Below are 144179 nucleotides of genomic sequence, written 5' to 3'. Positions count from 1 at the left end.
TGCTGCAAAAAACTGTGAGAGTGGTGGAACCAGAATGCCCCTGAAGAGCTTTTCGTAATGTACAGCAAGGCGGTGTAGATGCTTTCCACGGCGAGACTGCACGATCTCATGACAGGAGAGGCGAAAGCCAAGTCCCCTCCTATTGCGGTATTCCTCCATTTCAATCGGTCGAAGGATTCCCTGTGCACGTGCCCCAAGTCCAGTTCCGGGGACGTAATCGTTCTTCAACAGAACCTTTCCAATCATACGATCGGTTCGTGATGGACCGACTTTTCCGTAGTCTCGGATTACGGAAATCGTGTCGAAAGAGTGAAAGGGGAGATTCTGATCTTCTCCAATGCTGATGTAAGGAATGGCTGTCTCCTTGTAGACTGCGTAATCTTCCTCACCGTTGACAGTGATAAGCTTACCTTCGACGAAGAACTTCAGTTTTTGGTGCAGCGACGAAGGAACAGCGCCGGCGGCGTGAATCCATGGTCTCCCGAGCAAGAGACTGAAAGCATTGGGTATCTCGAGGATCTGAAAGGTGACAGAGAATGAGCAAGGACCCACATCGATCAGGAGATCGATTTCTCCATTCACTTCTCTCCTAGAGCCATCAAAGGCTCGAACAGTGGTCTTGCTTGCACGGATGCGGCTCATGTCCACGTTCATCTGTTTCAGTGTGGAGACGGGGCAAACGTTGAGAGCAGAGCCGTTGTCGATCATGACTCGACCAACAATGTGATTGTTGCACTTACAGACTATGTGCAATGCCCGTAAGTGTTCCTGACCTTCGGATGGAAGCTCATCATCTGCAAAGGATATCTGATTCGAGAAGATTGAACTAACAGTCTGCTCGATATTATCCGGTGCCGTGTCTTTTGGGACTTGTGCCGCGGTGAGGACTTTCAACAAAGCATTCCGATGCGGCTCGGAGCTCAAAAGCAACGCGAGGAGCGAGATATGGGCGGGTGACTTGCCCATTTGCTCCACCACTTTGTACTCACTTGCCTTGATCACTTTCATGAAAGCTTCCGCTTCTTGATCGGTGACCTTCTTTGTAAAGACTGGCACGGCTTCTGGAACGGCTGAGGATGTAATAACAGGGGCTTTCCCTTTGTCTGTAGACTCTGGACCCTGATAAACTCGTCCTGAGCGCGTGATGCCCATCGCACTCATCTCATGCTCCATGTTGGCAACCTCATTCCCATAATCCCAGGGAACTCGACGGTCTTGGTATGGCTCCTTCGCAAGAACCTCGATAACGAATGGGACGTCAGATGTAAATGCATCATTTGTCGGAGCATAATTGACAATAAAGGGAATTGAGGTCTTCTGCGCGTCTTCTTCCTCTTTGATAGAAGCGATGCTGATCATGTTGATAGAAGGTCCTGAACCTGATCCATGATCGGGGAGAGGGTTTGCGCGGACATTCGGTGGCTTCACTTCATTAAAGGAGATTTGCCTTGCGTCGATCAACTCCTGAATTTTATTCCGGAGTGTCCAGCAATTGTCGAGGGTATGACCAGGAGCACCCCGATGGAATTCACAGTGTAAGTTCTGATTCTGCACTGCGGGGTCAAAGTTGGGACCAGGCGCTTCTGTTCTGATCTTGTTGCCTGCAAGAAGCTGCCTGAATATGTGAGAGAGAGGGGCTGGTAAAGTGGTGTACTGCTTGCGTGGACGCGGTTGTGCAACTTTGTCCTGATAAGTTCTGGGGGCTGGAGCACGTTGAACCGACTGAGGAGATCTCGAAGCCGGGGGTCTACCTTGTTGAGCCTGAGCAGGAATATGCTGTTGCGGAAGTTGCGACTGGATAACAGTTGGCGGGGTTGGGAAATAAGCCTGCGATGTTTGGTAGGGCTGCACATAATGCACGGGATGTGCATATGCCTGGGGAGTCTGTAATGCAGGAGTATAGTCCACCGAAATCGGCTGTGAAGCCTGATATCCGGAGTTGACGGCGCCAATAGTCATGTCTTTGCTTCTCCTGGAGGTTCCAGCAGTCTGCTTCTTTGACGTCTCTCCATCCTTCTTCTTTGATGGGCCTTCGATTCTTCCTAACTTAACACCCATGTCAAGCTTCTTTCCTGCCTCGATCAAGTCCGAGAAGGAGGAAGTATGAGCCAGGAGATGTGAGTAATACGCGCCTCTGAGTGTGGAGTGGAACAGCTGAACTTGTTGTCGCTCAGTGATTGGAGGAATGTGCTTTGCTGCTCTTCCTCTCCATTCCGTTGCGTATGCTTCGAAAGCTTGACCCTCCTTCATCTCTGTCATGCTGAGATCGAGAAGGGTAGGAGGTGTTTCCGCACAAAATCGATACTGGTCGAGGAACTTCTGAGAAAGATCTGTCCATGTAGGGACATCGCCGGCTTTCAGGGTCATAAACCAATCTAGCGCCGATCCCATAAGACTATCTTGGAAAGTCTGAATGACGAATTCCTCATAATCCCAGTATGAGAGCATTTTGCTCTGATAATGACGGAGATGATGCCGAGGGTCTCTGGTCCCATCATATCTTTGAACTCTGGAATTTTGATCTTAGGGGGCAGCCGCATGCCTGGAAAGAGATTCCAGTCACTGTCACTGAAATCGAAACGGGGGTTGCCTACTTGGAGGGCTCGAATGGTTTCCTCCATTCTCTTTATTCTCCTCTCCTGTTCATTCTCCGCTTCGAGAGGAACGTTTGTCGGTAGAGCTGGAGGGGCAGCCTGAGTAGGCGTGCCCGGTTCAGTGGGAGGAATGTTTAGGGGCGGTGGAGCAGGGTAAGAAAAGCTTATTTGGGGTTGTGGAGTTTGGAAAGGAAATTGGTCTGCAGTGGAAACAGGAGCCTGTACGATCGTGACCGGAGGAACTGTCGGTGGTGGCACAGTATAGATTGGAGGATGCATTGACACGGTTAGCGGTGGCAGCGCATGCATAGTAGAGTCCGTGGATAAGAAAGCTGCTGGTGGCAACGGAACTGCTGTTGGAGCAGGTGGTGGCGGTAAAGGATCATTGATCGGATGGACTGTTGGTGCAAACGCCATTGCCGAGAAAGATGCGTCTTCAGCCTCCGAAGCAAAGGCTGGAGTGACCATTGGATTTGGATCGACAATTGGTCTATGCTCCAGAGGCGGAGTAAAGCTCGATGAGGCCTGATTCTGATTCCTTTGCATGGCCATGAGCTCAGTCATGTTGGTGGCCATGTTGGCCGCCAAGTGGTTCACCATTCCTTCTAACGCAGTAAAACGTGCGGACTCCACAAGGTTGGACGCCGTCTGTACTGTTGGTGGAGGATGTCCGATAGGGACGCCTGAATGCGCTGTAGATATGTCCGTGAGCATTACAGGTGATGTAACTTGCGTCAGTGGTGTTTGAGAATGTATCAGCGTTGGCGGAGTATCCTGTTCAAGAATGGCGGGTTGTTGGTCTTCTGCCATCCTTACTCGTGCACGAGTCGGATATCGATGGGACGCCAGTTGTTAGTACCTGTATGCGTAAGTGTATGAGTGTACTTATAGTGCTTTGACTATCTTCAAAATATAAATGACAGTATATGAATGCATGAGGTGCATAAGTTTGAAAATACTAATGGCATTACATCAGTTTGATTCATATTCTATAATTTATAAAGACAGTCTGTTTGAAAAGGAAACATAAACATTAAACCGCCAACTATTACAACCCGTAGCTGAGTGAACGCTGCATGGGTTCGGTGCGGGGCAAAAGCGTTAACAAACTAAACCTAAGGATGAAAGACCTTGCGAGCTTTTGCCCGCGCTCGGTCCAGCATAGCGCTCAAACGCGCTATCTCCCTATCTTGGTTCGCTATGCGTGCGCGAATCTGAGCCAACTCGCTCTGAAGCTCTCTGTGATCAGTGAGTTCTGCGCGAATATCCACAAGCTCACAACGGAGTCGATCTCGCTCTTCTCTGATGGACTGCAATTCTGTGCGCATGACTCCTTGGACTGAGCTCTCCGCGTCTGGAATGTCTGCATGCGGTGCGTGAGGAATCCGCGGCAAATGTCGTCGACGAACGGGTGTGAGTCCCTGTGGATGGAATTGCGCCACATATGCTACGGTAGCTGAGAAAACTCGTTCGTCGTCGGTAGGGTGCTCCGGGAAATAGAGCTCTTGAACGGTGCGCGTGTTCCATAAACGTTGAACTTCTCTAATCCGCAGAACCCTATCTGGAAGTAAAGTTATAATATCCATCCACACGAAGCGGTGTGGAGTGCGATCTGCCTCTCTAGGAATATCCTGTAAGCCGCCAAGTTGTCTGATGACTCGGGCTGGGAAAACAAGTGTGCTCCCTAAGTGACTGATCAGAGGAAGTCCTATGACTGAAGGGCATCCAATGGTCATGGGTCCACCGGGATTCCAGCGAGCAACCCACAAAAACTGTGCCGGGGTGAGTCTCTTGAAGAACTGGATCCAATCGGTGTAGTCGCGATCGGAGGGCCGAAACACTTGAAGTAGGCGAGCGATGAGCGAACGCTCGTCAGTGATGTAGGAAAAGGGATGTGATGAGCATAACGGCCTGATGTGTGCGAGGAGCCAAATCTGAAGAAGATGCGGAGCTCCTCTCATTCTACCACGTCGAACCTCTCGTACATAGTCAAGAGACCGAATGGTCTCAGCCAAGACGGCTTCTACATAGCTACGGCCTCCTACCACTTGGAGGATGACTTGGGCAAGTGCCCCGTCTATGAGGTTCGACGAGTGGGGGAATAGGATGGTCCCAAAGATGAGCAAGAGGAACCCGTGACAGGCGTCACGCTGGTACGATTCTCCCCTAGCATTGAGAGAACGAACATGTATGAAGTCTATGAGCCATGCGGTCCTAACGCTATGCTCCCCTCCATGCTGAAGCTCAAGACGAATTTCTTCGTCGCGGAGATCTAAGAGGATGGCGAGTCTACTCTGTATCGTGGCGAACTGGTTGGGCGCCACGATGTCGAGGGTCGGCATGGGTCGCTGAATGAGTGCCGCGTACTCCTCTACTGTGGGAGCTAGCTCTGACCCCTGAAAACTGAATACGGCCCGCTGAGTGTCCCAAAAACTAATAGCAGTTCTGAGTAGGGTCCAGTCAATGGGGGAATCAGCGAGTAATGGCAAGTCTCCTATGATGAGCCGGAGGAATGCACGGTCAACTGGGCGGAATGTATTCCAAAGGCGAGTAATGTCCGCAGATGGCATGATGATGACATCGAGCCTAAGACAGGGATGCGAGCGATCCATCCTTACCTAATGGAGAGATGTTGGTTTAATGTTTATAAACAAACTGATGTAATGTCCTAGGTTGTTTTGAAAACATGCATGCAGTGCAGAAAAGTAAAGTATATCTGTATCTATTACAATGTACAACGCTCATTGTAGAAAAACAACAAAAGGCCCGCCTAAAAGAAAACTAGGGGCCGACTCAAAGACCGGACTTTGGGTCGGTTGACGGCATGAGGTTTGTTTTGGTCCAACATGACGGTCCCTGTTTATGTATGGTTTCAGTGTTCTACTGGGAAAACCACTAACTAGGGATGGGGGCTCCCGATTCAAGGGGATCAATTCCTTGAAATCGAGCGAGGATCTTTGGGGGCCAGTTCGGTGGCGGAGCCAACTCGATCCGTTCCCTTACTCGGAACCTCTGACTAACCTAGCTTCCTAGATTGGTGCCCAAGGGATTTCAGGCATTTGGTACCTAAATCCACTAGAATGATGCAATGCGAGTGCAGAAAAGTAAATGTGCAAGAAAAGTAAATGTACAGAAAGCGATAAATAAACATGCAAGCAAGCAAACGGATCGAGCCTGAATCCACTAAGTATGTCCCCAGCGGAGTCGCCAAGCTGTACGGACCCGAATGTGGACTCTCGTCGGGGCCCGCATTGCGCGCTTTTGGATCGCGCGGCTTGGGAGTGTCCACCTTCCCGTGGGGACGCGTGACGGACACGCGTGAGAGAAGGAGTCGCCACTTATCATTTTACGACCCGTAGGTCGAGGGCGGATAAGTTACCCGAGTCTAGGGGTATGGAACACCTAATTTGTCGTTAAGGCATTGATCTGTGCAGAACCGGAAAATCCGTGTTCGGGGGTTCATGTTACGTGCGAGCCTATATCCCGCATGCCCTTTCGGTACTCTGGTTTGCTAGGCTTGCATTTTTGTTTTATTTACCGCATGAATTAGGCTGCACTCGGCTCACACGTTTTGACACCGTAACTTCGATGAATTAAACGATGTCGGTGGAGAAGCTGAGAGAGAAGTAAACCCGTGTGTCGGGGAATTGGTTCACAATCTTGCGTTACAGTTCATCGAACCATGGAGGTTGAATCCCTGCGTGAACCAGAACCGCGAGTTCTTGGATTTACTTGTATCTGGGCAAGCATTAGACCGATTCGATTAATTCGACTCTCGGACCGTTCGCTCACCGACTGGAATTCTTACACAATAAATGTACAAAATAAAATCCTTACAATGCTCTCGAAAACAATAAATACAAATTACAAATGGCCGAATTCCAGTCGACTCGCGTTCGGTTATTATTCCACTCTAACTCACCGTGAGTTTAGGGAAAAAGACCGAAGAACTGAAATTCAATGGACGCTCTCACTGAATAGGGCGTTGGACCCTGTGAGTGTTGATTAGGGCGTTGAACCCTGTGCTCGATGATTAGGGTGTTGAACCCTAATATTATTCGGCCTAGGGATCAAGCTCGACCCGTATGGCAAACAAGTGCGGAAAGATAACACGCAACATGTTAATAACAGACAAGGTGTTTTGTATTTACCGAATGTACGTGGATTAACAAGTTTATTAATCCAATAGTGTTTTTGCAAGCAAATGCCATATGCTAAGCAATCAAACACGTGCCAATGTTTTAGTATTCTGCTTTTGTTGGAAATTTGGAAAAGAGAATCGAATATCATGTGTGTAGATTGCTTTTATAGTGATTCGGTGTTGTGACACTGAATTACCACTGAATTGATCCAAACTTGTATTTTGACTATAGATTTGGAACCTAGAGTTCCGCCTAACCATTTTCTAGGATTTGGTTAAGTCGAGTGAAATGATTAGTCCGATAACTGTATTTTGATACAGAATACCCAACTGACATCTTAAACTGCGCTAGGATGTCGGCGAATCACGAAATGATGTTCTTGCCCTTGATTTGAAAATTTGTTTTCAGAAAAGGAGAACAACACAATAAGGATTTGAAAGTATGAGGGTTTTGAAAAGGGCATTAACACCGTTTTGTAATTCGTCGACGCGAGTTACAAATTAATGTCCAATTCGTGCAAAGTTATTTAAATGGAATGAATTAACCGTGTGAACGTCCCGATTAACCCGTTCGTGGAATTAATGCTTAAGGTTATTGCTGAATACTTTAATTGTGAAAACGATTCGTGATTCGGCGACCAACACGAATCCGTAAGGATCGAGGATATTTGATCCAATGACCGAAACTACCCTCGTAACCGAATGGACCCGAATGAGTCAACGATACCCGAATCCATGCATGTTTTGTTTTGAAAAGGCATGTAATCGATGTTTTAACATGGGAATCGTGGAAATATCGAAATTACACTTTCGTACAATCCGAGAAATGAATTAAACTCGAAATAAGGAAATCATTCTTGATCCAAAAAGGGCCAAGAAGCCCTCGGCTTCACCTTGTCCGAATACTCTCATGGCTCGATTCAAATCACAAAGAATTTCCTTGTCTTGGTTTAATCATTTTTCGCATGCTCAAACATCAAACATCATGAATATCTTGTATCTGCATCCCACGTCGGTCATTTTGACATAAATTGTCAAATTACGTGGGCCCTTGTCCCTTAAGCCGGTAAATACAAATATGGAGCCGGAGATGTCCTAGGAGGCCGAAACTGGATTTCTCAGATTGCTTTCTGAGTTTCTTGGGCGATCCGGAGATTACTGCGATCTCTGTTTGCTGAGATTGGGCCTCTAAGGATATGAAAAGTGCATCTGAGACCCTTAAAGCACTGCTCGAGGGGTCTAGATGAGTTGTGTGATTCATTCCGACAATTCCACATTGAGCCTTGAGAAGGCTAGCATTGTGTAAGGTAAGCATCCGGCGTCAAGTTTCCCCAAAGAGAACCTCCGGATATGGATTTTCACTGAAAATGGCCTTTTGTGCCCCTCGGAGGTTACTCGGGAAACCGTGAAGGGTTTTGCTGTCTGTTTTGCCCAATTGCGAATGTCCGCTGGAGTTTTCAGGGCAATGTAGTGTGAACTTCGTTTGCCGTAATTCCATCAGACCAGTCTCCGGTTACGCTCTTCCGAAGAAGGGTATGCCCGTTTTGTCATTCGGAAGTCATTCAGAGTGTCTGTATGGCTTCTAAAAGACAATATGAAGCATTGCTCGTGCTCTGTATGATTGAGGGGCATGGCCGCATCTGATATTTGGAATTAACTTTTCTTCGAGAAATCGGCATTTTTGGACTTCCACTGAAAAGTTGTCTGTATACAGAAAGTTGTTCTGTATAGAGCAGATGATTTGCAAAATGCCTTTGGGGACACTTTTCATCTGTTTGGCATTGGAGTGGATTTTTGGGGTCCAATATTGGCTGTCTTCCGATGATCGAGCGAACTATCGGAAAATAGAACTGTCCGTGTGATATACTGAAAATGCCGGTTTTGGATATTGCTGAGCTCTCTAGTCACTCTATTACCCTTTGGTGACCCCTGGAGTCCTTCTGTCATATGCATGTGTCATTTGCCCGATTTTGCCGACTTGAGGATGAATAGTGATTTTCTGCTCTGTTAAGTAGTTTTTCTGTATTCTGCTCAGGTTGTGGCTTGGATCATTGCAGATATCATCGTTTGGAAAGGTGAGCCAAAATGGGGTGCTGACACAGAGGAAGACAAAGAAGCAAGAGTTGAGAAAATCCTCATGCTCAAACACATTCCTAAGGCTGTAAAGGTGATTGAAGAAATTGCAAAGAAGAGGTCGATACCTATTGTGTTGGGAATTGGTGTATGCCCTAGAAGCAATCTGTCATCAATTCTGTAATATGACATATATTTCATTATAATATGAGGCATTTATGTTATTGTGTGGATTGTGCTGAATATTAATTTTACACAATAACGTCCTTGGAATAGTAGGTTCAACAGGCATCAAGTGTGACTTGATTGTGAGATCCGATAATTACTGAACACTATTCCTAAATGTCCCTAATCAAAGTATTATCGTTAATTAGGACAACGATAATGCGGTTAGACTAGTGTGGGTGTAGATTGATGACCAAGTCTCACAGGTCATGGATGTGGAGATATCGAGTCACATCGCAGGTATACATTAGGAGTAATGTGTACTGGATTGACCAGTCATGAGATTGCTACATGGGTTGTTACGTGACTATCATTAGCAAATCTCACAGTGACTACGGTGCAGTGGTCCTTTGACTTGAGGTCACCATGGTTTCCTACATGTAATATCGTATACTTTGATACTATGAAACGCCACTGTAACAGGCTAGTTATAAAGAAAGTTATTGGGAATACCACAGAGCATAGAGAGGAATGTGAGTGACCAAGATATGATTTGTCCCTCCTACGTAACGGGAGTGATATCTCACGGCCACTTGGTAGGCAGAGTCTATAAGTGTATGCATACCCAAATGAGTCGATATAGGGATATCGAGCTCATTTGTTATGATAGACTTACCCGGTAAACCAAGAAAGAGAGATTGAGCGATACAAGGATGACAACGACCATGCCTTGGGCTCAATAGAGATATAGAGGACAAAGGGATTATACTGCACGGTAACATAGGTCACAGGGTTCGTCGAGAAATTGACTTTCCGATTACTTGAGTAGCAGTGATGCATTACTAGATGCCGCTCACTGTTTGTAATATTGAAAGAGAAATTTCGATATTACTGTCAATGTAATCGGGAACCTACAGGGTCACACACTACGACCAAGTTGACGAGATGATTTTGAAACACTAAAACTGTCTAATAGAGATTAGACGAGTTATGGTGTGATTAGTTAATCGGCATTTTAATAAGATTAAATTTATCGATTAATTGGACCCGATTAATTATATCAATTGGACCTAATTTATACACGAAATAAAGACACATGGGGCCCGAAATTAGTGCCACTTCGCCAACCACATGGTGACCATGTGGCCTTCCCATGCATGGCCACCTAAGGCCATTTGATGGCCACATTGCATGCATGAAATTGGCTGAAAATTGACAATTTGGGAAGCTTAATTGAAGTTCCCACACCGACCATTCAATAGGGATAAGGCCCCCCATATGGATATATATATATATATATATATGGGAGCTCAAATGTTAAGTTTTCAATATATATGCATGCATAGATATACATATATGATATGTATATGCGTGTAAGTGTATAAAGAATTGGATTACGAATCCAATTTAGTTTGGTCCATTAGTCTAATATTTTCGAGGGTCGCACCGTGTTTCCTTCGAGCGTTGGCCGCTAGCACCGCCGATCTCGAAGTCCTGTCGAGGAAGTCGGTGTGGATACCGGTAGAGGCGTCACGCGTGGGACGCTCAATCGACGGTTTAAAAGATTCCATGTACACTTTATCTGTTCCCATTCTACTAGTAGGTGTTGGGATCTAGTTTCACGGGTATGAAATTTTGAATTTCTATTCCTTTTACGCTTCTGTAGGCCCCGTGAAACTAGCAATTGATATCAGAGCCTAGCTAGTTAGAATCTGAGTAGATAGAAGCATGAAATAGGATTTTATGCTTGTTACATGTGTGCTTGGTGCTAGCATGACTGTTAGACCTCAACTAGGCTATAGTTGTGTTAGTATAATTGTTGTACTTGCATGACTGTTAGTGGTATAATTGTCATACATAGGAACTATTATGTAATGGTTACATAATAGTAAATGGTGAGATCACATTAAATATTGTTAAAATCCCTTAATAATATTAAGTCCATAGCCTTCCACCGTGTAACGCTCGTCAAGACCAAGATCAATGAGTGTGTAGACCTAACCCTCGCAGGGTGCCCTCATCTATCCTGGTGAGGCGTGGTGTTTACCGATGGGTCGAACTTAACTGAGCAAGCTCAATAGGATTAGGAGTTCAGAGGCAAGGAGTTGGGCATCAATCTACAAGATAGATTGGAATAAGGTGTTATTCACCCAACTAACTAAGAGTTGCATGTGATGCAATTGGGAAAGAGGGTTCCCTACCTAAATAGCCAGTTTTGGGAGTTTCAGCCCTCGCTGACTCAAAACTTAGTGAAATATGGATCTTGGAACGCAATGAGAATGAGATTCTCCAAATCAATGTGAAGGTCATTGATTTGATAAAAATAGTGGGAGCAATATTTAATAAAGTCCTCATTAAATATTGTTATGTCATAATACTTATTCTGTGTATTTATGTGGTAGTTTTCATGGCAGTAAACACACCTAGTGCCTTCTGCTTGCGATCAATCCTTGATAAGGAAAAACTATCCGGGAATAATTTCCTAGATTGGTACCGCAACTTGAGAATCATTCTCACTCAAGAGAAAAAGTTATATGTCTTGGAGCAACCTCTTCCTGCGCCACTGCCTGATAATGCCACCCGAGCTAAGAGAGATGCTTATAGGAAGCATTAAGATGATGCCGTGAGCGTTGGATGTCTCATGCTAACCACCATGGATTCGGAGCTTCAGAAGCAACATGAGCACATGGGGGCGTACGATATGATCGTACATCTCAGACAGCTCTATCAAGTGCAGGCCCGGCATGAGCAGTTCGACGTATTGAAGGCACTTTTTTGGGCAAAGTTGATTGAGGGCAGCCCGGTAGGTCCTCATGTACTCAATATGATTGGGTACGTGGAGGCTCTAGGACAACTAGGATTTCCTCTAGGTCAAGAGTTGGCCACAGATTTAATCCTACAGTCGCTGTCCAGCAGTTATAGTCAGTTCGTCATGAACTACAATATGAATGACTACAACAAACCATTTCCTGAATTGCTTAGCATGTTAAGAACAACTGAGCAGGATATCAGCAAAGGGACACATGTTCTGATGGTCCAAGGGACCAAGAAAAAGGGCAAAGGCAAGAAGGCTAAGGGCGTATCCAGGTGTGACTCGGGTGCATTGAAGCCCAAGGCCAAAGTGGCAAAGGATGATTGCTGCTTCCACTGTGGCAACAGTGGCCATTGGAAGCGGAATTGCAAGGTATACCTGGAGGAGTTGAAGAAGAAAAAGGGAAGTGAGACTTCCACTTCAGGTATCCATATTATAGAGATCAATGTATCTACTGCTTCTATATCTTGGGTATTAGATACCGGGTGTGGTGCTCACATTTGTGGAAATGTGCATGATCTAAGAAATAGTAGATCGTTGGCAAAGGGCAAGGTGGACCTACGAGTTGGAAATGGAGCAAGGGTTGCTGCATTAACTGTAGGAACTTATCATCTGTCTTTGCCTCTTGGGCTTGTACTGGATCTTGACAACTGTTATTATGTGCCTGCTATTAGTAGAAACATAATATATGTTTCTTGTTTGGACAAGAAGGGATTTTGTTTCACTATCAAGAACAAGTGTTGTTCTATGTACATGAATGATGTATTTTATGGCAGTGCGCATTTAAGTAATGGTCTGTATGTTCTTGATCTAGACACGTCCGTTTATAACGTGGAAACCAAACGGCTCAAGTCTAATGATTCGAACCCGACTTACCTTTGGCATTGTCGTTTAGGCCTTATTGGCGAGAATCGCATCTCTAGACTCCATAAGGATGGATTACTAGACTCGTTTGATTTTGAATCAATCGAGACATGCGAACCTTGTTTAATGGGGAAAATGACTACGACCCCCTTTACTGGAAAGGGTGAGCAAGCTAGTGATCTTCTAGCTCTCATACATACCGATGTATGTAGATTAGTGAATAAGCTTGCTAGAGGTGGGTATCTCTACTTCATTACATTTACTGATGATTTCAGTAGATTTGGATATGTGTATTTGATGAAACACAAATCTGAATCCTTTGAAAAGTTCAAGAAATTTAAGAATGAAATGGAGAATCAGTTGGGTAAGAGCATTAAAGTTCATTGATCAGATCGAGGAGGTGAATATTTGAGTTATGAGTTTGCTGACTATCTTAGACATCGTGGGATTCTATCCCAACTGACTCCACCTGGAACACCACAGTGGAATGGTGTAGCTGAGAGGAGGAATCAAACATTATTACACATGGTTCGATCTTTGATGAGTCATGCGGACTTACCAGACTCCTTTTGGGGATATGCTCTACAGACAGTGGCTCTCATATTAAACCATGCTCCGTCAAAATCAGTTGAAAAGACACCATATGAGATGTGGTATGGGAGGCGTCCCAATATGTCTTTTCTAAAAATGGGGTTGCGAAGCTTATGTGAAAAGATTGTCTTCGGATAAGCTTGGCCCAAAATAGGATAAATGTTACTTTGTGGGGGTATCCTAAGGAAACTCGAGGATACTATTTCTATAATCCCACCGAGGGCAAAGTGTTTGTCGCTCGAACTGCAATATTCCTTGAGAAAGAGTTTCTCTTTCAAGGAACAAGTGGGAGGAAATTAGGACTTGGGGAAGTTCTACCACAAAATGATATTAACCAGTCGATGGGTAAGGTTGCAGGACAACCACAAGGTGTTGTGGTACAATCTTCTACACAGGTGACACAGGAGCCTCGTAGGTTTGGTAGGATACGTCATGAGCCCGAGAGATATGGATTTCTCGTGACTCAAGATAATGATGTATTGCTCGTAGATAATGATGAGCCTACAACCTATGCAGAAGCCGTGACAAGCCCAGACTCCGAGAAATGGCTGGAGGCCATGAGATCTGAGATGGAGTTCATGTACGCTAACCAAGTATGGACTTTGGTTGATCCACCTGAAGGGGTAAAGCCCATTGGGTGTAAGTGGGTCTTCAAGAAGAAGACCGACATGGACGGTAATGTGATTACCTTTAAGGGTCGACTAATGGCGAAAGGTTTCAGACAAGTTCATGGTGTTGACTATGACGAAACCTTTTCCCTTGTGGCTATGCTTAAATCTATCAGGATCTTGCTTGCAATTGCAGCTTACTATGATTATGAGATCTGGCAGATGGATGTCAAAATTGCTTTCCTGAATGGAAGGCTCCTTGAGGATGTGTATATGACACAACCTGAGGGTTTTGTCGATCCACAAAGTGCTGGAAAGGTTTGTAAACTGCAACGGTCTATTTATGGACTAAAGCAAGCTTCTAGGAGTTGGAATCTTCGCTTTAATGATGTAGTCAAAGAGTTTGGCTTCATTAAGAATAAAGATGAACCCTGTGTTTACAAGAAAGTTAGTGGGAGCACAGTGATCTTCCTGGTGTTGTATGTAGATGACATACTTCTGATCGGGAATGACATTCCTTCCCTACAGTTTGTGAAGACTTGGTTGGGAATGTGTTTCTCCATAAAGGACTTAGGCGAAGCTATCTATGTGTTAGGTATCAAGATCTATAGATATAGATCCAGGAGACTGCTTGGCTTAAGTCAGAGTGCATATGTAGATAAAGTGCTTCGGCGCTTTAGCATGCATGATTCTAAGAAAGGATCGTTGCCCATGTTACATGGCATAAGCCTTTCGAAGGCTCAGAGTCCTTCTACTTAGGAGGAGATGGATCGCATGAGCAGGATTCCATATGCATCAACTATTGGATCCATCATGTATGCCATGTTATGCACTCGACCTGATGTCTCGTACGCTTTGAGCATGACGAGTCGGTACCAGTCAAATCCAGGTGAGAGACACTGGATCGCAGTAAAGAACATCCTTAAGTACTTGCGAAGGACTAAGGAGATGTTCTTGGTATATGAGGGCGAAGAAGAGCTCGTTGTAAGAGGTTACACCGATGCTAGCTTCCAGTCTGATAAGGACGATAGTAGATCGCAATCAGGGTATGTGTTCTGCTTCAATGGAGGTGTTGTGAGTGGGAAGAGTTCCAAGCATGAGACAGTGGCTGACTCTACCACAGAGGCCAAGCATATCGCTGCCACTAACGCCGTAAAGGGGGCCGTTTGGATCAAGAAGTTTGTAACAGAACTTGCTGTGGTTCCTAGCATCACAGACCTAGTGGAACTCTATTGTGACAACAATAGAGCCATTGCACAGGCTAAGGAACCCAGGTCTCACCAGCGATCCAAACATATACTCAGGCGCTTCCATCTCATTCGCGAGATTGTCGACAGAGGAGATGTGAAGATATGCAGAATACCAACAAATAAGAATCTCGCAGATCCACTTACGAAGCCTCTTGTACAAAGCAAGCACAAGGCTCACACTAGATCCTTAGGCATTAGGGATATGCCAGATTGGCTTTAGTGCAAGTGGGAGATTGTTGGGAATTGGTGTATGCCCTAGAGGCAATCTGTCATCAATTCTGTAATATGACATATATTTCATTATAATACGAGGCATTTCTATTATTGTGTGGATTGCGCTGAATATTAATTTTACACAATAACGTCCTTGGAATAGTAGGTTTAACGGGCATCAAGTGTGACTTGATTGTGAGATCCTATATTGACTGAACACTATTCCTAAATGTCCATAGCCAAAGTATTATCGTTAATTAGGACAACGATAATGTGGTTAGATTGATGACCAAGTCTCACGGGTCATGGATGTGGAGACATCGAGTCACACCGCAGGTATACATTAGGAGTAATGTATACTGGATTGACCCGTCATGAGACTGCTACATGGGTTGTTACGTGACTGTCATGAGCAAATCTCATAGTGACTATGGTGCAGTGGTCCTTTGACTTGAGGTCACCATGGTTTCCTACATGTAATGTCGTATACTTTGATACTGTCAAACGCCACCGTAACAGGCTGGTTATAAAGACAGTTATTGGGTATACCACAGAGTATGGAGAGGAATGTGAGTGACCAATATATGATTTGTCATTCCTACGTAACGAGAGTGATATCTCACGGTCGCTTGGTGGGCAGCGTTTATAAGTGTATGCATACCCAAATGAGCTCGATATAGTCGAGCTCATTTGTTATGATAGACTTACCCGGTAAACCAAGAAAGAGAGATTGAGCGATACAAGGATGACAAGGACCATGCCTTGAGCTCAATAGAGATATAGAGGATAAAGGGATTATACTGTACGGTAACATAGGTCACAAGGTTCGTCGAGAAATTGACTTTCCGATTACTTGAGTAGCAGTGATGCATTGCTAGATGTCGTTCACTGTTTGTAATATTGAAATAGAGATTTCGATATTACTGTCAACGTAATCGGAAACTTACAGGGTCACACTCTACGACCAAGTCGACGGGATGGTTTTGAAACACTAAAACTATCTAATAGAGATTAGACGAGTTATGGTGTGATTAGTTAATCGGCATTTTAATAAGATTAAATTTACCGATTAATTGGACCCGATTAATTTTATTAATTGGACCTAATTTATACACGAAATAAAAACACACAGGGCCCGAAATTGGTGCCACTTCACCAACCACATGGTGACCATGTGGCCTTCCCATGCATGGCCACCTAAGGCCATTTGATGGCCACATTGCATGCATGAAATTGGCTGAAAAATTGACAATTTGGGAAGCTTAATTGAAGTTCCCACACCGGCCATTCAACAGGGATAAGGTCCCCCATATGCATATATATATATATATATATATATATGGGAGCTCAAATGTTAAGTTTTCAATATATATGCATGCATAGATATACATATATGATATGTATATGCATGTAAGTGTATAAAGAATTGGATTACGAATCCAATTTAGTTTGGTCCATTAGTCTAATATTTTCGAGGGTCGCACCGTGTTTCCTTCGAGCGTTGGCCGCTAGCACCGCCGATCTCGAAGTCCTGTCGAGGAAGTCGGTGTGGATACTGGTAGAAGCGTCACGCGTGGGAAGCTTGGTCGACGGTTTAAAAGATTCCAGGTACACTTTATCTATTCCCATTCTACTAGTAGGTCTTGGAATCTAGTTTCACGGGTAGAAAATTTTGAATTTTTATTCCTTTTACGTTTCCGTAGACCCCATGAAACTAGCATATTGACGAAATCTGGGAGTGCTTAGAGCCACCCTAGATGGCATCTAAAACTACTATGTTTAGTACTCGGGTGTCTGGAGTAAGTGTTGGGAATTGGTATATACCCTAGAGGCAATCTGTCATAAACTCTGTGATATGACATGTATTTCATTATAATATGAGCCATTTCTGTTATTGGACAACGATAATGCGGTTAGACTAGTATAGGTGTTCACTAATGACTAAGTCTTATAGGTCATGGATGTAGAGATATCAAGTCACACCGCAGGTATACATTAAGAGTAATGTGTATTGGACTGACCCGCCATGAGATTGCTACATGGATTGTTACGTGACTGTCATTAGCAGATCTCATAGTGACTATAGTGTAGTGGTCCTTTGACTTGAGGTCACCATGGATTCCTACATGTAATGTCGTATACTTTGATACTGTTAAACGCCACCGTAACAGACTGGTTATAAAAATAGTTATTGGGTATGCCACAAAGCATGAAAAGGACTGTGAGTTAGGATTTGTCCCTCTTATATAACGGAAGTGATATCTCACGGCCGCTTGGTGGGTAAAGTCTAAAAGTGTATGCATACCCAAATGAGTTGATATAGGGATATTAAGCTCTTTTGTTCTGATAGACTTACCTGGTAAACCAAGAAAGAGAGATTGAGCCATACAAGGATGACATCGACTATGCCTTGGGCTCAATAGAGATATAGAGGACAAAGAGATTATACTGCCCGGTAACATAGGTCACAAGGTTCGTCGAGAAATTGACTTTCTGATTACTTGAGTAGCAGTGATGCATTGCTAGATGCCATTTACTGTTTGTAATATTGAAATAGGGATTTCAATATTACTGTCACCATAATCAGGAACCTACAGGGTCACACATGACGACTAAATCAAAGAGATATTTTGAAACAATAAAATCATCAAATAGAGATTCGATGATTTAAGGTGCGACCAATTATCGGATATTTAATGAGATTAAATTTGCCGATTAATTATACCCGATTTATTAGATTTAATGGTGTGCTAAGTGGTTATTTTCTATGGAGCCACTTGGAACCAATTTTGTGAACACACATGGGTTAATAGTTTAATGACACTTAGCAATACATATGGCTCATGGAGAGTTTATTTTCCTCAATCCCACATTGGTAGGGACTTTAATTGTTCCCTCCCCTATTGCTTATAAAAAAGGGGCAGAGGGGACACATATATGTGTATGTGTATGATTATATATATGTGTGTGCATATACATATACGCACATATATGTGTACGTGTATGAATGTATATTGTTCAACTTGAATTAATCACACTAGTCTAATATGCACCGGTGTTTCCTTTGAGCATTGGCCGCTAGCACCGCTAATCTCGAAGACCTGTCGAGAAAGTCGGTGTGGATATCAGTAGAGGCATCATGCTTGGGATGTTCGGTCGACGATTTTAAAATTCCAGATATGTTTTATCTACTCCTATTCTTCTAGTAGGTCTTGGGATTAGCTTCATGAGTAGGAAACTTTGAATTTCTATGCATTCTACCTTTTCGTAGGCCTGTGAAACTAGCAGTAAGTACATATGTGTCGATGGAATTCAAAATTCCCGAGTATTATCCATATGCTTTAGATGTGTTAGTTGACACATGGTCAACAATTAGTAGTGCAAGGCTAGATGCACTACTTGATGAATGGTGAGCACCATTGCCCAAGCTGATTGTCATCACAATGGTTAGGGGAGAAACTAATATTGTGACCCATGAGGCAACAGATGTTCCTATTTTTAGTAGCAAAGAAAAATTCGTTATTAAAAAGCTTCTAGCATTCCCTAAATTAGATGCTGATCTAATTCTTGGCAATGCATTTCTCAAAGGACAAAAGGAAAATCTTCCTTTCGAACAAGGTGACACCCATATCAAAATCGCAGGTGCCAGTATATAAACTGGAGAAAACCCCGATTACGACTCAAATTTGGGTTTTTCCCAACAAAGGTTTCTTGGTTTTGTTATAATTCTCCATGTGAATGTGCTTTCAGAGTACAAGCCCAGCATGGTGAAATGTGGGAAGATCACTTATTTGGAGATGAAAATGTGGCTAAAAAATCTCTAAATGATACCTTATGGTATGAAGAGCTAGTCAAGCAACAAGTGATAGAAAGACCTGTTTTTAATCATAAGGAGTATCAATTTTCAAAGAACTAGATGGGATAAGTTTCTTGTGAAACTAATAGATAACTTTAATGAGGATCCATTGAAGTTATGGAGTCTGAACAATCTCAAAACTAGATTTGAGTTGAATGATCCAAGTACCATCATTAGATCAAGAAATATCACCAATACAGAGGAGATGGTGAGGAATTTGAAAAACAAATTTCTGAATTGCTCTAAAAAGGCTTGATTAGGGACAGTTTCAGCACTCACTCCAGTCCAACCTTTATGGTGATAAACCATGCAGAGCAGGTTAAAGGAAAATCTCAAATGGTCATAGACTATCGTCAGCTCAAAAAAGCAACCAAGGACGATGGCTATAAGATTCTTATTGTGGGAGATCTCATTGACAGGATAAGTCTCAAACAACCTTCTATTTTCTCTAAATTTGATTTAAAGAGTAGATATTAGCAATTAAAATGGAAGAAAAGTCTACTCCACTGACAGCGTTTAACGCACCGTAAGGAATATATGAATGAACGGTCATGCCATTCGGATAGAAGAATGCTTTAGGTATTTTCAAACATCTCAAAAAGTTTTGCGCAGTCTACATAGACAATGTGTTAGTCTTTAGTCACAGTGAAGAAAAACACCTGAGTCACTTAGAACAAGTGACTGATGTCTTCAAAAAATGAAGGCAGGATTCTATCTAAAAGAAGATAGAATGGTTTAATGAAAAGGTAAACTTTCGTGGTATGGAAGTAGAGAAAGGAAAAATTTGTCTGCAAAGCTCTATCGTTGAAAGTATTATACATTTTCCTGAAGAACTTCATGATAGGAAGTAAGTTCAGAAATTTTGTGGAACTGCTAACTATGATAGAAAGTTTGTAAAAGGTCTTTCTAAACATACTGTCTAAAAAGACATCGAGCAAGGTGAGCTAGTTTTGGGAAGATGAGGATTCTCAAGCAGTAAAAAAGATAAAAGAAAAGGTAAAAAACTAACCACCTTTAGCCTTACCCTCAGATACTAATGAGTTAGTCTTGGAGGTCGATGCTTCAAATGAGTTTTGGGATGCAGTCTTAAAAACAAAATAAAGAAAAATTGAACCTGTTTGTAATTATTGGTCGGGAGCTTTTGAGGGGTACGAGTTAAACTATCCGATCCATGAAAAGGAAGTGCTTGCTTTGAAAAATCGTATAAAAGCTTTCTTTATCTTCTTGCCCCTTAGAAGTTCAAGGTAAGAATGGACTCGTTGTATGTCAAGAGATTTATGAACCTGAATCTAAAGGAAGCTAGACAAACTAGGTTTTTAAGATTGTAGGGAATGGTTTAGCTATTACAAGTTTGATATTGAATATATTCCTTCTGAGAAAAATGTAATAACTGATTCTCCCTCATGTTAATTATCATGTCTTGCATATGGATCCTAGGACCAACCTGAGAAAATGGGTAACGCTGGGAATGGAAGGAGGTGGGACACTCCCACTGAGAATGTCCTAAGAAGAAGAGAAGAATCGAGGGCTCTAAGAGTCCTGGGCCCCATAATGGGGCGCCCAGAGTAATGTGCTAGAAATGACGCAAGCTAGGACATTATGCAGCATATTGCCCAAGGAGAAAGAACCATGACGGAAGAAAAAAAAGGACCCCAAAACAAGGAAACCAAAATGCCTAGGAAGGTCATAGCTAAGGAAATTACAATTCTTGAACCTTTAAAAGGAGAAAATCCATGGTGTCACTGCAAAGGTGGAGACGAACTAGAGACTCGTGCCGGTGTCATCAAGAACAACAATGACCAGACCACTAGTCATCAGATTAATCCATCTAAAGAGGAGATTAAGGAAGAAATTCCCGAAAAGGAGTTTAATCTCCTCGATGAGCTTATGGCTCATGCTATGATGCCCAAGACTGAGTAAAATTGGGATTTGTTAGGAGAATCGTCCAAAAAATTTGACTACAGTGTCAAATATTTTGCTCCTCCTAGTTTCTACATGAATGAACCCATAATTCCTACAAGTTGGAGATATGAGGGCGAAAGCCATGAGAAACCATAAATGGTTGATGGCTTAGGCCATCAAGAAGATGAAATTCCAAAAGATTATCGAGGATATTATCTTGACTCGGATCTTGACCTCGTGAAATTCATAGTTTCTAAAGATTCAACATCGATGTATTCTTGATAAAAAGGAGGGATAATTAAAAAGGACTTCAAACAAATTGAATATTTTATGAATGAAGCCCTTTGCAGGATTAGACTGCTGGAATGGTGCCTTCATATCTGCGAGGTAGATGAGGAAGTGTTGTTTGAGAAGTACTCTCAGAAGCAATGCATCATGCAAGACGTTAAACATCTTATTCCCCAAAAAATCCAAGGGGCTAATCATGAAAAAGAGGTGGAGCCTGTGGATTTAAAAATTCAAGAAACTCTCCTTCGTGAACCAGCCATTGCTTGGGAAGAGGTAGGGGAATGGCCAAGATTAAGGTTTGGTAACCTCTTGGTGAAACAAGGTCTCTCTTTCATCGAGGAAAGCTTGGCAGACGTAGTACAAATTGATAGATTAGACTACGAGCTGTATAACCAGTCGCCTAGTCCAATCAGGATGCATTGTGTTGCTTGGGGCACTCCTGAAGGTACGTAATGGCTTTGATATGTAGCAACAACAAAGAAGAAGCAGGAGGACAGATCTATTGCTCCTATTAGTGTTGGGATATGAATCTTATACGAGCTATAAGTTTGTTCCTGCGACAACTCCATCGAGACTCAGAAGCATAGAGGAGACTTATTGGAATTTCTACCAAGTCCACAAGCTCAAATAGAAGGCTGTGAGAATAGATTATCTTAAATCTATCATAGAGGATTTGCTCTCCAAAAAATGAGAATATATAGTCTTCTGTGACGAACCGATCATAGCCTCAATTCCCGCCAAATCTTTGGCCTACATGAACTAAGTGTTGGGAATTGGTGTATGCCCTAGAGGCAATCTATAATCAGTTTTGTAATATGATATCTATTTCATTATAAAACGAGGCATATCTGTTATTGTGTAGATTGCGCTAAATATGATTTTACACAATAATGTCCTTGGAATAGTAGGTTCAATAGGCATCAAGTGTGACTTGATTGTGAGATCCTATAATTACTGAACATTATTCCTAAATGTCCATAGTCAAAGTATTATCGTTAATTAGAACAACGGTAATACGGTTAGACTAGTGTGAGTGTTGATTGATGACCAAATCTCATAGGTCATGGATATGGAGATATCAAATCACACCACATGTATACATTAAGAGTAATGTGTATTGGACTGACCCGCCATGAGATTGCTACATGGGTTGTTACGTGACTGTCATTAGCATATCTCAAAGTGACTATAGTGTAATGGTCCTTTGACTTGAGGTCACCATGGATTCCTACGTGTAATGTCGTATATTTTGATACTGTCAAACGCCACCGTAACTGGTTGGTTATAAAGATAGTTATTGGGTATGCCACAAAGCATGGAAAAGAATGTGAGTGACCAAGATAGGATTTGTCCCTCCTACGAAACGGGAGCGATATCTCACGGCCACTTGGTGGTTAAGTCTAAAAGTGTATGCATACCCAAATGAGTCGATATAATGATATCGAGCTCATTTGCTCTGATAGACTTACCCGGTAAATCAAGAAAGAGAGATATTAAGCCATACAAGGATGTCATCGACCATGCCTTGGGCTCAATAGAGATATAGAGGACAATGGATTATATTACACGGTAATATAGGTCACGAGGTTCGTCGAGAAATTGACTTTCCGATTACTTGAGTAACAGTGATGCATTGCTAGATGCCGCTCACTGTTTGTAATATTAAAATAGAGATTTCGATATTACTATCAACGTAATTGGGAACCTACAGGGTCACACACTACGACTAACTTGACGAGATATTTTGAAACAACAAAATTGTCTAATAAAGATTAGATGATTTATGGTGCGACCGATTAATCGGATATTTAATGAGATTAAATTTGCCGATTAATTAGACCCGATTTATTAGATTTAATGGTGTGCTAAGTGGTTATTTTTATGGAACCACTTGGAGCCAATTATAGAAAGAAACATGGGCCAATTGTATGATAACACTTAGCTATACACATGGACTAATTAAATGATGTCACCTAGACTTACACATGTCACTTGGAGCCTTGATTCTCCTTAATCCCACATCGGTGGGGCTTTGAATTTGTCTTCCCCATATTGCTTATAAAAGGGGCAGCATGCATGTTTAGATATAAGAGATATATATACATGTATATGGGTGTACGTGTATAAGTGTAAGGAAATTCAAGTTGAATTGTTCAATTTGAATTAATCCTACTAGTCTAATAAATTTCGGGTGTCGCATCGGGGTGTTTCTTTCGAGTGTTGGTCGCTAGCACCGCCGATCTCGAAAACTCGTCGACAAAGTCGGTGTGGATACCAGTAGAGGCATCACGCGTGGGACGCTCGGTCGACAACTTTAAATATTCCAGGTACGCTTTTATTTACTCTTACTCTTCTAGTAGGTCTTGGAATTAGTTTCACGGGTAAGAAATTTTGAATTTTTGTTCCTTTTTACGCTTCCGTTAGCCCCGTGGAACTAGCAATTGGTATCAAAGCCTAGCTAGTTAGAATCTGAGTAGATAATAGCATAAAATATGATTTTATGCTTGGTACTGGTATGATTATGTTTGATATTTGCGGTGCATGACTGTTAGACATGGACTATGTCCTAGTTGTGTTAGTATAATAGTTATGCGTTTGGACTATTATGTAATTGTTACATAATAGTGTATGGTGAGATCGATTAAATGTTAATCAAATCCCTCAAAATATTAAGTCCATATCCTTCCACCGTGTAACGCTCGTCAAGACCAAGATCGATGAGTGTGTAGACCTTGCCTTCGCAGGATGCCCTTATCTATCCTAGTAAGACGTTGTGTTTACCAGTGGGTCGGACTTAACTGAGCAAGCCTAATAGGATTAGGAGTTCAGAGGCATGTAGTTGGGCATCGATCTATAAGATAGATTTGAATAAGGAATTATTCACTCAACTAATCAAGAATTGCATGTGATGCAATTGGGAAAGTGAGTTCCCTACCTAAATAGCCAGTTCTGGGTGAATCAGCCCTCGCTGACTCAGAGCTTGGTGAGATATGGATCTTGAGCTACTATGAGAATGATATTCTCTGAATCAATGTTGAGGGTCATTGATTTGATATAAATAGTGGGAGCAATATTTATAAAGTCCTCATTAAATATTGATGTGTCATAATACTTATTTTGTATATTTCTATGGTAGTTACCATGGCAGGGAGCACTTCTAGTACTTTCTGTTTGCGATCCGTCCTTGATAAGGACAAACTGTCAGGGAATAATTTCCTTGGTTGGTATCGAAACTTGAGAATTGTTCTCACCCAAGAAAAGAAACTATATGTCTTAGAGCAACCTCTTCTTGCGCCACCACCTGACGATGCCCCCCAAGCTGAGAAAGATGCTTATAGTAAGCATCATGATGATGCCGTAAACGTCGGATGTCTCATGTTAGTCACCATGGACTCGGAGCTTCAGAAGCAACATGAGAACATGAAGGCGTACGATATGATCGTGCATCTCAGGCAGCTCTATCAAGAGCAGGCCCGACATGAGAGATTCGAGATCTCTAAAGCACTTTTTCAGGCAAGGTTGACTGAGGGTAGCCCGGTGGGTCTTCATGTACTCAAGATGATTGGGTACGTCGAGACTCTGGGAAGACTGGGATTTCCTCTGGGTCAAGAGTTGGCCACAGATTTAGTCCTACAGTCGCTGCCCAGCAGTTATAGTCAGTTCATCATGAGCTATAATATGAATGACTACAATAAACCATTGCCTGAACTGCTTAACATGTTGAGAACAGCTGAGCATGATATCAGTAAGGGGACGTCTGTTCTAATGGTCCAGGGGACCAAAAGAAAGGGCAAGGGCAAGAGTAAAGGCCAGAGGGCTAAAGGTGCATCCAAGTATGACTTGGGTGCGTTGAAGCCTAAAGCCAAGGTGGCAAAGAATGATTACTGCTTCCATTGTGGCAACACTGGACATTGGAAGCGGAATTGTAAGGTATACCTAGAGGAGTTGAAGAAGAAGAAGGGAAGTGAGACTTCTACTTCAGGTATCCATGTTATAGAGATCAATGTATCTACTACTTCTACATCTTGGGTATTAGATACCGGGTGTGGTGCTCATATTTGTGGAAATATGCAGGACCTAAAGAACAGTAGATCGTTGGCAAAGGGCGAGGTGGACCTACGAGTTGGAAATGGAGCAAGAGTTGCTACATTAACTGTAGGGACTTATCACTTAGTTTTGCCTACTGGGCTAGTATTAGATCTTAACGACTGTTATTATGTACCTGCTATTAGTAGAAACATAATATCTGTTTCTTGTTTGGACAAGAAGGGATTTTGTTTCACTATCAAGAACAAGTGTTGTTCTATGTACATGAATGATGTATATTATGGCAGTGCACATTTAAGTAATGGTCTGTATGTTCTTGATCTAGATACGCCTATTTATAATGTGGAAACCAAACGGCTCAAATCTAATGATTCGAACCCGACTTACCTCTGGCATTGTCGTTTAGGCCATATTAGCGAGAATCGCATCTCTAGACTCCATAAGGATGAATTACTGGACTCGTTTGATTTAGAATCGATCGAGACATGCGAACCTTGCTTAATGGGGAAAATGACTAAGGCCCCTTTTACCGGAAAAGGTGAGTGAGCTAGTGATCATCTGGCTCTCATACATACTGATGTATGTGGACCAGTGAACAAGCTTGCTAGAGGTGGGTATCTCTACTTCATTACATTTACTGATGATTTCAGTAGATTTGGATATGTGTATTTGATGAAACACAAATCTGAATCCTTTGAAAAGTTCAAAGAATTTAAGAATGAAGTGGAGAATCAGTTGGGTAAGAGCATTAAAGTTCTTCGATCAGATCGAGGAGGTGAATATTTGAGCTATGAGTTTGCTGACTATCTTAAACAGTGTGGGATTTTATCTCAACTGACTCCACCTGGAACACCACAGTGGAATGGTGTAGCTGAGAGGAGGAATCGAACTTTATTAGATATGGTTCGATCTTTGATGAGTCATGCAAACTTACCTGACTCCTTCTGGGGATATGCTCTACAGACAGCTGCTCTCATATTAAACAATGCTCCGTCGAAATCAGTTGAAAGGACACCATATGAGATGTGGTATGGGAAGCGTCCCAAGATGTCTTTTCTAAAAATATGGGGTTGCGAAGCTTATGTGAAGAGATTGTCTTCGGATAAGCTTGGCCCTAAATCGGACAAATGTTACTTTGTGGGGTATCCTAAGGAAACTCGAGGATACTATTTCTATAATCCCATCGAGGGCAAAGTGTTTGTCGCTCGAACTGCGGTATTCCTTGAGAAAGAGTTTCTCTTCAAAGGAACTAGTGGGAGGAAATTAGAACTTGGGGAAGTTCTACCACAAAATGACATTGACCAATCGACGGGCGATGTTGCAGAACAAGTACCACAAGTTGTTGTGGCACAATCTTCTACACAGGTGACACGGGAGCCTCGTTGGTCTAGTAGGATACGTCATGAGCCCGAGAGATATGGATTTCTCGTGACTCAAGACAATGACGTATTGCTCATAGATAATGATGAGCCTACAACCTATGCGGAAGCCGTAATAGGCCCTGACTCTGAGAAATGGCTGGAGGCCATGAGATCTGAGATGGAGTCCATGTACACTAACCAAGTATGGACTTTGGTTGATCCACCTGAATGGGCAAAACCCATTGGGTGTAAGTGGGTCTTCAAGAAGAAGACTGATATGGACGGTAATGTGATTACCTTTAAGGGCCGACTTGTGGCAAAAGGTTTCAAACAAGTTCATGGTGTTAACTATGACGAAACTTTTTCCCCGGTGGCTATGCTTAAATCCATAAGGATCTTGCTTGCAATTGCAGCTTATTATGATTATGAGATCTGGCAAATGGATGTCAAAACTGCTTTCCTGAACGGGAAGCTCCTCGAGGATGTGTATATGACACAACCTGAGGGTTTTGTCGATCCACATAGTGCCGGAAAGGTTTGTAAGCTACAACGGTCTATTTATGGGCTGAAGCAAGCTTCCAGGAGCTGGAATCTTCGTTTTGATGATGCAATCAAAGAGTTTGGTTTCATTAAGAATGAAGATGAACCCTGTGTTTACAAGAAGGTTAGTGGGAGCGTAGTGATCTTCTTGGTGTTGTATGTAGACGACATACTTCTGATCGGAAATGACATTCCTTCCTTACAGTCTGTGAAGACTTGGTTGGGAAGGTGTTTCTCTATGAAGGACTTAGGCGAAGCTACCTATGTGCTAGGTATCAAGATCTATAGAGATAGATCCAGGAGACTGCTTGGCCTAAGTCAGAGTGCATACATAGATAAAGTGCTTCGGCGTTTTAGCATGCATGATTCTAAGAAAGGGTCGCTGCCTATGTTACATGGCATAAGCCTTTCGAAGGCTCAGAGTCCTTCTACTCGAGAGGAGAGGGACCGCATGAATAGGATTCCATATGCGTCAGCTATTGGATCCATCATGTATGCTATGTTATGCACTCGATCAGATGTCTCGTATGCTTTGAGTATGACGAGTCGATACCAATCAGATCCAGGTGAAAGACACTGGATTGCAGTAAAGAACATCCTTAAGTACTTACGAAGGACTAAGGAGATGTTTTTGGTATATGGAGGCGAAGAAGAGCTCGTTGTAAGAGGTTACACCGATACTAGCTTCCAGACCGATAAGGACGACAGTAGATCGCAGTCAGGGTATGTGTTCTGCCTGAATGGAGGTGCTGTGAGTTGGAAGAGTTCCAAACAGGAGACAGTAGCCGATTCTACCACAGAGGCCGAGTATATTGCTGCCTCTAACGCTGCAAAAGAGGCCGTTTGGATCAAGAAGTTCGTGACAGAACTTGTTGTGGTTCCTAGCATCGCAGACCCAGTGGATCTCTATTGTGACAACAATGGAGCCATTGCGCAAGCTAAGGAACCCAGGTCTCACCAGCGATCCAAACATATACTCAGGCGCTTCCATCTCATTCGCGAGATCATCGACAGAGGAGATGTGAAGATATGCAGAATACCAACAGATGAGAATCTCGCAGATCCACTTACGAAGCCTCTTGTGCAGCGCAAGCACGAGGCTCACACTAGATCTATTGGCATAAGACATGTGCCAGATTGGCTCTAGTGCAAGTGGGAGATTGTTGGGAATTGGTGTATGCCCTAGAGGCAATCTATAATCAGTTTTGTAATATGATATCTATTTCATTATAAAACGAGGCATATCTGTTATTGTGTAGATTGCGCTAAATATGATTTTACACAATAATGTCCTTGGAATAGTAGGTTCAATAGGCATCAAGTGTGACTTGATTGTGAGATCCTATAATTACTGAACATTATTCCTAAATGTCCATAGTCAAAGTATTATCGTTAATTAGGACAACGGTAATACGGTTAGACTAGTGTGAGTGTTGATTGATGACCAAATCTCATAGGTCATGGATATGGAGATATCAAATCACACCACATGTATACATTAAGAGTAATGTGTATTGGACTGACCCGCCATGAGATTGCTACATGGGTTGTTACGTGACTGTCATTAGCATATCTCAAAGTGACTATAGTGTAATGGTCCTTTGACTTGAGGTCACCATGGATTCCTACGTGTAATGTCGTATATTTTGATACTGTCAAACGCCACCGTAACTGGTTGGTTATAAAGATAGTTATTGGGTATGCCACAAAGCATGGAAAAGAATGTGAGTGACCAAGATAGGATTTGTCCCTCCTACGAAACGGGAGCGATATCTCACGGCCACTTGGTGGTTAAGTCTAAAAGTGTATGCATACCCAAATGAGTCGATATAATGATATCGAGCTCATTTGCTCTGATAGACTTACCCGGTAAATCAAGAAAGAGAGATATTAAGCCATACAAGGATGTCATCGACCATGCCTTGGGCTCAATAGAGATATAGAGGACAATGGATTATATTACACGGTAATATAGGTCACGAGGTTCGTCGAGAAATTGACTTTCCGATTACTTGAGTAACAGTGATGCATTGCTAGATGCCGCTCACTGTTTGTAATATTAAAATAGAGATTTCGATATTACTATCAACGTAATTGGGAACCTACAGGGTCACACACTACGACTAACTTGACGAGATATTTTGAAACAACAAAATTGTCTAATAAAGATTAGATGATTTATGGTGCGACCGATTAATCGGATATTTAATGAGATTAAATTTGCCGATTAATTAGACCCGATTTATTAGATTTAATGGTGTGCTAAGTGGTTATTTTTATGGAACCACTTGGAGCCAATTATAGAAAGAAACATGGGCCAATTGTATGATAACACTTAGCTATACACATGGACTAATTAAATGATGTCACCTAGACTTACACATGTCACTTGGAGCCTTGATTCTCCTTAATCCCACATCGGTGGGGCTTTGAATTTGTCTTCCCCATATTGCTTATAAAAGGGGCAGCATGCATGTTTAGATATAAGAGATATATATACATGTATATGGGTGTACGTGTATAAGTGTAAGGAAATTCAAGTTGAATTGTTCAATTTGAATTAATCCTACTAGTCTAATAAATTTCGGGTGTCGCATCGGGGTGTTTCTTTCGAGTGTTGGTCGCTAGCACCGCCGATCTCGAAAACTCGTCGACAAAGTCGGTGTGGATACCAGTAGAGGCGTCACGCGTGGGACGCTCGGTCGACAACTTTAAATATTCCAGGTACGCTTTTATTTACTCTTACTCTTCTAGTAGGTCTTGGAATTAGTTTCACGGGTAAGAAATTTTGAATTTCTGTTCCTTTTTACGCTTCCGTTAGCCCCGTGGAACTAGCACTAAGTAGTGGCGAGAACCCGCTAGGATAAGGTAGAAGACCTGCTCCTAAAATTTTGGAATCGAAGTTCGAAATTGAAGATCAGGCTAAAGACTTTCAAGATCTGGAAGCAAATTGTAGAGGTCCAAGACCCAAGGCTTAAGCCTTGATGGCTCAACGAGACATCAGCCAAGAAGTCACAAAAAACGTGCAGCAAAAGGGGGAATATATTCCCTGCTAGTGGAGATAGCAAGAATAAAGCCTTTTTAGGTAATAATGCTAAATGTGTGGCGTGTAGCTAGTAAACGAGCATCACATGCTCTTAGTGCATTCCATTATTGTACCATGTCAATACCCCATTTTGGCTCACCTGTTCATACAATGCACATCAACAGCAATTCACGCCATGACTTGAATATTGATACAGAAGAAGGCTCAACAGAGCAGCAAATTGCTGTTCATTCTCAAGTCAACAGAGACAAGCAGATGATTCAAGCACATGACAGAAGAACATATAGAATCATCCAGCAATATACAGAGCAAAAAGAAAGCCTAAACAGCATCCAAATCGATGTTTTCAAAATACAACGCCGATAGTACTATTTTTTGCTAGTTCGCTCGACCATCAGAAAATATCTAATATTGGACTCTAAAAATCCCTTGCGGTGCCAAATAGATGAAAAGTGTCTTCAAACACATTTCGCAGATCATTTGCTCTATACAGAGCAATTTTCTATATACAAAAAACTTTTCAATGGGATTCCAAAAACATCGGTTCACCAGAGAAAAGTTAATGTTCGATGTCAAATGTAGTCACATCCAACAATTATAAAGAGCATGAACATTGCTTTAGATTGTTCTTCGGAAGTCACGCAGACACCTCGAACGACTCCCGAATGGTAGAACAAGCATACCTTTCAATGGAAAATCATATCCGGAGACTGCTCTGACAGAATATCGGCAATTAGCCATGCATTACCCCAAAAACTACAGCAGACATACGCAATTGGGCAAATCAGACTGCAATATCCCTTTCAGTTTCCCGAATGACCTCCGAATGGTAGAAAAGACCGTTTTTAACGGAAATTCATAACCGGAGGTCCTTTTGGCAGAAAATTAATGTCAGATGGTTGGCTAATATAGTGCTACTCATCCCAAAGCTCAGTGTGAAATACTCTGACAGAATTACACAATTCATCTAGGCCCTCAGAACAATGCTTTTAGGGTCTCAAAGGCACTTTTCCAATCCTTCGAGGTCTATTCTCAACGAACAGAGATCGCAACGATCTCTGGATCATTCAAGCAATTCAGAAAGCATTTTCAGAAATCCGGCTTCGAACTCCTAGGATATTTCCGGCTTCACATTGGCAATACCAGCTTATTTTGTCAAATTTGTTGTCTGATTGACAATGCACATCAAAATGACCAATACGAAATGCAAATACAAGATACGCATTCAGAAACGGCTTACTTTGCTCTGATCGCCTAAAATGAGCAAAACCGGCTTCCGAGCCCGAAAACCACACGAACATTCCTTTGGGCAAAATGAATGATTTGAAGCTCGTTTGAACCGTTTTCGCGCTTACAATGATAATTCGACGTTTGTTTGAACCACGAACCTCGAACACGCGATCAATCGAAACCCGCACTTCGTCTCGAACTTCCCTCAATGGCCGTGGGACCCATGGGTTGCCCTAGGGCAGCCCTAACCTTGCCTAAACCGCCATTCCCTTTTCGCTTCTTCCTCCATGCAACTTGGCTTCTCTTCCATGGAAATATCAAGCCTACAATTTCAAGACAACACTTCATCTTCATCAATGCACCCATCCCTTCTTCATTAATGCATTTTGAAGAAGTCTTCATCCCTATCTGGATTAAAAATTCGAATCCCCCTAATCCTTGCCCTTAATTGCACTTTTTCTCACTTAATTGCACTTAAGCTTTGCTTATATATTGTCCAAATGTCATTACCTTAATCATTCACCTCCTAGCCATCTCTCTCAAGCTTTCTCACTCTTCAAATGCTCTCCAAGACTTGAAGAAACTGTAGCAAGCTTCAGCAAAGCAAAAACCCTCAAGACCTAAGTCGGAATCAGGGTATTCACTATCCCGGCTTAAATCCAAACTTCACCAAACTTCAGATCCCACATGGCTTCGACCCCTCTATCCATTTCCAAGCTTAGATTATAAATTTGAAGCTTCTAAGCCATAGAACTAGCTCAGTACAGAACCGGACAATTTTTGGCCCTTCGCGAGTCAAAAATGTCAACCCGGGTTTCAAGCATTTTCGAACCGGTTTGAATTGTCAAAACCCATCAAACACCTTCCCACACAACCCTAGGGTGTCAAGGAGTCAATAAATTCAAAAAAAAACTCATTGGTTTTAACCCAGCACGAAGAAACAGCCCGACTGCCTAGTCTGGTCGGATTTTCTGTCTCATCTTGCGGTTTTCTTGAAAATCGGGTCGATCCGAGACCATTTCGTCAAACGACCACCACCGTCACCTCCAGAGGTCAATTAGGAGTCAGGAGCCACCGACCTTGCCTCAAAATTCCATCGGGAGCCACCGTGGTGACGTCCGGCCTGAAAACTGCTCAGTCGGGTTTGTTTCCAGGACGTACTCTGTTTTCTAGAATCAAACGATCACCACAGCCACCTCTAGGGGTCTCATAGAAGTCGGAAGCCACCAACCTTGCATCAAAATTCCATCGGGAGCCACCGTGGGGACGTCTGACCCGAAACTTGCCCAGTCGGGTCTGTTCCTGGGCGCGCTTTGTTTTATTTGATCTTTGCAGGACTATACGAGTTGACCCGAGTTTCTTTTTGCCAAACGACCACCACAGCCACCTCCGGGGGTCTCTTAGGAATTAGAAGCCACTGACCTTGCAGCAAAATACCATCGGGAGCCACCGTGGTGTCGTCCGACCCGAAACTTGCTCAGTTGGGTCAGAAATTTCCAGCCAGGTCTGTCTGTGCTATTCGGGTCTGTTCAAGCCAAAACAGCCCAAACCCGACCCACCAACGGTCCAACCTGAGTTTTTACAGTCCCATCCCACATCCCAGGACTAGGTATAGCCATTCCCGACTTAGAGGAGCTAGGACTTTTACATTTTTGTTGTATTTATGGAGTTACAAGTGGTTTTTAAGCATGTTTTACTTCCAAGATTTAAGTTTTATGCAACTTCCATGTTATATCATGCTTGTTTGTCATCGTTGAACATGCTAACATGTCGGGAATATTTAAATCGAAGTCGAGGAAACCATCTCGACCCGAAAAAGCCGAGATATCTCTCGGATTAACCTCTAGAGAGGTAATCGAGGGGTATTCTTGACCTCTTCGAGTCAAGACCGGTTTCTTTGCCCCGATTTGAGTTATTTTCCGAATCGTTATGTTTTCCCGCATCCATGAAGCCGGTATTATTTTATCGATTCCATAAATAATATGTTTGTGCATGTTTGTATGTTTAAATGCGTTTTCCAAATCATGGTGATACTGGCTTTTGTTAAATACGTGTAATTTATCGTGTTTAACATTTGAGCATGCGAGAAATAGTCGACATTGGGCTAAAGAGAACGCTTGAAACCCGAAACAGGTCAAGGAAACCCACAGCTATTCCCAAAAGGAAAGAGCCGAAGGTTCCTCGACCTTATTCGAGTCAAGAATGGTCTCTTTACCTCGAAATACATTTCTCGGATTTTGTGTAAATTGCAATTTTAACATTGTCGCAAATCTCGCATGCTAACAACTTTAAAACATTATTTTTAAAGCAAAAATGCATTGATTCATGTATCAGTAACTCTTTCAGGGCCATTTGGGTTCCGAGGGTATTTTGGTCATTTTGACCAAATTATCCTCGACCTTCCTAGACCCGTCTTGGTCTTCATGCCATGAATTTTTTTCATTAAATTAAGCTTTTCGGGTACTCAAACTTCATTCAGTGGATCAATTCATGATCTATCTGATTGTTTGTAACCCGCACATTTACTGCATTCATCATTTAATTTTAAGCTGTAAATTCACAAATAGGTTAATCCAGACGCTCACATGATTAAACGCACTTGGCAATGATAATTTTGCATGAATTGGTAATTAACTGATAACTCGCGTCGATGAGTTGTCAAATGACGTTAATGCCCTTTTCAAAACTTGCCTATTTCAAAATTCGAAACGCGTAGTCCGATAGAGCACTGAGTCTAGAAAGGACTTGTGTGTCTCAACTTGAGTTTTTACCTGATTTCAGGTAACTCGGGTCAGGATACGAAAGATCTTTCTAGATCACTTCCGATTAGATCGATCGATTTTTTGGCTTTTTCGGGGTTCTTGCATAACCCCGGACGATCCAGGGAATTGGTCGACACCGGCTACAAGCCGAGGTGGCCCGCACTGCAATGTTTTCCCCTTTCTGAAAACGATTTTCAAATAAAGGGCAAAATCATCTTTTGACAATTCAACAACACCCCTAGGTTAGCTTGATAGAAACACTATGGTATTAGGATAAGAATAGGCTGCCTGTTCAGGTGCAGGTTCATCTGCAAAGCCTTTTCTTATCCACTGATGAGTTTTTGTCATCCTATTGTAGACTCGGGTAATTAGAACGGTTATCTCTGTCACAAAATATGCAAAATATTGATTAACATTTCACTCGGCCTAACCAAACACTAGATAATGGTTAGGGGAACTCTAGGTTCCAAATCTAGAGTCAAAACATGAGTTTGGGTAATTCAATGGTAATTCAGTGTCACAATACAAAACAATTTTAAAAGCAATCCACACACAAAGGACTTGACTACAAATACCATATCTATCAAGTCTTTGAAACAAAGCCGAATGCAAAAATATTTTACCCATGTTTGTCTGTTTAACATATTACATTTGCTTGCAAAATACCCCTAGGTTAATAATCTGTTAATCCATGTACGCTCGGTAATAGCAAACACATTGTATGCAATCTGCATGTTGTTTGTTATTTTTCTGCTCTTGTTTGTCCATGCGAGTCGAGCCCGACCCGTAGGACGCATTGCACTTAGGGTCCAACGCCCTAACCATTGATAACAGGGTCCAACACCCTATTCACTGAGAGCACATTCGAATTTTAGTTTTCGATTTTTCCCTAAACTCACGGCGAGTCAGAGCGGAATAATAACTGAACGCGAATTACTAGGATTCAATCATTTGTAATTTGTATTTATTGTTTTTCTGAGAGCATTGTAAGGATTTATTTTGTACATTCATTCTGTAAGAATCCCAGTCGATGAGCGAATGATCCGAGAGTCGAACTAATCGAATTGGTCCAATGTTTGCCTAGACAAGAGTAATCCCGAGATTTCGAGGTTCCGGTTCACGCAGGAATTCAAACATCATAGTTTGATAAACTGTAACGCAAGATTGCAAACTGATTCCCCAACATACAGGCTTACTTCTCTCTCGGCTACTCAACCGACATCGTTTAGTTCACCGAATTTTCGTTGTCAAAACATGTAAACCGAGCACAGCTTAATTCACGCAGTAAATGAAATAAAATTGCAAGCCTAGCAAACCAGAGTACCGAAAGGGCGTGCGGAATATAGGCCCGCACGTAATGTGAACCACCAAACTCGGACTTTCTGGTTCCGCACAGACTAATGCTTTAGCAAAACTAGGTGTTTCATACCCCTAGACCCGGGTAACTTATCGGCCATCGACCTTCAGGTCGTAAAATTGTAATTGACGACTCCTTCTCACGCTTGTCAATCAGGCATCCCCGGGAAGGTAGACACTCCCAAGACGCGTGATCCAAAAGCGTGCATGCGGGCCCCGACGAGAGTCCACATTTGGATCCGTACGTATGCACTATTTACCCGTCCTGTTGTAATCAATAAGCTGTGAAGTGTGTCGTGTTGTGATAATTAGGAATGAGCTGGCTAGCAGTGCAAAGGGCACCAACGGTGTATAAATAGATGTTCGCCCTTCATAGTTCAGGGAGCAAAGCAAGATTACAAGTGTGTTAATATCATCAATGATCTTCTAAAAATTCTCTTGTCTCCTATATACCTTTCTAATCTCAATATGGTTTGATATTGTGAGGAATGCTAGTGGTAAGCCCTCTTGAGTAAGTGAGGCAATTATAGCATAGAAGAACCTCCAAAGCCAGTGACGAGCTTGAGGAGGAAGCGGAAGCTTAGTGGACCCTGAAACTTCAAACCATTGTATATGATATAAACGATTACATATTTTATGTCAGTCAGCCAAAATTGGTTGAAGGGAATTTCTCTTAGAGAAAGCCTAAAAGAAGACCTCTGTTTTCTGCTAGCTCGGAGTGGTCCTGTCTATGTAAATACTCTGAAGTCGAGACCAAGGCACGAGAGTACATAGAAAAGGCGAGGACACAAAGGAGCACTGCTCCTTGGGGAGACTATTGTCTTCAGAGATCCCTTGATTACATCCAATACAAGAAACTCAAAAGAGTTGGTGCTTGGGCAGGACACTTCGAAAATCCCGAAGTAGAAATTCTCACAGATTATGTCAGTATACTGTCTTAATCCTGAGTGTCTACACCTAGACCACGGAGAAGGCAGGGATCCTGTTATAGGATTACTTAATTCTATATCGGATCGATTAATTTCTTTAAGCGTTAAGATAAATAAGCTATCTAAAAAGGTAGATCATCTCCCTTTGAATTTAGAGGAATTGATTCTAAAACAGAGTGAATTTGAGGAATTCTTCCTCAAAGGCAAATAACCTTGAATTTGTGGCCTCATCCTTCTACTCAAACAAATTCGAAAGGGTAAGCAAGGTAAGGCAAGAAAGAAAAGAAAGAACACAATCTCTACGAGATCCTTAGCTCGTTGAATAATTCTTGGGTCTATGAATTCAAGTGTTGAAAAGGTGATAGATTTTTTGAATGAGTTTCATTTTAGCAACTTGAGAACCATGAATTAAAAAACGCAGTCTTGTCAATGAAAAATGACCTTACACTTGAGTTAGAACAGTTTACTCAAGATAACACGCAACTTGAGTTGGAACAGTTTACTCAGTGCCTCATACAAGATTTGGTGGATACATAGGAGTTTGAAAACAAAATACGGTTTTGCAAGTTTTTCTCTGCTATGATCAATACCTTTCTCTATGAGCGGTAGATCCAAGGTTTCAATGTTTCCAAGTCTTTAGAATAGGTATTAGAGCCTGGTAGAGAGTTCTTTGACATAGTCCACAGACAGTCGACTATGGTAACAAGTGCAGTTGGCTGCAGAAAGGAGCAGAAGTTGGAGGGCTTGATTGTGAAATTTGGAAGTTAGGACTCTTGTGAAAATATCAAAATTGCTGGAAGGTCCTGACTGGAAAATCAGTGGGGGTCCTAAGAATCACCGTCTCCATCTATCCTCCATATATATCTCTAGTTTCCTCTCCAGTTCCATGCCATTCCAAGACATAGAGAAACCGTCTCATAAACTAATCCAAATTCGCCTCTCATATATCAGAAACATGGCGGTCCGGTGCACGATGCTGGTGATAGTTTTCGGGCTTTTCTGCTTTTTGGCTGAATCAACTTCCGAAGATGTTGTGAGTTCTATGGGAAAGATAACAAGGATCAATAATGCTGGACCATACTTGGGCATAGTATCGCCCAACGCCTACGAATTGAGCCCTCTTCTTCAATCTTCCAGCTTTTCTAACGATACGACCCTCCCTTACTTGGATATTGCAGGTGAAATCGGCCACCATATGCAGATACAGTTATATAGATCCCTGATTGTCATAATACTCTGAAGTCTCGCACTTTATGCATCTAAACCTCGGGATGTCGATGTACTAATTTGCAACTTATACAACTCGTTGAAGGATGCAGTGAGAGATTTTCGCCTTTTTGGCTGATGAGATTGTCTCGCTTGCAAAATCTAATCTCTGCATCCATTCTATGATTTACTGCAGGAAGAAGATTTCGATTTGGGAAAGTGCATAATGAAAAAGTTATAATCGTTATGACAGGGCTGAGCATGGTAAGTATATTCAATTTCTTTTTCTCTTTCTTTTCCAATTTATGTGCGTGTTGACCATTTGGATTGTTTCTTTGTGGATATTCCGATACAAAGCATTTCTAGATCTATTTCTGGTCTTCTTTCATCATTTTGTCCAAGAGAAATAGTTCTTTCGTTCTATGAATTTTTCTAGAATAATCTTTTCTGAAATATCAGACGTCAAAAGAGATTCAATTGTCTAGTATTTTACCAATTATAGTAACCCAAGATTATATCTTTAATAAATAAATTATAATAATGTCTTCATATGTATATAGGGCTAACTTTTTTTTTTTTGGGTTTGAATGTTTGAATATGTATAATTAGCTTAATGCAGGAATAGCCACGCAGCTGTTGGTAACTCTATTTAAGGTCAAGGGGGTTTTGCATTATGGAATTGCTGGAAATGCCAATTCTCAGCTCGAGATTGGAGATGTGGCCATCCCCAAATCCTGGGCCCACACCGGCCTTTGGAATTGGCAGGTACAGAAGCTACGAAAATCATTTGCTCATTGTTTTCTAAGATGGCACGAATGCTAAAACTTTGGATTGATGAGGATGGAATCGAGTCTAGTTTTACGTTTATAAGGAAGAGCTTCATCTTTGATGGAAAAGCAACTAAAGAGTTAGAAGAAAAGACCCTGACTCTAAGCAACTAAAGAGTTAGAAGAAAAGACCCTGACTCTCTAGGACATAAGATGGTTCTGTCCCCTCGTAATTCTTAAAGCTGTCGTTAGCGAGCCAGGCCAGGCTTAGACCTTGTTTGCAAGCTCGAGTGAGGTCGACTGCTGGCCACCTAGAGTTGGCGGGACTATGGCCCTTGAGAAGCTCAGGTAGGCTCAGTTAGGCCTCTGGAACCAAAAGCGCCTAAATTTAGGCCACGAGAGGAGCCTTCAGCAATACAAAACATGCTACGGTTCCGGTCAGGTAACCACCCTCCATTTTGTCAATCCATCTAGCTTTTCTAGAGGGGCTAAAGTTTGATTTCTGCTTTTGTTTTTTCTTCCTCCCAGCTATCCATTTTAAAATTATTTTCTAAAAATAACTAAAATATTTTGACATAATTTTGTTTACACTCTCAAGTTGGTGAGATATTGAAAAATATTACGTGAAATTACTTGGTTTATACATAGGATATATAGCTTGATGTGATCTTATTAATCCCCATTAAAAAAAAAGATGTTATCTTATTAATCCAATGGATAGTGATTTGGCATGAAATTCCTTGTGATCATTGTGCAAAAGACAAATGGACTTGCCTCCTTGTTCTTGAGCAATGGGGCTTGCCTACAAGTCATTTCCCAAATGGGATTGTAATATAAGAAAAAATTAAAGAGTCAAAATGAGGAGAAAAAAATTTTTAAGATTGGATTTGGTACACCGAGTTGGAATAGAATTGAATGAAATAAGTATCCCATTTTCTCACTCCATTTCCATATTAGGTAACAGTTTCATGAGTCGGAAATTAAGGACATTCATTAGAGGAACATTTTTTTTCTTAAACTTAATCGAATGAGCATTCCTTTAAAATTGTCAGGCAATACTCATTATATCATTTCATTAACTTTTATCACATATTTTATTTTAATTTCCTATATCTAAAACTACCTATCAAAATGTCATCTACTAGTTCACCGGAAAAAAAAAAGTCATCTTGTTAAACAAGTTTAATTTTTCTAATTAAACTTTTTCATATTTTCAAAGTTCATGAGAAAAAACCATTATTTTGTTCTGAATATAATTACATTAATTTTCTCTATGAAATTTATTCAATTCCATTTTCCAGACTTCTGGTTTGTATTTTACCCAAAAAAACTATTTCATTCTATTTCATTCCATTTAAGGATAATTAATTTGACCTATCTTATTTGATTATCAAAAAATAGGGTAGGGGTCATTTCCGGAAAATACTGTCAGCTCTAGAGGCCAAATTGCCTTGTTGATAAGCCCCTTTGGACGAGCCTATGGTAGCATTAGTTGTCTTTATTATTGCGTGGCTCAAATCTACCCCATGAATTATGATCGTCGTACATAGACCACGAAAAGTCTCAATCATACTGTCATGTCAACAATTCTACACGTTTAATAATTCGCATGGTCGAGGGGGTTAGCTTTGAAGGGCATAAAATATTTATGAATATATAGAGTATATTTAGAAGACGAGTGAATTACCTATATTTTTAAGTAAGTCACTGAAGAATCTAGTTGTTTATAGTCAAATGTCAAGTAGTTTGGTCAAATATAAATTACCAGTATGAATATATTACTAAGAATTCAAGTAAATTACTTATCGATAGTGAAAGTACGGTATACATGCATGTATATTACTTCTATAAGTGTCCAGGAAATCGAGTCCTGTAAAATATGGCATTGTTACGAGAAAAACTATATCCATAGAGCCAAATAACCAGAGTCAGTTAATCGCTCTTTGCCTCTAAAATTCTTATTATTTGAGACAAATGAATTGTTGGAGTTTGAATAGAGTCGAAGACATAAAAATAATTTCTCAGTAAAAAAAAAGCAAATTTTGACTTGATAAGTATATTTTGACTCACAATAGAGTTAAAATAATCCTATCCGAACATCTAATTATGTTTGAAAATTCGGTATGTTCAAGTAACCATTGCTTGAAAATTTTAAATACGAGGCCAAAAATTGTTTTGAACACTATAAGAAAAACCCCTATGAGTAGGATGACATTAGTTTGCCCTTAAAATTAAACTATTTGCCTAAAAGTACAAAGCTAAATAAGTAAATTGTTGAGAAATGAGATTTGGTACAGTGATATTATCCACAATCTAAAATCAAGAGATCCTGAATTTGATTCTTGTTGCTAAGACTAGTCATGCCCCTATGTTTTCCTCTCCTGTACTGTAATTTCCACTCACGAAAAATTCAGATTAACGCTAAACCGATATACACTCGAGGTTAGTCCATTTTCAAAAGCCTGACGTAGCTGCAATTGTTAGCAGCTTTTGGCAAAGCGCCCTCCAAGTCGAAGTTTCGGTTTGATCAGAGAGAGCACCCACAATGATGCATTTTTTGGGTCCCGGCTAGTGGTGCCACCACCTGCTACAAATAATTCATTTTCATTTTAAGGATGCCCCTTCTACTTCCACAGGAACACTGCCGCGTAACAGCAGTGAGACCACAGAGCCTACTGCTACCAGCAGCAGAATATATATATTTATTTATTTTAAGGGAATGTGGACTCACCATTGTGGAATGAGTTCTTATTTTAGGATTCTCATTCCATCCCATGCGGCACCAAAGTGGATCCTTTAAGATCACAGTGTTCTTATCCCTAAGGCAGTCTAGCCCGGGAGGCCGTTGCACTTGCAGGATTAATTAACCTTCTCTTAATTTGAAATTTCTATGGAAAAAATGGTAATCCAATCAATTCTTTTATTAATATATGCATGTGTTGTAAAATTTATGTGGCATTTTTAGAGGTATGGAGATGGGCCTGACGACGAGCTTGCTTTGGAGTCCAGTGGAGACTACACGAGAAAAGTGGGCTATCTCAAGATCTCAAATTACACTGTCAGTGAGACAGGAAACGCCATAACTGATGCCAACAATCTCCTAAACAATGTCTGGTTCCAGCCGGAAGAGATATTTCCAGTCGACGGAGTTCCCGAAGTGAGGCAGCACGCTTTCTGGGTTGAGGTCGACCAGCATTATTTCGACATTTCCACAAAGTTACTGGTACGTTATCATTTACCAACAATACACCTCTCCAATTTCAAACGATGTATTTCCTGATAATGGATCGATCCTTATCTATATGCAGAACATGACGTTGGAAGGATGTGTGAACTCTACTACTTGCTTGCCGAGGACGCCGAAGGTGTACCAAGTCGAGAGAGGGATCAGCGCGAATGTGTACCTAGACAACAAGGCCCACAGGGAGTTTATGAGGTCCAAGTTCAATGCGACTCCCGTGGACATGGAGAGCGCCGCGGTTGCCCTGATCTGCCGCCAGCAAAAGATTCCCTTCATCACGTTCAGGGCGCTGTCCGACTTAGCCGGTGGTGGCTCTGCCCTGTCTAATGAAGTCGATACTTACGTAACCTTGGCTGCCCAGAATTCGGTCGCTGTCTTGACCAAGTTCATTTCCTTGATTGGGTCATGATATTGATTGTTGGACTCCCATGCTGTATGTCATTTTCCTGTACAACCAGTCTCATCGAAATAAGTCTCTCCCGTCCCAAGGCTCGATTGACCCATCCGGGACGGGCTTCAGGGGCATCAGATGCAGCGGCCAGCCAAATACAATAAATAAACAATTATGTTTCTAGTTTCGCTCATTCTAAATTTCGACTTTCTATTTGATTTCCCTAGCTAGCGCTGTGATTAATCTTCCTACTAAATCATGTGATCTGTTCCATTTTCGGAATTTATATATGTATGAAAGCTGCCAGAGACGGGAGTAGATCGAAAAAAACAAAGGTACCTATGAATCACAATGTAGGAAGAACAATGCCATGTAATATTGAATTTCTCTAACAATCAGGTTCTGCGATCTTTCACTGTGAATGTTTAAAAATGTGAAATGAGAGTCTGATGCCGTGTTTTCGTTCCAAGTGGTCCAAGGAAGTTAAAATGCCGCAACCGCAAAGAGAATATGATATGAGGAACAGATTAGAAGATTAAAGTCGTCTTTGAAGAAGGGATCAAAGATCACTGGATTAGGGCCAATTTGGAAGCAGCGAAAAGTTGAACGAGTGCGCCAAATTTGTCAAGCCGGCCAGACGGCAGTGGGACCCAGTTGTCACACTTTGCCGCGTCATTTCAAAGATGGTGAAATTACTCTCTTACCCTTATATCCCCTTAAGAACCAATTTCAGTGCTTTGTTTTTCTTCTTTCTGGAAATTCTTTGACTTGATACGTTTTAAATGTTATTTTGTTCCCTTGAGCAAAACAAAATGAGAAGGAAGGAATAGACCAAAATTAAAAGTTAGCAATAAAATTAAGATGATGATTCGGTAAAAGATGTGATTCCATTATCCATTCATTTTTAACTGTCAAGATAAAATGAATACTGCACAAAATATCATGAAGTAAATATAATTATCAATAATCAAATGATTTTGAACTATATGTTCCTGTCTTGATCAGTTCGAAGTCTGGCCTATTATCATAACTTTGCCTCAATTTTCAATAAATCAATCAATTATAATATATAAAACTAAATAGGAATTATGAAAATCACATTATGATAATTCTCGACCTTCTAAATTTTGTGTAAAGCTAATAATATTCTTTGAAATTTTAATAATTTCTTGATAACATTCAAATAATTATATCTTACTAATGTTTCTATACACAATGACTAGCAAGTAGTTAATGTTTAAAATTTTACTTCCTAGAAGCATACGTAACAGAGATTTTACTGACAATTATACCTTCATGCCTCTTCAAGTGGATTGAGAACCCAAGGGCAAATCAGTAATAGAGATTGAGGACCCAAGGGCAAATCAGTCAATTTATAACCACCTAGCCGTCCCGCTAATTTCTCGCCTATGCAAAGAACGGGTTGATTTCTTTGTTTTTCCCCAAACGTCACAAGCAATACTTACTCAACCTGATCGTCTCCTCCTCTTACACTGCCACAACCACCATGAGCACCGCAGCCATGGCCGCGGCCTCCATGTCCTCAGCTGAAATCCTCCGACGCACCACCTCCTTCCTCTCTAGAGTCCTGGCACAGCCTGATGTCCGACACCGCCTCCTATCCACCTTCTGCCGCAGAATCTGGCCCGCCGACCAAGACCTTCTCAAGGCATTTAAAATTGCTGCTGAAACTCTAGAGAACGCCGCCTCCACCTCCAACCCCTCTGTTGGGTCCTCCTCCCTCCGCCTCGCCGAGAAGCTCCTCCTCTCTAAGTCCACGAAGTGCACCTCCTTGTCGTTCCTCCTGTCCCTCATCTACTCCCTATGCCACCAACCCATCAATGCAGCCTTAAGCCTTCTGGACATATTCTCCCAGGACCCGTCGCTGGCCCGGTCAGAGGTTGCACCCAGTCTCTTCGAGGAGCTCTTTTTGGTCCACTTAATCCCGGTTTTACAATGGTTCAGTGATGAAAGATCGAGGATTTTCTCCTCCTCCGTTCCATCACCAAGCATCACTGATGCAAATGGCGAATTTTCTTGCGACTTCTCAGTGGTTGTCCCGAGTGAAAAGCTCCTGTCAAGCATGAGCGGGGACCAAGCTGCAAAGTTGAAGGAGCTGGAGGGGAACTACGAGGAGGCGATCAATGAGAACTGTCGGGTTTTGTCTGAATACTTCAAGGAGGTGCTGAGGGATAAAGATGGAGGCAGAGGACTGAAGCATAATCCACCTTCTGCGATTTTGGAGAAGAAGCAAAACAATGACGGGCCGTTTGGTTCGCAATCTGGAAATGTTAACGGAAACGGAAACGGAAGAGCTATGGAAAAAAGCAGAACAGAGGAGCTCCGGATAAAAAATGGACGGTATAATGTAATAATGCTTTTTATTTCTCATATCACAATTCATTTTAGCAATCGATTCGTTCTTTTTTGGTGAGACCGTCGGAGTTTTCTGTTCTAAAACTGACCTAATATCTCCCGGACCCCGTCTGGCTATCTGCTTCGGACCTAGAGCATGCATAGCAAGTATTTCAAAAACCGGTTTTCGTCCTAATGGATACATTTTAATTATTTTTTTAGGTTTGCTTTTTTCGGTGAATTTACTTTTGCATTTTTCTTGATAATTCTTTTTTAATTTTGAATTTATTCTTAGATTAAAAAAAAGGAAAAAAATGTTATGTTTGGTAATAAGTTTGATTTTATTTTACTTTACTTTACTTTAATTTTTTCTCAACACAATCATTACTTTTTTATCTTTTTTTTCAAACTATTTCTCATACTTTTTCTTATCTATTATTTTTTAATATTAAATTCTCTCAAATATTCAATATTTTTTCCTCAATTTCAACATTTTTTTCTCAATTCAACAATACAATCATTACTTTTCTTATTTCTTTTTCAAATTTTTTCACATATTTTTCCCAACTACTTTTGTTTTATCTCTTCAAATCAAATTAAATTAAATTAAATCAAACTTAATTTCATTATCAAACGCTATAGAATATTATGATGAAAACTGAAAAGAAAAGCTTTTTTTTCTTTTCCTATTAAAAAATGCTTTTTCTTTTTCTCCCCAATAATTAAAAACTTTGAATAAATCAAAATAAATAACACTATCTTTACATGTCTAGTATGACGTTGACTCGGTCCAGCTAGCATTTCTTGGACTTTTCTGCCATTTCGATTAATTTTAATTTTGCAATCAACTGAGATTAAGCTTAAATAATTCTCCAAGAAATTGGAGCTAACTACTTCGATCCTAATATTACATTATTGTATTCTCGTGCTTATAAATGAAACCTTTTTAAAGAAATCTATGAAAACCGTATAACCATTATTCTCGCTTTCGTCAATTTCGCAGTAAAGTTTGTCTTAAAGGGTCAATCATTGGAATTCATTCGATTCCTGTTCTCTCAGGAGGATCATACGATCCCTTAATCATTGGAATTCATTCGATTCTTGTCGATTTAAAGCAAAATTTCCAATCAATCATTAGCATATATCATAATATCTATTATCGGTCAAGTCTTCCCAAAAATGTCAACTAAAAAGCTTCAATTTGACTTGTTCCTCAGCTACTTTTGATGTCTTTCTCGAAGAATTTAATCCTGACCTTGTTTTTCTGCAGCCAATATGGGCTGAAGCTGAAAGATCGGCTGAATACACAACCAACAGGTCCTCTCTCCCATCTTATCCTCAAAGGGTCTCCCCCAAACTCCTCAGGAAGCAAAGATCTTCGAGCTTCAGTTCTGAGCTTGAGTCTCCGTCCTCAGAAGAAGAAGATAGTTCTGCCAAATGTTGCAGCATTAGTACTTCATCCGAATCTGACCCCGAAGCAGAACCGGAGAGTAAGGTACGTAATTCTTTATTGACGACATCGGTTGATGACTACGATGGACATTGAGAAAGCATCTTTCACAATGTTCTGATCAACCTATGCAAGTCATGACATTATAATAATTGTCTTGTAGGAAAAGAACAGGAAAATGGCATCATATCATAAACAAAAGCAGCCCATTCCTGGGGAATCGAGTCGGTAAGGGGATTAGTTGGAATTTATGAGGACCCTCAATTCCATCAATTTTTGCCTTGTTTTCGTCTCAGCTAAATCCACAACCAGTTTCATAACATTTTGAGCGATTTATTGTTTTTATTTAGCAGCACAACACCAGACCGTGCCATGTCAGACCCTGGAAAGTGCACCCCGCCAAAGGACTTTGTGTGTCCCATAACGAGCAACCTTTTTGATGACCCAGTGACCCTTGAGACTGGTCAGACGTATGAACGGAGGGCCATCAAGGAATGGCTCGAGAGAGGGAACTCCACTTGCCCGATAACCAGGCAGAAGCTCCATAGCACCCAACTCCCTAGGACGAACTATGTCCTCAAGCGGCTAATCGGCAGTTGGCAAGAAAAGAACCCGGGGGTGGTGAAAGCCCATAACCCACAAGAGCCTGAGGCCGAGCCTGAGCCTGAGATCCAGCTCAAATCCTCAAGTCCAATGCCACCTTCAACCTCCCCAACAAGTGTGATCTCAATCCTTGATAGGACCATGGCCCAGCTCCGCCACACGATCACGAAGCTTTGTATGTCAGAGATATTGCAAGAATCCGAAATGGCAGTTCTCAAGATCGAGAGGTTCTGGAGAGATGTGAATATGGAGGAGTCTGACATGATGAGCATGTTGTCGAAACCACCAGTCATCAATGGGTTTGTGGAGATCCTATTCAACTCGGTGGACCCAAAGGTTCTAGGAGCGGCAGTATTTCTCCTGTGTGAGCTTGGGTGGAGGGATGAGGCGGTGGTCAACACTTTGACTCAAGTTGACTCCGACGTGGACTGCATCATCGCGCTTTTCAAGAAAGGACTGATCGAGGCAGTCGTGTTAATTTACCTCTTAAGGCCTCCAGCGATCAACCTAGTTGAAATGGAGATATTAGACTCGCTTGTAGAAGTCATAATGAGAAGAAATGGCGAAGAAGATTCGGTAGCAATGTGTGTAGACCCAAAGACAGCTTCAGTTCTCTTGCTAGACCAGATTCTAGCGACCTGTGTAGAGGAAGGGGCAGCATCTTTGGTAGCAAGTAAGGTCGTGAATGAAAAGGTGATTGAGAGTGTGATGATTAGTTTAGAGGCAGAGTGGGTAGAAGAAAGGATTGCTGCTGTTGGAATCCTGTCAAGATGCATTCAGGAGGATGGTAAGTGCCGGAACTTGATAGCCAATAAGGTCGAGCTGGCTCCGGTTCTCGAGAGCTTCATCGGAGCAAACGATGCAGAGAGGTTCGAGATCATCCAGTTCCTCTCAGAGCTCATAAAATTGAACAGGTACTTTTTTTTTTCTTTTTTGTGTCCATACTTTGAGTCAACTGGGAGGTGCAGTCATGGAACCTCTAAAAGTCGGGATCAATCGATGATATTAGTTTGGATGTTGTGCAGAAGGTCATTTAACTCGCAGGTTCTTCACATCATAAAGGAAGAAGGGCCCTTTAGTACAATGCACACTCTCTTGAATTATCTCCAAACCGCTTCAGTCGAGCACTCTCCCATTGTGGCCGGTTTACTTCTGCAGCTTGATCTGCTTGTACTCTCTCCCTCTCAGCCCTATTTACCCTCTAAAAATGTTCATCAAACTTGACTTGAGATCAGTTCTTGCTTCATTTTGGGTTGCATCTTCTATAATTCTCTTCATTCTTCAAGAAGAGAAAAATGCGAAGATATTCTCTTAATTATTCTGTTGGGCTTTGTAGGCGGAGCCGAGAAAGATGAGCATTTTCAGGGAAGAGGCGATTGACGCTCTCATCTCATGCCTGAGGAACACTGATTTCCCATCCGCACAAGTAGCTGCTGCAGAGACAATTGCGTCCTTGCTGGGGAGGTTCTCCATCTCTGGCAAGCCTCTTATTCGAGCTTTTCTTCTGAAACGAGCGGGGCTTGACAAGAAGTACCGGGCTATTATGAGACAAGAGAAGCTGGGGAGTACCTCTGTTGATATTGATGAATCCTCAGTGAGCATCCTTATAATTCTCTCTAGCTTTAAGCTCTGGAAACCATGTTTGGCTTCAGGGGACAAATCTAGTTTCTCGTTTTCATGCTTAAAGAATGCGTCAATGTTCTTTCAATCATATAACTTTCTTTTTCCAAAATAGAGACGAGTTTTAGGCATAACCTCATTCTCATTGTTTTCAAGAAAAGTTCCAAGTTTTGAACTTTCATTCTGTTACGTGCATCAGCAGGAGGAGCAAAAAGCTGCTGATGATTGGGAAACGAAGATGGCATACGCTTTAGTGAGCCATGAGTTTGGTCTCCTCTTCGAGGCCCTAGCAGAAGGCTTAAAGAGCCAATATGCTGAGTTATGTTCAGATTGTTTCTTATCAGCCACTTGGCTCATCCACAAGCTAATGGTTCTCCCTCACACTGGAGTCCGAGGAGCAGCCCGAGTCTGCCTCCTCAAGCGGCTTGTATCGATATTCAAATTCGCGAAGGACATCGAAGACAGAGTCCTGGCAATGCTTGCTTTGAGCAGCTTCATACGAGATCCTGGTAGGAAATCCAGTCAATCCTTTGCCTCTTTAGACCGGCCACTTTCACATTACCATTCCATTTTAGTCCTTCACGAGTGAATCGGGTTGTTGCATTCTAGAGGGGCTGCGAGATCTCAGTTCCCACATAAAGGATGTGTTGAAAGGCCTGAGAGAGCTCAAGAGATACTCTCCACTGGCTGTCGAGCTGCTGAAAATTCTCTCCGAAGGAAATGAATCGAGCGCTGTAAGTTTTCCATAAACTCTTCCTCATCCATTACAGTATGCTGATGGGCTAAGAGAAATCCTGGCTCTTGCTAAATATGCAGGACTTGTGGAATCACAAAGAACTCGTTCAAGTCGACTGCAGTTCTAACGGGGAAGTTACGTCGATAGTTTGCTTCAAGGACAAGCTATTTTCAGGCCATTCTGATGGCACTATTAAGGTAACCAACACTGACCGACCTTATATAATTCCACAACCATGGCACCGATTTGAATGGAATTTCTCCTACTCAGTTCAAATTTCAGAAGAGCCGCTTCATGCAAAATCTGCAAAATTCTACGGGGGACACATTTACATAGAGTAGAACAAAACTTGGCTTTGCCCCTAATTTTTCGGTTCTCAAATGTTTAAAGGTGTGGACGGGGAGAGGAAGCATGCTTCATCTAATCCAAGAAGTTCGGGAGCACACGAAGGCAGTCACCAGCCTCGCACTCTTACCATCCGGGGAAAGACTATATAGCGGGTCACTGGACAGAACAACCAAGGTACATGTTGCAAGGCATCTTCTAGTTCTCACCTTCACAGTGGTCATCATTTCTCCGGTTTGATTCCCTGTCGTCACCAATAGGTGTGGTCAATCGGGAATGAGGCGATACATTGCGTGCAAGTGCACGATATGAAGGACCAGGTCCATAATTTAGTTGTGGCTAATAGCATCGCGTGTTTCATTCCACAAGGAGCTGGTGTTAAGGTAAAAACCAGAAATCACTATGTGTCAGAAGTTGCTTCTCGAGAATTGTTCAAGATTCTTGTTTCCCTTTAACTGAATAATTTCCGCCAAGTTCCGCCCTACCGTGGTTTTCTCAACTCAATTAAGTATCATTTTTCTGCTACTTCTCTGTCAGGTTCATTCATGGAATGGAACCTCAAAGCTCTTAAACCCGAACAAATACGTCAAGTGCTTATCTCTCATGCAAGGGAAACTCTACTGTGGATGCCGCGATAATAGCATTCAAGAAATAGATTTGGCTACCGGAACTATCAGCAACATTCAGAGTGGTAACCGGAAGTTACTCGGGAAATCAAATCCTGTGCAGGCAATACAACTCCAGGGCGGGTTGTTATACACAGCAAGCTCCCCTTTAGATGGTGCAGCTGTCAAGGTATTCCAGAATCCACATAGATATACATTTTATCTTCTACTCAGTTGATCCTCATGTTGGAAAATTTATTGCAATCACGCCAAAAATACATTTCCTGGTCTGGAAATTGTCCGATTCACCCTCGGAGTAGATTCCTCTTGTAGCTATTCCAGTTTTCTAAATTCCAAAGTGAAAAGCTCGTTAGGTTCTCGGATTTCTGTATTTTTGTTTCTCATAATTCATTCACAAATGATTACATCTTGTGAACTGCAATATGAATAACTGGATGAACAGATAAGACTCTCAAATTATACAAAGACAGTTAACTGAATTCATCCTGATTGTTTATATATTTGGCCTAACGCGTCGATTTTTCTAACCCATGAAAATAAAAAATTAGATATGGAGTGCTTCAAACTACGATCTCATGGGATCAGTTCCGTCGACATCCGAAATTAGATCAATGGCAGTGAGCTCAGAGCTAATATATTTGGGCTGCAAAGGTGGATTCGTGGAAGTCTGGTGCAAGCAGAAGCAAAACAGGGTAGAAACACTGCAAGTTGGAAGTAGTGCTAAGGTACTCTCAATGGCTCTTGATGCAGAAGAAGAATTTCTAGTGGTCGGTACTTCCGATGGTCGGATTCAGGTGCCAAAAACACTCCTCGATCTACAAACTTGAATTCGATTAAACAAAAGATCACAACTGCATAGTTCCCTTGGTACCACTCTTTTTCATGTTCTGATTAGATTATGCGCTGTGTCATGATTTGCAGGCGTGGCAATTGAGCTGAGGCGAGTCCAATAAGTGGTTACGAATCATATAAAATGCAGTTTTGCAAATACACACGACAGCTTATACAAGCTAAGAAATTCTTTTCTCTGGGTTAATGAATCCTCTTGGAAACAATACGTGTTAAGCAGATTCTTTGTATAACTGTACATAGGATACTTACAATAACTCTTTGCTTTCTCCCAACTTTTTCATATGCACCAACTGATAATAGAAATCTATATTTGGCGATTTCCGTTGTGCTTGGATCAGATGAAAGCCAACAAAAACCGGAAAAAAAGTTGACATTCAGTGATACGAAGCCAATGGATTAAAAGATAAAATGTATTGCTTTCAGTATGACACCACTAGCTGGAACAACTCCTTTTTATAGCACCAACTGTTGAGAACTTTTACTGTAAAACCGGAGTAGGCTGTAGCAATATCACAATATTTAACATGTTCGAAGTGAGGACAGAACCCAACCAACACAGCACAACGCGTAACTGAGCTGAGACAGACTAGAAAACCGACCAAGGAAGAAATAAAAGAGAAAAAAAAAAGGTACAAATATACCTGTGGAAGTGGATCTAGCACAATAAGACTGGTAAGTTTCGCTGACTCGGTATAAGAGTGACTCAAAGGAGGTTGAGTAGAATTATACAAGTCAAGCATCGATGGAAGAAATTCAGACGCCAACAATGATGCTTCTCTGTCCGTATTTCTTTGTACGTAACAAGGTTCAAATAACTTTGTTGTGTTGTGCTTAAGAAATATCATTCGATGGTAGGATTGGTCACAACAAGCAGACCATGATGCTCCATGTACATGTTTCACCATGTCCGGCCATAAATCAAAGGATCAGCATCTGATGACGAATTGACACGAGAAAGTTGGGAGCATGTCAATGTGAAAACTACATCACCACTTTCACTTGTCTGATAACTACTGATGCATTCACTCAACTCCTCAGTCCACTGAACGTTGCTTTGACGAATCAACGGCTTTCTCAACCCCTCCAATGCCATTGCCACTTCTTTCATGGTGGGTCAACTCCTCCCATTCAAGTTAAGACATCTTTTTGCTAGTTCAGCGACAGCCGCAACCTCTTCCTCCTCAGCTTGTTGCAATATCTGATGGTCCAGAATATCAAAGAGGCAGTTATTCTCCAATGAGATGATAAAATAAGTGGCCAAGCTTCTGCCTTCTTCGGCCCGCAGTTGACAGATGGGCTTCTGTCCAGTTAATAGCTCAACAAGGACCACTCCGAAACTGTACACGTCACTTTTATCAGTAAACTGACTTGTTTGGAAGTATTCGGGATCCAAGTAGCCAAAGGTTCCCTGCACCAATGTTGTCAAGTGAGTTTTCTCGAGGGGAACTGACCTTGAAGTCCCAAAATCAGCTACTTTGGCTTGATAATTCTGATCCAAGAGTATGTTGGTGGACTTGATATCACGATGATAAATGGGTATAGATGTTGCGGAGTGCAAGTATGAGAGTGCTCCTGCAATTTCCATGGCAAGCCGAAGTCGAACCTCCCATGATACAGGAGATTCCTCATTCGGCTCGTGGAGATACTGGTAGAGTGTTCCATTAGAGATGTAATCGTACACCAGAAGCGGAACTTCAGTCTCCAAGCAGCAACCAAGTAGCTTGACCACATTCCTGTGATTGATCTGAGACAAGATGAGGACTTCATTGATGAATTGTTTGACTTTTCCCTCATCCAATGCTCCAGACTTCTTAACTGCGACAATTGTACCGTCTGATAGCATTCCTTTGTAAACAGTTCCTTGGCCACCTTTTCCAAGTATCCGATCGTCGTTAAAGTTGTCGGTGGCTTTCTCTAACTCTTTGAAATCGAACAATTTACTCTTCTGAACGTTGTCTTCTCTAGAAGATAACTGCTGCTAATACCACCGTTCCTCTTGAATAACATCTCTTTATGTTTAATTTCCCTTCTTTTGGCTATAGACTGTTCTATGGCACATGCTAGGCTCATTAAAAATAGCAATCCAATCCCGGCAGTAATACCTGGTTTAAGTAGGGTAGGAAATCTTCAAATCCCACATACATGTTGGGAGAAAATATACATGGGATCTTAAACACAACATTGCTGGGTATAAAATCTATTTGGAGGACCTCACATTTCACGGGTTTTGAAATTCTTCAACTGTTTCTCTACGTTTTCTTGTCAAATCGACTAAATTGCTTAACTTGCATTAACTTTTCTAGTAAGACAGGAAATGTGACTATGGACAGCATAGAGTCGCATTACCTCTCATAACGATTTCAAACAACTTTGTTGTGTCCCTGCAGCGGAAGCTCCCAACCTTATTCTCACAAAAGCCAGGGCAGTGGCTGAAAAGTGGATCTCTACATTCATCGATATCTACAAAGAGGGTGAGAGTCACAGTTAATAGATTATACAAAAAGAAGAGCCCACAATCGAGGAGCTCAGGCTTGAACTTGAAGTCATCATCGTTCATCAATATACAAAAAGGGTGAAAGCCATATAGTTGTGTGCATCGAAAAAAGATGGGTCACTGGCCACATTACCGTTTTAAGGAGGATATGTGTCGAGTTATCTTCTTGTCAAAGTTGAAAAGTAACCAAAGGTGTGTTTAGTACAGATTTCTACCATCGAGTTAAAAGGATTGACGAAATTGAGCAGAGGGGAGACTAGGGTAGTTAGAGACATGTGTTTACCTTGACATCCATTGGCAACATAGGGATTACCAATATAGCCGGGACTGCAATAAAATTGGTGTACGGCATTAGGCAAGACACTGATGGAGCCCTTGCCACAATGTTGACAGCTCTGAGATAGTCGAACCTCAAGACTCGAATTCGACGGAATTCCCCACTCCAACACTCCAAGAACAAAACCTTCCCCCTTCAAATCATGCAAATTAGTAAGTTTTGGGCGGAGCCATGACTCCTTGGCCAGTAAGGCATAGCTGCATTCATCACCTACCCCTGTCGTTAGTCCGTCTTCTGGCATGAAATTCACACCAAATTCACGAAGAACCATTGAGGATATACCCATCTCGCAGCAACCATTGTAACCCGAACAAATGCCCGAGTCACTGAAGTTTGCTCCTCTACATTCGGATTTGCACCCTGCAAGGACCTGTCCGGTGTTGTTAATCACCGCTTGGTGATGGCAACTGAATACAAAGAACTTGTTCTTGTCCTTGGAGTAGACGAATGGGCTTCCATCCAAGCTGGGGGCTGCCCAACCGGTTCGATAATCATTACTAATACACTTCTTATTTGAGAAGACAATGGGAAGCCTAACTTCAATGGTTCCACTGGGACTGGTGTACATGTCCCCATGATTTCGGGAATATGGCAGTGAGATTTTGAGCACTTCGACACCGATCTTCTTCAGCCTGGGGACCTTTATGCTATCGCCTTCACAGATGATCTCGTACCATTTGTTCAGGAAACACCCAACCCCTATCCCAAAGGGAAAGGGAATTGTTACACTTCCACATTCGTCCTGGCAAGTGGACTTTGCTAGTGCCGTTGATCGCACACGACCAGTCAAATACCCAACTAGCAAAGCTATCAAGAGCACCGACGCCGGAGATGCTAATTTCTGCATGACTCCTTTTCACTTATGGAAAGCACTCCTCTGACTAGCGAAGTACAAATGGAATAGCAAAGTTTCCCATTTGAAGTTCTATGCTTTTGCTCCCTTTGCATTTCCCATATCCAAGTTGATGAAACGAGATCCACCAATCACCACAATGAAAGGACCACTCAAGTCACATCCATGTTTGACTTGACTCATTGACTGACTTCACTTGAGTCGGGTTCAACGATATATGGGAACGTTAAATCCGTATACGTAATCAAAACTCAAATAGTTATTTACTGATCGTGTACATCACATGTCAGCTGCTACACGATATATATATATAAACTCATTGAAGGAACTAGTATTTAGTTTAGCATTGGATCTCGATGGTTATTGACGGTGACCATAACATTGTAAGATTAATTTTAAATATATTAATAATAGATTATGTAGCGGAATAAACTGACATCCAATCATTACCTTAATGACTTCCATGATTTCCACACATCTCTCGATAGACCTGTAAAACAAATAAGACCGAGATCGTCTTCTAGCTCATAACCTCTCTGTGCGAAAATTCTAGAGGGAGACACATACCCTTTTAAATAGACGGAGTTAGGGACTCTCAGAATATTATTTCCTTATAAATCCTTCCATCAAAAATATATTCTCTGCAATCCACAAAATATGGAATATCTCACTCAAATGACGAAATATATTTTGACATGAAGATCACCTAATTGAGAAATTATTTTCTTAACTAATGCAAATATATAATATATTCTTACATTCTCCTACTTGGCCCCATGACACAAATATTTATGAGTGATAAACTTTATTTGGCTAAACTTGATTTTCCCTCAACTGTGGAAACCTCCTACTTACCCTGAGAATGCTACACACGAACCATGGCGATGATACCTGATAAGAGAGTACTTCCTATCCATGCTTCACGATGCATAACACTCCTAAAATAGACACTTTAGGAAAATTTGTAACTCAACAAAAGTTACATAGGTCCTACTTTATATCCCAATGAATTCAACGCATTATTTGTGTAACTTACTGGAAATAGAAATCAACTTTATTTTCTAAAATAACAAAAGTAATGCATAATTGTCCAAAATATATCAAGAAAAACTACACTGCGTTTAGGCCCGTACTTCCAACATGAACAATAAACTGTTTTACTGGTAAACCTTTGGTCATTGGATCTACAATCATAGCATCTGTACTGGTGTGTTCAATAACAACCATGTTTTTCTTGATATATTCCCTCACACTGAGGTACTTGATATCGATATGCTTACTTCTGCTGCCACTTTTGTTATTAGTAGAGAAGAACATTGCAGCTATGTTATCACAATAGATCTGGATTGGTCTATGTATGGTATCGAAAACTTGAAGACTACTTATGAAATTCTTCAACCATAGTGCATGTGTCGTGGCTTCATAGCACGCAATAAAACTCTGCCTCCATAATAAATGTAGCCACCATAAACTGCTTGATACTCTTCCAGGAAATGGCTTCTCTAACAAGAAGAAACACATATCCTGAAGTAAAATTTCTGGAATCTACACATCCGGCAAAGTCAGTATCTGAATAACCAACCACCCTCAAATGGTCAATATGCCTATAGGTCAAACGGTAGTCATTGGTTCCCTAAATATAACTCATCACTTTCTTTGCAGCAATCCAATGTTGGATCCCAAGATTACTTTGGTAACGTCCTAGCAATCCAATTGCCAGACATATGTCAAGTCTCGTGCATACCTGAGCATACATTAAACTCCCAATTGCGGATGCATATGGGATATTCTTCATATGCTACTGTTCCAACTCATCCTTAGGTGACTGGTCATTATTGAATATATCCCCTTTGATTATAGGGGCTAGAGAGGGTCGACGGTCTTTCATACCGAATCTCTGCAAAATCTTTTCAATGTAGGCTTTCTGAGATAGTCCTAAAGTTCTTTGTTTCCTGTCTCTGTGAATCTCTATGCCAATGACATAAGAGACTTCACTCATATCCTTCATTTCAAATTAGCAGAGAGAAACTGCTTAGTCTCTTCCAACAGACCCAGGTCACTGCTTGCAAGGAGTATGTCATCTACATATAGGGCTAACAAAATAAACTTACTCTCACTAACCTTAAGGTATATACATTGATCAATAATGTTCTCAGAAAATCCGAATGAATTGATGACCTTAGGAAACTTTAGATACCATTGGCGGGATGCTTGTTTTAGGCCATATATGGATTTCTTTAACCTGCACACTTTATGACTATCATCATTAAACCATTTAGGTTGCTTCATGTACACCTCTTCATCAAGATCCCCATTAAGAAATGTCGTTTTCACATCCATCTGGTGTAACTCTAAGTCCATATGAGCCACTAACACTATAATTATCCTAAATGAGTCCTTCTTAGAAACCAGAGAGAAGGTCTCGTGGTAGTCTATACCTTCCTTTTGAGTAATACCCTTGGCGACAAGTCTAGCCTTGTATCGTTCGACATTACCAGAAGTATCTCTTTTGGTTTTATACACTCGTTTGTAGCTTATCGCTAAAGCCCATTCTAGTAATTCGACGAGATCCCAGACTTCATTCTTAGCCATAGAATCTAACTCATCCTTCATGGAGTCTAATCAAAGTGAGGAGTTATCCTCACTCATGGCCTATGAAAACATTACGGGGTCTTTCTTAGGTCCAACATCAAATTCGACCTCCACAAGGTATACAAGATAATCATCAAAAATAGCAGGTCTCCTAGTTCTTGAGGATCTCCTTAATTCAACTTGTTCAGTGTCCTGAATAGAACTAGTTGGCTCTTTTGATTGAACCATAACTTCAGTAGGGGCAGTTTGTTCCTGATTTGGTTGCTCTTTATGATCGACCGATCGATTATGCCTTAATGCAACCAAAGGTATTATAGGTACCAAAACACCTTCTCGAGCTTGCACAAACTCAATAGTTCGAGTACCATTATTCCTACTAGGTTCAACATCCTCAAGAAACCTTGCATTATTTGATTCGATGATTTGAGGACTGTGTGAAGGGCAATAGAACCTGAAACACTTCAAATTTACGAAGTAGCTAATGAAAAAACCGCTTATAGTCCTTGCATTCAATTTCTTTATATTAGTGGATCCCTATTCAATATATACACAGCAGTTTTCAAGGTTTCACTCCATAATTACAATGGCAACTCAAAATGGGCAATCATATTTCTTACCATATCCATAAGCATTCTATTCCTTCTTTCAGCAACCCCATTTTGTTGTGGTGTACCATGCATTATGTATTGAGAAACTATACCTTCACTTTCAGGGAATTTGGTAAATGGACCACTCATTTGTCCATTCTCTATGTATCGCCAGTAGTACTCCCCACTCCTATCAAATCTAATGATCTTGATTTTATTGTCCTTTTGTTTCTCTACTTCTACCTTAAATGATTTGAAAGCATCAAGAGCTTCCGCCTTTTCATTCAAAAGATAGAGATACATACATCTAAAATGGTCATCAATAAAGGCGATAAAATATCTCTAACCATTAAAACAAGGGGTAAGAAACGAACCACATATATCTGTATGTATGACTTCGAGAAGCTCAGAACTCCTTCAAGAAATCTTGGATGTCTTATTGGTCTGCTTTCCCTTTATGCAATCCACACAAGTCTTAAAGTCGGTGTCGTCCATAGTCTTTAGGACTCCTTCATTTACTAATCTCTCTATCCTCTCTAAAGAGATATGTCCCAACCTCTTATGCCAAAGTAGAGACGAATTTTCATTCATAAGATTTCTCTTAATACTAGCAGTCGCATGCAAACATAAATAATTCTACTCAAAGTCGGGATGTAAATCAACTTTAAAGAGATTATCAATCATGGTACCACTACCAATGACATAATTATTTCTAAAAATAGTCAATTTATTCTCAAATAGAAACTTGTAGTCAAATACAACCAGCCTGGAAATAGAAATCAAATTTCTACAAAAGTCTGGAATGTAAAAAATATTATTCAAATCTAAAGCATATCCCGAAAACAGAATTATCCTAAATGTCTCAACTCCAACGACCTGAGAGCATCTCTTATTCCCTAAGTAGACGAACCTCTCATTTTCCATTGGTTTCCTTAGGTTGAGCAAGCCATGCATGGTATTAACAATATGGATTGAAGAACCGGAGTCAATCCACCATGTATTTTTAGAAGCTTCAACGAAAAATGATTCATGACATACTAAAAAAATTGAGATACCTCTCTTTTCAATCCACTTCTTATATTTGGGGCAATCTTTCTTTACATGCCCAGCCTTCCTGCAAAAGAAGCACTTCACCTTACTGTCATCCATCTTGGGTGGCGCCTTATACTGCCTCTTCCCATGATCCTTCTTGCCCTTACCCTTTGGACGTGTAGCCAGATGGGCAACTTCAGGCTTGTCCTGCTTCATCCTCTCCTTCTCTTGAACACACATGGTCAAGAGTTCTTAATGGACCACTCCTCCTTATGTGTGTTGTAAAATATCTTAAAAGGTCCATACTCAACTGGCAAGGAGTTGAGAATGAAGTGAACTAAAAATGGCTCGGAGATATCAATCTTTAGAGTCTTGAGTTGAGCTCCCTTGTCTCTCATTTCCATAATGTGCACACGCACACCCTTTGTCACCCATCACACTGCAATAACATTGCCCAATCAACCAGCTTTTCTTATCTGAATAATTGAGTGCAGCTCTAATACCACATACTAGACTTTAATTTATCGTGTCGACTGTGTAATTGTCCCGATCACACCACACCTCTCTGTAAACTTAGTCACATTTTTGGGGTTCAGGCTCATCTAACTCACAATTCCTCTCCGGGACTCCATGACCTCGACTGGTATAGGGACTCAAGTACTTCACATCATGTGACATCCGATTTATCCAATCCTAATTCCGTGATGATATTCCGACTTCGGATAATGTCTTCGTAGGTGATGGTAAAGCACTCCCGGTTCTAGCCTCTGGTTCCTCTACCATTAAAATTTCTCAACATCCTACACTTAAATCATATTCTGTATGCACCACATATTTCCAAAAATCTTATCTCTATATCTAAATTTGTCAAGGATAATAGATGTTTCTTTGAGCTTCACCCGGACTATTTTCTTGTGAAGGATTTTCATACTCGCCAGGATCTTATGCGTGGTCTAGTTAAGGACGCGCTCTATTGCTTTCACCAAAGAGATAGACACATTGACAGTCCTTAAGCTCATCTTTCCACATCTAGTTCCAGTATCCTACGGCATCAGCGTCTTTGTCATTCATCTTTTCACATTATTCGTCGTGCTTTGAGTCCCTCTTGTTCCCTCAATAATGACATGTTGACTATGTTTGTTCTGCTTGTCAACAGGGGAAAATAATAAAGAACTCAGTTTCTTTGATTCACCATAAGAGCACTGCTTTATTTGAACTTATTTATACTGATATTTGGGGACCTGCACCAGTTACCTCGCATACTAGGTATCATTACTGTATTCATTTTCTTGATGATTATAGTAAGTTCTACTGGTTCTATGTCCTAAAATCTCGACATGATGTGCTTCGTGTTTTCTGTGCATTTCACCTTCAAATTGAGAATATTTATGGACATCGAATCAAATATTTTTAGTCCGATGGTGCTAAGGAATTTTCAATCCATAGATTTTCAGTCTAAATTATAGAGTCATGGCATCTTTCACTGAATCTCTTATCCTCATGTACCTCGGCAAAATGGGTCTGCTGAACGTAAGCATCGCCATATTGTTGATATGGGTCTCTCACTACTCTTTCATTCTTCGCTCCCAACGCAATTCTGGGACTATTATTTTGAAACCGCCGTGTATATTATCAATCGACTACCTACCAAGTTTCTTAAGTCCTTCATGGTCATGGTCCTGATTATTCCAATTTACGAGTCCCTAGAAAGATGTCTTTGTTATCAATATCTCCGTTCCTACACTGGTCATAAGTTAGAACCCCGGTCTCAGCCTTGTATCTTTCTAAGGTATTCCTATCACTATCAGGGATATAGGTGTCTTAATCCCATAACAGGTCGAATTTTCCTGTCAACTAAGGTAATCTTTGATGAGCATTCATTTCCTTACAAGACAGTGTTGCCTATCTCGGAGAGAGCTATAGGATCCTCCTATAAGCCCGTATGTGTTGTTGGTACGTCTGTTCCTTCTTCCTCTAGTACCATCATCACTCATATTCATGTTCCCTCATCTATTTCACTATCACTTCATGATTCTCATAACTTTACCACATCTCCCACTGATCCACTAGTCCCTACTCCTGAGAATCCTAACCAGTCTGTAGGTTCTACAGTACCGACTGAGGATATTGTGGGTTTTAAAGCTACACCTGTTCCTCGGAATACACATAGGATGACCAGATGATCCAAGGATATAACTCTTCCTCCTCCGCGTTTTATGATATCTAGTCATCCTTCTGCTTTCACTGTCTCTGCAGAATTACAGAAGCCTCAGTCGTTTGCTCAGGCATGCAAACAATCAACTTGGCAAGCAGTAGTGCAGGAGGAGTATACAGCACTACTTCAGAATATACATGGGATCTTGTTCCATCATTTCCTACTTAGATTGTTGTTGGCTGTAAGTGGATCTATTGTATCAAATAGAAAGCTGATGGCACCATCGATAAGGCTCGACTGGTGGTAAAAATGTTTAAGTAGAGGGAAGAGGTCGATTATTGAGAGACGTTCAGTCAAGTTATCAAACCGGTCACCATTTGCACAATTCTCTCTATTGTTGTTTCTTCTCAGAGGCCTATTCGACAACTGGATATCAAGAATGCGTTTCTTTATGGCTATCTCACTGAAGAAGTCTATATGGCCCCAACCTCCTAGTTTTGTTGATCCCTCTCATCCTAATCATGTATGCAGACTCCGTTGTCCTCTGTTTGGGCTTAAGCAAGCTCCTAGAGCTAGGTTACAGCAACTCAGCACCTATCTCCAGCGTCTTGGCTTCTCAGATTCCAAGGTTGACTCTTCTCTTTGCACACTTCGGGGACCACAATACATTGTTTACCTCCTAGTCTATGTTGATGACATTATTTTGATTAGGACTCCAGAAGCACCTTTTCAATCCATAATCACTGCCCTGCAAAGGGAGTTCGCTATGAAGGATCTTGACTGGCTTCATTTCTTTCTTAGCATGGAGGCTCACAGGAATTCACTGGACTCTTTCTCACCCAATCCTCATGACATCCGTGCTTGCACCACTATGCTAGATTGCAAGCCTATTAGCTCACCTGTTACTACAGGGTCTCGACTCTCTCTTAATGATGGAAGTTCCTTTGAGAATCACTCACTCTACAGAAGTGTAGTGGGCAGTTTGCAGTATTTTTCTCTGACTAGACCTGACATTGCCTATGCAGTTAATTGGGTCAGTCAGTTCATGCATTATCCCACCACTACTCATTGGTAGGCCGTGAAAAGAATCTTGCAGTACCTAAAGGGAACGGTCACTTATGGGCTTCATCGCCATCCCGGTCCTACATCGTCTATTCATGGTTTTTCTAACGTTGATTGGGCAGGGAATCCTGATGATGCCACTCAGTTAGTGGATTTGTGATTTTTCTTGGAAACAATCCAGTCTCTTGGAGCTCTAAGAAATAGCAGACTGTAGCTCGGTCTAATACTGAGTCTTAGTATAAAAGTCTTGCAAACGCTACTGCCGAGATCTTATGGCTATAGTCTCTTCTTAAAGAACTGTGAATATCGCAACATCACCCTCCCACTCTGTGTTGTGATAATATTTCGACGATTTATCTTACAATGAATACCATCTTTCATGCCAAAACTAAGCACATTGAGATTGATTATCACTTTGTGCGAGAGAGATTCATGAGCAAGAAACTTCTTATTCGTTTTATCAACTCCGGTGATCAGCTAGCTGATGGACTCAAAAAAAGGTTTATCTTCATCCCGCTTAGCTGATATTCGATCCAAGCTTCACGTGGGGACTTCTCCGTTCGGCTTGCCAGGGAGGAATAGAGGATGATATGCAATCACAAATTTTCATCTATAATTGTTGTATTCTAGGCTTATATCGATACACATTTAAGTAATTTACTTTGACAGTCATACAGTGTCTATATAATTGAATATACTTACCTCACCTTGGTAGTGAGGATTCAGCCATTCTTTCTCTGTTCTTCACTGCCTTTGCATTTCCTATATCCAAGTTGATGAAACGAGATCCACCAATTTCCACAATGAAAGGACCACTCAAGTCACATCCATGTTTGACCTGAGTGACTTCACTTGAGTCGGGTTCAATGATATATAGGAACGTTAAATCCGTATCCGTAATCAAAACTCAAATAGTTATTTAAGGTCATGTATATCACATGTCAGCTGCTACACGATATACATACAAACTCATTGAAGGAACTAGTATTTAGTTCAGCATTGGATCTCGATGGTTATTGACGGTGACCATAACATTTCTCCATACTATACTGAGCACGAACCAACCTGTCAGACAGAGGATACATGAAAGCAAAATATTGATTTTAACTAATTTTGGTTATTTTTCAAATCCCTTTTTTTTTCGGTTATCAAATTTTTTCAAATCCCTTTGCGTGATGTTCCTCTTTAATTCTTACTGTACAAGTAGGAGGTATGGTGAAGTTTCTAACTTTATCATAACGAAGAAGACAAATGAGAAAAACATCACCCTTTGTCTTGTCCTTTTCTTTTGTCACACATCCCACGGCAATAACATCGCCCAGTCAACAAGCTTTACTTATCTGAATAATTAAGTGCAGCTCTAATATTCACCAAAAAAAAAGTGCAGCTCTAATTCCACATTCCAGACTTGTATTTATCATGTAGAACAAGTAATAAAGACGCAGACTTCCAGCCATGTACGGGCGGTCTTACATCTAAGTAGGGAAATAAATCATATATGCGTACATACGATAAAACTTTCACGAATGTATATCATGAAATAGATATATATGCATCCTTGTTGTCTCTGAGTAATTTAAATTAAAAAAAAAAACAGAGAGAACGGTATTGCGCATATGTTTGTACTATAGACTTCCTACCGAATTAGTCAAGGTCCACAGCTTCTATGTCTGACGAATGCTGCTGAGGACGCTGTGGCTTCCTTATCTCCTCCAATGCCATTGCTACTTGTTTCATGGTGGGACGCCTCCGTCCGTTCAAATTCAGACATCTCTTTGTTGGTTCAGCGACAGCCACAATCTCTTCATTGTTAGCTTGCTGAAGTATTTCTGGGTCAAGGATATCAGGAAGCCGATTCTCCTCCATTGAGATGGTGAAATGTGCGGCCAAACCTCTACCCTCTTGCACACGTACTGGAGAGATCGGCTTTTGTCTCATCAATAGCTCGACAAGGACTACACCGAAGCTGTACACATCACTCTTATCTGTGAACTGACTTGACTGGAAGTACTCAGGATCTAAGTAGCCAAAAGTTCCCCGCACCAGTGTGGTCACATGTGTTTGCTCGATGGAGACTGACCTTGAAGTTCCGAAATCGGCTATTTTTGCTCTGTACTTCTCATCCAAGAGTATATTAGTAGACTTGATGTCTCGGTGGTATATGGGAATCGATGCTGCAGAGTGCAAGTATGAAAGAGATCCAGCGACTTCTGTGGCAAGACGTAACCGTACATCCCATGAGACTGGAAGTTCCTCATTCTGCTCATGGAGATAACTATAAAGAGTACTGTGCGCACCCGAATTTCATCTCGTAGGGGCACGCATGTGCGCGCCTAAGCAAACGCGGCTTGGGAGTGTCCACCTTCCCGGGGAAGCGCGACGGACGCACGTGAGAAGGAGTCGCCACTTGCCATTTTACGACCCGAAGGTCGAGGGCCGGCAAGTTACCCGGGTCTAGGGGTACGAGGTACACCTAAATGCTAAGGCAATGGTCGTACGGAACCGAAAATTCCGAATTCGGGGGTTCTATTACGTGCGGGCCTATATCCCGCACGCCCTTTTTGGTACTCTAGCTTGCTAGACTTGCTGTTTTGTTTGTTTACCGCGTGATTTAGAGTTGCACTCGACTCGCCCGTTTTGACACCGTAAATTCGATGAATCGGTTGAGTTGGGCCAAGACTCCGAAGGATGAGTAGGCTCGTGAATCAGGGAATCGGTTCGCTATCTTAGCGTTACAGTTCTTCGGACCGTGATGGTTGATTCCCTGCGCGAACCGATACCATGATTATTTGAGCTTACTCATCCCTTGGTGACGATGGACCGACTTAACCGACTCGACACTCGGACCTCTCGCTCGCCGATCGGGATCCTTACAAATATATGAATGATTATACAAATAAGATTCTCACAATGTACACTCGAATAATTACAGAATACAACTGAATGAAATAAATGGATCCCCGATCGGTTTGTATTGGGCCAATATTTCGCTCCGGCTCACCGTGTGTTTTTGAATAACCGATAAACAGATTAAGGCAACGCAGGCTCAAGGAGCCGGGGGTCGGGTCCGATCAATCCAACGGTTTGCAGGAGAATCGGTTGGTTCTCACTGTATCCGATAGACCTATCGAGCTCCCGGGTGATATCTAAACCCGTTTCACGCGTTCAATCCAAATCCGCCTTCCACATAGGCCGCATTCGGAGTGTGACGGTGAATTGAGGCTAGATCCCATTCCGCACTCGGGTTGCACGCGCTCGGTGAATTAAGAGGCGTTGGACCTCCTGTTCGGTGGTTTGGGGCGTTGGACCCCGTGCAACGCGTGACCTATGGGTTCGGGCCCGAACCGCAATAAATCATCATATTCAAAGACAAAACAGGAGAAAACTGATAAAACTGACACAATACAGACAACAACTGACAATTGTCGGTGAATACAGACAAGTAGCGTATTAAGTCGAATGTACGTGATTTAATCAGTTATTAACCGGGATTGATTGGTAAACAATGCATCTAACCTAGGCAAGCATAGAGGGCGGGCTAGGATATGGTTCTAAGCCAATTACATGTGTGCGTTTGTTTTATGACTCTTATTCAGTTAAGTGTCACTGTGGTTTCACCGGATTAGCCAAACTCGTGTTTTGACTCTAGATTGGAATCTATCATTCCGCCTATCCATTATCTAGTGTTTGATTAGGCCGGATGTATGATTAGTCTGGTTCTTTGTGTTTTGTAACTGGGATAAAATAATCCCCACCGAATCTACGATAGGAAGATAAAAACACCGAAAGTGGACGGAATGGGCCGTGCGAAGGAGGCTCGTACCCGAACGCATAGCCCTTTCCCGTCCATAGATCGAGGCGTTTCCGACTCCCTAGCGCCTAGGGTATCGGTGAATCACGGAATGACGATTATGCCCTTGGATAATAAAATTGCAATGTTCGTGTATAAATTGGAGGTCGCGTCACACGAAAGAGTCCAAGAAGGACTCTCGTACCCCGACTCGGGCTGCCTCAAATTGGGCCCGGACTCGAGTCGTGGCCCATGAGTACTCCCTAGACATCAATTATATTCGTGTTACACGACTCGGTATTTTGAAATTGTGAATTTTTAATGGAGAAGGGCATTCTCGTCGTTCAGTGAATCATCGATGCGTTTACAAATTGAGAATTGATTAACCCGATTATTTAATCCAAATTGACTTACTTAACCGGATGGTACGCCCCGTTTATCCCGTTTGTGAAATTATTCGATGTTCATTGTTCTTTATTACGATCATCATCAGTTCAATAGGTAATGGTCCGAAATTCATTCAACTATCATGAGATTAACACACGTCTAGCGACGGGCGTGAATACAAACGCACTCAATTCCAAGAATCACGCGCGAGACAAAGGAGGAGACCGTCCTAGACCCGGGAGGGGTCAAGGAGCACCCGGCCCTTCTCCGAAGGATTAGGCCGAGGAGCCTCCTTGACCCGCCTAGGGTCACGGATGGTATCCCACTTCGGTTCGGGCCGTTCTTTGCATGCATAATACGTCAAGCGCGTTCACAATGTATATTTTACTCATCTCAACACCGTCATGACCACAAACACGCGAAATCATGCAAATATATACGAATGGGATATTTGAACCCAAACGATAAGACAACATTGATCCAAAGAACAACCAAAGTGGATAACTCGCGGGAATCGGTCCGTATCAAGGTGAAAGAAGGACCCTCGGACTCGCATGGTCCAAGGGGACTCTCGGCCACACTCATTCAAGATTGGCCGTGAGTCCTCATGGCTCACACGAGTCAAGGGGACTTCTCCAAGCCCGATTCAAACCGATTCCCGCCATGCTAACACGTTGTCTATGACTAATGATAACAAATACATAGGAACCGACCCCTTTCAGGAAGAAAGAGACCGCCCTAGCCTCGGATGAGCCAAGGGATCTCACGGGTCTCTCCCTAGAGACTCGGCCGTGAGTCCCATGAATCAATCCGTGGCTAAAAGGGACCTCTCCCGTCCAGATCCGGGTCGTTTCCCATCATGGCACGCAAGTTCAAACATCATATAGTCATGGCATGGTCATGCATGGGAATATAATGGGCATACGTTGCATGAAAGTGCATGGAAAGGATAGATCCGAGAGAAAAATGGGAACTTTCATGCATTTCGGGTCTTTAAAACACATGAACACTTCCTACAAGTAAAGATCGAAGATTCTAACTTGTATAGGTCGTAAAGGAACGTTACCTAACCCCGATGTACGAGGAAAAGAGTCGGGGAAGCGGCCTTGAGAGTCGCTAGACTCGGCTGGAAGTTACGGCAGTGAGCAACCCGAGAGGAGACAGCCGCGGCTAGTCGGGAAAAAACGAGTCGGCACGCTTGCTCCGGTCACGGCATGATGCAAGGTCGGGCTCGTTGGACTCCTAAGAGGCAGATCTAGACACCTGTGGGTGGTCCCGAACGTGCCAAGCTCTGGGTAAGCTCGAAGATGTGAGAGAAAGTTCGAGTATAAACACAGAAAACCCGGTAAGTGAAAAACAAAGAAACGGTGGTTGTGCACGGTGGATCGGCCCTCGGATCATGACCACCTCTTCACGAGAGAGGGTGAGGGTTGTGAGGAACCCTTTGAACGTGATGGGACGACTCTCCGAAGTCGTGGGAAGAAACGGCACGTCGGGAAGCTCGGTGTGCACGGCTAGGGGGTCTAGGGACCCGAATGTTCCTACGGCTGGAACGTGATGTAGAAAGCCTCAAATCGAAAATCTAAGCCCGGAAATGGACTTAGGGGGTGGAAAATATGTAGGCTAAGGAGTTTGGTGATTTTTGGCTTAAGTCGGGTCGGGTGGTTACTAGAATACCGGGTGGTTTTCCGGCGGTTTTGGCCGGTTTCGGCCTTGGCACGGGCTGAACGAAAGTGAAGGAGAGGGCTGGAGCTTGAGAGGTTTTTGGAGAGAGATTGGCTTGAGAGAGAATAGAGTTGAAGAAGTGATTAGAACTAATGATGTTGGAAGCTTTGTAGGGATGGCTAACGGGATGATTAGAGGAAACTAATTGCGGTTTTGAGGCCTAAGCTAGGGCTGCCGAATTTTGAGGGAGGATTAGGGAGGGATAAGAGTCATGTTGAGTGTAGGGAAAGCAAAGGGGAGTGATGGGTGTAATAGGAAGTGATGGATGGATGTAAGTGTGTAAGAAGATTTTGAAATGGGTGGTGGAGGGAAGCTCTTGGAGCTTGGAGCCGCCGGCCATGAGGGATCCAGCCGCGGCTTGGGGCTGTCACGTCGGAGCCGTGGCTGGTTGTGGGCGAGCCGTGGCTTGGGGTTGAGCCGTGGCTTGATGGCTCGGCTTGGCTGAGCTGTGGGTCCCATTCGATTGAGAGAAAAGCCGGAAAATGCTTGAAACTTGATTGAGCTCGCATCCGACTTCCGATGTCCAATTAATTTGAAGATTTGGAATGCTTGAACTACGAGGATTTGAATGAGTCTAATATCGTCATGCGTCGTGTGGACGAACGTTCGGGCGACTCGGCGCCTTGAGAGTCGGTTTTGCCCTGTTTGGACGTTCGGAGCGGAGTTTAGTGTCCCTCGATCCCCGATTGCTCTTTGTGCATCCTTGCATTCGTTTTGGCGATCATTTTGCCCCGTGGGTGATCGTTGGCTCGTCGTCCTCGGTCGGGGACCGTTGGCCCGGGAAGACTTAGGAACTTTGACCTGGGTTTCCTCACTGTTCCCCGCATGTCTTGAGGCGTTCGGGGCTCGTTGTGAGGTGCTCGGAGACCGTTGTGATCTCTGTTTTCCGTGGAAGTGCCTCGAAGGCTCGCCGGGAGGCGTTCGTGACCATTGAAACGTCCTTCGGAAAACCGAGTCAGGTTCCGGAAGGTTTCCTGAAGCTTGTTCCTCGACCCTGGTGGTCTCTGGGTGCCTGTAGGCCCGTTTTGAAGGGCCGTTTGCTTGTCAGTGGAGCGAGCCCCAGGAGCTCTGTCAGAAAAGGCGTCCGTGGGGAATCGGGGTGTCCCGGCTTAAGCAGGATGCCCCGGAAATGCGCCCGGACGTGTCATTGGTCACTTTGGCACTGAGAGGGATTTTTGAAGCCCCATATTGGGCACCTTTCGGTGTTTCAGTGACTCGGTGATGAATAGTGCCACAGTGCCAGCTCCGTGGTTTTCGGGGTTCTCTGTCCGTTCATTCTTCTGACCGCTCTCTTCCGTCTCTCTCGGTAGACCGTGTTCTTCTCCTATTGCTCATGACCCCGTGCCCGCATATTTGCCTCTGATTGCCGGGCGATGAATAGTGTCCCGGGCTTCGGTCGGGAATCCTCGTGTGGGAAGCCGGTGGGCCAAAATGGGTGCTGACAAGTACCATTCGGGATGAACTCGTACACCAGAAGAGGAGCTTCAGTCTCCAAACAGCACCCTAATAGCTTAACCACATTTCTGTGTTTAATCTGTGAGAGAATGAGCACCTCGTTAATGAACTGTTCCACCTTTCCCCCATCTATTGCAGCAGACTTCTTAACGGCGATAATTCTTCCATCTGTAAGCATTCCTTTATAGACAGTTCCTTGACCACCTCGTCCGAGTATTCTATCTTCACTAAAGTTGTTCGTAGCCTTCTCTAACTCCTTGGAACCGAACAATTTACTTTTCCCTGCACAACATTCAGGTGAAGATAATTGCTGTTCAAGCATAATGCCACCGTTCCTCCTGAAGAGCTTCTTCTTGCACCTGATTTCTCATTTTTTCTTCATGGTCTTGTAGAACCTCCATACTAGCAGAAGTGAAACTATAGACCCGAGCCCAGCACCAATACCTAGGGAAAAAGCAGGAGAACATACAACTGAAGATGAAGTATATATTCATCGACATGGATGCACTTATTACATCAATATGTACATAGTTTCCCCTTTTAATAATGTGATGGCAATGAACTTTAGAGTAGAACAGGACTGTGGACAAACCTCTCATAACGAATTTCACCATCCTTCCGGCTTCCTTGCAGTGATAGGTCCCAGGAGCATTCTCACATATGTCAGTACAATCATTAAGATGCAGATCCTCACATTCATCAATATCTGCAGAGCAATCACAACCTCTCTCAAATCAATCCAATGATTTACTTTTTAATCGACAAATCAATCAAAGATTTATGAAGAACAGATATTATTTAATGACCAATCCGAGATACACAAGAAAATATATATCACACATATTATAAACCTTCATGCTGCAATAGCTGATGCCCTTAGAGTCTGCTCTGGATCACGGGTTTCAACCCTCCATAACCCTCCCCAACCCGTGATCCTAACAAGCTGTTAAGCTGCTACAGGTTGTGTTGATAGTTGTCCACTTTATCATAGGGATTCATTCTTAACAATATCTATGGGAGGGACACTTCTGGTCTCATGAGTTGTGAAAAGAGACAGGCATCAATGCGATTGGACATTTTGTTACTACGTACCTCTGCATCCATCCATGATATAGGGATTGCTGAAATAGCCAGGACGGCAGTAAAACTCGTATGGAGGATAAGGGAGCCCACTAAGAGTACGCTTCATGCATTTCTTTGTACAGCTCTTAGACAACTGAACCCCAACACTCGAATTGTGAGGAATCCCCCAGTGCAGCACCCCCGGGACATGGCCGTCCTTAATCAGAGCTTGTAAGTCTGGGAGTTTCGGCCGGAGCCATGACTCATTGGCTAGGAACCCATAACCACATTCCCCACCTCCGTTAGATATTAATTTACCTTCCTTCAAGAAATCCACGCCAAATTCCTGAAGAACCAATGACGATATTCCTGTCTCACAGCAACCACCATAACCCGAACAATTGCCAGAGTAACTGAAGCACTGTCTTATGCATCCGAAGCTGCACCCAGCAAGGACTGGTCCGGTGTTCTTGATCACTGCAAGGAGGTTGCTGCTACCGACAGCAAAGAAGACATTTTCTCTGGCGGAGTAAACGAATGGGCTCCCATGCAAGTTCGGGGCCACCATACTAGCTCGGTTACTATCAAGAGCGCAAGTCCAGTTCGAGTAAACTATTGGAAGATTGACTTCAATTGTACCACTGCGATCAGCGAACATAGATCCAGAATCAGGAGTATACGGCAGCGAAATCTTGATCACTTCAGCATTGATCCTCTTCAGTCGTGGAATGGTGCCATTTCCTTCACAGATGATCTCGTACCATTCGTTCAGGAAACACCCCTCGCCCCCTATCCCGAACGGGAACGGAACCGTTATGCCCCCACAGCTGTCCTGGCATTTGACCTTTGTAAATGCTTGGGGTCGCAGGCCACCTGCCAAATGGAAATGCCAAAGCAGCAAAACCTTCAGGAGTACCAACTCCAAGCCCATTGTTTTGTTCACTCTTGCTTTGCATCACCAAGAAGATTTGCAAGTTAAGCCAATCTATGAGAGTGCTTCAATTTTCCAAAGTGAGAGGAACCATTAAGGTCGTCAACACGGTTTGACTTGACTTGGATTGGTGATTTAAACGAACTTACCACTCATTTTCGATAAGTAGGATAATACATACAAGCCTTGACTTGCCCTAATATGCAAACAAATTAGAATAACGTATGCTGAATTATTTCCACTTTTTAAGCGTTTGTATGTTGAAGAGAATCGGAAAAGTCGTAGCAGATTATTGATTTTTTGGCTCGAGGCCTCATTTTTCAATTGAGTTTTAGCTAATGCCTGAACTGCATGAAATCTATGCCTGGTATGACCGAATGAAATGGGATTGGGATGTAATGAAATCACGAGGAACAGAACAAAATCACCATACAAGATGCAACCAACTTGTGTTGTTATTCCAGTCCCACTCCATTACATAATTTATCAAACATACATGTGTAAGGAGAATTTCTGGTAATACAATCATAAATTCTTAAATCATTATTTATCGTCATCAGACACTCTTTCCGTGATTTATGTAATTTAGTAACTCTTCTTTCCCTGACCCATTAGTCCATTCTATTTTATTATAACTAGGTGCAAACCTACGTATTTCGTGGGTACATAAAAAATTTTATAAATTTAATTTATTTGACATTTAGGGGACAAGTTTTTCAATTTATCAAGATAATTTTTTTCTCAAGATTGTTTTAATATTTATTCATGAATTGGTAATTTTTTTATTTTTAAAGATAATTTTAAATATTTATTCCCGAATCAAGGAATTTCGTTTCGTTTTCAGTTGAAGAATCTTTTTTTCCTGATATTTTTAGTATAATATTAATAAAGATCATAGTTTCATTAATGATATTAATATTTTTTAAGCAGCCTAATGGACAATCATGTAATGCCTAAATAGACTCAAGTCGCGGAGGTTTTTATTTGTTTTATCCACAAAAACCTCAATAATTATCTTCTATCCCCGATAGAGGAGGGTAAATTGCACTTGTAGTCCAAAATATTTTACAAATGTTTTATTATGGTCCAAAAAGTTTTTTTCGCTACATGATGGTACAAAATGTTTCAAAATTGTTTCATGATGGTACAACCCATCAACTCGAGCTTGACGCCGTCAAGCCGAAGCTGACGTAGCTACTACGTGTCACCTCCTTGCTGACGTGGCCGAAAAATTTTAAATAATTCTAAAAATTTTAAAATTTTAAAACTTTTAAAAATAATTTTAAATTTTAAAAAATTTAAAAAAAAAATTAAAACTTTTAATTTAAAATAATTTTTATTATTTTAAATTAAAAATAATTTTAATATTAAATTTTAAATTTTTTACAAAATTATTTTAAATTATTTTTAAAAATAAAAAAAATTAAAAAAATTTAAAATTTTAAAATAATTTTTTTATTTTTTTCTAAAATTTTGCTCTTTTTGTATTTTTTTATTATATTTTGTATTTTTTAAAAATAATTTTCAAAATTTTTAAATATTTTTTATTATTTTCAAAATTTTACTCTTTTTTGTATTTTTTTAATTATTTTTTGTATTTTTTAGGACTTTTTAAAATTTTATTTTCTCTTCAATGACGTGACGCACTATGATTGGTTCCACGTAACAAAAGTGACACATAGGACGCGCTACGTCAGCAAAATGTTAATGGCGTTAGGGCCAATTGACGGTTTGTACCGTCATAAAACAATTTTGAAATATTTTGTACCATCATGTATCGAAAAAAACTTTTTGAACCATAATGAAACATTCGTAAAACATTTTGGACCACCAGTGCAATTTACCCTTAAAAGAAATGGTAAATTACCTCAATGGTATAAAACCTTTTATGAATTTGCATGATCAATACAAATTTTTTTTTATAATTTGGTACAAAATATTACAAGAAGTTGCAATCAATTATATTCCATCAACTTTTACTGAAGCCGTCGTCATTTTTCAACGTGGCAGCTGACATGTCAAATGCTATCTGACGTGGCTTTAATATCAAAATAAAAAATTCATTCTATAATAATGAAAATTGAAATTTAAAAAACTGAATTAAAAAAATAATTCTCTCTCTCCTCTCCACCTCTCTTCCTCTGCCTCACACTTCCCCTTCCCTGAGTTCCCTTGTGCCGAGATCTCTCTCTCCATCTCCTGCTCGGCATCGGCTAGTAGCTAGTATGAGCAAGGGCAACCTTTCTCTCTCTCTCTGTGTTAGGAGGTAGGATTATGTAATAAAAATATAATTAGCCGTAATAAGTCACAAAATTGAACGATAATTCAAATAGAAATTCGGACAAATAAAATGTTATAAAATTGAATGAATTTCACTAGTGTAAGAACTTCGAAATTCAAATCGAAACAAATGTGAAACCGAAAGATACGAGAGAGTCAAATCCTATGTTAGACACAAACCCCTTGAAACAGAATTGTCCCCTCCTGGGTGCTTGAGGTCACGTGGACAATCGTTTCCTAGGGTAAAATGGCAACAAGCGAAGCAGCAACACAAACAGCAACGCTCTAGCGAACTCGAAGTGAAGCGTGAACACTATCTCAAAAGGTACACAAGAGAAAAGGGGAGACTTGGATCCCTCGAACCTCAATTCACCGAATTTCGTTGGTTTTGGGTGGAAATTCGAATCTTTGTGCATGAAGACAAAACTCCACACTAGCTCATCATTCCCAAACAAGCAATTAATCAATTTTTGTCCCGTGGACAGATTGAAAGGTCTGTTGGATTTTATAGGCTAAGTTCAATGCTTCTTTGACTCTTCCCATTCTCCCGTTATGGAGAATAACTCACACATATTCAATATATGTGTTAATGGAATTTGATTAATCATGAATGCAATCCATTCATCTCTTGTAACCACCAAGAAAATCAAAAGTCATTAGCTTGTAAACAATTTCCTTATTCACAATTAGCCATAATTTCCAACAATCCCCCACATGAATGGAAATTGTTTTGTTTCGACTCGTAGATAGTATTCACGAGTTGAACCTGTATAGGATAGGTAGGTGTCACCACCCTTGAATTTCCCCTTGTGAAAATGCATGTACTTTACTAGCAGTCCAATAGACACGAAGTCCTTGAATTGTTCCGTTGTTTTGTGTAAAGATATCACACAACTCACACATGAGTCAACTGACTTCCTTCAGTTCTCATAGTTGTGTCCATTTTTGCCATGGAATACCGTCCTGGTTCTGCAAGAGTTTCTGAAGAATTAAATCGATAGAAATTCTCCTCTAAAGCGGCTCCACTTCTCTCTCACATAGGTGATTTCACATATCATTAAAGCAATTTAGATTGCTAGCCTTATCCGTTTATCAATGTTTCATCAAGGAATGGTCCGGGGATTTTCTCCCCCACAATGATTTAATTCGGTTCTATAACTTGGTTGTCCCATTGAACCTAGATCTTGGGATCTCCAATCAGCTAGGTTGGGTGTCCACTAAAAAACCTTTCCTCTAATGGACTTTAGACCCATTCCCTTTGACAACTTCTCAAACTACTCTTTACTTGACCGTTTGGTTAGCGGATCCGCTATATTATCCTTTGACTACACGTAGTCAATAGAGATAATTCCAGTTGAGATCAATTGTCGAATGGTATTATATCTACGACGTATATGTCTAGACTTACCATTGAAGATATTACTATGTGCCCTTCCAATTGCCATTTGACTGTCACGGTGGATACAAATTGGAGGCATAGGTTTTTCCCATTTAGGAATGTCCTCTAGAAAATGGCGCAGCCATTCAGCTTCTTCTCCACATTTATCCAGAGCAATAAACTTAATTTCCATTGTGGACCTAGCGATAACAGTTTGTTTCGAGAACTTCCATGAAACTACTGCACCTGCTAGTGTGAACACATATCCACTAGCTGATTTCGAATTCGTTATATCAGATATCCAGTTTGCATCACTGTACCCCTCTAGGACAGTTGGATATCTGGTATAGTGCAGCTCGTAATCTTGAGTGTATCTAAAGTATTTGAGTATCCTGACAATTGCCTTCCAATGGTCCCTACTCGGATTACTCGTATATCTGCTGAGTCTACTAACCGAGTATGCAATATCCGGCCTAGTACAACTCATCAGATACATTAGACTTCCAATGACCCGCGAGTATTATAACTGAGAAATACTTTGTGCCACTGTTTTGGCGCTTGTTTCAACCCATACAATGATTTGACCAATTTACAGACTTTCCTTTCGTTTCCTGGAGCCACGAACCCCTCGGGTTGTTCCATATATATTTCTTCATCTAAATCTCCATTTAGGAAAACTGTTTTCACATCCATTTGATGAACTTCCAAATTACGCAGTGTCGCAATTGCAAGTTACATCCTAATGGAATTTATTCTCGTCACAGGAGAATAAGTATCAAAATAATCCAAGCCTTCCTTTTGCTTGTATCCCTTAATTACAAGCCTGGCCTTGTACTTATCCATGGATCCATCTGCTTTCATTTTCCTTTTAAAGATCCATTTGGATCCTAAGGGTTTACAACCAGTAGGGAGATCCACTAGTTCCCAAGTGTGATTTCGCAGAATCGAATCAATTTCACTTTTGATTGCTTCATTCTAGAGAGGTCCCTCAGAAGAATTCACTGCTTCAGCATAGCTTTGTGGTTCCTTTTCTAACAAATATGTCAAAAATCATTCCCGAATGATTTTTCAATTCTAGCTCTTTTGCTGCGTCTAGGTTCAATCTCTTGATCTGAACCCTTCCTTTCATGATCTACGTCATGAAGTCCATCATTCATAGTATGTGAGGTTCGTTTCGATGAACTCAATGCCTCATTCAATTTACATGGAAATAGATCTTCAAAGAACGATGCATTCCTTGATTCCATTATCGTGTTCTTGTGTATATCGGGAATCTTAGATTCATGCACAAGAAATCTATAAGCACTATTGTTATGTGCATAACTAATAAATATGCAGTCCACCGTCTTAGGACCGATCTTTACTTTCTTTGGTGCTGGAACGACTACTTTTGCCAAGCACCCCCACACTCGCAAGTGATCGTAGGATGGTCTCCTACCTCCGAATAATTCATAAGGTGTCTTTTCCCCTTTCTTTCGAGGCACCTTATTTAATAGGTAATTGCTTGACAATATTGCTTCACCCCACATATTTTGAGGTAATCCTGAACTTAATATCATCGCATTCATCATGTCTTTCAACGTGCGATTTTTGCGTTCAGCAACACCATTCAATTGAGGTGAATATGGTGCAGTCACTTCGTGTATAATTCCGTGTTGTGCACAGAATTCCCCAAAAGGCGTTACATATTTGCCTTCTCTGTCACTCCTCAATCTCTTGATTTTCTTGTTGAGTTGATTCTCAACTTCATTTTTATAGAGAACAAATTTCTCTATGGCCTCATCTTTGCTTGTCAACAAATATACATAACAGTATTTTGTACTATCATCGATAAATGTAATAAAATAATTATTACCACCTCTTGTTGTTGTGAACTTTAAATCGCATACATCACTATGAATTAGATCAAGTGGCTCGATGTTCCTCTCAATCGTTTGAAAGGGTGACCTTGTCTATTTTGCCTCAACACAAATTTCACATTTGTGATGTGAGTCAATTTGGAATGTAGGTAGGTGATTCAAGTTAATTAATCTATGCAAAGTATTATAATTAACATGACCTAGTCTTCCATGCCACAAATCAAGAGACTCAATCAAATACGCAGAGGAACCAGAATTCTTATTGATTATGGTCATTACATTGAGCTTAAAAAGCCCATCACACACATATCCCTTTCCTACGTACATTCCAGACTTGGACAAAATAACTTTGTCTAACTCAAAAACCATCTTGAACCCATGTTTGTTCAGCAATGACCCGGAGACTAAATTCTTCCGAATCTCAAGTACGTACAATACGTTGTTCAGAGTCAACTCCTTTCCTGAAATCATCTTTAAGACCACCTTGCATTGACCTTCAACAGCAGAATGGGCAGAATTTCCCATATAGATCCTCTCCCCAGTGACCGGTTCGAGCATAGTGAACAGGTCTCTGTTTGAGCACACATGTCTAGTGGCACCGGTATCAAGCCACCATTCCTTTGGGTTTGACCCAATGAGGTTCACCTCTGAAACCACAGCAGATAGGTTGATGTCTGCCACATCTCGGGCCATTTCATTAACCACATTTGCTTCATGATCCTTTTTCCTCTTTGGGAGCCTGCAGTCAGCAGATCTGTGACCTTTCTTGTCACAGTTGAAGCATTTCCCCTGAAACTTGGGCTTGAAGATTCCTCTATTCATACCCAGTTTCTTCTTGCCTTTTTTGTTCTTGGAGCTTTGCCCTTGCTCCATGACATTTACCTTAGCAACAGGGAGGATGAGATCCTTTCCGAAGTTTTTATTGTCTTCTTCAATTCGAAGCTTGACAACAAAATCTTCCATTGTCATCTCCTTTCGCTTATGCTTCAGATAATTTTTGAAATCCTTCCAACCAGGAGGCAACTTCTCAATGACAACAGCCCCTTGAAATGATTCACTTAGAGCCATCCCCTCAGCCTGAATCTCATGCAAAAGCACTTGAAATTTCTGCACTTGACTCATTACGGTCCTTGAATCCACCATTTTAAAATCGAGGAACCGTCCGACGAGAAATTTCTTCGCACCGGCAACCTCTGATTTATATTTACAGTCCAAGGATTCCCATAGCTCCTTTGCCGTCTTAAACCCTTGATAGACACTATACAGGGAATCATGAAAACTGTTCATGATATAATTCTAGCAAAGATAGTCGGAGTGCTTCCAAGCGTCAATCGCACTGAGAGCTTGTGCATCTGACTCCCCCACAGATAGGGTTGGAGCATTTTCAGTCAAGAATCTTGCAAGGTTCAGAGTTGTGAGGTAGAATAGCATCTTTTGCTGCCACCTCTTGAAGTTCAACCCATTGAACTTCTCGGGCTTCTCGACATGGTTCACAGGGACCATCGAGGGAGCAGCCACGTTTTGGCTAACCAAATGGTTAGGCAAGATAGGAGCAGGGCAGGAGCCAGTAGTCTGGCTTCCGTTGGTCGTATCTCCATCGTTCCCCAACGCCATTCGAATCGTTCAAATAATAAAGTTTGTTTCAAGATTGTAATAAAAATATAATTAGCCGTAATAAGTCACAAAATTGAACGATAATTCAAATAACAATTCGGACAAATAAAATGCTATAAAATTAAATGAATTTCACTAGTGTAAGAACTTGGAAATTCAAATCGAAACAAAGGTGAAACTGAAAGATACGAGAGAGCCGAGTCCTATGTTAGACACAAACCCCTTGAAACAGAATTGTCCTCTCCTGAGTGCTTAAGGTCATGTGGACAATCGTTTCCTAGGGTAAAACGGCAACAAGCGAAACAGCAACACAAACAGCAACGCTCCAGCGAACTCGAAGTGAAGCGTGAACACTATCTCAAAAGGTACATAAGAGAAAAGGGGAGACTTGGATCCCTCGAACCTCAATTCACCGAATTCCGTTGGTTTCGAGTGGAAATTCGGATCTTTGTGCATGAAGACAAAACTCCACACTAGCTCATCATTCCCAAACAAGCAATTAATCAATTTTTTATAATTTGGTACAAAATATTACAAGAAGTTGCAATCAATAATATTCCATCAACTTTTACTGACGCCGTCATCATTTTTCGACGTGGCAGCTGACATGTCAAATGCTATCTGACGTGGCTTTAATATCAAAATAAAAAATTCATTCTATAATAATGAAAATTGAAATTTAAAAAACTGAATTAAAAAAATAATTCTCTCTCTCCTCTCCACCTCTCTTCCTCTGCCTCACACTTCCCCTTCCCTGAGTTCCCTTGTGCCGAGATCTCTCTCTCCATCTCCTGCTCGGCATCGGCTAGTAGCTAGTATGAGCAAGGGCAACCTTTCTCTCTCTCTCTGTGTTAGGAGGTAGGATTATGTAATAAAAATATAATTAGCCGTAATAAGTCACAAAATTGAACGATAATTCAAATAGAAATTCGGACAAATAAAATGTTATAAAATTGAATGAATTTCACTAGTGTAAGAACTTCGAAATTCAAATCGAAACAAATGTGAAACCGAAAGATACGAGAGAGTCAAATCCTATGTTAGACACAAACCCCTTGAAACAGAATTGTCCCCTCCTGGGTGCTTGAGGTCACGTGGACAATCGTTTCCTAGGGTAAAATGGCAACAAGCGAAGCAGCAACACAAACAGCAACGCTCTAGCGAACTCGAAGTGAAGCGTGAACACTATCTCAAAAGGTACACAAGAGAAAAGGGGAGACTTGGATCCCTCGAACCTCAATTCACCGAATTTCGTTGGTTTTGGGTGGAAATTCGAATCTTTGTGCATGAAGACAAAACTCCACACTAGCTCATCATTCCCAAACAAGCAATTAATCAATTTTTGTCCCGTGGACAGATTGAAAGGTCTGTTGGATTTTATAGGCTAAGTTCAATGCTTCTTTGACTCTTCCCATTCTCCCGTTATGGAGAATAACTCACACATATTCAATATATGTGTTAATGGAATTTGATTAATCATGAATGCAATCCATTCATCTCTTGTAACCACCAAGAAAATCAAGAGTCATTATCTTGTGAACAATTTCCTCATTCACCATTAGCCATAATTTCCAACAGACTGTTGGCAGGGATGCCCCACCCTGGACTCGCGGAGGTGCAGAGGGTCCGACGAAATGCAGAGGGTAGAAGAAGTGCGTAAGTGTAGAGAGTCCGAAGAGGGTCGAGGAACGGAGGAAGTGCAGAGGGTCTTAGGGTCCGACGAAGAGGCTCAAAGAACTTCAAAGGATCCGAACAGTATCGAGACGAAGTGCAGAGGGGCCGACAAACCGGAGAGGGTCCAACAAGGAGGGTCGAAGAAGTTCAGAGGATCCAACGAAGTGTAGAGAGCAGACTAACGGGGAAGTGCAGACCGACGGGAAGAGAGAGAGCCGAAGGAGAGAGGGAGGGTTCTAGGGGAGAGAGCACAAGAGACATAAGCTTTTTTCATTTTATTTATTTTATTTTATTTTATTCGGTTACTACAATTATTTTATTTTAATGTGGCGCCGTGTTATCTTTTTGACACTTCAGCTGCCACGTCAAGAAATGCTGATGGCATCAGTGAAAATTGACAAAATGTAGTCAATTGCAATATTTTATAACTTCTTGTATCAAATTACTACAAGAAAAAGATTTTGTACCGAAAGTGCAAGTTGGTAAAAGATTTTCTACCATTCAAGTAATTTACCCTATATAAAATAAATTCATAAATGTTTCTTAACATTTTGGAATTTTATGAGATTCTGTAGTGTTCACACTTTAACGAAGCGTTTGGTAACGAAATTAAATTTGATTCAATTTGATTTAGTTTGATTTGAGAATATAAACACAAAATTAGTTGGGAAAAGTATGTGAGAGAATTTGAAAAATATAATAAAAAAGTAATAATTGTGTTATTGAATTGAAACAAAAGTATTGAATAGTTGAAAAAAATTGTATTAAAAAATTAATAATAATACTAGATAAGAAAAATTATGAGAGAGAACTTGAAGAAAAAGATAAAAAAAAATGATTGCGTTATTAAATTGAGAAAAATGTAAAGTGAAGTTATGTATAATTTATTTTTTAAAACAAACAAACCATTAAAAATCTTGATATTCTCTTCAAGATAGTCCCACGTTATTGCATCTACTCCTTCAATTTGGGCTTACATCATTTTCAAGTTATCAAAAGGAGTAAGCAAATCTCCAATGTCAATTAATAAATCACTCAATAAATTTGGAAATCCTCTAGCGGGCACTTACCTCCACTTGTTCACGGAATTTAAAATTTGGAGGAGAAAATAAATGCGAAATTGTTCCAATAATATAATTAGAAAATTAAGGTTATATTAGGATAGCGAAAGTTGTAAATGGTGTCTTTTCTCGGTGTGCACTCTCATATTCGAGTGTCCAATGGACTCTAACTAATCTACTTCGAGTTGAGTCGGCCACATAGGGGCCGGTAAAACTCGTCAAGTATGGATTTTCTCCATTCATAATACTCGAATCCGATATGTTGCTTAAGAGGAACAAGTGTTGAACCGCTTGAACCAATTAATATTGATAAATAAATGATATTTTTATAAACCGCAAATTTATTTTTATCTTTTTTGTTTAAACTTGATTGAGTAAATGGTAAGTGACCAATAAGATGTAGCTCAATTGGTAACACGATAAGCACTAGATCAAGGGTTCAAGTCTCCTTGGAGACTTGGGAGCAAATAAGGGAGGAATGTCACCCTATTTGTCGTCGAACTCTCCTACAATAATATTACTCTGACTATAGACTTACAAACGGGTGGTGTTCCGTTGATACCGCTTTAAGGTCGCGGTGACGAGCCCAGGGTCTCGATGTAGCTATAGTTCAAACGGGACATTCCGCGGCGAGATTCGAACCTATATAGTTACGCCATGTGGGAGTTGCTACGCAAGTCGCCCCAGAACCCTTATTATGCATTTAAAAAAAAAAAAAAAAAAAAAACTCTTCTAAGTGACATCGAACTCATTGTAGAATAAATACATAAATGTCAACATAGAGAGGATTAATGATATTTGAATATTAATAGTTTCAATTAGTTTTACTTATGATAAATTAATAATTAGTTTCTTGAATAAAACTTCCAATTATTGGATATAATATATGATGTATTAAAGATTTACATATAAATATATAAATATTTATATATATTGATGAAATTTGAATATTAAAATATGATAATTTAATATTTTTAAGTATTGGGTCAAAATCTATTTAAACAAATGTAATTTCTCAGTTTTTTTTCTTTTTTTTCTTTTTGTTGATAGGTGGAAAAAATTAAATAGAGAAAATAAGTTAGAAGAAGGAAAGAAAGAAGAAAGGAACTATGTTAGTAATTATTCTAGTCACAAATATTTTGTATTAATTATATTATATATTTATATCGTTATTTCTTGAATTACAATACTACACTGTAACATTTTTGCGAAAAATCTGTGCTACTGTATAAAATACCAAATGTAATATATAGATGCTTGAGTTTATCAATGAATTTAATGAAATGAACCATTTTTATAATATTATTCTTTTTTTAGGATCAATTAGAGGAGATCCTATAAACTTATTACTTATTATGCTATAAACATATATATGTAGAGAGAAGGATTTAATGATAATAAATTTTGCTTAATAAAAAAGAAAAAGTAGAAGTGTGGGATTAGTTAGAACCCCAGACATCATACTTGAGAAGTATTATGAGATTAGTACCAAATTTATTGTTCATTCTCCACTAATTTTATATCATCTACCTAAATATCAATAACTTTAAAAAATCACATATATCAAAATATGACTTATTTGAATGATTATAAGTTTGAATTAAAGACTTATATAAATGTATGATGATTTGAATGTTAAAGAATTTTTAACCAAAAAAAAGTATTAGAACAGTTACAAGTTTTTTATTTGTAAATTAAAAGAATATTCATATATGTTGTCACATTAAGTGATATAAGAATTTAGACATATTATACTGTAAAGACAATAACAATCCCAGAATAACCATTCCAACAAAACTTGTGCACATCAATATCTATAAAATTTTAGCATGGTTATTTAGAATGGTTGAACTTTTTGGACATTTGGACCGATTACTTTAGCATGGTTCAACTTATTTTGCCATGTTTCATGTGGAAATAGATTTCTGGGACCGATTGTCATTAAATTTTTATAATGTAGATGTGATGAAAATGTTGAAGATAGAAATTCATCATATTTGCATATCAAAATTTAACACCTAAACTACAAATAAAATATTGAAAAATCCAAAAATTCTAAAAAAGTTTATGTGCAAGAAAAAAATAAATAGTTGAGGAACTCGCCTCTAAAAATATAACTTTGGATGTACCTAAAATTAAATTAGGTGCATGCGGGATAATAACAATCGGTCCTAGATATCTGTATTGATATGTTTTTTTTTAAATCGTTTTTCAAAAAAATTACCAAATCCGAGAAAATAACGACATGTTCCACAAAACTATATGTACTTGTTTTTAAATTTTAAAATTTTAAAATTAAAAAATTAAAAAATTAAAAAATAAAGAAAACTTAGAAAATCGATAAATTAATGAACGGTTTCACAAATCTATATCTATATATTTCTAAAAATTCAAAATTTTATTATTTAGAAAAAGCTCAAAAGATCGAGAAAATTCCATTTCAAAAACGAAATCTTCCAGGACCATTTGGCCCAGTGTACCTTTATCCTATTTTTATAAGGAACTTAGACATATTATATTGCAAATACAATAACCATAATAAAATAATAATTCCAACAGAACTTGTGTTCAACAAGTTGAACCATATTAAAATTTTATAGAAGTTGGCGTGCACAAGTTCTGCTAGAATTATCATTTTAGCATGATTATTGTATTTGCAGTATAATATACCTAAGTTCCTATATTACTTAATGTAATAACAGATATGAATATTCTTTCGATTTGCAAATGACAAACTTGTAACTGTTCTAACACTTTTTTTTTGCTAAAAATTCTTCTAACATTTAAATCTATATACATATATGTAAATCCCTACTTAAACTTATAATCATTCAAAAAAAGTTATCGTTTGCTAGATGTTTTTGAAAGAAGCCATATATTGGTAAATGAGGGAACATAAGCAAACTATGTGATTTTTTAAAGTTATTAATATTTTGATATATTAGGGGGGGAAGCAAACTATGTGATTCTTTAATTTGTGGCAAGCCATTCATGTAGGCAACCGTTTGTCAGATCAGCGCTATTAACGGCCACGTCAGCAGTTTTGACGGCCTAAGTAACGGATTTGTAGATCAGGGAAACAGAGTTAAACGTTTTGATTTTTCAAGTTAAAATTTAAAAAATTGGTAGATCAGATAATTTCATGAAAATAATTGATTTTTTAGACTTTTTTCCCTATAATTTAGGGAAAAGTTATTGATGTTTTGGAAGATGAGGGAAAAAAAGCAAACTGTGAATTTTCAGGTTAAAAAGTTTGTGAAATGCCATCCACATAGGCAACTAGCCACCCTATCAACTGTAAAGGCCACGTCAGCAGTTTTGAAGACCCAATTAACGAATTGGTAGATCAGGAAAACGGAAGTAAACGTTGTGATTTTTCCAGCCAAAATTTAAAAAATTGGTAGATCGGGAAATATTATGAAAGTAATTGATTTTTCAAATTATTTCCCCAATTTTATATAAATAAAAGTTGTGCATGATATCATCATGAGGAAAATAAATATGCACATAAGTATTAAAATGATATTCTACTCTATTTTATAGGACGTGATATGATTAGCTAAATCTATATGTAACTAAGATATGTTAACTTCGAAACTTTTTTTGGAAGATGTGTGAAGAAATCAAAGGAATAGACAAAAATGAAAAAAAAAATTAATGTTTATTGGAAAATTTTACTTCGAAATTGTAAGAAGAAATCCAAAGAATGGACAAAGATGAAAAATATTTAAAGTTTATAGGAAAAATTGTTAAAAATGGAAATGGAAAGGGTAAAAATAGAGAAAAAAAAAAAGGTAGGACAGGTGTCCTCATTTCCATGAAAGGACCACAAACAACAGTTTTAGTATATTTTTAATATATAAAAATAATAAATATCACAAAGTAATTCTTTTGCATTATTATGCAACAATGTTTTCAGCCAAAAGAGGGGGAAGACCCATGAATCCATTTTTATGGCGTAACCCTATTATGAAACTCTATTGATCGATACCAATAGAGTTCTTGAACTTGTAAGAGTGAGCTGTTAGATGATCATTATACCATTACTTTTGTCATTTATCTCATTTGTATGATATACTATATGCATAAGATATGTTAAGAAATAATATTATAAAAACAGTAAGCAATATTCAATTCTTCATTCCCTTCAGTTAACTTTTCATATTCGAAAGAGAAATTACTACTTTGAATAGTCAAACTTTTAGAAACTGATGATGATGATGATAATTAGTATTAGTACAAGAAGCATGAGTATCCCTTATATATATATATATATATAAACATTAAACTAAACTAAAAGGAGAAAAATATCTTTAAAAGAGAAATAAATGGGCCTAATATTAGTAAACTAGTATTTGTATAAGGTGCATGGGCCTATCTGTATTTACTTTCTTCACTCTCAAAAGAAATGGAGGGAAGAAGTGGGGTCTATGATTTTTTATTTTTTTAAAGAAAATTGGTTAGTCTAAGAGAATAATGAAAGTTTTAAGAGTTCTTAGTCTTAGTACATCCGACCATGTGCAGATCTGCACTGGGAGAAGTGTAGATCAAAGTGCAAATTTAACTATTTTACAAGGTATAAGAGATTGTTCGGAGATGGAACCACAAAATTTTGAATTTCATTAATTTTCATGTCATTTTACCTCGCTAAGGGGTCATTAAAAGAACTCTTCAAATAATATGTAACAGTCATGTAATGATCTACGAGATTCTACATTTGTAGCTGTTTCGATTTCTAGTATATTATGAATTAATCATCATATGGAAGCCAATAAATAAGCTATTAACATAACAATTACTCCTCAAATCAATTGGATTTCCATTCCATCACCAATCATTTGGTTTGGAGGCTACTTCATTAATGATATATATATATATATCTGTGTCTGTGTATAATTCCATTAGAGAGGCGAACGAGAGCTTCAAGCAACAATGGGAAAGGGCCATTTATTTTCAACCATCATCACACTGCTCATAATATGTGGGGCAATTGCTATGGAGGCAAAGTCGATCCCTCCACCCTGGGTAGGGAAAGACACGCCTCCTGAACCGGTAAAGGGCCTCTGGAAGTTCTTGAGGCAGTGTGGTCGCACACTAACTAATGAGTGTGGGCAGGTGGTGTACGACTATGTCTTCTATGTTCGGGACAATATCACAAAAGATTGTTGTAAGAAGCTCATAAAGATGGGCGAGAAGTGCAACAGAGCAGCGGCTTACAGTCTTTCACATGTCATAAAATTTAAGCCATGGAGAGGGAATATCTATGAGAGGAGTGTTGAGGCATACAATATCTGCCTCAAGGGAAATGGCAAGCCCCTGAAGCCCTGAGTTCACCATTGAATTAGGCGGCTATATGGTTCATGATTCAGTAGGCTTAAATTGATTCGATGACGGCCTTTTTTAAAAAAATAATAATAATAATGTATCGAGGCTAATTTTGAATTAAAGGGATGATAAGAAATTCCATATTGCATTTATGCATTAATTTTTTTTATGTATCTTAATTGTTCGTATGAAGATTTTATGTCCCGACAGACTTTTAGATGATTATGTTAGATTTGATCGGAGCTTGGGACCCGGGATCTGGAGTTTCCACTTATCCGTTTTTAGATGCCGGTAAGCCACCTATTAAACCTCTAAGTGATAAAGTTATTTATCGCTTAGAGATTTACTTGTCGGTCATGAACTAGAGATTGAGTTAGGGGGCCTATTAGGTACTGGTAAGAAAACTCGCACGCTCAAATTGGCACCCTCCACCAGTTGAATTCCTTAACTTGTCCATTTTTAATCCAAGTCCAATTATTTGGGCATTTTATTGGCCGAAAGTGTTTATCGAGCTTGACAAGTCTTTTAATAAATCTTGAATTTTTTACGAGTTTTTGGTTGTTATGAGTTTAAGTATTCATTACATGGATTAGTATTTAAAAATAAAAATAAAAATGACAAGATTTGGGTGGACTCCATACATACACTTGTCCACATACACTCATCCATATGGACACATTCATATACGCACACTCATTTATGAGGCGAAGTGGGTCTAAGCGAGCCCAGTGCTCAAAAATAGAAAAAAAAAACGAGTCTACGATTCCTATCCTAAAAAATCTAAGTCCAATTTCCTAAGTGTACCAATTTTATTTTCCATTTTTTTCTTGTCTTCTAATTTTATTCCAATTTTATTAAAGTCCTTACTTACATGATTAATTCATTCACTTCCCTGAATCTAGAAATATCGTAATCCCTCAAGGTCAAATAAGGGAAGAATGTCACCCCATTTGTCGTCAAAGTCTCCCTATTTGTCGTCGAAGTCTCTTACGATAATATTACTCTGACTATAGACTTACAGATAGGTGGTGCTCCGTTGATACCTCTTTATGGTCGCGATGACAAGCCCAGAGTCTCGAGTCCTGATGTAACTATGGCTTAAATAGGATATTTTGCGGCGAGATTCGAACCTATATAGTTAAACTCTATAGGGGTTGCTATGCCAGTCGCCCTAGAACCTTTATTATCCATTTAAAAAAAAAAACTCTTCTAAGTGACATCGAACTCATTGTAGAATAAATACAGAAATGTCAACATAGAGAGGATGAGACAAAGAAAAAAGTTCGACGGAAACGTTCTGTCAAAGCATATTGCAGCATATTATGCATAGAAAATTTATGAAGGGTTTTTCTTTTACTTAAATAATTGATATAAAAATAACTTGGGGTGTGTCCGTGGTTCGCTGCAGCAACCCAATTACAATACATGAGTATTATATTATATTTATTATTAATATATTACACTGCTTTTATTAAACACTATTATGTTGTGTTAAGCACGAAATATTCAATTTCTTTAAAACCCAAAAAATTAATATAATATTTTCTATTAGTTTTAAGAATGATACATTAATGATTAGTTTCTTGAGTAAAACTTCCAATGATTGGCTATAATATATGATATATTAAAGATTCACATATAAATATATAAATATTTATATATATTAATGAAATTTGAATATTAAAAATATGATAAATTTATATTTTTAGGTATTGGTGAAAATCTATTTAAGCAAATTTAATTTCTCATTTATTTTTCATTTTTTTATTGAGAGGTGGAAAAATTAATAGAGAAAATAAGTTAGAAGAAGGAAAGAAAAAAGAAAGGAACTATGTAATTATTTATTCGAGTCACAAATATTTTGTATTAATTATATTATATTTTTATTTTATTATTTCTTTAATTACAATACTATACTATAAGATTTTGGCAAAAAATCTGTGCTATTGTATAAAATAACAAATGTAACTTACATGAACCAAAGTTTAGTTCGACAATATCTTTGAAATATATAGACACTTGAGTTCATCAATAAATTTAATGAAATCAACCATTTTTATAATATTATTCTTTTTTTAGGATCAATTAGTAGAGATCTTATAAACTTATTACTTATGATGCTATAAAAATATATATGTAGAGAGAACGATTTAATAATAATAAATTTTTCTTAATTAAAAAGAAAAAGTAGAAGTATGGAATTAGTTAAAACCCCAAACATCATACTTGAGAAGTATTATAAGTTTAGTACCAAATTTATTGTTTCATTCTCCACTAGTTTTATATCATCTACCTAAATATCAATAACTTTAAAAAATCACATATACCAAATTTATGACTTCTTTAAATGATTATAAGTGAACTAGGGACTTATATATATGTATCCTAATTTGAATGTTAAAAGAATTTTTAACAAAAAAGAAGTATTAGAACCCTTACAAGTTTATCATTTGCAATTCAAAATAATATTCATGTTTGTTATCACATTGAGCAATATATGAATTTAAACACATTATACTGCAAAGATAATAACCATTCCAATATAATTTGTGCACACCAACATCTATAAAATTTTAGCATGGTTATTTAACATAGTTGAACTTGTTGGACAATGGGCCGGTCACTTTAGTATGGTTCAACTTATTTTGACACGGTTCATGTAAATATAAATTTATGGGATCGATTTTTATTAAATTTTGATAATGTAGATATAATGACAATGCTGAAGATAGAAATTCATCATATCTGCATATCAAAATTTAACACCTAAACTACAAATACAAAATTGAAAAATCCTAAAATTCTAAAAAAGTTTATGTGCAAGAAAAAATAAATAGTTGAGGAACTCACATCTAAAAATCTAACTGTGGATGTACCTAAAATTAAATTAGGTGCATGCAACATAATAACAAACGGTCCCAGATATTTATATATTTTTTAAAAATAAAAATATAATTCTTTTTTTTCTAAAAACTACAAAATCCGAGAACATAACGACTTGTTCCACAAATCTATATTTACTTGTTTTTAATATTTAAAATCTAAAAATAAAAAAAAATTAAGAAAATCGATAAAATAATGAACGATTTCACAAATATATATATATATATATTATTTCTAAAAATTTTAAATTTTGTTATTTAGAAAAAGCTCAAATGATCGAGAAAATTCCATTTAGAAATGAAGCATTCTAGGATCATCTGGCCCAGTACACCTTTATCTCGCTTTTATATATGTACAGATAGGAGCTTAGACATATTATTCAACAAAGATAATAACCATGATAAAATAATCATTCCAACAGAACTTATGTTCAACAAGTTGAACCATGCGAAAATTTTATAGAAGTTGGTGTGGACAAGTTATGTTGGAATTGTTATTTTGGCATGATTATTGTATTTGCAGTATAATATATCTAAGTTCCTATATTACTTAATGTGATAACATATATGAATATTCTTTTTATTTGCAAATGACAAACTTGTAATTGTTCTAACACTTCTTTTCTGCTAAAAATTCTTTTAACATGTAAATCTATATACGTCTATATAAGTCCCTAATTCAAACTAATAATCATTCAAAGAAGTCATATTTTGGTAAATGAGGGAACATGAGCAAACTATGTGATTTTTTAAAATTTATTGATATTTTGGTAGATTAGGGAGAAAAAAGCAAACAATGTGATTTTTTAGGTTAAAAAATTTGTGGTAAGCCATTCACGTAGTCAATCGTCTACCAGATCAGCGCCATTAATGGCAACATCAGTAGTTTTGATGGCCCAATTAATGGATTGGTGGATCAAGGAAATGAATGTAAACATTGTGATTTTTCAGACCAAAATTTAAAAAATTAGTAGATTAGATAATTTCATGAAAGTAATTAATTTTTTAGGCTATTTTCCCTATTATATAGAGAAAATTTATTGATGTTCTGGTAGATGAGGAAAAAAAAGCAAATTATGTGAATTTTTAAGTTAAAAAGTTTGTGGCATACCATCCACTTGGGCAACCGTCCGCCACATCAGCGCAATAACGGTTGTCAGCAGTTTTGACGACCTAATTATCGGATTGCTAGACCAGAAAAACAGAAGTAAACGTTGTGATTTTTCAGGTCAAAATTTAGAAAATTGGTATATCGGAAAATTTCATGAAAGTAATTGATTTTTCGGGCTATTTCTCCAATTTAACATAAATAAAAGTTACGCATGATATTATCTTGAGGAAAATAAATATGCACTTGAGTATTAAAATGATATTCTACTCTACTTTATAGGACGTGATATGATTAGTTAAATCTATATGTTGCTAAGATATGTTAACTTCAAAACATTTTTTGGAAGATGTGTGAAGAAATCAAAAGAATAGACAAAAATGAAAAAAATTAAAGTTTATTGGAAAATTTTACTTCGAAATTGTGAGAAGAAATCAAAAGAATGAACAAAGATGAAAAATATTTAAAGTTTATTGGAAATTTTGTTAAAAATGGAAAAGAAAAGGCTAAAAATAGAGGGGAAAAAAAAGGTAGGACAGGTGTCCTCATTTCCATGAAAGGACCGCAAACAACAGTTTTAGTATATTTTTAATATATAAACATCATAAATATCACAAAGTAATTCTTTTGCATTATTATGCAACCATTTTTGCAGCCAAAAGAGGGGGAAGATCCATGAATCTATTCTTATAGCGTAACCCTATTATGCACTCTATTGATCGATACCAATAGAGTTCTTGAACTTATAAGAGTGAGCTGTTTGATGATTATTATACCATTATTTTTGTCATTTATCTCATTTGTATGATATACTATATGCATAAGATATGTTAAGAAGTAATATTACAAAAACAGTGAGCAGTATTCAATTCTTCATTCCCTTCAGTTACTTTTCATATTCGAAAGAGAAATTACTGCTTTGAATAGTCAAACTTTTAGAAACTGATGATGTTGATGATAATTAGTATTAGTACAAGAAGCATGAGTATCCCTTATATATATATATATATATAAAACATTAAACTAAACTAAAAAGAGAAAAATATCTTTAAAAGAGAAATAAATGGGCCTAATATTAGTAAACTAGTATTTGTATAAGGTGCATGGGCCTATCTGTATTTACTTTCTTCACTCTCAAAAGAAATGGAGGGAAGAAGTGGGGTCTATATTTTTTATTTTTTAAAAGAAAATTGGTTAGTCTAAGAGAATATTGAAAGTTTTAATGTTTTTAGAAATTGACCCCACTGAGCTCTTAGTCTTAGTACATCCGACCATGTGCAGATCTGCACTGGGAGAAGTGTAGATCAAAGTGCAAATTTAACTATTTTACAAGGTATAAGAGATTGTTCGGAGATGGAACCACAAAATTTTGAATTTCATTAATTTTCATGTCATTTTACCTCGCTAAGGGATCATTAAAAGAACTCTTCAAATAATATGTAACAGTCATGTAATGATCTACGAGATTCTACATTTATAGCTGTTTCGATTTCTAGTATATTATGAATTAATCATGATATGGAAGCCAATAAATAAGCTATTAACATAACAATTACTCCTCAAATCAATTGGATTTCCATTCCATCATCAATCATTTGGTTTGGAGGCTACTTCATTAATGATATATATATCTGTGTCTGTGTATAATTCCATTAGAGAGGCGAACGAGAGCTTCAAGCAACAATGGGAAAGGGCCATTTATTTTCAACCATCGTCACACTGCTCATAATATGTGGGGCAATTGCTATGGAGGCAAAGTCGATCCCTCCACCCTGGGTAGGGAAAGACACGCCTCCTGAACCGGTAAAGGGCCTCTGGAAGTTCTTGAGGCAGTGTGGTCGCACACTAACTAATGAGTGTGGGCAGGTGGTGTACGACTATGTCTTCTATGTTCGAGACAATATCACAAAAGATTGTTGTAAGAAGCTCGTAAAAATGGGCGAGAAGTGCAACAGAGCAGCGGCTTACAGTCTTTCACATGTCATAAAATTTAAGCCATGGAGAGGGAATATCTATGAGAGGAGTGTTGAGGCATACAATATCTGCCTCAAGGGAAATGGCAAGCCCCTGAAGCCCTGAGTTCACCATTGAATTAGGTGGCTATATGGTTCATGATTCAGTAGGCTTAAATTGATTCGATGACGGCCTTTTTTAAAAAAATAATAATAATAATAATAATGTATCAAGGCTAATTTTGAATTAAAGGGATGATAAGAAATTTCATGTTGCATTTATGCGTTAATTATTTTTTATGTATCTTAATTGTTCGTATGAAGATTTTATGTCCCGACCGACTTTGAGATGATTAAGTTAGATTTGATCAGAGCTTAAGACCCAGGATTTGGAGTTGCCACTTAATCGTTTTCATATGCCGGTAAGCCACCGATTAAACCTCTAAGTGATAAAGTTACTTACCGCCTAGAGATTTACTTGTCGGTCTTGAATTGGAGATTGAGTTAGGGGGGCCTATTAGGTACAGGTAAAAAAACTCGCACACTCAAATTGGTACCCTCCACCGGTTGAATTCCTTAACTTGTCCATTTTTAATCCAAGTCCAATTATTTGGGCATTTTATTGGCCGAAAGTGTTTATGGAGCTTGACAAGTCTTTTAATAAATCTTGAGTTTTTTACGAGTTTTTGGTTGTTATGAGTTTAAGGATTCATTACATGGATTAGTATTTAAAAATAAAAATAAAAATTACAGGACTTGGGTGGGCTCCATACATACACTTGTCCACATACACTCATTCATGTAGACACATTTATTTACACACCCTCATTTATGAGGCCAAGTGAGTTTAAGCGAACCCAGTGCTAAAAAATAGAAAAAACGAGTCTACGATCCCTATCCTAGAAAATCTAAGTCCAATTTCCTAAGTGTACCAATTTTATTTTCCATTTTTTTTCTTGTCTTCTAATTTTATTCCAATTTTATTGAAGTCCTTACTTACATAATTAATTTATTCTCTTCCCTAAATCTAGAAATATCGTAATCCCTCAAGGTCAAATAACCTTCAAAATTAATCCTATGACTCATTTAATGAGTGAGTTCCTTTACCCGTGAATTAAACCGAATTGAAGTGATTTTCCCTTTTTAAATTCCATTAATCCACTTTATTCGCATGAAATTGCCCAATTATTCATTTAAAATCCCCTTATTACTCATTCAGGAATTCAATCCATTTGATTCCCGGTTCTAAGAACCCTATCCTCAAGACCTCCAAGATCTTCCTCGAATTAATCTAGACTCTTTAATCTAAGTGTGTGATTACTACTGATTTCCCTTGATTTAGAGTCTTGGGTACGTGATTACTCAATTTCGACTTCAAACCAACCAAATTAATCTCAATTTGACACTCAAACTTGCAAAATTCAATTCGGCCACATACCTATACACGTACAGAATGCTCAATTTCCCGTTTGATGAATAAAGCCCAGTTTTGACTTTAATCCTTGATGACTGTGACTGTTAACTAGTTAATTTACCCAATTTTAATCCAATAGACAACTCATTTAGACAAATTAAAGAGTTAATTACACTAGTGGTTCAAAAAGTTTTAATAATGTATCAGGTTAGTCCAAAAAGATTTTTTAGCTACTTGATGGTACACAATGTTTCAAAGTTGTAACATGATAGTACAAATTGTCTTCTCGCCATTGACGCTGTCAAGCCGTCCTATACAAGACCGTAAATTTGACACCATCATGTAACTTACGTAAAATATTTTGTACTATTAAGTTACAACTTCAAAACATTTTGCACCATCATGTAACGTCCCACAAAAACCGATTTTGCACCATCAGCGTCGGCTTGACGGCGTCAATGGCAAGATGACGGTTTGTACTATCATATTACAACTTTAAAACATTTTGTACCATCAAATAGTAAAAAAAACTTTTTGGACCAACCTGATACATTATTAAAACTTTTTGAACCACCAGTGTAATTTACCCCAAATTAAACCCCCGTTGACCTAACCCAGTCAACCATATGAGCAATAAATATTACAGGGAGATTGGATTTCAAATTTCGGGGCAAAATAAAGAAAATTATTCAAGTTGAGCCTCCAACGTGCAAGACCCTGTCTAGCTAATAAATGCTAGAGTCGTTTAACCGAGCCTAATCAAACAATTTGTTAAATCGGATACTTAATGAACAAGAGGAAAAGAATGATCAAACTTAATTCGAGCATTATAACGGTATATAAATATTGTATAAGTATATATAAGTGCATTAATATAGTAAAAAACAATCCCAACCTCTATTCCTTTGTCGGGATCCCAACATCAAGAGGTTTTATTCGGGGATGTGAAGAGGAGTATAACTATCATATAATTATATATATATATATACTCATATATACGTATAAACATATAAAATATATATATGTATATAAGTGCCTAATTAACGAAACAAGACTCTCGGGACACTCCGACCGCTCTCTTTTACTGAGTCTCGGTATCAAGGGTCTCAACGGGGAGGAAAGAACCAAGAAGAAACGTAAAAGAAGAAAAGTGCTGAAAAGTGAATGTGATAATATAAAGTGTGGGAATGAAAAACGCAATATTTAAGTATATATACATATATAAGTGCTGGAAATGAAGAAAGGAAGAGGAAATCGACCCGGGATAGAGCTAGGAAGCTCGGACCCGGGGCTGGACAGTGGGGTTTGAGTCCCCTTCACTACCTTCCGTCAAGTTGTTTCGGAAGAATCAAGTCTCGGGTCGAAACCAGGTTAGCCTCCTTTGATTTTTCCTACTCCACTAAACTAAATCTAGTGAAACATGGTGATCTTGGGTCTCTCTTGCAAGAGTTCTCACATGAAATTGCCAAAAGTTTTCTCCAAAGTGAAGAGACCCTCTATTTATTGAGGACGAAGGGCTGGAGGGGGGTTTTGAATCATTTAAAAAAGTTATGAGGCGGCGACACAATTTTCGGAAATCGGTCGCAGCCCAATGGGCCTCTCTGCAACGTGGGATGGAGTTTTGGGGGCCCACACAGCGTTTCCAAAGTTCCGGGGCACACTACAAGGAAAAGGAAGCTGGGGGGTACCGTTGCAAATTAAAGACAATGGGGCAATCGCTCATGTCAGCTCTAGCAGACGTCAGCCACCCCAACGGGCCCCATTTTCCGGTGCGAGCCAGTCGGTCCTGGGGCCGACAGAAACTGGCCCAGCCTAAAAGCCCGGCCCAGGCTCGGCCCTATTATGCCGTTGCCTTAGCTAGACTGGGCCCGTTTGTTTTGGGTTGGGCCGTCCCGGTCCAAAAGCCCGCTTGTTTATATATATATATATATATATATGTATGTACAAATTGAACCCTACAACGCCACAATTGAGAACAAAACCCCCAAGATGTTTTGGACTTGGATTTCTTGAGGTTGAATATGTTTTTTCGTGGTGATTGGACTATGTTTAGTCCACTATTTGATCAAGTATTCAACTACACTTGAATGTATTGATTACTATTTCAAGCCGACGTGACGAGCAACCCACCTGTTAATTTTGAAGGGACGAGCCTAGGCTTGAGTTTCATGGCGCAATAATATTTTGGGCCGCTCGGGTCTAGCCTTAAATATCCGTGCAGGCCCATTGTGCCAGCCCTAGTCTGTATCCTCCGACGACAATGTTCATGAATATTACCAAATTGCTACTGACACATAAAAAATAAATTTCGGTATGTTTCAAGTTTATTTTCCTGTCTAATTCGGCCCAAAAATATTTTATAAAATCTCGCAAAATATTATTTGACTGAAATTTTGATCGAAAATATTTTGGCTCGCAAAAAATCGATCATCGTTTTTTTGGGATCACGACTAAAATATAAAAAATCCAATTTTGGTCCATTCTGAGTGTGTTTTCCAGTGTAATTTGGTCTGAAAATTTCCTAAAATCCCTATAAATACTTTTTTTAAAAAAAAATTAAAATATGTTCCAAGTGTATTTTTTGGTGTAATTTGGTTTGAAAATTTCATAATATTTCGAATACTTTTTTACTGAAAATTTTAAAAATCCGTTTCGTGAGCATTTTCCGGTGTAATTTGGTCTTAAAATTTCATAAAAACCCGGAAAATACTTTTTGACTAAAAAATTAAAAATTTCGTTTCAAACCGTTTTGAATGTCTTTTCTAGTATAATTTGGTCTATAAATTTCATAAAATGCCGGAAAATACTTTTTAACTGGAATTTTGATCGAAAATATTTTGGAACCGAAAAATTAATCCACCTGTTATGCCTCTCGTCCGTAAAATTTGGAAAATTTTCTTTTCAAAAAATAACCCTGTGATGTGTATCTTTCGCTACGAGAGGATATCGATTTCCCATCGCGAGCCTTTTCCTCTATTATATGTGGGAATCAAGCGCATTTTTTGCTTTTATCAGTTGAAAAATAAGTGGAAATGACGTGATTTTGAGAAAAAAAATATATTGATCGTCGAGTTTCCATATAAAATATTCAGGGATCACACACGATTTTGGAAAATTATTTTTCTCGCATGTGAGCCCCCAAAAAATGCCACAGACGACTGTATTATTTTTTAAAACAACACTGCATATCTGAAATGTATAAGGTGAGAACTCGAGGACTTGTTTGATATGTCTTGAAAACTATCATTTGGGGCCCTCCTTTTGCAGTTTCTTCTTCTTAGTTCCGCTTTTCGACTGATAATTGGTATGGAACCTTTTTTCTTTCTAAGCTCGAGCCTAGGCCGAAATTAGTTGTCTACATTAAATTTTTTAGAAAGTAGTGTATAAAACACTTCATTTGACCAATTGATGTCAATATTATATCATTAATAAATCATAATTTAGGACATTTTCAGTTATGAAGAAGGTCTATGGACCTAATAAATCAAAAAGGAAATGAGAAATAAAACAATTGAGAGTTCAACACTTCCATTCACAAGAATGAAACTTGAAATACTTAAATTCATAGATGAAAGAGTGTGTTGCTCCATTCACCCTCCAATTTTTCTATAATTTAAATTTAAACTTCGATGATTTCAAAAAGGTTTCTCATCATTTTGAGGAAGTCAAGTATTTGAGATTTTACGGTGGTTGACTGAAAAAACTGTTGTAGTTGTTCTTATTTTAACCGCTAGATTTTAATAAATAAAATGTGGACTATACACGTGTCCATATTTTTGTAACATGAAGATTTTTCACTCTTGCTTTTATATTTAATATTTTTAACCATGCATCTTTTTTACGACACTCAGTTGCACCTGAGAAAAAGTGGACCCAGTTCAGATACAAACCCAAATCGAACCGGCTGATTCAATTGATAAATATTAATTCTTAATTTTCATAATATTAAAAAGAAAATCCAATCCAATTAATAACATAAAAATAAATAAATAGAAAACCTCAATTCACCTTTTGATGGGGTAAATCCACATCGAAACCTAATTTCCAATTCCTCATCTCTGATATCAATTCCTAATCTCTGATTCTCCACTGCCCGCCAAGCGAGCCATCTCGGACCGGAAATAATAGATTAATGTGCTTTCAAAAACTATTGTCAATGGAACCAGTGATGGTCTTAACTTTGTAATGCAGACATTAGAAGAAAGTGGATTTGAGTTGACAATTTGTTGTGCTTCCGAGAACTTCATAATGCTTGTACACTCGTATACATATCATGTGCAAGCATTGCAGCAATGAGAATGGATTCAATGCAGTAACAAACTAACAATCACATCCGACATAGACCCAATAGGTCATAGATTTGAGAAAGTAAGATGCCATTTTGCATTTTCCCGTTCCCTGCTTGAGGCATGAGCAATATGATCTCCTTGACGAGAGTAAACTACTTACTTGACCATCAAATTTCGCCAACAAAAACTTTGAATTTTGTGTAGCTTAGACCAAGCGCTAGATACAGTTACAAAGATGCAATGTAGTTAGGAACACAGAGTAAGATTATACATTGTCCAATACAAAAATGATAAAAGGGAGACCTCAATCAAAGAAGCAACAAGAAGCGCAAGAAACAATCTCCCCTTACATTTTCTTTTGGAAGGACACTGCAAATCCACCGATTCAGACAACCAAGTGAGTGCAGCCTTGAACATGAACCCTCTGTAGAAACCATCCATGAAGGCAGGCACCCCGTCAATCCACCTCCACTCCGACTTTCTGCCGTTGTTGTCCCACATCGCCAGTCTCCGGACCCTTTTCCCCGAGAAGCACACTCAACACACCCTGTTCCTTCCACTAAAACACCTTGCATAAACAACAGTTTTAATATATTTTTAATATATAAAAATCATAAATATCACAAAGTAATTCCTTTGCATTATTATGCAACCATTTTTGCAGCCAAAAGAGGGGGAAGACCCATGAATCTATTTTTATGGCGTGACCCTATTATGAACTCTATTGATTGATAACAATAGAGTTCTTGAACTTATAAGTGTGAGTTGTTAGATGATTATTCTACCATTAATTTTGTCATTTATCTCATTTGTATGATATACTATATGCGTAAGATATGTTAAGAAGTATTATTATAAAAACAGTGAGCAATATTCAATTCTTCATTCTCTTTAGTTAACTTTTCATATTCAAAAGAGAAATTACTCCTTTGAATAGTCAAACTTTTAGAAACTAATGATGGTAATAATAATAATAATAATAATTAGTATTAGTACAAGGAGCATGAGCATCTCTTATATATATATAAGAAAATAACATTAAAGTAAACTAAAAAAGAGAAAAATATCTTTAAAAAAGAAATAAATGGGCCTAATCTCAGTAAACTAGTGTTAGGTATCTGGATTTACTTTCTTCACCCTCAAAAGAAACGGAGGGAAGAAGTGGGGTGTGGGGTCTATGGAATTTTTTTTTAAAGAAAATTATTTAAACTAAGAAAATATTGAAACTTTGATTTTTGGGGATGGAACCATAAAATTTTCAATTTCATTCATTTTCGTGTCATTTTATCTTGCTAAGGGGTCATTAAAAGAACTCTTCAAATAGTATGTAACAGTCATGTAATGATCTACGAGATTCTAAACTTATAGCTGTTTCAATTACTAGTATATTATGAATTAATCATGATATGGAAGCTAATAAATAAGCTATTAACATAGCAATTACTCCTCAAATCAATTGGATTTCCATTCCATCGTCAATCATTTGGTTTGGAGGCTACTTCATTAATGATATTGAAATATATATATATATATTTTGTGTCTGTGTATAATTCCATTAGAGAGGTGAACGAGAGCTTCAAGCAACAATGGGAAAGGACCATTTATTTTCAACCATCGTCACACTGCTCATAATATGTGGGGCAATTGCTATCGAGGCAAAGTCGATCCCTCCACCTTGGGATGTACCTGTAAAGGGCCTCTGGAAGTTCTTGAGGCAGTGTGGTCGCACACTAACTAATGAGTGCGGACAGGTGATGTACGACTATGTCTTCTATGTTCGGGACGATATCACAAAAGATTGTTGTCAGAAGCTCATAAAGATGGGCGAGAAGTGCAACAGAGCAGCAGCTTACAGCCTTTCACATGTCATAAAATTTAAGCCATGGAGAGGGAATATCTATGAGAGGAGTGTCGAGGCATACAATATCTGCCTAAAGGGAAATGGCAAGCCCCTAAAGCCCTGAGTTCATCATCGAATTAGCTGGCTATATGGTTCGTGATTTAGTGGGCTTAAATTGATTCGATAATGGCCCTTTTTTTTAAATAATGTATCGAGGCTAATTTTGAATTAAAGGGATGATAAGAAATTCCATGTTGCATTTATGCGTTAATTTTTTTTATGTATCTTAATTGTCCATATGAATTTTTTAAGTCCCACTTTGAGATGATTGTGTTAGATTTGCTCGGAGCTTAGGACCCAGGAATTGGAGCCGCCACTTAACCGTTTTTATAGGTCGGTAAGCCACCTATTAAACCTCGAAGTGATCAAGTTACTAACCGCCTAGAGACTTACTTGTCGGTCTTGAACTAGAGATTGAGTTAGGGGGCCTATTAGGTACAAGTAAGAAAACTCTTTTTTTTTCTTTTTTTTTTTGTTGTCGATTGTGTCCGGCGCCGTAGCAACCGACTAGTCCACCGGGCCGTGTATTGTACGGCCTGAGGCCCGTCAATTAAACCCCAAATGCCGATTCTCGAGAGAATTGAACCCTGAACCTGGTCTACTACTTGTTGTCAGCTTATCAGAAAGTCCAATCCCTCGTTGGTGGTACAGGTAAGAAAACTCACATACTCAAAATGGTACCCATCCACCAGTTCAATTAATTCCTTAACTTGTCCATTTTTAATCCAAGTCCAATTGTTTGTGCATTTTATTGGCAGAAAGTTTTTATCAAGCTTAACAAGTCTTTTAATAAATCTTGAGTTTTTTACGAGTTTTTGGTTGTCAAAATAAAAATAAAAATTACAAGACTTGGGTGGACTCCATACCTATACTTGTCCACATACACTCATCCATATAGACACGTTCATTTACACACATTCACTTATCAGTTCAAGTGGGTCTAAGCGATCCCAGTGCTCAAAAATAGAAAAAACGCGATCCCCATCCTAAAAAATCAAAGTCCAATTTCCTACGTGTACCAATTTTTTTCCATGTTTTTTTCTTGTCTTCTAATTTTACTCCAAATTTATTAAAGTCCTTACTTACATGATTAATTCATTCACCTCCCTAAATCAAGAAATATCGTAATCTCTCAAGGTCAAATAACCTTCAAAATTAATCCTATGACTCATTTAATGAGTGAATTCCTTTACCCGTGAATTAGTCGAATGGAAGTGATTTTCCCCTTTTTAATTCCATTAATCCATTTTATTCGCATGAAATTGCCCAATTATTCATTTAAAATCCCCTTATTACTCAATGAGGACTTCAATCCATTTGATTCCCGGTTCTAAGAACCCTATCCTCAAGATCTCCAAGACCTTCCTCAAATTAATCTAGACTCTTTATTCTAAGTGTGTGATTATTACTGACTTCCCTTGAATTAGAGTCTTGGGTATGTGATTACTCAATTTCGACTTCAAACCGACCAAATTAATCTCAATTTGACACTCAAACTTGCAAAATTCAATTCGGCCACATACCTATACATGTGCAGAATGCTCAATTTCCCGTTTGATGAATAAAGCCCTGTTTTGACTTTAATCCTTGATGGCCGTGACTGTTAACTGGTTAATTTACGCAATTTTAATCCAATAGACAATTCACTTAGCCAAATTAAACTCCCGTTGACCTAACCCCACTCGACCATATGAGCAATCAACATTGCAGAGAGATTGGATTTCAAATTTCGGGGCAAAATAAAGAAAATTATCCAAGTTGAGCCTCCAACGTGCAAGACCGTGTCTAGCTAATAAATGCTAGAGTCGTTTAACCAAGCCTAATCATGATACTAGATGGTTATCAAACAATTTATTAAGTCGGATACTTAATGGACAAGAGGAAAAGAAAGATCCAACTTAATTCGACCATTATAACGGTATATTAATATCGTATAAGTATATATAAGTGTATTAATATCGTAAAAAAAAATCCCAACCTCTATTCCTTTGCCGGGATCCCAACATCAGGAGGTTCGTTCGGGGATGTGAAGAGGAGTATAACTGTCATATACTTATATATATATACACTCATATATACGCATGAACATATAAAAATATATACGCATATAAGTCCGTAATTAACGAAACAAGAGTCTCGGGACACGCCGACCTCTCTCTTTTACCGAGTCTTGGTATCGAGGGTCTCAACGGGGAGTGAAGAACCGAGAAGAAACGTAAAAAAAGAAAGTGCTGTAAAGTAAATGCGATGATATAAAGTGAGGGGATGAAAAATGCGGTATTTAAGTATATATACATATATAAGTGCTGGAAATGAAGAAAGGAAGAGGAAATAGGGATCGAGCTAGGAAGCTCGGAACCGGGGCTGGACAGTGGGGTTTGAGTCCCCTTCACTACCTTTAAAGCTGTTTCGGAAGAATCGAGTCTCGGGTCGGAATCGGGTTAGCCTCCTTCGATTTTTCCTATCCCACTAAACTAAATCTAGTGAAATATGGTGATCTTGGGTCTCTCTTGCAAGAGTTCTCACATGGAATTGCCAAAAGTTTTCTCGAAAGTGAAGAGACCCTTTATTTATGGAGGATGAAGGGCTGGAGGGGGATTGTGAATCATTTTAAAAAGTTATGGGTGAAAAGACAATTTTCGGAAATTGGTTGCAGCACAATGGGCCTCTCTGCAACGCGGGATGGAGTTTTGGGGGCCCACACCAGCGCTTCCAAAGTTCTGGGGCAAGGTACAAGGAAGGAGAACCTGGGGGGACCGCTGCAAAATAAATAAAATGAGGGCAATGGCTAATGTCGACTCTCGCAGACGTCAACCGCCCCGACCGGCGACCGGTCCCAGTTTCCGGTGTGAGCCAGTCTGTCCTAGGGCCGGCAAAAATTGGCCTAGCCCAAAAGCCCGGCCCAGGCTCGGCCTTATTATGTCGAGCCTAGGCCGAATTGGGCCATCTTTTTGGGCTGGGCCAACCCGGCCCAAAAGCCCGCTTGTTATATATATATATATATATACAAATTTAACTCTACAAGATCACAACTGACAACAAAACCCCAAACATGTTTTGGACTTGGACTTCTTGAGGTTGAATATGTTCTTTCATGGTGATTGGACCATGTTTAAACCATTGTTTGATTAAGTATTCATCTACACTTGAATGTATTGATTGCGATTTCGAGTCAACGGGTCGAGCTACCCACCCGTTAATTTTGAAGGGTCGGGCCTAGGCCTGAGTTTCATGGCTTAGTATTATTATGGGCTGGCCGGGTCCGGCCCTAAATCTTCTCGCCGGCCCATTTTGCCAGCCCTCTGTCTCCTTCGACAACAATGTTCATGAATATTACCAAATTGCCACTGACACATAAAAAAATCAATTTCGGTTCCTTTCAAATGTATTTTCCGATCTAATTCGACCCAAAAATAATTTATAAAATCTCAAAAAATATTATTTGACTGAAATTTCAATCGAAAATATTTTTCATCGAAAAATTGATTATCGTTTTTTGGGATCACGACTAAAAAATAAAAATTCCAATTTCAGTCCGTTTTGGATGTATTTTCTAGTATAATTTGGTCTGAAAATTTCATAAAATCCCAATAAATACTTTTTGATTGAAAAATTTTAAAATCTGTAGCAGTGTTTTTTTTGGTGTAATTTGGTTTGAAAATTTCATAAAATTTCGGATACTTTGTGACTCAAAAATTTAAAAATCCATTTCGTTTCGTTTCGTGAGCATTTTTCGGTGTAATTTGGTCTTAAAATTTCACACTAACTCGGAAAAATACTTTTTGACTGAAAAATTAAAAATTTCATTTCCAACCGTTTCGGATGTCTTTTCTGGTATAATTTGGTCTAGAAATTCCACAAAATGCTGGAAAATATTTTTTTACTGGAATTTTAATCGAAAATATTTTGGAACTGAAAAATCAATCCCCTTTTTATGCCTCTGTCCGTAAAATTTGAAAAAATTTCTTTTCAAAAAATAATCCCGTGATGTGTATCTTTCGCTATGCGAGGATATCGATTTCCCATAGCGAGCCTTTTCCTCTATTATGTGTGGGAATCAAACGCATTTTTGGCTTTTATCAGTTGAAAAATAGTCGAGGTGCCGTGATTTTGAGAAAAAAAATATTGATAGTCGGGTTTCCATATAAAAAATCTGGGGATCACATGCTATTTTCAAAAATTATTTTTCTCGCATGTGAGCCCCGAAAAAATGCCACAAACGATCGTATTATTTTTAAAAACAGCACTGCATATCTGAAACGTATAAGGAGAGAACTTGAGGGCATATCTAATATTACTTGAAAACTGTCATTTGGGGCTCTCCTTTTGCAGTTTCTTCTTCTTAATTCCGCTTTTCGACTGATAATTGGTCTAGAACCCTTTTTTGTCTAAGCTCGAGCCTAGGCTGAAATTAGATGTCTGCATTAATTTTTTTAGAAAGTAGTGTATAAAACACTTCATTTGACCGATTGGTGTCAATATTATATTATTAATAAATTATAATTTAGGACTTTTTTAGTTATAAAGATGGCATACGAACCTAGTAAATCAAAAAGGAAATGAGAAATTAAATAATTAAGAGTTCAACACTTTCATCGGCGAGAATGAAAATTGAAATCCTTAAATTCATAGATGAAAGCACATGTTGCTCCATTCACTCTCCAATTTTTCTATAATTTAAATTTAAACTTTGATGATTTCAAAAAGGTTTTTCATCATTTTGAGGAAGTTAAGTATTGGAGATTTTACGGTGGTTGACTTAACAAATTGTTGTAGTTGTTCTTATTTTAACCGTTAGATTTTAATAAATAAAATATGGACTATACACATGTCCATATTTTTGTAACAGGAAGATTTTTCACTCTTGTTTTTATATTTAATATTTTTGACTATGCATCTTTTTGACGATGCTCAGTTGCACTTGAGAAAGAGTGAATCCAGTTCAGATACAAACCTAAATTGAATTGGCTGATTCAATTGATTAATTTTCATAATATTAAAAAGAAAATCCAATCCAATTAATAACATAAAAAAATAAATAGAAAACCTCGATTCACCTTTTGATAGGGCAAATCCACATCGAAACCTAATTCCCAATTTCTCATCTCTAATATCAAGTCCTAATCTTCGATTCTCCATTGACCGCCATACATGCCATCTCGAACCGGCACTAATAGATTAATGTGCTTTCGAGAACCAGTGATGATGATCTTGACCTTGTAATACAGACATTAGAAGAAAGTGGATTTGAGTTGACAGATCGTTGTGCTTCCGAGATCTTCATAACGTAGAACCTATTTGTACACTCGTATACATATCACGTGCAAGCATTGCAGTAATGAGAAATGGATTCAGTGCAGTAACAAACTAACAATCACATTCGACATAGAACTAATGGGTCATAGATTTGAGAAAGTAAGGTGCCATTTTGCATTTTCCCATTCCCTGCCTGAAGCATGAGCAACATGATCTCATTGGTAAGACTAAACTACTAACTTGACAATCAAATTTCGCCAACAAAAACTTTGATTTTTATGTAGATGAGACCAAGCCCCATATACAATTACAAGATGCAATGTAGTTAGGAACACAAAGTAAAATATATACATTGTCCAATACAAAAATGATATATTTGTACAAAATGAACCCTACAACGCCACAACTGACAATAAAATCCCATAGATGTTTATTGGACTTCTTGAGGTTGAATATGTTTTTTCGTGGTGATTGGACTATGTTTTGTCCATTGTTTGATAAAGTATTCAACTACACTTGAATGTATCGATTGCTATTTCTGGCCAACGTTTCGAATGTCTTTTATGGTATAATTTGGTCTAGAAATTTCATAAAATGCCGGAAAATACTTTTTTACTGGAATTATGATCGAAAATATTTTGAACCTGAAAAATTAATCCACCTTTTACGCATCTCGTCCGTAAAATTTGGGAAATTTTCTTTTCAAAAAATAACCCCATGATGTGTAAATTTCGCTACGCGATGATATCGATTTCCCGTCGCTAGCCTTTTCCTCTATTATATGTGGGAATCAAGCACATTGTTGGCTTTTATCAGTTTAAATAGTCGAGATGACGTGATTTTGAGAAAAAAAAAATACTGATAGTCAGGTTTCCATATAAAATATCTGGGATCACACACGATTTTGGAAAATTATTTTTCTCGCATGTGAGCCCCCAAAAAATGCCACAGACGACCGTATTATTTTTGAAAACGGCACTGCATATCTGAAATGTATAAGGAGACAACTCGAGGACTTGTCTGATATGTCTTGAAAACTGTCATTTGGGGCTCTCCTTTTACAGTTTCTTCTTCTTAATTCCGCTTTTCGACTGATAATTGGTATGGAACCCTTTTTTTGTCTAAGCTCGAGCCTAGGCCGAAATTAGATGTCTACATTACCTTTTTAGTTATAAAGAAGGTCTATGGACCTAATAAATCAAAAAGGAAACGAGAAATAAAACAATTGAGAGTTCAACACTTCCATTGGCAAGAATGAAACTTGAAATACTTAAATTCATAGATGAAAGTGTGTGTTGCTCCATTCACCCTCCAATTTTTCTATAATTTAAATTTAAACTTTGATGATTTCAAAAAGGTTTCTCATCATTTTGAGGAAGTCAAGTATTTGAGATTTTACAGTGGTTGACTGAAAAAACTGTTGTAGTTGTTCCTATTTTAACCGTTAGATTTTAATAAATAAAATGTGGACTATACACGTGTCCATATTTTTGTAACATGAAGATTTTTCACTCTTGCTTTTATATTTAATATTGTTGACCATACATCTTTTTGACAACACTCAGTTGCACCTGAGAAAGAGTGGACCCAGTTCAGATACAAACCCAAATGAATCGGCTGATTCATTTGATAAATATTAATTCTTAATTTTCATAATATTAAAAAGAAAATCCAATCCAATTAATAACATAAAAATAAATAAATAGAAAACCTCAATTCACCTTTTGATGGGGCAAATCCACATCATAGCCTAATTCCCAATTCCTCATCTCTGATATCAATTCCTAATCTCCAATTCTCCACTACCCGCCAAGCGTGCCATCTCGGACCGGTACTAATAGATTAATGTGCTTTCGAAAACTATTGTCAAAGGAACCAGTGATGATCTTGACTTTGCAAAACAGACATTAGAAGAAAGTGGATTTGAGTTGACAGATTGTTGTGCTTCCGAGAACTTCATAATGTTTGTACACTCGTATACATATCACGTGTAAGCATTGCAGCAATGAGAATGGATTCAATGCAGTAACAAACTAACAATCACATTCGACATAGAACCAACAGGTCATAGATTTGAGAAAGTAAGACGCCATTTTGCATTTTCCCGTTCCCTGCTTGAGGCATGAGCAACATGATCTCATTGACAAGAGTAAACTACTTACTTGACCATCAAATTTCGCCAACAAAAATCCCCATCTGCATCCTGCCCACCTCGTCCCACTACAGTATCCCTACATCAGGCCTCAGTATCAAGATCTTGGAGCACGACGCATTCAACGAAAACAGGATCTTCAGCCCGCCCACTATCAGTATTTGATCCTCCGCAGGCATGTCGGTTCAGGATGTGAAACTCATCCTACCACTGTGTAGGATTTGGTTGGGGGAGTGGTTGGTTTTAGGGTTTAACGATTTATTGATTAATTGGTTTTAATTTAATTTTTTTTTTTGTATTTTGAAAATCATAAAGTTGAATTTTTTTATTTTAGTGAACCGGTTTGGTTCAGTCTTAAAATAGTATGACCCAAATTGACCAACCCGGTGCAACCGATTGTCGTCTAATATATATGTTGTCGACACTATTTAAAAGAAAAGTATGGGTAGGGGAATCTACATGATAATCTACATGATACAAAAATATCCACGCATGTTCGACCCAAATCTTTCAATTGAAATTTAGCTAACTACTGTGGTTGTTTTTTCCCAACCACCACAGTAGGATCACTCGCAAAAATATAGGAACTTGGGGTTTCAATTCGAAAAGTGAAGTATTTTCCAGAAAAAAAAATGAAGTTGACTCTTTCAAAATTGGTCGACTACCTTAAACATTTCAAGTATATAAAACAATCTAAATGATGGAATATATACTTCTGATAAATCAGAAGTGCATATATATGCATAAAGGGATGGGATTAATGTCATTAGTGGGACTCTCGTGTTCCGCTTTTTCATTCTTTTATCCCCTATTTAGGCCCATCTGCTGCCTTAGGGACCGAAAAGAAAAAGAATGGGATCAATATACGCTCTTGGAGGATAACTGGCTTGTTATGGAAATAAACTTCTTCGAGTAGTCCTTTGATTTCTTTTGCTTCTCGTACGCTGAGACGACAATATGAAAAACATTGAATAAACTAAGCAAGGGTGAGAAAATTTTGTTGGCAAATTAATGAGGTATTAAAAGGGCGAAAAAAAAACAGTGAAGATAGGCTGAATCATTGTGGTGAGACTTGTTAGGGAGATAATTAGCAGAAATAACCTCGAGAGATAAAATTTAGTTCAAATGACCATCGACCCATTTTTTAATTAAACTGAACCCTGACAGTTAAAAGTTATATCAAAGATGACCTTCTATCTAGGTTCTGTGAAATTTTAGACAGAATCATCTGACGTAGCTTTTATATTGTTTCATCCCTTAAGCATCTTGGGCCATGTTTAGTAACTGACCCAGACTTTTTATTATTTTCAAAATGAGCCCTACCCGGTTACTGTTCATCATCTTTCTCTTTCCCTCTCTCATCCGGATACTGTTTATGTCTTCCTCTCCGCGACTCCACGATCTTCTCTGAATCAAACTTTGCTGGGAGACTCGAGCATTGTTCATCGTCTTGATGAAGACGGGTACTGGGAGATTGTTCATCGTCTTGAATAGAGAGAGAGGGAGGGGAAAGAGCCAGACTCATAAAGTTGAGCTGATCACAACTGATCCGGCAAAGTAAATAAACGGGATAAATTTTATTTGACAATTGAATAATTGGTCCAGAAAAAACACCGACATTGCCACAAGAACTCGTTTCTATGCAAGAATTAACTCACAAATCGAGGAAACAAGAGCTGATTGGAATAACTATTCCACATTTCCATCTAGAGATTGGTATCTGATAGAGCAAGAAAGGGTTGTTAGAGCTTTACGTCAGTCTCATCGGAGAAACCATCCCCCCTGGCTCCATGATCGTCGACAAGGAGAACCCTCTTGGACAAGTGTTTGTTCTGGGATGGTAGGGAATGCGAGAGTTGAATCAAAGGGTCGACTTTCCTTGCTATGACAGCCCTTAAAGATGAAGTGAAGAGAATGAGAGTGTAGAGAAGGAAGCAGGTCACAGAGTAAGGACGAGAATATCTAGGGCTTCTCATGTTATGTCGGCGAAAGAGAGAGGAAGGAAGGAAGGTAGGCATTGAAGCATTTCACAGGGCTGTGCTCCGAGGTTCAGCTCTTTCCCCTCCCATTCTCTCTGTTCAAGACGATGAACAATCTCCCAATGCCCGTCTTCATCAAGACGATGAACAATACCTAGATCTCCCAGCAAAGTTTGATTCGAAGAAGATCATGGAGTCGCGGAGAGGAAGACGATGAACAATGCCCGGGTGAGAGAGGGAAAGAGAAAGATGATGAACAGTAACCGGGTGAGGAAAATTTTGAAAATAATAAAAAGTATGGATCAGTTACTAAACAAGGCTTAAGATGCTTAAGGGAGAAAACAATATAGAAAGCCATGTTAGACGATTCCATCTGAAATTTCACGGGACCCGGATGGAAAGTCATCTCCGATGTGACTTTTAACTATCAAGGTTCAGTTTGATGTAGAAAAATGGGTCAATGGTCATTTGAGCCAAAATATATATCTCAAGGTTATTTTTGCTAATTAAGTCGAGGAATAGGACATTACTATTGTCAAATTGATGCAAGCTAAATACGTCAGTGATTCTTATTATGTCAAGGACAAGGAATTAAAAAAATTAATGGATGTATCAATGTAAGTTGATTCAAGGATTTGACGGTTGTTCTCCTTAAACAATGTCTCAGGTTCGAATCTTGTGGATGGAGAAAATTTACTTTACTCTTAGTGGACCGACCCGACTCGACTATATTAGTAGGAACCCGTTGGGTTTTCGAATACCAGAGTTCACATTAAAAAAATATGAGGAAATTACTCCATGTATCCTATAGTTTCACCAGATTCTCAAATCTATCATATACTTTGAAAATTACCCAAAATAGCACATGGTTTACTTGGTTCAAAATCTATCACGGTGTTAATTCTTCTATCAACATGTAAAGGCCGTGCTGACATGGCACATTTGAAGATGAACGACGCCTACATGGAGTGTTAGTGAGGCCATACTTGCCACGTTGGAAATTTTTCCGAGATAGATTTTGAAAAAAAAATAAAAACTATGGGATAATGATTGAGAATTCGGTGAAACCATATGACATATGGCGTAATAACCCATAATAATAATTTTTTTTAGACAAAAATAGTGAAAGCACATTGCAGAATATAATAGGAAGGAAAATCATAACTTATCAAAGATAAAAAAAAAGAAGGAAAATCATTTTTTATATTACTTATTTTTCCTATCCTATGACAAATATCGAAAGAAAGGAAAGCCTCTTCATCTCAAATATAAAGCCCATCTTACTTTTTTTGTTCTTATTTATTTATTTATTATTATAATTTTACCAAATATGAATAGTAAAATGAATGAAAATATATAGATATAATTCAGTTCACCGTTTTTTCTTTTTGCCATAATTCACTTCACCGTTTTTTGTGTGAATATTTTATTAATAGCATACCTAATTTACATTGTACAGCCGATAAAAGTATCAGCGGACACAGACACTAGACTGCCGACCATGGGGTCAACCACTCGACTACCAACTATGAAAATGGTCACACCAACATAGATGGTTGAATAACCATCCCTCATTAACAAAAGAAAAAACAAACCACACATCCGATATGACAGAATCCTCGGGACAGTCCAGTACTAACCGATTGAGAATTATTCCAACCAAAAGGTCCTTAATACAGTCACTGGGAGGAACAACGAGACAAACACTTGAGTGGCGTTGGGCAATGTTAGTAAGTCATCGACGCGGAATGTCCGACCAGCTATGGAGTTTTCTCCTTTAAAACTTCACCTTCACCACCATCTTTTGATTGGTTTTTGTTTTTTTTTGTTATAAATAATTAATAACTATTTATTACTGAATTTAAATAAAGGAATTATTAGGCCATATATCATATGGTTTTATCTCCTACCGATCATTTTTACATCCCATAGCTTTGGCAAATCACTTGGCCCCGCTCATCTTCGATGCAAGAGCACTCAATCAATAAACTATTAAGCATTCTTTCAAGGGTGGCTGCTTCTAGTCAAACCTCATGGCTGTCTCTTCATCCTTACCTCCTTTATCATTGAGCGGTCATTTAGGGGTCTTAGCTAGTGATTCAGGTTGTTTCCTTCTCTACAATGAAGCTTATGCCCCATTGTCTCATTGGCTTATAGGAATAAGACCTCAAGACATATTAAATAATATACCCTTTATCTATATTGTCTATAATGGAATCATAAACAATCTTCTCTTTACAGTTATATCCGCTTTTGATAAACAGTTGAGATTTAAATTTACAAATGTAACTGTCCTAATCTTATGTATTATTATGGTACATTTTTTTCTATGTAACATTATAGAAACACTCGGGTTGAATTAAAACAAATTGTACAATCACTCAATTATTATTATCTCCAGAGAAACGGCTTCGAAGACGTCCATCTCCTCCAATTTCCATAGGCGTATCAACAACAACCTTTCTAGATTAGGAGTAATGATATGATGATATCTCAGATATGATAATTAATTACTGCTAAAGCATGAGGTTTAGCAGTGTTTAATGTTTCACAGTTGTAAGCAACTACCACTTTCCATTAGGGAGAGGGGGGCCATAGCCATAGGCCCATAGCTACCACCTGCATGCACACAAGCTGCCGTTTGAGAGTGGGACCCAACAATGCAATTTCAAAAAAAATTGTTCTTCAATTTGAATTTTGTCCAGAGGGACCAAAACAAGCGCAATGCAGTGGACCCTTTGACTACTCTCTCTCTCTCTCAACATGTTGCAATTTATTTACTTATTTAATGTTTAATTTTTCTGTTGTTTTTATTATAAACGCTATATGCTATTCATCTTGAAACTACAAGACAGCATCTTTCTTGTCTCTGTCTCTCACCCCTTTCATTAATATCCAGACACTCTGTACTTCCATCTCCTTACTTCTTCTGCTCTGTTCCTTCCTGGTCACATGCCTTTTCTTCTTGAAAGCTTCTTGAAAAAGATAGCTCTCTTTTGCCACAGCTCGTGCTGAAGGGCAAAAAGCTTTGATTTTTGAAGGGAGGAGGAGGAGGAGGATGAGTGCTTCCAAGTTCATTAAGTGTGTCACCGTGGGAGATGGGGCCGTGGGGAAGACTTGCATGCTCATTTGTTACACTAGCAACAAGTTCCCTACCGTATGCCTTCTCCCTTCTTTGCCTCCTCTTTCTTGAGCTATTTCTGCACATTTGTTTATTATGGTGAAAATTGCTGCTTCTTTTAATGGGTTCTTGAATCTTGAATCTCTACTCTGTTCTTGTGAACGCAGAACCAGTAATCTTCAATTTTTTTGAAGGTTGTTTTTGTTTGAGCGAAACAGGACTTGTGAAGTGTTACCATGTGAGCTGAGTTTAGGTTTTGGAGCTTTTGCTCTTTTTTTTTTCCTTTTTTTTTTAAAATTTTTATTGTTCTTGCAACACTTAAGAAACCCTCGATACCCATTTACAGGGTTTGTTTTTGCTTGGGATAGGAAGGATTTGTGAATTTCTATTCGAGCTAAGTTGCTGTTTGTTCAATGTGGGCAGGACTATATACCAACAGTCTTTGACAATTTCAGTGCAAATGTTGCTGTAGATGGGAACATTGTAAACTTGGGATTATGGGACACTGCAGGTATTGTCTTAGTCGCTGTTATCTTAATGAAAAAGGCTCGATTCGGGTGTTGTTCTGTTCTTCTGTCTCTGATGGGTTCTGGTTTTTTTCGTTTGATTTATGAAGGCCAAGAGGATTACAGCAGGTTGAGGCCTCTGAGCTACAGAGGAGCAGACATATTTGTGTTGGCTTTTTCACTGATTAGCAGAGCAAGCTATGAGAATGTTCTTAAGAAGGTACTGATCTTTATGCTTTTTCTTTTAGTTTGTGTCTTTATCCCACTTTTGGTTGTCCTCTTTCACTTTAGCGGTAAAAAGTGCAATCTTTTCATCATATGAATGATAAAGATTAAAGTGAGTAACGTTAACTTCAAATTGGAGCCTGAAAGTTTCTGTCGTTTGCCTGTGTCGGCGCACACTCGTTTCATGAAGTGATATCTGTTGTTAATTTGAATATAGAGCTTTTGTGGATCAAATGACTCAGTTCTCTCGATTTCTCACTGGATGCTCAACATCATTAGTTCTCTTACCGAACTTTCAGAATGTTTATCCATTTGTTTTGTTTATTTCCAAAGTGAACAATTCCATTTACTGAAGCTAGGACTCCATTTGATATTGCTAACTGAAAATACTGATTCTAATTTGACTTATCAGTGGATGCCTGAACTTCGAAGATTCGCTCCAAATGTTCCTGTGGTCCTTGTGGGAACAAAATTAGGTAGGTTGAAGTTTCCAAATTCGTAAACCAATGCAGCTAGTCTGTTTTGTCAAACATATCATTCTTTTAACCTGGTCTCTTTCTTCTGCGGCAGATCTTCGTGAGGAGAGAGGTTATATGGGTGATCATATGGGATCGACTATCATTACAACTGCTCAGGTGGAAATTGGGACAGAAATTTCTTTCTTCTCTTTTCCTTTTTCGTTTATTTAGAGACTATTGTCTAACAAAATGAATCTGGTGAATTCTCAATTCTCATAATTGATTTGGTAATGAGCAGGGAGAGGAGCTGAGGAAGCAGATAGGTGCTGCAGCTTACATAGAATGCAGCTCAAAAACTCAGCAGGTAAGATAACTGACAAGAAACATATCTTGATGGATGTTAATTTTTTTGGATCAATCGTTTATTTTTAAGGGCATATTGCTGGTATGATTTTACATTGAAGATCGAGTAGGATGTTTCCTCATCAATGTTTTTATTTGTGAAGAATGTGAAAGCTGTGTTTGATACGGCGATCAAGGTTGTTCTTCAACCTCCGAGGAGGAAAGAAGTCGTGAGGAACAAAAGACGTCGGAGATCAGGATGTGCAATCGCGTGAGTACTCTACAATATCCTTCCCATCCAATTTGAATGGAATAATACAAGATGAACTCTATGATATCAATTTCTTTCAACGACAAACGGAACTCAATCATGAATCTTCACCGGTGTTTGACCCTGACTAGGTGGGATTCTAAGAGATCTTCTAGTCTATATGTTTCTTGATGAGTATCAATCTTCTTGTTAAATGCAGGAGTATCATGTGCGGGGGTTGTGTTGCTTGAGGAATTACGGCGGATTTGAAATGTGAAAGTAAAATCGTCACTTTTTGTATGTGTAGATCATTTCAGTGGTTCGAATCTGGCATCGGAATTCACTGTCTTTTGCTTGCCGCAAGTCTTAAAATTGGTTGTAGTTTGGGAATTGCACTGTGTATTGTAGATGCAGTAAACTGGTGGCATAGATTTCGGGTTTCAGGGAGAGTTCAGTTTGCTGTGAACTGATAAAATTATCGAGGGAACTATTCATTCTCTCGTGTACTAATGCTTAGTAAGTTTACTTATACGATCTTTCTGTAATGAAGCTGTTCTTATTTTTGTGATTTGCTCTTCGCTTACTCCCTACCTAATAGCTTATCATCAGCCGCATCGAAGATGCTTGAAGGTGCGAAGATGGTAACGACATTTTGTCAATGAAAACTGATATTGGCCTGATAGGTGGACAAGGTCCTGACATGGTATTTGCCATGCTGGGCTCGAGCCTTTCCAAGTTGGTGCTGTTATTTGCAGGTTCATCCAGGCTCGAACAATTAACATACCGTGCTTGACTATGTGGTCCACAGCATTAGGTCGTAAAGAGTTATACCGAGCTATCATGACATGGCCTAACAAGGCCCATCGGATGTCTTCTGTGGTTGCCATTCATATATAGTTATTTTTTAATTTCAAAATCTTGCTTTCAACAATATTTTTGCATTGAAGTGTTGTACTATTATGTATTATCGCGGTATTGACCTCTTAGATGTTAAATGCGCTATTTCATGCGACTTAAACATTTATACCATCATGTTGTTCGCGTTATCACTGTTCTTATTATTTATACTTATTACTAAGATCTCTCCTTTTTTATGGAAAATATAGAAAACTTAATTAAAAAAAAAATCCCCCACAATTCTCCTTCATATTATTTCTTTGGGGTATTTACCTAAAATGTCCTATGGTTTGCCTGTTTTGTCAAATATATTCTATACTTTTTTTTGGTCAAATCTATCCCTTGATTTACTTTTTGCATCAAATCTATCCCGACGTTATCTTTTTTGTCGACATCTAACGGCCGTACTAATGTGGCGCTTACGTGGCAAGTGTGGTCAATTATCTCTCCATGTGCCACGTCAGTACGGTAGTTAGATATCGACGAAAAAGATAAAGCCGAAATAAATTTGATACAAAAAGTAAACCATGTGATAGATTTGATAAAAAAAAGTATATGATAGATTTGACAAAACGGACAAATCATGGCCATTTTAGATAAAAATTCCTATTTCTTTTAATTAAATAAGCAAATTCTTGAAGGATTCAAAAAGTCAACTAATAAAACAAGGGTAAGTTATACAAAAAAAAAATTAAATTTTTATTTTTGTTTCAGTTTTGATGTCACTTTTCATTTTTGGCATAAAAAATGATTAAATTTTTGTTTTCGTTTCAAATATTGCATGTCATTTGCCTTCCGTCATATTTTTTGTTTAATTATTTATGTGGATGATAACATCATCGAGTGAATCTCGATTGATTAATATAAAAGTGACACGTATAATATTATCTTTTAAAATATAAAAAATAGACCCCGTATTTTCTTTATTGATAGTACTACTAGCTAGAGATAATAGCCGAACATCAACAAAGTGATGTTAATAAATCAGTATTTGTTCAAGAAATTATTATTATAAATACTAAATTGATGCAACTAAATAAATATAAAAATGAATGTTAGGTAATTTTCATTTTAAAATAATTACTCCAGGGTACCAATTACCTTGTAAATTATCACAAATAACTGATTGTCATAAGTACATTGTTTTCTCTTGTACGAAAAGATATTTATTTGCTCACTGTTTTCTTTTTACACAGTCATTTGCGACCTTTAGAAATATTAAATTATCACTCACTTACTATGAGATTTTTCAAGTCAATATGTTAGTTAGGATCAACAACAATAGAGAAAAATCATTTCTAAATTTATAATAAAAGTACCAAAATATCTTTTTTGATTTTATAGCTTAAATTGAATATCTACATATTCATTTTAAACGATACAATTTGACAATGAGCATATGATTATTTATGCATTGAAAAAAAAATTATGGTATATATAGTTTTATAAAAAAAGGCAAAAAAGAAAAAGGAATGAAGAGTAGAAAGGAAAAACTGAATAGGATTTGGGCCAGTTCTAGCTGCTGCCTGTGCTGCTTGCTGCCGCCGCTAGCATAGCCAGTCCCAACTGAACCGCCGGCTGGACCACCGTCCGCGAAATCCGACAACCTGAAACATAAGCTGATGGATCCGAACCCGCCGAAAAGCTGGAGCATCCACACCCGACAAGAGATCATCGCCAAGTACCAGATCCTGGAGCAAGTAGGCTCCGGTGCCTACTCCGACGTCTACCGCGGTCGCCGCCTCTCCGACGGCCTCACCGTCGCCCTCAAGGAGGTCCATGACTACCAGTCCGCCTTCCGCGAGATCGAGGTCCTCCAGATCCAGAACACCTCCCCGAACGTCGTCGCCTTGTACGAGTACTTCTGGCGTGAGGACGAGGACGCCGTGCTGGTGCTCGAGTTTCTTCGGACCGACTTGGCCTCGGTGATCAGGGACGCGAAGAAGAACAGCAGCGATGGTTCTCTTAGCGTTGGGGAGATTAAGCGGTGGATGCTGCAGATTCTGGATGGGTTGGAGGCCTGTCATCGGAATTTGATCGTCCATAGGGACTTGAAGCCCGGGAATTTGCTAGTCTCCGATGATGGCGTGCTCAAGATCGCCGATTTCGGTCAGGTAATTGATTCATTTTGCTATCAATTAGATTTTGGTTGGTTGATTTCTGAGGATTGCGGGGCTGAATGTGGTTCAATTCTAGCTCTAATGCTTCTCAGATTGTGGTCTCCCGTGATTACCTAAAAGGATGAAGAAAATGAAGAAGGAGACGTGTAGCATTAAAAACGAGACTTTGATCGAATTCTTCGATAAACTTTGGGGGACGCAACGCGAAATTGCGTCAACTATGTTGTACAAATTGAACTAGGAATGTGTCTTTGTACTACTGATTTCCTGCTCAAGGCGAGGAAGAGACCAGTTGGTTCTGTTCAATAGGAAAGAGAATTCGAGAAGTTCGGTGGAGAGAAAAGTGAATAATTGCTTACTAGAGCTAAAGTACGAGAGTCGAGTCAGGTTAATACGAGCAGTTGGTTTAGAAAAGGGGCCACTACTGCTTGCTATAGGTTAGCTCAGCTATTATCACTTATTTGAGACTGAGCTTTATGTTTAGTTTCCGTAGGTTCTGTTTCCATCAGTTTGTATATTGATGTCGCCTGTGGTTGGAAATTGTGTGATGATGATTGATCATAAATGGAAATTTCTTTTTATTCTGTGATCAGGCAAGGATTCTCCTCGAACCTGACAATGTTGCCTTAGACAGCAAGATGCAGCCGTATGAACAGAATGACCCGGATCAACAAGGTAATGTGAATCCAAATCTGGAAATTATGGGGAAAGAAGAATACTTTAGAGAGCTTGACGAATTCAAGCCCAGAAATCCACATCTCGATGAGGCCGACAAGGAAACAAACTCTTGTCTTGCTACTTGCACGACTAGCGACCTAGAGGATGACCCCTTCAAGGGCTCTTCATACAGTCATGAGCCTGAAGAGGGCGATGGAGTAGAAGATGACAGAATAGGTCCACTTACATCATGCGTTGGGACCCGCTGGTTCAGGGCGCCGGAGCTCCTCTATGGATCCACCAACTATGGGCTCGAGGTCGATCTTTGGTCCCTCGGATGCATCTTTGCAGAGTTGCTCACATTGGAACCCCTTTTTCCAGGAGTTTCTGATATCGACCAGCTGAGTAGAATTTTCACCGTTCTGGGCAACTTGTCTGAGGATGATTGGCCTGAATGTTCTAAACTCCCAGACTACAAAACAATCTCGTTTGGGAAGGTGGAATGTCCAACAGGCATAGAGTCTCGACTGCCCCGTCGGCCTGCAGATGAGGTCTCCCTGGTCAGAAGGCTCCTCTGCTATGACCCAACTAAGAGGGCTACTGCTGCTGAACTCTTGCAGGATAAGTATTTTACGGAAGAGCCACTTCCTGTTCCAACCTCAGAGCTGAAGGTTCCTTCGACAAAGATCGGGCATGATGAGGATTCTCCAGGCGGGTTTTATGAGTATGAAGACATGGGGTCGGATTCGGATTTTGATGAGTTTGGGCCATTCAAGGTCACCACATCCAACACTGGTTTCTCGATACAATTCCCATGAGGATGAAGGCATCTGGGATTTTTCAGTTTAGCCTGTACTGGAAAGACTCGTCTACATATAAACCAGGTCAGTTGTAATTGTTTGGACAGTCGATGTTTGTTGGAGCATTGGGGTCAGATGGCTAGACAGATTCGATATAAACGAAAATGACGGTCAAGTTCATAAATTTCTTTGGACATTGCTGGTGTTGAGCAATGCTTGTATCGGTTTCTGCTCTCTGTACCTTCAAGTTTCTTGGGTGGAGGCAATTGTTCGTCCTGTATTGTATAAGCATTGGGTCATTAATCCGAGCAAGACTCTTTCTAACTTGAGCAAGTCGTTCTGTATTTGTGTAAAAATTGATACATATCAGAGCGGTTGATTTTTGGTGTCCTCTTTTGTTTTTGGGTTTACAGGTGAATTGTGCATAAGTGGGATTAATATTTTGCTTCGATCTTTTATTTTCTTTTCCATTTCACTATAGGAACTAGTTACATCTTCCCCTGCTTCTCCCTGACCATTCCAGCTGGCCTTCTGTTGCGAGTTTGTTCGCTTAAATGTTGTCGAGCTACCAAGCTTGCGCTCCTCGTTTATATATGTAATGAGCTGAGCTTGAGCTCAGATGTTGAACCACAAGTGACTCCCTTCATTTGCTCGTGAGCTTGGGCTCAGTCGAGCCTAAATATCCGAGCTCAAGCTTGGCACGTTGAACAATATGAATGCTCAGACTCGGGCTCAATAAGGCTCGACCTAGTGAAGTAGAAAAGCTATAGCCTAAAGCTCATATAGCCTCAAATAAGTTCAAGCTCGTATAGGTTCCGATGAATTCGAGCTTGGTGGGACTTAGAATAAAATTAATAATTATGAACTTGTAACCCATACAACAAATAATATTGTAAAAGTAGATTCCAACGTTATTGGTCATACAAGGTATGGGTCAACACCGGTGAGTTTCTTTACTCGAATACAACTAAGCTCAGTTCGACTCAGATTGAATAAGATTAAGCTGAGTTCGAACTTCTATTGAACCTAGTTGATCGTGAGGGAGAACGAGAGGTCTGGGGTTGGGTTCGGGGAGGAATTGACGCGGACCCGGGAGAGTGGACGATGGGGTCAGAGGGGTAGAGGGAAGAAAGACGGCGAGCGAGAGGAGATTGTAGTATTTTCATTTATCCCACCCATGCGTTACCGCGGATTTCTTTTTCTTTTTTGTTATTTAAAAATGTAAATTACAACTAACATGAAATGATCCAAGCGTTTCCACTTTTTTTTCCCTTTAAGTAACGTCTCGAGTTTTAGACATGTAAATATAAAAAAATTCACGATTAGAATGAGTTTTACTATTTAGTAGGCGGATCCTACTCGAGCATGGATTGTCATGTCCAATGGACTTCTTGATAGGTGGAGTGCACCAAAAAGAGTAAAAATGTAATTACAATCTGCTCTAATTCCCGCAAAAAATAATTAAATCATAATAAATTAACTGATTTCATATTATAGTTGATAGATGACAAAATATATTATTTATTAATGCATGTGTAAATTGACTTTATGCAAATCTTATATTACATATTTAGGATTGATCGGATAATTCCAACAAAGAACAAAAAAAGTATCATAAAATCCAAAAAATAAAAGAGTCATAAAGATAATTTAACAGATGCAAGAAATTACTAACGAAAAGGGCATATTCATCACTCCTTTTAAAAGACTAATTCGTCTAATCTTTGTAAATAAAATATTAGTAAATAAAACTAAATAAATACACTTTAAAGTAGGATACATCTAATTATCATTATTTTATATGCCTTCTAATGACAAAATCCGTTTACATAAACGTAGAAGAAACGGGATGTCCCGTTCATTGAACTAACACCCTATACAGTTCATCTATTTGACTGAAAATTTGAGTGTAAACTATATTGATATATAGGAAAACAAAATGAATAGCAAAAATCCCTTAAATCTCAGAAATCAGAGAATAAAAAATATAAATGTTTGATTTGATTTGTTGTAGTAAATATAACGATATTTTTTAACAATAAGCACGTAAAAATTTAGCATGTAAAAGGATTTAATTTTAGTAAAATAATACTTTAATGAGGTAAAGAATTTTGCAAAACTTTTCCTCTTAGAATTTTTCTCTTTCTTGTGTCCCTGTGACCCAATGTGAGGGCATGAAAGTGTTGGGAACTAACGCACTGGCGAGGCTGGATGTGGCGGTACCGCGAGGCTCTCCTGCAAGGCCAGCCCCTAAACCTCAGTTGCAGGGCTGGAAGCTTCGCACAGCCGGTCACATGACCCGGCCTTTTTGTTTTGCTGCTTTTCTCTTTTTTAATTGTCCAGGAATTCGTTTTCATGTTGTAACCAAACATATGAAATTCATTTTCGTGACTATGCTCCCTGACACTGAAGAACCTAATCGATTTTTCCAAACATGACTTTCTGTTGCTCCAAAGTTGTCCAAACGATATTAGAATCACGAGAAATAAAAAAAATAACGATACCAAATATACGTGGTAAAACCCTCAAGCGTAGGGAAGCATCCATGGACAGAGCAGAAATATTCATTAGATCGAAAAACGGGAAATTACAATCGAGATTTACTCGTGTTTTCCAAGCCCCCTTACAGACCTGAGCCTCATCGAGAAGAGTCTTTTCCAACCTCTCAATTCTTTCACCTTTGTCACTCTAAAATCCTAGAGTTACATATAAAATAATCCTGAGAGAATTCCTGAAAGATCTCACCAAACACTCACCGTCCCTCGTAACGTTGTACCCATGCTACGAGACTCACTTCCTATATATAGATACAAGATCCTTCATATCTCAAAGATATCATAAATCCTTTTAGAAAAATATTGCCTTTGACATATAGATATTTCTCCTTTCCAAATAATCTAAAAATATCTTAGAAATATCCATAATATCTCATAGGAATATTTTACTCTTCAAATATTCAAAAGATACAACGAAATCCCTAGAAAATAGGAAATATATCGCCAATTTCTCTTTTCAACTGATCTCATAGCAACCTACCGGTTCTTTGATTTTTTGAATCTTTCGGGCTTAATGCGAAATATCTCCAACATTCAGCTTGACTCGCATTCAGCCAAGCACGATCAATCTCCTACTTGATTACTCTGTCACAGCCCCTACTGGGTTCCACCTCACCTTGCAAGCATGCCGCTCTAGTCTAAGCCACCCTAGGACTCCTTCGAGGCGTCGTGCTTCCTCAGTTTTCCTTTTGCGCGAACTCCAAAGCTAACTTATCTACAAGTCGTATCCTCGACTTTAGCATTACCTGAGACCACCAACTCTGCAAGCCCGAAACTATCCCGCGGACTCACATGCTCCTTCTGCCCGCCCCTTGTTCGCAAACTGTTCCATAGAGAATGTTGCCTCCCCTCAGACCTTCCTATCTGAACATCCTTTACTACCATCGGTTGAGTCTAAAGAGTTTTTGGGTTTTCCATCACGAACTTCACCTTCTTCACAGCCTATCCTCAGCTCCCGCTCTTACACTGCTCTACCAAAGCTACTTCATCAAAAGCAATAACTAGATTGATAAAGAATTTTGAGGACTTATTGATCAAGTGCATTGATGCTAGTTTCACCGGGCGCAACGGAAGCGTAAAAGGAACAGAAATTCAAAATTTCCTACCCGTGAAACTAATTCCAAGACCTACTAGAAGAATAAGAGTAAATAAAAGCGTACCTGGAATATTTAAAGTTGTCGACCGAGCGTCCCACGCGTGACGCCTCTACTGGTATCCACACCGACTTTGTCGACGAGTTTTCGAGATCGGCGATGCTGGCGATGCTAGCGACCAATACTCGAAAGAAACACCGATGCGACACTCGAAATTTATTAAACTAGTAGGATTAATTAAAGTTGAACAATTCAACTTTGACTTTTCCTACAATTATATGCTCATATGTATACACATATCATATATGTATATGAATATGCCTGCACGTATATATATATTAATACACTTATTGCCCCCATCTTTTTATAAGAAATAGCGGAGCCGAAACTTCAAAGTTTCACCGATGTGGGACAAACTTTGTATATAAGAGCATATATGTACAGCACACACATATATATCCCTGCCGATCTATATATATCTCTATATATATATTACATACATACACATTGCATCGTGTGTCAATTTGGTCCATTTAATCTAATAAATCGAGTCTAATTAATCGACAAATTTAATCTCATTAAATATCCGATTAATCGGTCGCACCATAAATCATCTAATCTCTATTAGACGATTTTATTGTTTCAAAATATCCCGTCGATTTAGTCGTAGTGTGTGACCCTGTAGGTTCCCAATTACGTTGATAGTAATATCGAAATCTCTATTTCAATATCACAAACAGTGAGCGGCATCTAGCAATGCATTGCTGTTACTCAAGTAATCGGAAAGTCAATTTCTCGACGAACCTTGTGACTTACGTTACCGTGTAATATAATCCCTTTGTCCTCTATATCTCTATTGAGCCCAAGGCATGGTCGATGACATCCTTGTATGGCTCAATATCTCTCTTTCTTGGTTTACTGGGTAAGTCTATCAGAACAAATGAGCTCGATATCATTATATCGACTCATTTGGGTATGCATACACTTTTAGACTTAACCACCAAGTGGCCGTGAGATATCGCTCCCGTTTCGTAGGAGGGACAAATCCTATCTTGGTCACTCACATTCTTTTCCATGCTTTGTGGCATACCCAATAACTATCTTTATAACCAGCCTGTTACGGTGGCGTTTGACAGTATCAAAATATACGACATTACACGTAGGAATCCATGGTGACCTCAAGTCAAAGGACCATTACACTATAGTCATTTTGAGATATGCTAATGACAGTCACGTAACAACCCATGTAGCAATCTCATGGCGGGTCAGTCCAATACACATTACTCTTAATGTATACATGTGGTGTGATTTGATATCTCCATATCCATGACCTATGAGATTTGGTCATCAATCAACACTCACACTAGTCTAACCGTATTATCGTTATCCTAATTAACGATAATACTTTGACTATGGACATTTAGGAATAATGTTCATTAATTATAGGATCTCACAATCAAGTCACACTTGATGCCTATTGAACCTACTATTCCAAGGACATTATTGTGTAAAATCATATTTAGCGCAATCTACACAATAACAAATATGCCTCGTAATATAATGAAATAGATATCATATTACAGAACTGATTATAGATTGCCTTTAGGGCATACACCAATTCCCAACAATTGATGTGTACCCATCCACCCTGTCAAGGTCGAGATCACCCAATAACTTTTCTTCTGGAGTTGTCCTCTCGAACGATGTCATAGTACTGATTTTACTTTGCAGAATATATAACTCGACCCGTAACACCCCCTTCATCAGCACTAAAGCTCCATTCGAGACCTTCGAAACTCCACCTTGGCCCCTGTACTTGTAACCAAGAGCGTCAAGACTTCCTCTCGAGATTAAATTTTTCCTTATATCCGGAATATGCCAAACATCTGACAGTATTATCTTACTACCATCATACATCTCAATTCTAATTCTACCAACCCTGATATATTACATGTCTAACCATTCGCCATATGAATTCTACCACCCTCTATCGACCGATAAGCGGTAAACAACTCTCTACTATGACAAATATTGTAAGAGCTACCCGAATAAAAAACCCATGGTGTACCTGACTGACTCGATGTAGCGAGAGTCCCTGTTCCATTATCCGCTGCGACCAAGAGAATGTTTCCTTTTTGCTTTTGATAGTCTCGCTTGAGATGATCTTCCTCGTCATAAATCCAGCAAGTCCTTTTCTGGCGCCTTGACTTAGTCTTGCAACGGGACCTTTTCTCGATCGGCTTCTCCCTCGCAATAAGTTCTTCACCATCGCTCCCTTGGTCATCGGTCACCTTCTTTTGCAACTCCTTTGAGCTCAACCACACCTTGACGTCTTCCAAGGTGATGCTTGTCTTCCCATAGAGCATGGCGTCGATGAAGCTCTTATAGGACTTCGACAGAGAGCACAATAACAACAAGGCTTGATCCTCGTTATCTATCTTAGCATCCATGTTGGCGAGATTCATCACGATCTGATTAAATAGATCCACATGATCACCTATGGAGGTTCTCCGACTCAATCTCAACTGGTACAATCCGTGTTTCAAGTACAACCTATTCGAGGACTTTTACAAATATAGCAATTCCAACTATTTCAAAACTTCCGATGCTAAGCCCAAATCACACACCTCCCATCGGACTTTGCTTGACAGGCTCCGTTAGATTATGCTAAAAGCCTTAGCCATGACCAACTTCTTTTGGTCTGCCGTAAGGGTTGGATCCAACTTGTCCTCTCCTCCTAGTGCTCCTTCTAGGCCTTTCTGAATCAACAAAGCCTTCATCTTTATCTGCCACAATCTGAAGTCATTCGTCCCATCCAATTTTTTCACCTCCAATATTGCGCTCGACATTTTTAATAGCTCCAAAACATATGCTCTGATACCAATTGTTGTTCCAAGGACGTCCAAATGAGATTAGAATCACAATAAATCGAAAAAAAAGACATCAAATATACGTCGTAAAACTCTGAAGCGGAGGAAAACATTCGTGGACAGAGCATGAGTATCCACTAGATCAAAGAACCAGAGATTACAACCAAGATATCACTCGTGTTTCCCAAGCCTTCTTACTGACCTGAACCTCACCGAGAGGAGTCTTTCCCAACCTCTCAATTCTCTCACCTTTCTTACTTTTTCTTACTTTAAAACACTAGAGTTACAGATAAAATATTCTCGAGAGAATTTCCAAAAGATCTCACCCAACACTCACCGTCTCTCGCAATGTTGTACCCATGAGTACAAGACTCACTCCCTGTATATAGATACAAGACCCCTCACATTTTAAAGATATCATAAATCCCTTTAGAATAATCTCATCTTTAAGATATAAATATTTTCCTTTTTAAATAATCTAAAGACATCCTATAAATATCTCTAATAGCTCAGAACAATATTTCAATCTTCAAATATTCAGAAGATAAAATGAAATCCCTAAAAAATAGGAAATATATTGCCCCTTCCTCTTTTTGACCGATCTCGTCGCCACCTACTAGATCTTCGATTCTTTGGGTCCTTTGAGTTTAATGTGAGACATCTCTAACACTTACTTTTAAATGTTTTTCTATCAAGAAGTCACTCAAACAAACAAAGCCTAATTAGCAAAAATAATGTAACTTTCGATGGGTCAGAATTTTTTTTTAAGTGATCAAATTTGGCAGTCTTGCATGAGAAATTTGCCCCATAGTATATAGTGCTTGCTTGTACAAGTAAAACACTACATAATCTATGCTATTATAAAACATATTTTGGCCTAACTTTCACATTCCCACAAACTCCTTTTGACAACACATATTAAGTGCTGAAATTACAGTTTAAACACTAAATTTCATTTACTTTTTTGATAAACACTAAAAAAAGTACATTTAATAGACTTATATTCCATTTGCCTCCGACCTTGTTGTGGTAATGACAGCCGTCGTTGGAGCATCCATTGCTTTGATCTGCCCCCTCTTTCTCTTTGATATCGAAAGAGAGGAGAGAAGGAGGGGAGGGGGGCGAAATTCCTAAGCGACGATGGCTCTGATCTTGGCCACCCGCCACTCAAGTGAGGTCCGGACGACTTTTGATATGGTCGCGACCTCTTTGATATCAAAAGAGAGGAGAGAGGGGAGACACGATTCCTAAGCGACGATGACTCTGATCTCGGCTATCCGCTGCTTAAGTGAGGTCCTGACGACTTTTGATGTGATCGATGACCTCACCTTGGGTGGAGGTGGCGGGGATAGGAGCCACCACAACCCCTCTCTCTCTAATCCATAGCAGTCCCTTGTGAGATTAAAAAAAAATGAAAAAAAGACTTCTGTTATTTGGACCATAAGTGAAAAGAAGTTAATATACATTTTACTCAAACAAGCACTTTTTACTTAATCAATTAAATAGTTATAAAATTAAGATCTTAAACTTTTAGCACTTAATTTTCAACACTTATTATGTGTTTGATAACACAAAATAAGTATTCAACTTAATCAATTAAGCATTTAATGAAACTCAGCTTGTTTGATAACCTTATAAAAATTGACTTAATAGACTTAGTAATGTAATAAACATATTTATATAGATATTATATTGGAGTATTTTAATAAAAAGGAAAGGAAATTTTTTTATTACTTATTAAGGAAATAATTTACATAAATAACTTATCTTGAAAATATTATATTTCAAGAAAATTTTGTAATATGCACGATATAATATTATTTACTAATTTTAGGTTACGAACAAAATAATTCATATATGGTGTTTTCTATTATATTTTTTAACTCATAATATAAAATCATATCAATTAAGTGATATACAATTACAAATTTTCTATTTTGCGACTGTCTCCAAGCTCTCTCTTTAGGTTCTTCTCTGCCTTTATGTTCTATTATTGTCATGTTTATGTTTACAACACAATTTTTTGGTTTATTTTAGCGCGTAATCGCATGTTTACATAAAAAAAAAAGTTGAATAGTCTAATTTTTTTATGTAAATTCCTGTCGTTATGTTCATATTGTTTGAGTAATATTTCAATGTTCAAAGAGTCAATACCATAGATAAATTTATATGATTGTTTAGTATAAATTCTTTTTTCATTATAACTCTTATGTTAATCATATTTCTGTTAGCAATTAATATATGACATGTTTTTTAGTTTTAAATATAATGAGATAACTTACTCGATATTTATTACTATTAATATTATTAATGTTATTATTGGTCTTATCATTATTCAAGAATAACTATTTCTTCTTTATTCGAAGATATAATTTATATATATATTTACACTAGAGGATTGTCCCACACTACGCACGGGAATAAAAAACAAAATCTATTTACAGAGAATGGGGACGGCGACCAAAAAGGGAAGAGAGAAAAAAAGGAGAAAAGCGGGAATGGGAGAGAAAATAGGGTGATTTCGAAAAATAAAAGAGAGAGAGAAAGCTCAATCTTTGGCTTTTAAAAATTTTAATTAAAGTGAGAATATTCTTAAATTTTTTTATTTCTTTCCAAATCCCATGCATTGCACGGGTTGCTATCTAGTTTATAATAATAACAGTAATTTAATTTCACAAATAAAATAACAAAATTGATCATACATGATTTTACATTATTGGTTTTTCTAGATCTTCTCATAAAATTTTTATATTTTTGAAAAATGAAAAAAATGAAAAAAATGACTAGTCCCATAAATCTATATTATATGTTTAAAAGAATAATAAATTTATTATTTTGAAAAAGTTAAATAACTTGAGAAAATAACGAAAGGTCCCACAAATTTATATTTATATATCTTTTAAGAAATTTAAAAAGTATTTTATTAAAGAAAGCTAAAATCTCAAGAATTAACAAATGGTCCACAAATCTATATCTATATAAATTATTTAAAAAAATTAAAAATCTAGAAAATTTCATTCAAAAACTGGGCATTCTGAGGCCCTCTAGCTGGTCCACCATGTTCTCGCTTTCATATATATATATATAGTAGTTGCAGAGCCCATGCATTATACGAGATTAAACGTGATCTTCTTTTTGCTAATTTTATTATATAAAATACATGTTGTAAATTATTGAAAACAATAATTTAAAATCAATAACAATTTGTTATGAGACTTATAAAAATAATGGTAATTTTAAAAAAATCTAACAATGTCAAGATTATGTATAAAATATTAGAAAGAAAGATTCCAATTTCCAGCCATGATATTTATCTTCAACATTATCAAGATTCATATGGCGTTATATTGTGTCTTCTATTAGCACTTCACCACAAACACAAAATTGAAGAATCCTAAAATTCTACAAAAGTTTGTGTGAGAAGAAAAAATAAAAAGTTGTATAGCGGTGTAAAAGTGACTCGTCCATTTGCTCATGAGTTTAGGCTTGGGCTTAGGCTCAAGCTTGGCTGTTGAGTAAAACGAATGCTCAGACTCGGCTCAATAAGGGTCGGTCTAGTGAAGCAGAAAAGCTATGGCTCATATAGGCTCGGATGGGCTCGAGCTTGTATATGTTTGAACAAATTCAAGTTCGATTGGACTCAAAACAAAATTAATAAATATCAACTTGTAACCCATACACCAAATAATATCTTAGAAGTTCCTACCGAAAATAATGTCATAAAAGTATAATCAAATGTACCAGCTATAATAATATATGGACCTATAAAAAAACACTTACTCTTATGCCTTTTGGGCCTTTTGACGGTCTATAGCTCTCTCTATATATATTAGATCGGGCGTCCTGCACTACACGCGGACCTCACACTTGCACTTATACGATATTTATATATATTTTTTCTTTTAATCATCATGTCTCTAAACTCACAACCTTACGCATGCAACATCATTGGATTTTTGGCCCCTTTCGTTATGAGTGAGTGGCGGGGAGAGAGAGGAGAGCAGAGGAGGGCGCAAGAGATGAGGGGAGAAATGGGAGGAGAGGAGAGCGAAGAGGGAGGAAGAGACAAAGGTGGGAGAGCGAGTAGCTTCTTTTTGTATAAGTTTATAATTATACTCTTAATTTAACTGTCCTTAAATAATATAATATAAATTATAGGTGTAAAATCAGAAACAAAAAGTTAGACAAAGGAACTCTTCCTCCTTTTTAAAGTAGTATAGATAAAATATATAATAAAAAAGTTGATTTGTACTCGCGAGTTTAGCGTGTGAATTGTGAAATACCACAAAATTCTAGTTGGCTCACTTGAGTGATAATCTTAGGCTCGGCTATACTCGACTGGAGAAGAACGAGTCGTGTTGATTGTAGAATATCACTAAGTTCTAGTTGGCTCGCTTGAGTGATAATCTTAGACTCGGCTTTACTTGCCTAGATAAGAACGAGCCGAGCCTAAATTTTACTAAATGGAGGCCGATTTGTTAGTGAATGGTCTCATCTCACTTGGACCTGATAGGGAGAGTCGATTATGCACGAACTCAAAACTTCATATTGTAGCCCAAATTCCAAAAATCTATGATGTCATAAATATGGAAAATAAATTAAATAATCTTTTGCAAAATATAACAATAATAATGAATAAATTGCATTCCTTTCCCACTTCTTGGTTTGTCTTCTAGGGTTAGCGCGCGCTCTCAAATTATCAAAAATATCATTCGATTGATCGGAAAAACAGAGATAGAGATAGAGAGAGAGAGAGAGTCAGTCAGAAATGGGGTCGAGAGACAATGACCACCCGGCGCCGCACAACCCGCCTATGCTCAGCAGCCTCATTGTCCGCCCCTCCCACAGCGAAGGGAGCGGCGGCGGGGGCGACGTATCCGGCGGCCGTGAGCCCCCGCCTGATTACTCCCGTTCTGATCGCTACTCCGATGACCTTGGTTAGTTTCAGCTTGTAGAGTTAATTACTTTCACTTTCGACAATTGGGCTTAATTTCATTTCCGTCTGAAACACCTATATGTATATGATATATGTATGCTTAACAAACAAGCATGAAATGATTCTGGTAGGCGTTAGGCGGTTCCTCATTTCCTGTTTCGATCTTGAAGTATGCATCAACTTCGTCGGGATGCTGATGTGCTCGACACCATGCATGTCATTCAACATTTTGATGTGCCAGATCATGAAATTTGATCTCGCTTGATGTTTTCGAATGATTTTATTTTGATTGTTGATGAGGCTCAATGGTTGTCTTTGAATGTATATCCATGGTTTGTGAAATTGATGGGTAGTTGATGCCGTGCTAAAATTCTTAAGTTCATGAACGGTGCAGTTATGCGGTTCCCTTTAAGTCAATTTGTCATTGATCTGAAGTTAGTGTTATCCCAAGTTAAGGGCGATTTGTGTTGCTTTTGGGGAGGCTTGAGACAGTATAATGCAGTCACTGCGGGGGAAAAGTCGTCGGAACAGGGATGTAACACAAAACAGTTGGACTTTACAGAGTTCGAGCACCTGAATCCTTTACCCAAAGTCGTTTCATGTATGTACATATGCATAGTTGAAAGACATATTTAGCTCCTTTCAACTATTCTTTGTTTTCCCTCACTACGACTGCTGAAGTAACCAGTATTTGATACAAGAAATCACTGTTCTAACTTCAACTGGTTGATTTTTTTTATATGAGATGTATTGACTGTCGTAGCATTTGGATCTTAAGGACTATTTACCTCAAACTGTAAATAAACTTCGCTGTTGTATGTTACAGCTTTTGATGTTGCCCACAAGAAGTTGGTCTTGGCGAAGACACCCTATCATATTGGTCTGAATGCATTTTAGAATGTAGTTTTGGTTTCATGGTGGAGGGTAATATTAAGTGGATATCCCATCTTCCACAGTGAAACCTGTTTATAAGCCTCTGGTTGGCTGGTCCGGAGATTTAATGGCAAGCTTCTCAGCTTCTAGAAAAGGCTTCTCCAGAGCTGTTTTTTGGAAAATAACACATTAAATATTGTGCTAGCGGAGGTGGTTACATTGACTGGGATTAGTCATCTATGGATGTATGTTTTGGATAGGTGCTTTCTAGTGGGATTTGAGAGCATCTCTTGTCTCGGTTTGCTGTTTATGGGAGGCCGTGCAGACTGGTTGAAAGGATCTTTCCCTACTGATGAATGCAGTTCTGACTTTGATCACTGAAAATGTCTGAAGCACTGTGTTGCTGCTGTATCATGCAACTTTGTGGAGGTGTGTGTACTCTTGTTTGGTAGTGCTATGCAGAACTGCCTGGGTGAAATAAGGCCAAGCTTCATGGAAAGTAATAGGTGGCACGCCCTTAAAGTGGTTCTGCTTGTTTTGTGGGTGTTGTTTGAGAATTAGCAACCATGGTCTTTGGAATCAAACGGGGATGTGAGTTTTATCATCGGTAACATTTTGTTTGTTGTTACTGGAAATATTTGTTAGGTTGGTTTATCGTATGCCCAGTGGTTTTCATGATCCGCATATCAAGGACATTCGACCTTAACCAATTTATGCTACGGGCAGCAAGGTGCTAGAGGTTATGGGAATTGGGTTATGATGCTGCACAAATGGTTCTGGAACAGCTATTGGTTTGAACTGTGTTGGCATAAGAACACCTACTTTCCTCTGACTGTTTTATGCTGGTTCCCCTTCCCTTTATCCTTTTCTTTTTTTTTCTCTCTCTATATTTGGTCTGGAGCTGCAAGAAGAAGCTACGTTCTATTTTTTTCTCTCTTAATGTTGGATGTTTGATTCTCTTGCACAAGTCAAGTGGTTTCTCTCATATGGAGTGGGTTTTATGAATGATGAATTTGAGTAGCTTCATTCGGAGGGTTTTCTGCTTGATTTTCGGTTTCATCTAAAGGTCTTATGTGTACATTCTTCTGCATATTAGTCGGGTTAACATTAAGAAGGAATGTATCATGCTTCAGATATTTATGAAGTGGGCTTCTTCTCTAGTACCGACATCATGATATCTGGGTTTCCCTTTTGTGATTTATTTGGATGGATATTTCTCACATTATGGCAAATGCACATCTCAAGCATGAGGTAGGTTAGTTTAGGAACTGTGGACTTGTTTGATCTTGAAGACTGTGCACAGGCAACACAAATTGCAAGGAAGCATTTCTTGTGCTTATGTATCGGTGCAGTAGGTAGACTTAATTGGAGAAGTATACAGATTGGTGTATAAAAGCCACTGAAATATTCAGCTGCTTTTAAAGTGCTTCAAATATTGTCTATTTCAAGGCTGTACTGCGTTGTTGTCAGGATATAGAACTCGTGCAAGATCCCTATCTCCTGCGCGTCGCAGAAATTCAGAACGCCGTTATAGTTCTGACTTTGATCATCCACCACATGGCTGGGAATTCAGGAGTCATAGGGAAGCTGGCAGATTTCGAGACCACGCACCCCCTAATGAAAGAGGAAGGGCAGGTGGCAGGTCATATAGCCATGGTTTTGCTGGGCCTGGGTTGGATCCTAGTCCATTCAGAGGTGAAGTCACTGGAAGAAACAACCCAAATGTTCGTCCAAGGGAAGGAGACTGGTACTGTCCCGATCCTGCGTAAGTTTGCATCATTAACCTTAAGTTCCTTACTCCGATAATTTCAATTGATACCATACCCATGCTTTGTGTTATAGACTGCTCACTTTTATAGCACTTTGGTATTCCCGATTGCCACTTTTGTTTGAGATTCTCGGTTTGTTCATTTTCTGCTTATTCTTTGGAGAGATTGCACCTTGAGAATGAGGGAAGGAGGGAGGGATAGCTTACCCATTTCATTCTCCAATCTTCTTTTAGTTATTCGGTAGTATTTTTTCTCCTTCAGTATCTCAGCTTTTTTATGCCCGATGACAGATGCAACAATCTAAACTTTGCAAGGAGGGAGTTCTGTAATAATTGCAGCCGTCCTCGTTCTCAGAGGGGTGCCTATGCTGGTCGGCTTCCTTTATATCCCTCTCCAAGGCGATTCAATGGCCGTCTCATGGACCGGTCCCCTCCTAGCTACAGGTCCCCACCTCGACAATGGGCCCGGGAGGAACCTGGGCTTAGAGACTTTGTTCCTGGTGCCCCGCCCCCTCCTCCACACGATTATCGCCCAAGAAGAGACCGCCTCAGCTATCTAGAAGGCGAGTACAGGGGAAGAGATAAGTACGGCCGCCTGGTTCCACAGGAGTCTGGCCAGCGGGACCGCATGAGGGGGAGCTTCTTCGGTGGAAGGAAGGGTTATGAGAGACAGCCACTGTCACCGCCCCTTCATCCGCCGCCTTTGCCGGCTGGACATGACCGGCGGGGCCACGTTATGAGGGAGAGGAGTCGCTCCCCTATTGATGGCTCTTCCAAGGGCTACCAGCGAGACCTCTACATGGATAGGGGTCGAGATGGCCGGAGTGGCGGTCGGGATAGAATCAGCCGTACATATTGACGAGCAATAGAAGACAGTTTTTGTCTCAAACGATCGTTTAAGAGCATAACTGTGGAGGTCACTGGAATTCTGTTGTATCTAGAACAACCTCAATACATGTTTTTTTCGTCCCTAGTTTAACTCATTGTTTCGACCTATTCCGTCAATGCAATATTTTAAATTCAGGTTATCGTCCAGAAATGGAGAAGCATGGAGACAGGTTGTCAAATGTCCGAGAGAACTTCGAAAACACAGAAGAACCAGAGCATTATCCACTTATCCAAAAGCCGGGACTCGGATACATACAGCTGAAATCAGACATATGAGAGACACAGATTATCTTCATACACGGTGATAAAGATTTGGATGCAATCTAAATCTTCTGTTCCAAGCAAGGGAATGATGCATGGACAACAGTGCCATGGCGATTACCATTTGCCATTGATCATGATGAAGCGGTGGAAGCCTGCCGACGGCCACAATCGCCTCGACAAGGTTGCCAGTGACCTTGGATTGGAGGGGCTTGGCCGCCGGCTAAGGCCCCCTCTAAAACCAAGATCCTCAACCGTGCCCTCTTCCTCTCCTTGTCCTTCTTTCCGATTCCTGTGTGAACTCTTTTTTTTTTTTCCGTTTTTATTTTTGAAAATATTTTTTATTCAAAAATGTTTTGGATGGAAAAAGTAACGGTGGACGAAATATAACAAAATGCACAACATTTAGGACGAAATCGAAAAAAAAAAGATGCAGGACGAAATACACTTTGAACGAGGTAGCGTTAAGAAATCTACTCGCAGGTTATTTGAACTTATTTAGTATCATAGTGGTAAAATGCATAAGTCAGAAATGTATTCCATGTGCAACACACGTGACCTTTTAACTAGTATTTTAATAAAATAAATCTTAACTCAATATAATCAATAGAAAAATAATATGAAAAATAACACTGTACGGCATGATTTTTTGACTTTTTAATGTTGTAGCACAAATCAAAATATTTTTCCTATACATCGTGACTGCATAACACACCGTCAATATTATGTTAAAAAGTCAATGGAATGCTATCATGACGGCTTTTTAGGGGGAATTTTGCATAAATAAAAAATATAAGGACCTAACACCAATATAATAAATAAACATATATTATATATTAACCTCTTCTCCGCCCCCTCCCCCCCCCCCCCCCCCCCCCCCCCCCCCCCCTCTCGCTCTCTTCCTCTGTTCTCTCTCAGTTCTCTCTCTTCTCTATATCTGTTCTCTCTCTTTCTCTGCCTCTCTGTGGATCCAGCTCCATTTCATGATTAATAAAAAATGGGAAAGGGCAAGAAGGAATGCAAGAAGGATCCTGAGCGGAAAAAACCAAAAAGGAACAAAGAAACAAGGGAAGAGCAGCGTTTGCAACAGGAGATATGGTAAAATATCCACTTGGGCCTATACGAACTTGAGCCCATCTGCAACCCAAAAGTTTAAGCTGATAGGTTACTGGACACAAGTCTCGTATAAGCTTAAGCTTGTGGTTTCTTTCTCAATTTTTCAATGTGGGACAACATACACGTGCCACTTGCCTTAAACATCCGCCCTTAACAACTGACTTGAGCCAAGCATTCTCTTCCGTGCTCGGGCAAGGGGGGACAAATACCAAACTAGCCTCGAGCTCCATACTCGGGCCTAACTAGAGGTGCACCTTTAGCTACCTCGGAACTGGACCGGACCACTCTTGGGCCTGATTAACATGAGACGCACTCTTGGCTACCTTGAAATCGAATCTGGCGTGGTGTGAGCCCACATGAGCGTGCGAAAACATAACCCGCTCTGATACCATGTAAAATACCCACTTTGACCTACACGAACTTGAGCCCATCTGCAACCCAAAATCTTAAACCGATAGATTACTGGACCCAAGCCTCATATAAGCTTGTGGTTTCTTTCTCAATTTTTCAATGTGGGACAACAAATCTCAACAGATCCGAACAGCTACAAGAGTGCTCCTTAGCCACCACCGATGCCAGCAACGATGGCGCTGTTTCCTCACCAAACTCCGGTTCCCTACAACCAGTACACTCAAGCATCAACTTGATCAATATCTTCTTCACTTTCTTGTTTTCCTTTTGATTGAACAACAGGAATCTCAATCATGCCATGCATTATTTTCATTGTTAAATCCCGCCATCAAAGTCATAATGAAAATCATCACCATGGACACTGACATCATCATCATCCTTAGGATCAAATTCATTTCTTTTGGGGAGTTACAAGTCATCAATTATGGCACTTATGCCATAGTTGTCTTTTCTACGGTAACAGTAGTAAAAACGGCATCGATTGTTTCGGAGTGCATCGAGATATCATCCTTAAAGCTTTGATATCAAGCAACCGTGACGCCCAATGACGGCCACATGATGTCAGGACTATTTTGTCCAACGAAATGATAATTGGAGGATTAATTTGTCCAACAAAATCTTTCAAAGTCCAAATTGTCCAAAAAAATTGAATTCTGAAGTTGTCGTTTGCCAAGATAAGCCTCCACATCTGGCAACAGTGACGGCCGCTGACCGCCACTTGACATCGAGACTATTTTTTCCGACGGAATGATCTTTAGAGGATTAATTTGTCCAACAAAATCTTTCGAGAATTAAACTGGCGGTTATGAAATCTTTTAAGGACCAAATTGTCAGTTTTCTCATATTCCATACTTCCATTTTTGGTCTTACGCAGAAAGTTTGTCATCTGTTATTGATGGAAAGATACTATTTACCACCTTGTGTTATTAGCAGAAAACAAATGATGAAATGCAGATCACGTAGAGGACACGATGTCTTTCTTACCTCGTTTTCTTTTCATCACGAACATCACTCTTACATCAAATGGCTCGATTATACATTCACAACAAGCAATACATGTCCTTCAGGTTTTGAGGTTCTTGAATTACTCTCTTGACTTAAAACCCGAGAGAATTTCCATTATGATGCACAGGAATCATGAGAGGCCAATACTATTCGCATATGCATCAACTCTGTCATAAATAGCTGATTCGATCAAGTACACATTGATGATTTCTTATTTCTTAGAATGAATAAATCACGTGAATAATTTGTTTATATAACAACACGCACATGCTCTTCATCCGTCTTGATATATTCTTTCTTCTGATGGGACCAAATAAAACTGGAACTGTACGGCAAACAGCAGCCACAGAGAAGGCCCTCTTGAACGGTTGATATATGCTTTTAGGAGCATATTGCAAGAGCCATCGATGGTTTTTCTGGGTTTCATGGAAACCGGCCAGTTTTAGGAACGATGTCGTTTGCAGCACTTAATGGGCGGGGGCTGCTCGAAGGGGTACTCCCACGTCCCCTTGGAAGTTGTTCGGATAGAAGACTAATATGCGACCTTTACATCCCAAGCAGTATATTTTGCCTTGCAACAAGACTGGAGGGCAAGCAAGAATCATACTTCTTCGGGTATCATAATAAGTCCGGTGCTTCTCGCCAAGTCTTGTGATCCAAAATTCCTCACAAAATTCGTCCGTACCAATAATATAGCAGTCGGGTGAATTTGGTGGAGATGAAAGCCATGCACATTGAAAGTACATGGGAGGAGTGTATGTGTATAAGTATCTAGGAAGTTCTACTCTAATATTTGCTGCGACGTTGCAGAGAAATACCGGACAAGGAACACATTACTACACCAGGATGAGCCAACCATTGTCCCGAGCCAAGGATAACCACGTCAATTAATTCCGAGATGGCCTTACTGTGCGTGATATAGTGATGTATCGGATCGTAGAAAGTGCAACGGTCTCCCCCCATTTTAATCAGCAGAATCCAGGACACCTTCGATGATGGGAGGCTGATGTTGAAAGATGGCGACCTGTACTCATGCCTTCCCACTGGTCGCCACGATCGACACTCGGCACAAAGTTAGGCAAAATCTGTTATCGACAGGTAAGTTGATGTAAGATCTATCAGCTCCAAGTAGAATATCGGACCAGCTTCACCGTTCTTCCCCTTGCCGTTGAAAGTCACCAAACTCCCGTTTGAATAAATATAATTCAATCTCGAAAAGGATATGCCTTAATCTTAATCCAGAAATCTCTAGCCCAACACTCCTAAATATATATATATATATATATATACACACGTATATGTATATATTTATATGTATATAGATATATATAGATTGTGCTGCTCCGTCGGCTGGGAAATGAGAAAAATTTGAGAGGAGCAGAAGGAGAGAGCAAGCTGGAAAGAGTAGACGATCAAAGAGGGCAAATTATAAGAGAGCCAGGAACGAAAGAATATATAAAGCGGGTCCTGGAGCGGTTTCTGAGTGCAACCAAGACATCAACGGACCAGCTCCATCGTTTTCATTCCACAATTCATCGAAGGACTCGATTAGGTATATTTTCATCTTATCATTAATTAGAATGACATTAAGTAATTAATGAGGGGTTTAATTGGAGTCTATGTACCTAAGGGATTTGGAAACACTGATAAAAAAAGGATTGGGAAAAAGTTATTTACCAAGATTTGGATTTGCGATCATTTAACTTATAGTGAATCCATACACTCATCTGCGCCCTTTTTTAGGGTCGAATCACTTTTACTATGATATGAAGTTGGGAGGCTTTGTTAATTCTAAACTGGCTGAATACCCGTGGACTGCACAGGAACCTACAACCATTAAAAACTCATTAAAGAAAATTGAGGAAAAATAGAATTGAATTAAAATATGTGTGCAAATATATCAATAAAAGAAATTATCTTACAAATGTGTGAAAAGATGAATTGAATGAAAATACGCAAGCAAATATATCAACTATAAAAATAATTATTCCTCAAAGTAAAATATTATAATAAAGTAAGTAAAAGAGAAAACCTGATGAATCTTTTTTTTAAAATTGACATTGATCACTCATATAAATTCCGCAAAGGATAAAGGTTCTATGTAAACGGTGTATATATGTGTATATATATATATCACTCCAATATAATTAAAATCACGCAAAAAGAAAAATCTCCCTTGGCATGCCTCTCTTTTTTTCAACTTGTGCAATAGGTATATATATATATATATATATATATATAATTGACAATGTAAACAAACAATATTATGTAAATGAAAATTTGATTGTAGTTAAATATTATAAGAATATATTTGTCCATAATGTAAAGGAAAACTCTATAAATATTATAAGCCCTCATCAATATTGTTTTCAACTCTATACTTTGTCACAATAATATAATCCCAATTCAATTGCTACCGTATAAAAAATTCCTGAATAGCAACTAATGTATATAGTATATATTCTGTTGTGCTATATTTTGATGATGAGGCATCAGAATCGGAGCTATATTCTACGGCAAAATTTTCCCCTTTTCTGGATAGTTGATATAGTGATGTATAATTAGAGAGTTAGGCCCATCGGATGTCGTCTAGGATTCAAATTACATATTCTGGGTGTTTTTTTTTTTTCACTTTAGATCGCAATACATGTCAAAGACTTCGATCCTCTTTAAAATCCATATTAGATCCTCGTCTAGGATTTATATTGCATGTCCCTTCGTGTTTATATTATTCAGGGCTGAAAGTTTTGGTTTGATTTTGATTTAATCAATCGGATCTTACTATTTCCATATTTGTTCTTCATATGTACGTGTATGTAATCTTGTATATTCCTTTACCTCTTCCTTGAATACGCTAATAATTCCTACTTGATTTGCAGGAAGAGGAGGAGGAAGAAATTAAACTCAATGGAAACTTTACCCTGCTCTTCACTACCTCCGCGGCTCGACCACAGATCACAATCATCCTTGGCTGCTCATATTTCATGGTCAAGATGGACAGAGACAAACTTTCTACAATCTGCAAGAGGATCGTTACCACACAAAGATCATCACTCCGATGGCAACAAGTACATATATTTCACCAATATAAGTGAATGGTTGGTTCTCGAAATTAGACCAGGATTCTCTCGAATGTCACCTCTGGAGCGCAATGTCTTTCGATACCATCAAGATACCAGGCCTCGGCGACACTGGACAGCCATGTAGTTTTGTCTTGTCCTCTCGTCCCCAAAGTGAAACGGATTGTTACATCATGGTTGTTGATCAAGATATGAATATAGTTCAATTTTGCGCTTGAACGCGATGATGAGTATCTTCATTCTGTTGCATTACTCAAAGGAGTGCTTTACATAATGACTTCAGAAGGTAATCTGTATGGGGTCAATATGGCTGCCACTTCGGCCTCGGTGGCTACCGTCTTGCAAAGTCTACCTGATCCAATCTGATGATGAGCTATTGCTTGTCGTTCAATCAATGTTCAGAATGCCTAATAAGCCCTTCACCTTCCTTGTTTTTCACATGAACTTCTCTCAGGGGTGTTGGGAGAAGGTGAAGAACATTGGAGAAAAGACACTCTTCTTATCCTATAATAATTCTCTTTCTTGTAATCCGACCGACCCCAAGGTGAAGAAGAATTCCATATATTACGTGCAGCCGGATGAGAGGTTCCTCTACTTGTTCGACCTGAGAATGAGAGCACTTCGTCGTTGCTTCCTTGTCCAATCGTGAGCCGTCTTTGGTCGAATTTTTTCTGGATTATGATATGATCTATTGATATAGACGGTGCACCCGCACAATTATATTTAGTCTTAATAGATGTTAGTCCTCCCGTTGTGTAAACATTGGTCCCCGGATGAATGATGGATTTCTACTCTTCAATATATAGTATTCCCAATTTATCATGGGATTTTCATATAAAAGGAGGTCAATAACGCTATAATATAGTAGTGATATATGACACTTCTATTTCGGAGCCAAGTATATATTTAAAATCACCATGAACGAGAAATTCGATAATACATTGATCAAAATTGGAGGACGTTGGATGGCTATATACCACAGCCACCAACTAATAGATGGATGACATATACCCATTTTTTAGGGGAAATAAAACGCCTCCTAATAAGAAGTTATAGGGAATGCAGGACAACTAAATCAGGACAACAGAAGTATTTAACCCAAAAAAAAAATATTGACAAAAGGAATCAGGACTGAATATATTGACATTAAGACATTATATTTGTTACTATAATTTAGAAAGAGCAACACGCAGATCAGAGCATTACGATATTGGAGCTCTAATCACATTGTTGACACTGATTAATTTTCTAATCAGAGCAATGAACACGGAGCTTGATGTTCTAAAAAAAACTTCTTCATGATTAACATCATAATAAAACTAGACTAAGCGGAAGCATAGACGGAGTCCCAATTAATCTGATTGACGCTCGAAACCAAAACATTCCACAGCTTCCATATCATTCCGGGAATCACCCCAAAGATTGCGATAAAGGGATTTTCAGATAAAAGGAGGTCAATAACGTTATGATATAGTAGCGATATGTGACACTCCTATTTTGGAACCAAGTACATATATTTTCAAAATCATCATGAACTGGAAATTCTATAATACATTGATCCAAATTTGGAGGACGTTGGATCGATACATACCATCGCAACCAACTAATAGATGTATGACATATACCAATTTTTTAGGGGGGGAAAAAGCGCCTCCTAATCTAATAAATTATGGCAGAATGAAATTATTGACAAAAGGAATCAAGACTGAACGATTAAGTTGACATTAAGACATTAATATTTGTTACTGTCAGTTAGAAACAGCAACACGCAGTTCCATGAAGAGCCTGGGTGACTGCATTTCGGAGAGGCAAATTATTAACAGGTTAGCACTAATCAATTTCTTGACACTTACTGATTTATAATCAGAGCAATGAACATGGTGCTTGATATTCTTGAAAAACCTTCTTCACAATTAACCTTAGTACAAAAACTAGACTTAACCAAAAGCATAGATAGAGTCTCAATTAATCTGATTGATGCTCGAAACCAAAACATTTCCACAGCTTCGCAACCATTCCGGAAATAGTCCGTGACCGCGATAACGGGCATAATCCAAGACCAAGAACTAACCAGACAAGACATTCTGCATACTAATCGTTATTCCACCAAACAATAAAACGGTGAAATAGATGGACTCTTTCCAACACTTGATTGACTAATCCCAGCGGGGGCACCTGAAAAAACAGGAAGATGACTCCGGCGACTTCACATTGACAAAGGGATATTACCCAAATAATGTATTCTCAATGAATTTTATTATATATTAGAATTTTTGCTCGTACAATCCATGCTTTTTATAAAAGAATTTTTTCAACATTTTGGAAGTAAAAAAATATAAGTTATATAATATCAGGGACCGGGTTTTGAGCTCGATACGCGATGGGCCATTGAGGCCCGTCAGGCCCAGCGAGCGGCGATGCTTGGGTAACCCCGGCTAAGGGAATTGGTACCTCGTGTATCAAGTAAAGCGAGATTGTCTTCCCAATTTGCCTAGTGAACATATCGAGAATCCCTCCAAATAATGTAATGGATATACTCATGATTCACTAAATATGGAGGTACGTCAACAACTTATAAATTACACACTATTAGCTCTCGACAAAGCTCGTTCTCATTGGGGCGATCTTCCCATTTTGCAGGTTATTCGTGAACACGAGTATCACACATGAATTTAACCCGATTCACAGGTCTGTAACATTGACGTCCTCTGTGGGAATCGCACAAAAAAGTCAAAGCTTTTGCCGGTTCCAGAGATCGTGAAGATGGCTTTAACTAGGAGTCTGGCGAATTCAAGGATCAATCCCGGAAATAACAGAGGTGGTCAGCGTTCCAACTCCCCTGTCAACGCTCAGCTGCCTAGGGCTGCCCTTGGAGGGGCCAGCGATGCTCCGCCGCCCCAGATATCATCCTGTACTGCTATTCAAACACTTCCAATCTACAATATATCCTCAGTGGCAAGCCTGTCTACAATACATAACCAGACAATGAAAGAAATTCTAGGAATATGTCCTGGAAATGAAACAAGCTAATGTCTTATCACTTTCTGCTTCCTGCATCTCAAATCTTTCCAAACAATAGCCAACACATAATATAATTCTCCTTTTTCTCCTCTCACATGATCGTGTCTATAGCTGCATGACACACAGAACTGAGAAGAACAGATTGCAAACTTAGAGCTTGGCTATCGGTATACCTAGGCGAGCTCCACTGGCCTTCCCTATATACACTGTTAAGCTTGGCATTAGTATGGAAAAAAACAGAGAGTACCATTAGTTCAACAATCTGATGAGGATAGACATTCTTTAGAATTTAATCATGAACCAACAGATTAATTAATCAAAGTTACTTGTCGCCATCGTAGAAACTATTACAGTGATTAGTGACGCTAGCAACAGTAGTGAATATCGTAATATGAGAAAAATGCCAATTTATGGATAAGAAATTGAGAGAAACGACTCAGCTAGAGCTAATTTAGGATTATTATATTAATATCAGAGAATCCAGGAAACTGACATTTAACTAGTGAAAAATTATGCTTGGAGGGTACATGCTAGAAGGAAAAGAACAACAGGCTGGACAAGAAAAACACAGACCCTTTATAATAAACACAAACAAACGAGAAAATTCATGTCAATAGGTTGGTGCCACAACTCATACGAAGGCATGGAGTATTTCAAAATGGAACCTAAAATTTTATACAAACATCCTTGAGTACTGAAGAAATGAGAAGTAAAAGATTAATCAACCGAACATGAACAGCCATAGCCAGGATGGGCTCAGCAACTGGCGTATATGAATTACAAATGACTTGTACATAACTTATGGTTAGCATTTTTCCTACACATAATCAAGCAGTCGGATAGGGATGTTGAAATTCTGGTACTGTGGTTTGGATGCTTACCAAAACATTGTTACCGCCCTGGATAGCATCCTTGAAGGTTGTCGTGTGGGCTGCAGGAAAAAGGAGAGTAATTTCGATAAAGTAGCATGCCACTAATATATTGACAGTCTCAAAGACTCAAACCATCTTATAGGATAACTTTACTGTCCTCTACAAGAGCTTGTCCAGAACTCGATCCCATCAATAGGTCTCCTTTGGAAGCGTTGATGGATGCTCAACAGGCTCAGGAATAGTATGGTTCCCAAAATATGGAGTACATTAATAATTGCCGATGAGCCGACCATATGATCCTGCCGCAAAATAAATTGACATCCACACTGCATAAAGATAGAGGCAATATTCCTGGAAAAGAGTTGAGTGGAAAGAGAAGGAAAAAACGAAGGCGTACGGAATGTACTCTTGTCCATGAACGGAACCACATCCAATTTAAGCAGGTTCTCAAGGAGTCGATCATGTTGTTCTCAGTCTTCAAAGTAAAATCCAGAAACTTTCAGGAGCTCTTCATACTTCTGTTCCTTTTCTGCCTCAAAACGAGGAAGCATCGTGTCTTTGCTGTCATGGGGCTCACATTCACCAGGCTCTTGGCAATTGTCAGCTGGCATGGCATGATGGGTGCCAAAATCCGAGCCTTTTTCACCT

The 144179-nt window shown here is 39.1% G+C and overlaps 5 protein-coding genes and 2 pseudogenes across 8 annotated transcripts; 5 read left to right on the top strand and 2 right to left on the bottom strand.

Annotated features, from left to right (window-relative positions):
* The first annotated feature begins 37506 nt into the window (after positions 1-37506).
* Positions 37507-42444, top strand: LOC116197048 (bark storage protein A-like). Its single transcript, XM_031527052.1, has 5 exons — positions 37507-37806; positions 38031-38098; positions 38444-38599; positions 41567-41824; positions 41910-42444. The coding sequence occupies exons 1-5, from the start codon at positions 37515-37517 to the stop codon at positions 42249-42251; spliced, it is 1116 nt and encodes a 371-aa protein (XP_031382912.1). The 5' UTR covers positions 37507-37514; the 3' UTR covers positions 42252-42444.
* Positions 42445-43621: 1177 nt separating this feature from the next.
* LOC116198145 (putative E3 ubiquitin-protein ligase LIN-1) lies at positions 43622-51139 on the top strand. 4 transcript variants are annotated; one of them, XM_031528496.1, is made up of 14 exons: positions 43622-44601; positions 45859-46083; positions 46202-46266; positions 46389-47555; positions 47670-47811; positions 47978-48235; positions 48461-48770; positions 48871-48995; positions 49078-49194; positions 49388-49519; positions 49603-49725; positions 49880-50137; positions 50517-50762; positions 50890-51139. In XM_031528496.1, exons 1-14 carry the CDS (start codon positions 43741-43743, stop codon positions 50905-50907), a joined length of 4047 nt encoding a protein of 1348 aa, XP_031384356.1. In that variant the 5' UTR covers positions 43622-43740; the 3' UTR covers positions 50908-51139. The 4 variants fall into 4 exon arrangements, with proteins under 4 accessions (XP_031384356.1, XP_031384355.1, XP_031384353.1 ...); XM_031528495.1 differs by having other exon boundaries at positions 43623-44601; positions 47667-47811; positions 48464-48770; XM_031528493.1 differs by having other exon boundaries at positions 43624-44601; positions 47667-47811.
* A 156-nt stretch (positions 51140-51295) lies between these two features.
* LOC116198146 lies at positions 51296-54549 on the bottom strand (annotated as a pseudogene).
* Positions 54550-63320: 8771 nt separating this feature from the next.
* LOC116193645 lies at positions 63321-71284 on the bottom strand (annotated as a pseudogene).
* Positions 71285-112244: 40960 nt separating this feature from the next.
* Positions 112245-114877, top strand: LOC116193945 (rac-like GTP-binding protein ARAC7). The gene is made up of 8 exons (XM_031522682.1): positions 112245-112562; positions 112950-113037; positions 113143-113252; positions 113670-113733; positions 113828-113892; positions 114014-114079; positions 114222-114328; positions 114528-114877. The coding sequence occupies exons 1-8, from the start codon at positions 112464-112466 to the stop codon at positions 114556-114558; spliced, it is 630 nt and encodes a 209-aa protein (XP_031378542.1). The 5' UTR covers positions 112245-112463; the 3' UTR covers positions 114559-114877.
* A 1783-nt stretch (positions 114878-116660) lies between these two features.
* Positions 116661-119224, top strand: LOC116196988 (cyclin-dependent kinase F-1). Its single transcript, XM_031526967.1, has 2 exons — positions 116661-117318; positions 117918-119224. Exons 1-2 carry the CDS (start codon positions 116827-116829, stop codon positions 118797-118799), a joined length of 1374 nt encoding a protein of 457 aa, XP_031382827.1. The 5' UTR covers positions 116661-116826; the 3' UTR covers positions 118800-119224.
* A 10732-nt stretch (positions 119225-129956) lies between these two features.
* On the top strand, positions 129957-133905 carry LOC116196822 (RNA-binding protein EWS). The gene is made up of 3 exons (XM_031526726.1): positions 129957-130237; positions 132580-132874; positions 133169-133905. Exons 1-3 carry the CDS (start codon positions 130069-130071, stop codon positions 133734-133736), a joined length of 1032 nt encoding a protein of 343 aa, XP_031382586.1. The 5' UTR covers positions 129957-130068; the 3' UTR covers positions 133737-133905.
* The last annotated feature ends 10274 nt before the right edge of the window (positions 133906-144179 follow it).

This window comes from Punica granatum, chromosome 2, assembly GCF_007655135.1.
Source record: "Punica granatum isolate Tunisia-2019 chromosome 2, ASM765513v2, whole genome shotgun sequence".
NCBI classification, from domain to species: Eukaryota; Viridiplantae; Streptophyta; class Magnoliopsida; order Myrtales; family Lythraceae; genus Punica; species Punica granatum.
This window is presented reverse-complemented; position numbering and strand designations above follow the sequence as displayed.

What these genes read in the sequence shown, in the direction of transcription:
- LOC116197048 (XM_031527052.1), top strand. Translation starts at nt 37,515, where the DNA reads ATGCCATTCCAAGACATAGAGAAACCGTCTCATAAACTAATCCAAATT. An exon ending in CCCTTACTTGGATATTGCAG is followed by an intron (nt 37,807 to 38,030) that starts GTGAAATCGGCC and finishes GATTTACTGCAG; the next exon opens with GAAGAAGATTTCGATTTGGG. An exon ending in ACATTTCCACAAAGTTACTG is followed by an intron (nt 41,825 to 41,909) that starts GTACGTTATCAT and finishes ATCTATATGCAG; the next exon opens with AACATGACGTTGGAAGGATG.
- LOC116193945 (XM_031522682.1), top strand. Translation starts at nt 112,464, where the DNA reads ATGAGTGCTTCCAAGTTCATTAAGTGTGTCACCGTGGGAGATGGGGCC. An exon ending in CTAGCAACAAGTTCCCTACC is followed by an intron (nt 112,563 to 112,949) that starts GTATGCCTTCTC and finishes CAATGTGGGCAG; the next exon opens with GACTATATACCAACAGTCTT. An exon ending in CCTTGTGGGAACAAAATTAG is followed by an intron (nt 113,734 to 113,827) that starts GTAGGTTGAAGT and finishes CTTCTGCGGCAG; the next exon opens with ATCTTCGTGAGGAGAGAGGT.
- LOC116196822 (XM_031526726.1), top strand. Translation starts at nt 130,069, where the DNA reads ATGGGGTCGAGAGACAATGACCACCCGGCGCCGCACAACCCGCCTATG. An exon ending in TCGCTACTCCGATGACCTTG is followed by an intron (nt 130,238 to 132,579) that starts GTTAGTTTCAGC and finishes CGTTGTTGTCAG; the next exon opens with GATATAGAACTCGTGCAAGA. An exon ending in TGGTACTGTCCCGATCCTGC is followed by an intron (nt 132,875 to 133,168) that starts GTAAGTTTGCAT and finishes GCCCGATGACAG; the next exon opens with ATGCAACAATCTAAACTTTG.
- LOC116198145 (XM_031528493.1), top strand. Translation starts at nt 43,741, where the DNA reads ATGAGCACCGCAGCCATGGCCGCGGCCTCCATGTCCTCAGCTGAAATC. An exon ending in TTGATATTGATGAATCCTCA is followed by an intron (nt 48,236 to 48,460) that starts GTGAGCATCCTT and finishes TACGTGCATCAG; the next exon opens with CAGGAGGAGCAAAAAGCTGC. An exon ending in CAGCTTCATACGAGATCCTG is followed by an intron (nt 48,771 to 48,870) that starts GTAGGAAATCCA and finishes GTTGCATTCTAG; the next exon opens with AGGGGCTGCGAGATCTCAGT.
- LOC116196988 (XM_031526967.1), top strand. Translation starts at nt 116,827, where the DNA reads ATGGATCCGAACCCGCCGAAAAGCTGGAGCATCCACACCCGACAAGAG. An exon ending in AGATCGCCGATTTCGGTCAG is followed by an intron (nt 117,319 to 117,917) that starts GTAATTGATTCA and finishes TTCTGTGATCAG; the next exon opens with GCAAGGATTCTCCTCGAACC.